General features: G+C 42.8%; 3 protein-coding genes across 7 annotated transcripts; 2 read left to right on the top strand and 1 right to left on the bottom strand.

Moving 5' to 3' along the window:
- Positions 1-7,217: 7,217 nt before the first annotated feature.
- On the top strand, positions 7,218-8,724 carry LOC111148793 (bradykinin receptor B1). The gene is made up of 2 exons (XM_022505605.1): positions 7,218-7,339; positions 7,434-8,724. The coding sequence occupies exons 1-2, from the start codon at positions 7,218-7,220 to the stop codon at positions 8,521-8,523; spliced, it is 1,212 nt and encodes a 403-aa protein (XP_022361313.1). The 3' UTR covers positions 8,524-8,724.
- A 13,042-nt stretch (positions 8,725-21,766) lies between these two features.
- Positions 21,767-99,085, bottom strand: LOC111148489 (autophagy related 2B). 2 transcript variants are annotated; one of them, XM_022505070.1, is made up of 42 exons: positions 98,654-99,084; positions 86,275-86,437; positions 83,097-83,249; positions 82,340-82,442; positions 80,828-80,990; positions 79,765-79,944; positions 75,936-76,032; positions 75,517-75,702; positions 74,347-74,501; positions 74,150-74,255; positions 72,094-72,355; positions 70,167-70,317; positions 69,324-69,416; positions 68,993-69,181; positions 66,917-67,190; positions 65,065-65,167; positions 63,092-63,284; positions 62,702-62,844; positions 56,542-56,699; positions 55,995-56,167; positions 55,297-55,447; positions 53,876-54,075; positions 53,646-53,726; positions 52,351-52,457; positions 52,096-52,188; positions 51,194-51,264; positions 50,705-50,781; positions 50,063-50,233; positions 48,367-48,508; positions 46,534-46,736; positions 45,244-45,470; positions 43,471-43,579; positions 42,334-42,528; positions 41,366-41,467; positions 35,974-36,052; positions 35,469-35,676; positions 32,972-33,041; positions 32,541-32,623; positions 31,311-31,432; positions 30,905-31,059; positions 30,031-30,180; positions 21,767-26,625 (listed from the first exon to the last, which is right to left on the bottom strand). In XM_022505070.1, the coding sequence occupies exons 1-42, from the start codon at positions 98,813-98,815 to the stop codon at positions 26,395-26,397; spliced, it is 6,234 nt and encodes a 2,077-aa protein (XP_022360778.1). In that variant the 5' UTR covers positions 98,816-99,084; the 3' UTR covers positions 21,767-26,394. The 2 variants fall into 2 exon arrangements, with proteins under 2 accessions (XP_022360778.1, XP_022360779.1); XM_022505071.1 differs by lacking the exons at positions 21,767-26,625; positions 30,031-30,180; positions 30,905-31,059; ... (1 more) ...; positions 32,541-32,623; positions 32,972-33,041 and having other exon boundaries at positions 35,494-35,575; positions 98,654-99,085.
- A 307-nt stretch (positions 99,086-99,392) lies between these two features.
- On the top strand, positions 99,393-121,386 carry LOC111148540 (GSK3B interacting protein). Of its 4 annotated transcripts, XM_022505179.1 has the most exons (5): positions 99,393-99,444; positions 109,864-109,924; positions 111,260-111,412; positions 116,344-116,602; positions 119,688-121,386. In XM_022505179.1, exons 4-5 carry the CDS (start codon positions 116,345-116,347, stop codon positions 119,841-119,843), a joined length of 414 nt encoding a protein of 137 aa, XP_022360887.1. In that variant the 5' UTR covers positions 99,393-99,444; positions 109,864-109,924; positions 111,260-111,412; position 116,344; the 3' UTR covers positions 119,844-121,386. The 4 variants fall into 4 exon arrangements, with proteins under 4 accessions (XP_022360887.1, XP_022360886.1, XP_022360889.1 ...); XM_022505178.1 differs by lacking the exon at positions 111,260-111,412; XM_022505180.1 differs by lacking the exons at positions 99,393-99,444; positions 111,260-111,412 and adding an exon at positions 103,434-103,453.
- Positions 121,387-127,211: the final 5,825 nt, after the last annotated feature.

Raw genomic sequence — 127,211 nt, forward strand, 5'->3', positions numbered from 1 at the left:
GACTCTGAATGTCTTAATTTTCTAAGAGGGTGGATAAGGAGCACTGCAGTTAAAGGCTCTTGAGACTTGACTCTCAAAGAAAGCCAGACATGTCTTACGGACTGAACACGAGGTCTTGAGTAGTTCAAGTTGATAGATGCAATGTGCGTTGAAGAATGGGCCTCAGAGCTGCCCGGGAAGATTAGGGAAAGTGCATCTGCTCTTACTCAACTCTGGACCCCGCCTGAGTCAAATTTTTCCTAGCTCACTGTTTGTTTAGTGGGCTTCACACGAATGGATTCTTGGCCGTGGATCCTTCAGGGCCGAAATTCAGAAGGAGGCATTTAAGGAAAGCTGTTGCAAAACCTCAGGCAGGAAGGTGGTCAATGGGGCTGTCATCATTCAGTGTCCACTGAGGCTCACGGGGGCTCAGAAGGAGGCCAGGATGCATTTTAAGTGCATGTTGGCCAACATACCAATCCTGGGCTGTCCGGGCTTCCCCAGATGTCACCAACGTGAGGAGGGGTGTGGGAGCGGAATTCTTGCCAGCCCCCCAAATGCAGAGCAGTTTTCCTTTTAAACCCCAGCTTGCTTCTTCCTTTGAAAGACTCACTCTTTTCGGCAGTCCCTCCAGTGACCTCATCGGAGAGGAGGTTGTGTAATTCAAGGCCGCAGCATTTCCACGGGGCTTCTCAGTGCAGAACACACCTCTGAGGGCTGCCCTCGTCACTGGGAAAGCCAGCTGAAGCTGTGAACTCTTTCCTTTCCTGGGTAAGTAAATGAGCACCTTTTTTTTCCCTCTTGTGAGAGCGAGATGTAAGAGGAGAGCCACGTCTTTTAGAAAAAAACAAACTGGGGTGCCTGGGTGGCTCAGTGGGTTAAGCCTCTGCCTTCAGGTCAGGTCATGATCTCAGGGTCATGGGATTGAGCCCCGCATCGGGCTCTCTGCTCAGCAGGGAGCCTGCTTCCCCCTCTTTCTCTGCCTGCTGCTCTGCCTACTTGTGATCTCTGTCGAATAAATAAATAAAATCTTTAAAAAAACAAACAAATGAACAAAAAAGATTCCTTTTATAACTAAATATTAGCAGAATTTTTGGCTTTCTTTAAGTGTGTGCTTTTTTGAAACATAATTCTAGGGTACCTGAGTGGCTCAGTTGGTTGAGCGCTGCCAAAGGCTCCGGTCGTGATCCCAGGGTGCTGGGATTGAGCCCAACATCGGGGTCCCTTCAGCGGGGAGCCTGCTTCTCCCTATCCCTCTGTTGTTCCCCCTGCTTGTGAGTTCTCATCTCTCTGTGTAAGATAAATAAATAAAATCTTTAAAAAAGAAAGAGAGAAAGAAAGAAAGAAGGAAAGAAAGGAAGGAAGGAAGGAAGGAAGAGAGAGAGAGAGAGAAAGAAAGAAAGAAAAGAGAAGAGGGAAAGGAAGGAAGGAAGGAATCCTAATTCTAAATCCGTTTAAGAGACTATATTCCAGGTTGAGTTGCTTTTCCAGAAGAAAAGGGGAGAGTGTCTGGACTAGCCTGGGAAGTTTCCAGAAGCTCTTTCTTTATTTCAAGGCCACAGGAAATATGTAGAGGCTGGATAGAGCCTCCCAAGTGTTCCGTGTGGACTCTGACCAGCTTCCATTTACAAATTCTGATTGATAAAAATCAGACAGACCTTGCCAGGATGGCTTACCAGATTTCAGAGGGCCGATAACTGGCTAGGTTTGTGGCTTGACAATAGCATCTTATTATTTGACTGAGCTGTGATTCTTTAATCTCTGTGTCTGTATTTCAAATGCCTTTATTACCACCTCACTGTTGGAACTGGAATGAATTCCAAGAAGCCCTCCTTGTGGAAGACAGTGGTCTCCCGAGTAACAATGTCAATGTTAACATGTACAGAGAACTCAGAAAGTAGCACACAGAAATTACAGACTCATCTTCTCTGGTAGACCTGCCTGGTGTCATCTCTAAGTTTTTAACAAATAAGATCGAATATTACTCAAAATGTCGATAGTGCTGTTCACTGAGCACCTACTATGTGCCAGGCAAATATCAGAGCTACAACTAAGAAGTGGTGAAGAAAGGTTTCTTCTTTCTGTCCAACTTGCTATAAACACAGACAGCAGGTAGCAAAGACAACCCTTTAGAAATAAGCCTAGCTTGGGCACCTGCATGGTATAGTCTGTTGAGCCTCCAACTCTGGGTTTAGCTCAGGTCATGATCATGATCTCAGGGTCCTGGGATGGAGCCCCATGTTACGCTCTATACTCAGCACAGGGTCTGCCTGATATTCTCTCTCCCTCTCCCTCTGCCCCTCCCGCTCATGTTCTTTCTCAAATAAATAAATGAGTCTTGGGGTGCATGGGTAGCCCAGTCAGTTAAGCATCTGCCTTCAGCTTCAGTCATGATTCCAGGGGCCTGGGATTGAGCCCTGTGTCGGGCTCCCTGCTCAGCGGGGAGTCTGCTTCTTCCTCTCCATCTGCCTGCCGCTCTCCCTACTTGTGCTCTGTGTGTATGTGTGTGTGTGTGTCAAATAAATAAATAAAATCTTGGAAAAAAAGTCTTAAAAAGTCAGTAAGCCCATCTTGAGCAGACACAGGCTGTGGGACAGAGGACAGTGTGTGCTGAACCGATCAGATTCAAGCTGACTTCAGAGGTCTCGGCATGTGGCTTGGGAAGCAGTCCCTGATTTTCCGGGTAGGGTGAAGCCTTGCCCCCGGATGAGATTTCCTTGGCTGCTGTAATATATTAATATAAACCTCGTGGCTTAAAAATGACACAAATTTACTGTCGTGTAGTTCTGTAAGTTCGGTGTTCTACATCAGTCACACTGGGCTGAAGTCAAGGTGTTGGTAGGGCTGTGTCCTTTCTGGAGGCTCCAGGGGAGAATCCGTTCCTTGATTTTTCCAACTTTGAGAGGTTGCCTGTGTCTCTGGGCTCACAGCCCCTTCCTCCACCTCCAGAGGCCCCGGTGTCATATCTGTGCCTCAGTTTGTTCATCTGTACTATGGGCACAACTCTCTGACTGTTCATGCAGCCCCGCTGTCAGGCTCAAGTTCCTGAGAGCCCAGCAGAGTCTTGAACTCTCCACAGATGACAGGTGTAGGGGATGCTGAAGGCTCAGACATGGGCATCCAGGTCTCCCTCCAGCCCCAGCGTCGGGGAGGCCTGGGGCAGAGACAAAGCTGTTGAGAGGGTTTTCCTTGGTGGGTAGAACTTGGTCCCCATGTGCAGAGAAGAGCACAGGAAGGCATGGTGTGAGGCCCCGTGACAGTTTCAGGACGCAGTTCTGTAGACGTGTATGGAGTACAACGGGGTGCTGGGCCCTCCCCCGCACCGGGGCATCTGAGAAATCAAGTCTGCTGGGCACACCAGCTTCCTGCGGCCGCTGAAAGGAAGCCCCACAAACCAGGTGGCTTCAAAGAACCAAAGAGCTGTATCACAGCAGTGCATTCATAAAGCAGTTCTCGTGCAAAGCTATTTTCTAAATATTGATGTATTTAACTCTCTCTATATACACACAAACCCATAACAGCTTGGCCATATTACTGTGATGGAGTTAGAAAGGAGTTTTAGTAATACAATTGTTTTAAAAAATAGTTACATTTTTAAGTATATATATCCACCCGTATACATGAAGGCAAAATAAGTTTTCATGTTACCAAGCTGAACACTGAAAAAGGACGTAAGCAGCATAAACTGGGTACAAATCCACGGGCTCTGATCCGTGCCTGTCTTGGGTGTGTCTGGGACATTTTCCTGGAGAATGACTTTTTCTTCTTGCCTGGTCTTACTATTTTTAATTGTTCCATATAATTGCTGAACTCTTCGCCTTCAAGTGTTACAGTCAATAAATGTAAATTAGCACCTTCAGTCGACCCTTCTCTTAGACTAGAACGTATTTATTTAAGAAAATGGGGCTGGGGCAGGTGCTCAGGTGCCAACACACACTGAGCAAGTTGTGAAAAGGGGAGCTGTTCTCAAGCCCAACTTTCTGCATATAAAATGATGTGAGTATTTTAGCCCAGGTATTTTCACAGGTGGTGTCTGTATGCCTTCATTCAAAGTGGCTTTCTTCCACAAATATTTTTACTAGATGCAACTCTACAAAGAAACTGTAGTTGTGATTTTTGAATGCTTTGGCAAGCTTAGATGTCGTGAATCATAGGTTTTCCCAATTTCATCTCATTTCTGTACAGAATACGAACTTATCCAATGGAAAAGTTTCTTCCCACAAACTGAGGAAATCCAAAGCTCACTACAGAATTTTAAAATTAACTCTTGTGTGCCACGGAGCCCTTGTTCTCTGATTTAATCCTTTCTTCCCTTTTACAATACATTTCCTTTATTTTCTGCACAATAGCTTCGTTTTCCATCGTTAGACACGCAAAAGCAGATGTTTCAGTACTCTGTTCTTTAAACATCTTGATTAAAGATCTCCCATTGATTCGGAATAAAATTCAAAAAAAATTAGAGCTCTCCTTTAATAAACAACTAGTAACACTTTCAGGCATTTAGGCTCAAGGTCTTATAAAATCGATGGATGATGGGCAGCAAAGGAAAGAAATACATGTCGAAGGTTTTCTTTTTTTTAATTCACCATCAACTGCACTAAAAAAGCTGTGGTTTTCTTAATTTTGTCAACTATCATCTCCATTTCAATTGGTAGAATATTGAAACTTACTTGCAAGTAATTATAAACAGTGTGTACATTTCTGTTTCTTTGGTCTCTTATTTAGCAAGAATGTAACTGTTACCATAACACCATGCACAGGATAATCTGTCTTTGCATTACCATTCACAAAAATATAATTCTAGTTCCAACGTAAACAATTTAAACTAAATTTAGAATAGAATTCCCCAGAAGTCCTTTGTTCCGTTTGGCCAGACTGAGCTTCCAGAAATTGGTCTAGGAGAAAACCAGAACCAAAAATCAACTGAATTAATTTGCAGAACAGCTGCTTGGTGTAAGTTGAAAAGCCACGCTTCTGCGGGTGAGATCGGTGTCTTAGGGCAGATCTTTTAAAAACACGAACTTCTAAAATGGCAGCTTTTGTGTCTCAGGTGTTCTTGGAGTCAGCGAAATCGCTGCAACCCCACAGTGATGTCAACATCAGCAAACATTCTGTACAACCTGCACAGTCACCACAGCTTCCTTGAGAAACAGAAGCTCGCTACTTAAGTCTCCACGGCTTGCAATTTTGAGCTCATCACTGCCAGAAAGGGCATGTTGCAAAATTTAGAAGTATTTCCAGGGGCCGCCTGGCTGGCTCAGTCGGTAGAGCATGCAACTCCTTCTCAGGGCTGTGAGTTTGAGCCCCACGCTGGGCGTGGAGCCTACTTTAAAAAGAATCAAAAAAACAAACAAGTATTTCCGAATAACCAAGTAAGTATTTAGTTGTGGATTTATGCCCTGCAGGAACTGACAAAACAAGAGTCTCCTGACTCTTCCGCACGCTCTGGGTCAGGGCTCCCGAGCGCTACGGTACTCCACAGCCCCCCCAACCAATGATTCCCTGTGTTTCTCATTCACCTGCCCTCTGGTGACCAGGTACCTTGTTCTCTTCTCGGTCTACACTCTCCCTTGGTGATTTCATCCAGTCTTGTGGCTTTAAACACCATCTAGGTAATCACAGTTCCCATTTACATGTCACAGTATCAGACCTTGTCCCTGAAAACCGGACTTGACTATCTAGGTGAGTGCTAGAAATCCCCACTTGGGGGCCAGTAGACATCGCAACCTTGACATGTCCAAGAGTGAACCCCTGATCTCCCCCCACTCAAAAAATCCTGCCCCATCTTCAGTCTGTGACCTCCATTTCATTTGATGACAACCTCATATTTCTTGGCGACATCCGATCCTTCCTTTCTCACAACCCGCCTCTGATTGAAAACCACGGTGGTACTACTTCCAGTATAAATCTAGACACTGATTCCATCTTATCATCCCCCCCTGCCACCACTCCCCAGCTAACACATTTACTCAGTCTGTTCAGTGTTGTGGGTTCTCTCTCCCCACTAGGCTAGAAGCCACCCGAGGGCATGGAGTTTTTACCGGTTTGATTCACTGCCATGTCCAAAATACCTACAACAGCGCCAGGTATACAGCTGGTGCTCAATAAATACTAGTTCAGTAGATAATTGCATGGAGGAACTGGTGAATAGTGCTTTGGTGTGAATGGCCCAGTGTGTGAGTTACCAACAGTGTCAAAACTTGACGGCCATCGCCTCCTCAGATAAGGAAAGTCGGGCTCAGAGACACCAAGTGGTTGTCCAAGGTCACACAGCCAAGACTCTTCCAAGATTGGTTCTCTCTTACACAATATCTTCTGTTAAATGCTGTGAGGCATTGCCCAGTGGAAGAATCTCAGCCCATGAGTGCAGGACGCGGTCCCTTCTTTCCATGGGGTTCCAGAGGGCTGGGAGGCATAGTCCACTTCCTTCCCACCACATCTCTCTTCCCCTGGAACAGCGTCGGCATGTGGGAGGCAGGCCAGCTGTGGGCTAGGGGCAGCGCAGACTGAGGTCTCCCAGGACAGGCTGGCTCCCTCGTCTACCAAGTGGGGACAAAACATGCAGCAGGATCGCGTAGACAGAGGCCCAGGCTCTGGGATCAGACGGTTGAGGTCTGTGTGACCGTGGAGGAGAGATCAGCCCCCATTGCATGGAGGGGACGAGGACCCAGCCCCCACAGAGCTGCTGGTAAATTAAATGAAAAAATATTTAAACGTGAAAGTCTTCAAATGGTGCCTGGAGATAGAGATCATTTCCTCGGTGTGAGTGGCTATCCTTTCTTTCTCTTTCTTTTTTTTTTTTTTTTTAAGATTTTATTTATTTATTTATTTATTTGAGAGAGAGAGAGTGAGAGAGCGCATGAGAGGGGAGAAGGTCAGAGGGAGAAGCAGACTCCCTGCGGAGCAGGGAGCCTGATGTGGGGCTCGATCCTGGGACCCTGAGATCATGACCTGAGCCGAACACAGACACTTAACCGACTGAGACACCCAGGTGCCCCACTACTATGGTTATTAATAAGACGAATCAGCACCTTCCACTGGGCGCTTCCTGTGGACCAGGCGACCTCGCCAAGCGCTCCATAGATCCGAACGCCAGTCCTCACCACAGCCCCACAAGAGGGATACGATTGGCTCCGGCTTCCAGAAAGGAAAAATAAAAGTCAGGGGTCTCAGTGGCCCACACCGAGTAGTTGCGCCAGGGTTTGGACTCGGGTTTCAAAGCCCCCGTCCTTTCCTTTATGCCAGGAGTCGGCAAACATCTCCTCAAGGGGACCAGACGGCGAGTATTCCCAGTTGTGCCAGCCGCGCAGCCCTGTCACTGCCACACAAAAGCAGCCTTGGACAACACGCAAACGAGCAGGTGTGGCCACGCGCCAACAGCACCTTATTTTCCAAACCTGGGGGCGGGTTGCCAGGGGCGGCCTCCCGCTGACTCTGCATGCCCTTCAGTGCAGGTCCCCGTGGATGGCGTCCCGGAGCCTGCTGGAGTCCCTGTTGCTGAACGGGAGCCGGCTCTCGGCGCCCAATGCCACGTCGTGCGACGGCGCGCGGGAAGCCTGGGCCCTGCTGTACGGCGTGCTCCCCCCATTCGTCGTCATCGTCTGCGTCTGCAGCCTGCTGGGGAACCTCTTCGTGCTGTCCGTCTTCCTCCTCCCGCGGCGGCGCCTGAGCGTGGCCGAGATCTACCTGGCCAACCTGGCCGCCTCCGACCTGGTGTTCGTCCTGGGCTTGCCCTTCTGGGCGGAGAACATCGTGCACCAGTTCCGCTGGCCCTTCGGAGGCCCCCTCTGCCGCCTGGTCAATGGCGTCATCAAGGCCAATCTGTTCATCAGCATGTTCCTGGTGGTGGCCATCAGCTGGGACCGCTACCGCGCGCTGGTGCACCCCATGGCCAGCCGGTGGCGGCGGCAGCGGCGACTGGCCAAGGTCACCTGCTTGCTCATCTGGGTGCTGGGCGGCCTCCTGAGCGCGCCCACCTTCCTGTTCCGCTCCGTCCAAGCCGTGCCGGAGCTGAACAACTCCCACGCCTGCGTGCTCCTGCCCCCCGGCGGGGCCTGGCACTGGGCGAGGATGGTGGAGCTGAACGTGCTGGGCTTCCTGCTGCCGCTGGCCGCCATCGTCTTCTTCAACGGCCACATCCTGGCCTCCCTGCGCGGGCGGGCTGAGGTCCCGGGGATGCGCTGCGGGGGCCCCGCGGGCGGCAAGAGCACGGCCCTCATCCTCACCCTGGTGGCCGCCTTCCTGGTCTGCTGGACCCCCTACCACTTCTTCGCCTTCCTGGAATTCCTCTACCAGGTGCGGGCCGTCCGGGGCTGCTTCTGGGAGGATTTCATCGACCTGGGCCTGCAGTATGCCAACTTCTTCGCCTTCACCAACAGCTGCCTCAACCCCGTCATTTACGTCTTCGTAGGCCGGCTTTTCCGGACCAAGGTCTGGGAACTCTACCAGCAGTGTTCCCCTCGGAGTCTTAGTCCGGGGTCCTTGCCCCACAGGACGGATGTTCTCCAACATTTCTGGCAGAAGAAAAACAGCAGGGAGCCATGAAGCGTGGCTTCCTCTTCGGTAATTTCGGACATGATAGATGCTGTTGTCGTGGGCTCCGGATGGAGCGCCCCCTGCCCCTTGCCCCCCCACCCCCGCAAAAATGGGCCAGGACCTCATCCCTGGAAACTGTTGCATGTTTTTCTCATAGGAGGACTCTGCAGGTGTGATTAAGGTAAGGGTCCCGAGATGGGGAGATGATCCTGGATTATCTGAGTGGGTCCAGTGTCCCACAAAGGTCCTTATAAAAGAGAAGTGGCCATGTGAGCATCTGAGAAGGCCATGCGACCAAAGAAGCAGGAGGCTGGAGGGACTGCAAGAGCCCAGAGCCAGGGGCTGGCTGCTGGCGCCCCTAAGGGCCGGAAAAGGGACAGAGATGGATTCTCCCCTTAAGCCTCTGGAAGGAGTCGGCCCTGCAGATATCCGGACTTGAGCCCGCCGAGATGGACCTCAGAGGTCTGGCTTCCAGAAACAGAAGACAATAAAGTCGTGCTGTTTCACATCACTGAGTTTGTGCTAATTTGTTCCAGCAGCCACAGAAAACTTCCAGTAAGGGTCTCTGCCCACGTTGCCACATGCCCACCCAGAAGGTTCTAGGCTAATGGCTAGGCACACAGAGATGATAGAACTAGGGATCCCATCCACAAGAGACTGGCATGAATAATTAGAATATACAAAAAAAAAGTGAGAAATCACAGAAGCACGCCCCATATCCAGCACCGTGAGTGTTCAGAGGGGAAAAGGGAGCGTTCCTTGCAGGGCTGTCCGGAGACCTGCTCTGAAGGGAGGCAACAGGGAGCTGAGTTTTAGGAAGGGCAGAATCTGGAGGTGCAGAGAAAGGGAGGGGGGCCTGGCAGAGGAAAAACCGGGACACACAGGCGGGGACACAGGCGCTATGCAGAAAGAGTATTTATGGAACTGTTAATGCTTCAGTCTTCTTGCTCCAGAGGATCGGGGTGAACTGGGAAAAGTCTGCGTTCAAGGGGCTTGGAGAGTGTCAGAGAGCAGGGTAACTGCCCCCACCACATGTGAGGAAGTGTTCTGAGCACAGAGAAGCAGCCCCCAGGAGGGGTGGCTAGGAGGAGTGGGGTCTGGAGGGCTTCCCGGAGGAAGAGACAGGGACTGTAAGTAGTGAGTCTGAAGAACACGCAGTTGGCCAAATAGGAAAATGGTGTGTTGCAGAGAGAAGAAACAAGCTCCACCCAGAGGTGGGTAGGTGTACAGGTTGGGAGGGAGAAGGATGAAGGAAAGTGAGGTACAAGGCGGTCACAGATGGGTTTCAGGGTCGAGGAGGACAAGATGGTTAAGGGCAGGGAGGGAAGCATGGAGGGCCCGGCTAGAGCTAGAAGGCATTAACCTATTATGTGAATCATTCTAGCCATGCTTATCAGGCCCCAGACAGGCAGACCTGGGGTATCTCCAGGGCTGGGGTTTTGCCAGAGGACCACCACCGCTCAAGGGGATTGGGGGTTTTGGTCGGACTATGGAGACTGGCTGAATTAGAGAAGGCATGAACTTAGGAGGTGAGGAAGACAGACATGGATGTGGTCACAGAGGTGGGAGCACCTAGGTGACAGAGCAGAAGAACAGCAGGTTGGGGCCACAGAGTAAGAGTGTTTGCACAGAACATTCCATCTCCCGTGTGGCCATGGCCTTGGGCAGCTGGAATAGAGAGAAGGAGAAGGCCATTGGTGACAAGGCAGTCCAGGAATGGAGAGGTGGGGGATGGACAACCCACAGGGTCCCTGCGGGCAGGCAGGCAGTGCTGGAAGGTCCTGGGGAGGAGACAGCTGTGGGTCAGGTGCCAAGGCGGGTGTCCGGGCGGGGGTGGGAGTGCAGGGAGGAACAGCTTCTGCTTGAGAAAGGCCAGTGCTCACAGGGCAGCAGCAAAGCCCTGGATGCATTCAGGAAAGGGAAAGAAGCCAGTGCTCCTGGAGCCCGCCAATGGGATCTAAGAGGGCCTGGGCCACCAGACCCTCGCAGGCCAGCAGTGGCCACCCCCGAGGTCAGTGCACCAGCCCCTGGAGGTGTCCTGGAGAGCAGAGATTTAAGTCAACAAGCACCGATCCAGCCAGCACATGTGTTTAATTTAAATCACGTGGTATTTAAAAACTATTTTTGAGTTGGTGACCAATATTTAAATTCCACCCAAGAATCCCATTCCCGGCTTCCCTCGGGCATTAGCAGATCTAGTGACATGGAGCCTGCATTCCTTCCTTAGGCAGAAGTTTACTGGCCCTCTAGTTCGGGCCAGACACTGCTGTGGGTGCTGGGAGCACAGCAGGGGCCCCCAGGCACTGACTTTGGGGTGCTCTCTAGGACAGCAGTTCTCTGGTGCTGAGAGCAGGTGCCCCTGACGCCAGGGCTACAGCCACCTCCCACAGAGCAGGGGCCGGAGTCACCAGCTTGCCTAGTTGCTTCCCAACAGCAAGGCCACGTCTGAGTCCCTGGGGCAGGAATCCTGGGAGCAAAGGTCCTGAATAAGGTGGCCAGGCCAGGACTAGCAGGCAGAAGTAGAGGGTCGGAAAGGAAAGTAACACCCACTCTCTCCTCCGCTCTGAGTGACCTGACCTGAAAATGTCCTCCTTGCTGCTTTCTCGGTCCCCTGTACCTTTTAAAAATGCTCTCTGGGGGTTGCAAAAGACGATGCCACCATCTAGAGCGTGCTGGCATGAGAAATCAGACTGTTGCTCGTGTGCCTGTTCAACAGTAGGCTGTATGCATGGTCTCCCAGACACTTGATCTCCTGGATGGGTGTAACCGTCACCAGAGCCCGGCCCGCAGCCCTGCAGACAAGGTCAAGTGTTCGTGGGCAGAGGGAGAAACTCCTGCCTTGGTTAAAAGGATCAGTGCTGTGCAAGAAATAAAATTTTTGAATTCGCTGCTTGGGTGATGCACTCGACCCCGGGGATTCCATGTGTGGGTCAAGCCTCACCTGGTAGGGCTAACACCTGACATGAAGGGATGAGGGAGCACGTGGTCTCCCAGCATCCCTGGCTCCAGCACCCTGGTGGGCTCCCACTTTCTGTCTGAGAAGGGCCCAGGTTAGACATGCAGGGCCCGTTCTCTAACCCAGTTCCTGCTGTGGGCCTGTCGCGTCAGTCTGCAGTCGCCCTCCCCGCTCCCCGACCGTAGCCATCACCCCATCCGTCGTGGGCACTGAACAGCACTAAACACTCCCAAATCCCAGCCCGGGGAGACTCCTGGGTGTTTCAATGGACACAGACAGGTTCTTCTCCGGAGATGAGTCACGAGCTTGACGAGGAGCAGGCAGGAAGTCTCTCCTACATGCTAGAAAAGGCTTTCCATTAAATTAAAACAAGTGCGTGTCAAACCAGCACAATGTGGCTAGAATCCGAAAACGTTCCTGGTTGTGACATTGCACCAGACTTACACAGGATGTCATCACAGGATAAACTGAGTAAAAGAGTACAAGGGATCTCTCTGTGAATCGAATAAAAAGCTTAAAATACATGTATATATTATTGAGTTGAACATTTCCATTTTACAGATAAGGAAGCTAAGGCCCAGACATAGGCAGAGACTTTCCTGAGGTTACCCAATGAGCTGGATTGCTGGGGCAGGGCTCTGTCCAGACCCAGGGATGCTCACCAGACTATGAAGTCAGAGAACAGGCCTGAGGGCCAGGGATCCCACCATCGGAGTTGCCTTCCTGGTGGCAGACTCCCTGTGCCTGGCACTGGATTTAAGATAATGAGCAGGAAGACAGGCTCACTTTTTAGGAGCTTTTAGAGACAAAAGGGTATTAGAACGGTCAGTTGGGGCTCAGCAAGTATGAGGGGAAGATACTTCAGGATTTTCCTTGACAGGGAGCTTAGTGACTGCTGAAAGAGCTGCCAGTTCTTGGGTTATATTAATAGAAGTATAGCATCTAAAATGTGGGAGGTGATAGCCCATTTAGCTTAGCAATGGACAGAGTACATGAAGAGTATTGTGTTTCATCTCTTGGCTCATTCAGAAGAAAGGGATCAGACTGGCAAAGGGACACAATAGCATAACCTTCATGACACATGGAGCCTGAGAGAGCTTTCCTGAAGAAGCAAAGACCTACGGAGAAAGGGGAACAAATGTATTTCATGTTTCCCCAGCAGGACCAAAAAGAAAAGAAAATCCTGAGAAACACATTCCCGCTTACTTTGAGGAAAGAACTTTCTGAGAGGCAGAGCTGTCCCATGATAGAACCTGGCTAACAGTGGGTTCCCTGGTCCCAAGGCACACCCACCCTTGAGCAGCTCACCACAAGCAGGGGGGCCGATAGGGAAAGTCGTTTCTCAGTTTGAGCTGCTAATCCTGGGATGACAGAGTCTGCCTGGAAGGAGTTCAAGAAACGGGGGTAATAGAGGAGGTGACCCCGAGCTGGGTCTTACAGTTAAATAGGACAATGCGGGTGTCAACCACCCACTGTCTTTGTCTTGCCCAAGAAGTGATGCTGTGAGATCAAGGGCTGGAAGAAGTATTGCAAGGCTCAGAAGTCGGTGTTCCCTACAGGCCACAAGAGGCCACGAAGACACTAAACGGGAGTGTCAAGTTCAGACCCACTGGACAATCACTCCACCAGATTACGTGGAATATGGATGGTGGCCTGGCGCCCTGAAGCTATCTCTTGCTGCACAACAACCCGCCCACAAGCTTATAGACTTAGAACACCCGTGGCTCACAGTTCTGTGGTCGACCACACCGGCCGGGCTCTGCTGACGGTTCTTCCGCTGGTCTTGGCGCGCTCCCGCGTGCATCTGTGATCAGCGGCCGGCCGGCCAGCTCTGCTTCGGGGGGCTGAGCAGGAGGTCTGCAGCAGACCCACACCCGGCCTCAGACAAATTACAAATCCCTGCTAGATGAGGTGTGATGCTGGCAGGTGGGGGAGCACCCCAAATCTGACCTCCCCCATCTAAGAATCAGAACTGCTGGACTGTCCACTGCTGTGACCTCATTCACTGTGGGCTTACTCCATGGTGGGTGCCGTGCAAGGCTCGGTGGCAGCAGACCGTGAGATGCTGGCCTCTCAGAGAGTTCATGGGGCGGGGATGAAGTCATCTCATGGAGGCTGCTCAGATGATAGGGGACCCGAGACCCAGAATGCTCTGCCCCCTCGCACGAGGTGACAACACTGATAAGAAGTCTGGGTGAGGCACCATCTCCCCTACTGCATCTCCCCCTGCACGATGGCTCCCCAGAACACCTTCCTAAGAACGTCTTGTCTTTTGCTTTCTTTTCTAAAGATTTATTTATTTATTCAAGAGCAGGGAGAGCAGGGAGGTGCGGCAGAGGGAGAGGGAGAGAGGGTCTCAAGCAGACTCTGCACTAAGCACAGAGCCCAACTCAGGCCTCGATCTCATGACTCTAAGATCACGACCTGAGCTGAAACCAAGAGTTGGACACTTAAGCAACTGAGTCACCCAGGTGCCCTAAACACCTTGTCTTTCCCCAAACACCTTTGCCCGGGGCCGACAGGGTGAGGGGAGGGGTGGGCCAGTCTTCATCCTCGCTCTCCTATAGGAGACATTTCTACTGTCTGCAACCATTCCAGGCCTCCTGTCTTCCAGGAAGCAGGGATTGGTCCTCCTCGTGCTGTGGAGGCTGACAGTGGCCCTCTCAACTCCTTTGGCCAAGGTCAGGGGACTTGGATTCGCTTCTAGGCAGAAGCAATTCCCTCTTCCTCTGCTATAGCAGACCCTGAAGGCTTTTGTCTAGGAGGTGGTATCATTAAGACGTGGAGACCCATCAGCCTGGATCCCTGAGTTACCAGAAGAGCAGAGCCCCTACCCCACCTGCACGAAATGCGCAGTATGAGTGGGAACTCCGCCTTGGCGGTTTTGAACCCCAGAGCACTGGGGGTGTTTGTCACACAGCAGAATCCTGCCCATCCTGACTGACCCACCAGGTTTCCCTGAGGAGGGAAAGCTCCCCACGCCCCTGGCCTGCTGCCCTCTCCTTACTCCTCTCCATGGAATGAAAGTGACCTGACTGGCTGGTTTCAAAACAAGAATTGAGCCTCTAGAGCTCACTGCCTTCCCCCACGTCCTCTCTGTCCGTGGACCACTCCACTCTCAGCCACAAGACGGACTCTGCCTCAGTGGGCCCGGTGGGTAAGTTGGCCTCATTCTGGAGTTTGGAACTAAGAAGCCTCTTGATGCCACACATTGAAGTGACATCACCCAGCCAAGCCCTCCTCAGTCATGAAAGTGACAGTGTGGCCCCATCTGCTGGCTCCTGACTGCCTCACTTAGCTCCAAACTCAGGCAGGAAGACAGTGTCCCTCAACCCCAGCTCCCATGCCCTTGCTGGGCCCTCACTCCAAGGGACTCAAATTCCAAACATCTGTCACTCCTTGGACAAAAACATGAAATGCAAACCTGATTCCCGAGAGACTTTCCACAAAACCTGTGTAAAACCTTAGTGAGTTTTGATTCCGGGTTTCTTGACCGCAGACAGTTTGGGCCACACAGCCCGTGGGGCGGGGTCTGTCTTTGGCAACACTTCAGACCTCTCTCTTCTACCACTAGATTCTAGAAGCCGACCCCCGGGGCGACAGCCGAAATGTCCCAAGTTATTACCCAATGTCCTCTGCGAGCAAGGTCACCCCAATCGAGAACCACGTTTTAGCTCATGTGATCTAGTCCTTCAGTAACGGCCTCAAGGAAAGTCTGGTGGTCCAGGGAGACTTCCTGAAGGTGGAAGGACGCCAGGCTTGAAGGACGGAACAGAGGGAAGGGGAGAAGCCATGGTGTCAGAACAGCTGGAGCAAAGGGAGGCTGGGGGGCGGGCACACAGACAGGTGGCATCAGAGCGGGAAGTCCGCACAAGTGGCAGCTGGAATGATTGAAGAGCCAAACAGAGAATCGCAAACAGTAAATGTTTGCTGGTCCCATTAGCGCCATCTCTCCTCCCAACAAACAGTGACAACATTTATATTAATCATGACGACATGATTGACGTTGGCATCATTCCCTGGGGTTTAACCATAAATCCCTCCAGTCAACACCTGTGCCTCCTCCCAAAGTCCCAAATTTCCCCTCCGTCATCTTATTGCCGACCTCGGGGTGGGCGGAGGGGTGAGGTTGGGAAAGGGAGAGCCAAGGAAGGGAAGAATGAGATTCAGTAGTCATGTAGGCTCTGGACATGGAAAGTAAAGACAGGATCCAACAGGACGTGGCCAAGGGTGGGATGACAGGCGCTTGGAGGTGCAGGGTCAGATCTTTATGTAAAATGATGATGTTTGGAGGCACCCGGGTGGCTCAGTCAGTGGGGACACAACTCTCGATGGCAGGGCTGTGAGTTCCGGCCAGCGTTGGGCATAGAGCTTACTTTCAAGAATAAAGTTATTGCCTATTTAAAAAATAAAAAAGGGGGCGCCTGGGTGGCTCAGTGGGTTAAGTGTCTCCCTTCTGCTGAGGTCACAATCTCGGGGTGCTGGGATGGTCCCTGCTCAGCGGGGGGCCTGCTTCTCCCTCTCCCTCGGCCCCCAGCTGTGATCTCTCTCAAATAAATAAATAAAATCCTCTTTAAAAATTAAAATAAAATAAAAATTAAAAATGTTGATGTTTTGCTCGCTGGCCTCCCCCTCCTGCCAGCCCCCAGCGGCAGGGTCGGGGGTCTGGGGCTCACGGCCCTAGGAGGAACGATACCCCGCAGGAAAGACCGCGCAGATCTTCATCTGAATGGAAAACACTCGTAGTTATCTCACGCCCCAAACACTCCCTTATCAGCCCCAAACACTCCCTTATCAGCCCGGTGGGACGACTACCCTGGGGCTCCGGTGTTAACCACCATCTGGGGGAGGAGCTCACAGGGAGAAACCGATTGCGAAATTACAGGACAGTTTTATTTTTAATTTAAGCAGTGTCCTCGAGGATTAGAACGCTGCCTCAGACGAGCCTGGCGAAAGGGCTGGGATAGTTAAGATTTTCCCCAAACCTTCCCACCGTACTGGGCTGGGTGCGGGCGGGGGAGCGGGGTGGAGGGTGTGGTCAGACTCTGCGCAGGCTCAGTTGCGCCGCTGCTGCCGGCGGGCTCCGCGCGGGGCAAGAGCCGGGCTGACGTTCCACTCGAAAAGGGAGCGGGCGCCCCCTGCTGCCGGGGCGGGGAATCGCTCTTTCCCCCCTACAGAGGATTCTGCGCAAATTTCCAAAGCTCTTAAAAGGGTTAAAACACACAGGTTCCAAAGCTTCACAGAACATAGAAATGGGAAAAGGCAGTGATTTCTCTGGAGCACAGTTGTTTAAAGATCACTTCAAAATAATAAAAAATGGGGGCGCCTGGCTGGCTCAGTGGTCTGCCTTTGTCTCAGGTCATGGTCTTAGGGTCCTGGGATGGAGCTCTCTGCCTACTTGCGATCTCTATCAAATAAATAAATAAAATCTTTTAAAAAATGTTTTAATGATGAATTTTGTTGGGGCTTTGTTAGCAGGTACCACTTCTACAAGAGGAAAATTGGCAACAGACACCCCCGCTTAAACGGGTGTATCACTGACCCGGTGTTTCCCCTCGTCAGGATTATCAGACAGATAAATCACGGAGAAACTGAGATCCTGCCAAGTTAAGTGACTACTCAAGGTCACTCCTGGGGATGGAGAGTGGCTGAAACTCCAGCAAATAGGCCATAAAGGCTAAGAAAATGGCTTTCACCTGTACCCCTGGGGCAAATAATACATTATATGTTAATAAAAGTAATTTTTAAAAAAAGAAAAGAAAATGGCTTTCAAAATGAAAGCCTGTAAGAAGAATTAAAAAGGGTTTTGAAGACAACAGAATGTTCTGAAGGGGAAAATCTTAAAAGCGAAACTTTAGTTTAAGCTGAAATGGAGAAGAGAGGAGCACCTGGATGGCTCAGTGGGTTAAGCCTCTGTGGTCGCCGCAGGTCATGATCCCAGGGCTCTGGGATTGAGCCCGCATCCATCGGGCGCTCTGCTCGGCAGGGAGCCTGCTTCCCCCTCTCTCTCTGCCTGTCTCTCTGCCTACTTGTGATCTGTGTCAAATAAATAAAATCTTTAAAAAAATAAAAAGAAATGGAGAAGAGAGGTGTTTATTTGGCTTTGGGAGTGAGTGTCCATCATAGGGGAAGGGGGATCTGAGTATAGAGCTGTGACACTGACGCTGATCTTACACAAGTGGAACGGGGAAGGAGGTTGTGCTTGACTTTTACCCAATGTTAAGCGCATGTTGGAGTTAGAGCCCTGAGGCCTCCCACGCTCTGAACATAACTGGGCCATATCTGGGCAGACAGAGCCTCCCATTAGGGTTTTGGAAGCAGGATAATACTTTGCACCGAGCAGCCATATTTTCCTTTATTCATCAGTGGAATCTAAATTTAAAAGAATGGTTTGTCCTCTGCTGATAGTCTAGAAATTCTTACAGTAAGGACGTGGGAGGGTTTGGTTTTCTTGGGGATAGCCAAGCCCGAACGACTTCGCACCCTCTTTGCCTTTTATTTCCAAATGCTAACCAGGATGTACCCTCCAGGTCCAATTTCCCCGTGACTGGGCAATCCTGAACATCAGGCTAAAAGGGGAGCTGGCTCCCCCAGCAATCCCCAGGTTTCCCCAGATCCGTGTTTAATGCCGGGTAAGCAAGAGGTCTGAATGGCCGAGGGTAAGACCAGGTGGGGGGTCTTCAGAAGCAGGAATTCCAAGTCTAAAATTGCTCAGAGTAGTTTCTGCCTCGGCTTTGTGAAATATCACTTGATTTCTCAGGAGCAAGACATATTGATTTCCATTTCGTAAGGGGCAGATGCCTGGAATGATGAGCTAGGTCTAATCGATGTCTTCTCATGGGGTTCTGAGCTCCCTAAGAGCAAGGGGCTGTCTTTCAGCTTTCACCTGGGACACGGCACACGGTAAGCATTCAGGAAACAGTAACTACATCGAATGCTCACGTGACACAGTATGTGAGACACTGTTCTAAGCACTTGCAGGTATTAACTCACACAATCCTCACCACAACTGTATTATTATCTCTGTTTAATAGAGGGGGAAACTGATGCACAGAGAGGTTAACCAACTTCCTCAAGGCCACAGAGCTAACAAATAGTGAAGTCTGGATTCAGCCCTAGGCAGTCTTGCTCTCTAAAATCCGTATTCTTAGCCACTATGCCAGTGGTACCCAAACTTGTCTACACACAAGTCACCCCCCCCCGGGGGGGGAGCTTCAAAAATAGGCCCCAGGGATTGTGATTTAATTGGTCCTGGGTGTGGCCAGAGTTTTGGAATTGTTAAAAGGTCCTCCAGTAGTTCCAATATGTAGACAAATTGTGAGGGCTGCTACATCACTCAGCACACTGTTTGAATTTAATTTGCTCCGTGCACAACTGCTTTCAGGAACACGAATAAGCCCAGGGCGGGGGTTGGGGGGTGGGAACCCAACTCGGGTAGTGGCAAATTATCTTGGAGTGCAACTACTTGTGATTCCAGTAGGGTGCTGCTGAATGTGGGTGCCAAGTTCTCAGTCAGGAGCCCCGTGTAGCAGCCCGGGCAGGCGCTCACCAGGCCCCATTTCCTCCCTTCCTAAACACACGAGACCACAACGCCAGGTTCCCTCCATCCTGGGTGTGGTCACGTGACAGGATTCGGAGGCAAATGTCTCCAGCACGAGGCTGTCCTCCTGCCCACGCCCCACACGTTTCAGGGGAGGCAGAGCCACAAGATGGGGGAGGCTGGGCCCCTCCAGCCCCACTTGAGGAGAGCTGCCACACAGGGAGGGGCACCGACTGGGCTTGAGAACGAGAAGCGGCTGGGACCTGGAGCTTTATCTGTCACCAGGGACGAGTGTTCCTTGACCAGCAGATTGAGTGGCCTTGGGCAGGTCAGTTCTCGGAAGCATCAGTTTTGTCGCCTGCAGAAGAAATAGCACAGATACAAATAAGGATGCTCGAGGGCTGGGGGCTGCTTATCTGCCCCTCGGGAGGGTAGGGGCCCCGAGGGTGGGATTTACTCCTCTGGCCGCTCTGGTTCTTTCCCTGCGTGCCAGGCCACGCCGCAGTCCAGCCGCCCCTCCTTCAGCTGCAGGTTTGGGGAACCTTGGTCCCCTCGGGCCTGCAGCCAGGCTTCCTGCTGCTCCAGCAGCTTCTCAGAAGGTGAGGCATCACCACGGACTCCTGGGAGGCCCGGCACGGACCCAGAGCTGAACGCCAGAGAGGATCCAAGGTCCTGTGGTCTCCCCGGCCCCGCCCACCCAGGCTCCATCAGTCCCTTCCTCAGGGCCTCCTTCCAGTCGTCCGCCTGGCCCTCTGCTTCGTCCGCTTCCTGCCTGGCCCAGGCTGAGTGTAGCTGTGACAGGGCGTTGTGCTGAGCGTGGCAGTCCCAGTAAATACGGAACAAATACGGGGTTTTCACCAGTTTTCTGTAGGTGTATGTACTGGTATTCTCATATATTGCTAAAATCAAGAAACAGTAAAGTGCACTGCATAAAGGACCTCTTCAAGTCCTGATCATATGATCTCGGGCACAGACCTTTGTCTCTCCGGACTTCATCCTCACTGCAAAGTGACCGTGTGGGACTACAGGACCGCTAAGATTCATTCACTCACTCATCCATCCACTGGGCCCCGATGCCTTGATTCTGGGCAAGGCCCCGTGCCAGGCGCCAGGTGCGTGTGCGCCCTGCCCTCACGGAGGGTGCCAGGCGACGGACACGGAGGCAAGTCAGTGCGGACTTCTGAGAGCGGCACCACAGACGTCTGTCCTGTTCGTGTGCGATAATGGAGAATAGTCGGTCAGTAGGATGGCTGCCTGTCTGAAAACGGTAACTTTTAAGTTGCGACAAGGAGGAAGCGGGCAGAGCGTTCTGGAAAGGAATGTGAGAAGGCTCTGAGGCATTGTTCTCCTTTGAGGAGGCACATTATTTCCCCCCGGGGGAGCTGTTATCCCAGTGGTTTGCGCCAGGTGGGTTCTTCTGCCTCCCGGGGGACATCTGACCATGCCTGTGGACATTCTGGGTTTCACAGCTGGCGAGGGGTGCCGCTGGGTAAGGCCAAGGGTGACAGACCCTGTGACAGGGTCTGACACAGAGCTATGCTGCTCAACATCCCACCATGCACAGACGGGCCCCCCAACAAAGGATTAGCCAGCCCCGAATGTCAAGACTGCTAAGGTGTGGAGACCCTGACAGCCCCGTCAGCAGATCGCAGTTAGTTGGTGCTGCGTGGGGCCTGAGCTTCCTCACGAAAAAAGAGAAGAAAAGGTCTGTAACTTCTGCATACAGGAAGTGGGAGAACCAGAGAACGAGGGCAGCTGGTGCCAAGCCAGGCGCACGGAGCAGGGCTGGAGATGCAGGTGAGAGACGGGGAAGCAAGTCTGCTCTTGCCTTCGGCTCAAGCATTCCAAGAACCGTGAATCTTACTCTTCTATAAAAACTCCCTTCTTAGTTTCCTAATTCCTGACGAGCTTTCACTAATCCAGACCACAGTGCAAGTTGCCCTTAAGGGATGTGCTAGGATGAACATGGGGTTGGGAGTCACAGCCTGGGACCAGAGCAGGGTTTCTGACTTCTCTGGAAAACAGGGGCCGCACCAACCACGTCTCAGAGGGGCCCTGAGCTTATGGAAGGAGCCACCCACAACCCCGGCAGGCAGCAAGCACCCTGAGAAGGTTCCCGCCCGACCGTCACAAGAGCCACGTGTGAGGTGTGCCGTGATGCTTCCCTGACAGCTCAGAGCGGTTCTACAGTGACACTTGTCCCATCAAAACCTCTTCCTGAGCAGGTTCCCTTTAAAAGTATTCCTTTAAAATCTCTTTTAGGGCAACCCTCTCGGGTCCCCTCCCTCCTTGGGAGCTTTGTACTATCACTTTGCTATCACTTAAAAAACCTTGCTTTGCTGCCCCCCAAAAGATTAATAATAAGATCTTCGTCTTTTACAAGTAAAAACATTTCCCCACATAGAGCAGACTTGCCAGGGATTTATCTAGGCCCCTCAGACGGACACTAGAAGGTGTGCTTGCCACAAGTTCACCTTGCAGGGCTGAGATAACAGTGACGGATCCCCTGCAGGGGGGAGGAGGGGCAAACTTTACCGTCACGTCCCTGTGCCGCTCAGAAACAGGCAGCAGGTGGACACGCGATTTGCCATCATGAGCACCGGGCTCAGGGGAACACAGTTTCTCAGTGACAGGGTCTGACACAGACCTATGGCCCACCCCGAAAAGTGTTTTATACAGGCCTTGGGACCCATGCGTGGCGAAAGACAACAGCGTTTAAAGCAAGCTCCAAAGAGTAAATATTTTAATTTTCTTCAAGAGTACTCTTATTTCATAATATTTTCCATAGTCACACAGACATGTTACATTTCCACAAAAAGACTCATACAGCAGCAGCATTCTTAAAGTACTCACATCCAAAATTAAGTAGGGAAATGAGGAAACTTAGCAACAAGTATACAGCGTTGTGTGAGATTAGGTTTGATCTCTAAGGTAAGTCAGGCTGGATTTGAAGAGGGGCTGAACTTGGCAATCGCCCTGCCGCCACCCCTCTCTCCCCCCACCGATTCCACAGTGGACCAGTGGCTTATGGAAACGACACAGGACAAATCCAACCAGAAATTGGAAGCTGCCATTTCGTACATACAGAACACAAGTGAAACAGCAAAGCAGACACACTTCTTAAACAAGAGGCTGCTAAGTCCACAGCCCATGGCACCGGAAGGGTCACGAGCCCCCCGCTGCCACCTCCACCACCCTATGATGCACAGCAGCCCGCACCCTGGCCCCTACCACGAGGCCACATGCTCAAACCACGGTGCCCACGGTTGGGACGGGAGCCAAAAATCCCTGACACGGATGCTTCTGACCACTGTGGACCTCTCAGCGTGAGCAGTTGAAACTCCCAATTTCTCACCCCAAAGCAGCCCACGAGGATGGTGTTAGAGTACCTTTTGTGTGTCTCACGTACAGTAACAGGATCTAAGGAAAACACTCACACATCAATGGACCCGCGGCAGCTGTGCTTACAAGGTCTACCAAAGGGGGTGGTGTGCCTACATGGTCCTGAAGATACGGAAATAAAAATAAGTTGGCACTAAAGCACTCACCTGGGCTTCTATGGCAAGACTGACTCTACCTTCCGATAAACAGAAATAAGATTGTTTGATTAAAGATTTTTTCCCCTACGTTAACTATACACTATACAGATAATCTTCCTAGTTAAACCTAAGACTCACTGTTTTCTATTTGATTTATTCTATTTGATACCAGCGGGTATGTCCAATGGGTGCAGCTACAGATACAGGAGTATCACTCTGTTTTTGACAGTCCCTTACTTTCAAGCTCAAAGAACTTTATAGACGTTGGCCCTTTAAGTAGGTTCAGAGGATGTGAGGGGAAACGGGGTAACTGCTCACCGTGAACACTAGCCCTGACACACTCCTCCCCGTAATTCTGAAGAATTTTATCAGTGCGGGAGTAAGAAAATGGAAGCATAGGCCAGTGAGGTCTCTTAAGTCATGAGGTTTTTCTCATCTACAGAATTTAATGTTCCAGCAGTTGTTAACCCTGAAACCATGTAGTGAAGGGTTCTCATTTAAAACTGCTGAAAGTCAACACTGCCCGCTGTCCGTCTGCTCTGGGGAGAAAACACAGTGCCTAGAATCCAGCCCAAACACACTGGCGGGAGGCAGGACACCCTGGACCAGCAGCCCCAGCAGGGGAGCAGACAAAACTGTCTAGACTATTTTGAGACTGAGCAAAGGCACCAAACCTACAGATCACTGTTTTTAAAGGAGGGGATTAGAAACTAAACATTTCTCCTGGAAATATTTTAGTACCATTTAAGAGTGACACACAGCAGGAGGCAGGAAACACAAGTTTTTAGTATTTCTGCTATTCTAGGCACACTGCGACTTGGAAAGATTCCCTAAAGTGAGTCTTGCATTATAAAAATATTGATGTGACATATATGTGCTTAAAGTGGAAATCCAAATTGGACCTGAACTCCACAAAAATGAAAGTTTATTGCTATGTCTATAAGAAATACTGTGTTACATCTATCCTAAAAGGCAAATATTGAAAGGGAATGGTCTACTTGTAAATAATAGCAATCTGGGGACACACAGGAAGGGAAACCGGAGGTGCGCATCAGCCCCATTCAAGAGGAAGTATTGCCATGGCCCACGGCCTTCCCGGCCTTTAGAAAGTGGCCTTCACACGCTTCTGTGACACTGTGCTATCCTAAAACTCGCTGGCGGATCTTGGCCAGGCTCACTCACCCGGCCTCACCGGGGAAACACCTAGATGGCTTCCATGCAGCTACATGTGCACACGCTGTCTACTCCACACAGAGTAACACATCAAGAGTCAACCCCACAGGCACCGTGGCCACTCAGAAACGCAGTATTCTGAGAGATCCAAGACCTGAGGGAGCCTGTGGCTACTGTGTGCAGTGTGACCTCCGTGCTCTCCTCTAGCACCCCCAGCCTGGGGAGTCACAGGTCTGGGACAGTCTACCAAGCACTACATCCCAGACCTTCTATACACACACACACACACACACACACACACACACACACACACACACACGGCCTGATCATCCAAAATCTGTTGCAATTGGTCATATAAAACCCCTTGGTTTACAGACGCTGAGGCTTAGAGAAATCCAATGCCTTGACCATGTCACCTGCCGAGTGAGGGCAGACTTGGCCACCTAAGGGTCCTGCCCAATGCTCTTCTTTCTTACTGTGTCACTGTGACATAAAGGCTGGAAAAGGTATTTGTAAGAAAGAAAAAAATAAGGATACTTAATAATGCAGAAGCTTTCAAACAGTCTACCTAAACATCTCAAATAAAGAGCATCTTGGTTAAACGGGCCATGAACAGAGCCTTGACCTGGACTTTTCTGAGGCAGGTTTCTGGTTCCCAAACCCAGATTCTGTGGCTAGCAGGTGCAGGAGTGGAGGACAGACAAAGAACCACGGAGATGACATTATGAAGATAAATGTTACAACAGGACTTATAAACCAAATTTGTCAAAAGATGGGTCTATCTGCAACTCAAGAGTACAAAGAAGAGGATGATTCTTTCTCCCTAGACTGTATCTAACTAAATTTAAATAGGGTAACTATGGAAGATGTATTTTAAAATTAAAGAGATTTTATATTTTTACGTTTGGTCAAGGGCTTTGCAGTTTGGTTAATCACCACAAATGACAGACATGGTATGTTCTGTTTTCAGGACGCATGGAAGTCAGCGAGCAGGGCGGTCAGAACGTGCCCTAGAAGCAGGCTGAGCCTCCTCCATGACACACAGGTGTGGCTACTGTTCACTCAGGAGCACATTCTACACGACTCCATTTAACTGGGACAAAGTAATTGATGGTTCCGTGAGCAGAGCCCTTTTAAGGTTTTTTTAGCAGTAAAAAGGAAACAAAAATTAAATGCTGTTTAATGCAATTTTCATAAATTTTAAATGTCCAGATGTTGAGTTTACATTGCTTTCTTGTTCAGAAAATCTAGAGAATGGGATCGATTCAACATCATTTTTCAAACCCCAACCTGAAATGTGGTTCTGAAATCCAGATTCACACGGATGGCGGCCTTCTTCCTGCATCAGAAAATGCACATCATACAACTTTCAACAGTTTTAAACACGAAGCCCTACACTTTCTTTCTGCTAGATCCACCTGAAGTCAAAAAGCGAGTCCTCGCACACAATTTCCCTCTCACTCCTAGGTAATGATTTACTGGATATTAACCAAAATTAGTTTCGAGGAAGTTTTCCCAAGTGTCTTGGGATGGAGGCAAGTGTGCATCTAGGAATGTGCTCTAAGAAAAGCAGAATGTTCATGGAAGCATAAAACAATTTTAAATTTAAATAAAAATACTTTATTCATTCCTGACAGGTTATCAAAATGTACATTGTTAACCAAGAAAAAGCGGTACTTCGAAATAGCTGACTAGGGCATGTTTGGAGGATTTTTGGTTAATTTCAGAAAAGTAAAAATCATTTCCAATCTCTCCTTCCACACATTCCTCACAAGCTTGCACTGTATCTGCTTGAGAGTGAGCACACAAACAATCATACGGGCCCCAGTTCATTAGAGAGTGCACATTTTCATTTACACTTAAAATAAATGAAAGTTACTCCATTTGAGTTCGCTTCCTTTGCCAAAAACATTGTCTTACTCTTTATATTTTATGAAAATCTGTAAATTACATAACGAACAGATCACATGACTTGTATTAATCTACACACACACACACACACACACACACACGATAAAGTGCAACACAGCAGACATGTCTGCGACACGCATGTTCTCAAAAGCCCCCAGAAAGACCTTCTGAGGGGATGGAAATAATGTTCTTAAGCGCATGGACACTAAATCCAACAGACCAGGTCATTTATTCCTCTGTGATATTTATATTAAAATCCTATTTGTTTCACTTTCCCTGTAGCTTCTGTCTCTCATTCTCAATGAGTTTCGAAGCTGTGATTCTCTTTAAACCTTGAGAAAATCAACTCCTCAGGGCAATATAAATAGCGCTTTCAAAGTGCACAAATGCTTCTGAGCACTGTGGACGGTAACAGGAGGCTGCCCATGATCTCTCACCGACAGCGAGGAAACCACAGCCACTTCTGTAAGAGCGAGCACAGCCACTTCCGTAAGAGCGAGCACCCACTCACTCGGCAGCAAACGCTTAAGGTCTTTTGACACTGTCACCAAACATTTAACTAGGCAAGTACCAAACCAGCCCTAAATGTCACAAGTTTTTGGTTGCATGTTGCTTTGATATTAAATTATTTAACTAAGAAATGCTTTTGTTCCTGAGATGAGCACAATCAAAGTAAAGGAGTACCCTGTAAAGCGGCCAGTGGGACATGGTGCTCCTTATTTCCACCCTCACTATCTCCATAAACAATCGCGTCTGAAGTATCAGTCTTCCCCATGGCGCCATTTCTGTGACTCGTCTTGCCGAACGTCGGGTCTAATTTGGTTTCTCATGCCGCCTAATACATTTGATGTCGCTTCTGTGGCAACAATCAGAGGTTTCACCACCGCAGGAGGAATCTGGCGCAGGACCTCGCCCATGGCACCAGTGACCCCTCTGCTCTCATGTTCTCGAGCTGCGGTTTCGTAAATCGTCTGAGCCGTGTCCGTGAGTCCCTGAAAGGGGGAGGGGAGAGAAGGTCAGAAAAATCTCTGCATTAACCTACGTATACAACTTCAGCAGAGTTCATCAACGTTATGCTTATAACTAGACCAAAAAGTCCACTGTGCTTTTGAGATAACCCAGGATAATTATATTTATGACAAATTGTAATTATACGGAATATAAGACGCAATTATTATGATTTAGCATTTTGTGGTGACACGTTGTGTGCAGAAAATAGAGCTAAGCTACCATTTCAGGTAGGGAAGCTTAAAGAAGTATTCGATGATTGAAGAGTAGCTTTCTTGGCACTAATAATCACTCGAGTTAAATCAAACATCGCAAACAAAGCTTCTGAAATAAATATAATCACAAAAGGGATATGGTGATAATTTCTTTGATTCAACTGTAATAAGAAAACCTAATTCTACAAAGCTCCAGAAAATTATCTGTTTTAAGTTACTGTCTATGTACTAGAAAAGAAACTGGAACATTCAATGAAGAGGAAAGGATTGGATTAAACAGAAAAAATTCTGAAAACATAAAACAGGAACTTGTTTAATAATTTAAAAGTTTCTCCAGCATTTTTTCATGTTTCTTATCCCTGTGTAACATTAAAATAATTGTGACTGCTACACCGTACAGCTGAATGTAGAAACCTGCTAATCAAGCCAAAGTGGTAAAGCGTCAGCCAACTTTCGCCTCCACCGTCTGACTCGAACCCCACAGGGGCCACGAGGCCCGACTCCGCTCTGACTCTTCCAGGCAAGGGCACAGCACCAGGCACTTTGGGCCGCTCTCCAGGGAAAGCAAGGAACGCTGTCCTAACCCAGAATCCAGTCCTCGCTCCGACAAGCTAACAGAGTGTCCTCTCCGCCCAGCACGGCAGGGTAAGCACGCAATGCCGCAGGGGGACACCAAGTACGGAAGAAGGAGAAACAAGCACAAGTGCGGTTTTCACAAGCACCTACAGTCAGTGAAACTGGCAACAAAGAAATGCGCACGGCTGCTGCACTTGTCCGCGGCATCCCTCTCCCCTCGCTCAGCGCCGCTCCCCAGCCCACGGACAAAGCGGCAGGAGCGGAGGAGAACACAGTGAGGACCGCCCCCGCGGCGCGGAGACGACGGACGTGAATTCCTGTCTCGGCTGCATCGCGTCACGGTGTCCTCTTAGTCAAGTCCTTTCACTCACCCTTTCTTTCTGTTTTGTTTGGGCTGGTTGCTAGTCGAGTCCTTTCAGTGGGGAGCTCCAAGTGTGCGGGGAGGGTCAGATGCGAGCGGCACGGGACACCCGCAGGGGCCGGAGCCCGGAGCTCACGAGGCCCGCCCCGGAGTGCGGCCACTGCCCTCCCCATGGCCCCCGGCTACCACGGAGGGGAGCGACGTCAGCAGTGGTCAGCCAGCACATGGAAATATCTGCAGGCCACACAGTTTCTACCACAGATGCTTTTTCTTTTTCTTTTTCCAGTCCCTTAAAAAATTGTTAAAATAATTCTGAGCTGGGAGGTCCACACCAATACAGGTCTGGGCCAGATGTGACCGAGAAGCCACAGTGAGCGGAGCCCTGACCTCAAGGAGGAGCCAATCTATGAAACAGCTGGAATGTTTTCTGTCCATCTTTGAGTCACTAACATCTCAAAGGGAAGATACTTATCACCACAGAGGAGCTTCCGCTCAAAAAGCATTTAACACCAAAGTCCGTGGAATCAAGCACCCTGACCACCTCGATCCGTGCTCACTGCTCTCACCCTCCCCTCCCCCACTCTTCACACTGACAGTCAGACACACAGAACCACTCGGCAGACCCGGATACCCCGGGTCCCACAGTGGCCCCGCTGCTGACTCGCCGGCTACGCGGGGAGCCATTCCTGCTGCAGCAGCGTCCTCTCGGGCAAGTGAGGAACACTGCCTCCCCTGAATGGTAGCTATACACCTGACACAAACTCAGCACCCAGATATTTCTTCAAACAACCACAGATTAAATCAGGCAAGCGTTATGCTAACTGCAAAGTGCTCCTAACTGCAAAGTGCTCCATATCCAAGTGCTATTATTTCCTGCTGCCCAGGGCCCCAACTTTGCCCTGAACCCCAGGATCGTTTCTATAAACCAGACTTCTAACATGTCTACTAATAACTGGCCCAATCCTGACATCTGTAGGATCGGATCTGACCAGTCCCTATTCTGCTAACTAAATCTCCTTTGGAGAAAAGCAAGTGGTCTTGCTTTTATTTATTCCATTAATACACTTCCTGGGGGCCCTACCTCAGTGGTCTTCCAACCACTCGGAACCACGGAGGCCACTTTGTCAGGGAAAAGACCATCCTAGGCACTTGTGCCTGTCAGAATATGACGGGGACTGGGGGGGGGGGGGGAATCTTTAATGAAATCCTAATACACGCATCAAGAGTAAAACCACCTCGGGGAACCTGAGCGGCTCAGTTGGTTAAGCATGAGCCTTCAGCTCAGGTCATGGTCCCGGGTTCTGGGATCAAGCCCCGCATCGGACTCTCTGCTCGGTGGGGACTCTGTTTCTCCCTCTGCCAGCGCTAGTGCTCGCTCGCTCTCTCTCACCCTCTTGCTCTCAAATAAATAAATAAACTATTTTTTAAAAATCTCAAAATTCATGTCATAAAAAGAATGTCAAGAAAGATTACAATGGGGAACGTCCCCGACAGTGCCCATTAAGAACCAGGATTCACTGGTGCAACTAAACTGCAACTAGGCTTAATAAATGTTGAGGTTCAGATAGTTACAAATCACCAACTTCATTCTTAACCTCTGGCACAGATGAACAAAGGGACATTTATATGAACATTGCTGCAGCAGTGCTTTAAGGAAAACAAGGTCTACCAAGAGAAAATGAAGTACGGTATACTCTACGACGAAAGGCCATGCGACCGTCCCAATGAGGGGGACGTGTATCGCCACGGGCAGATCTTGCAAGGCAGACTTTACAGGGATACGTACACTACGACACCAAGTATGTTAGCTCTTAAAATAGAAATAATGGTATGTGCTGCTTATGAGTAAATACACAGTAAAGCTATAAAAACATGTACCCAAAAATGTGTACCACCTTCAGGAGAGTGAAGGCATGGGAATGGGATCAGGGTGAGCAGTTCGCCCGCAAAGCTGTACTTTTAAGCAAAGCTGAGTACTGCAGCGCAGAACTACCGAGCACGTCGGGCCGGCACGAGCATGTGTGCGTGGCCATTACCCGGCTGGCTCCGCACGCCAAGAACCAGCCTTTCCTCCAGATCACAACTCTCCTGGGGAGCCCGTCAGGACCTCCTGCAGGCACTGCCACTTGCTATGGGCAGCGATTCCAAGCCCACTCCCAGGGTGTGCAACCACAGAATACTCTTCCAACCAACCGCAGGAAGGCGGCTGCGGCCTGCCCGCCCGGGAAAGCACTCACCTCCTTGACAACACTGTAGGCCTTCGCCACGCCCTCCCGCAGGTCCACGGGCTGGTGCGCTAAGCGGTGATGAGGGAACCTTTTCATCTTCTTGGGCTCAATAGAAAGGGTCCCAGGAGACACCATGTCATAAGCAGTCTCTGCTGCGGCCTGGATCGTTTCACCAGGAAGTAAGAAACGCATCAGAAGACAGTCTGCAGAGCTGTGCTCCAACAACGCAACTGCCACCGGAGCCAGGAAGAGCAGGGGGACTCGCAGGCCCTGCCGCAGGCGTGTCTGCAGGGCCCAGAGTTCTCCCCGACAAAAACTGAGCACTTCCGTAACAAGAACATTAAAGGGCACACTAAGAACTAGTATCTGGACTGAGTGACTTTCTCATTCCCTCCTCTGTCCCTCTGAGAACCCTCTCTGTGTTACCAGGTTAATCGACAATGCCCTTTCTGGGACACCTGCATGAGGTCAACCGGAGTTCAGTACTTAGCAGGACAACACTTACTGCATCTCCTATCCGATCTGCAATGCCTACTTCACGTCTAGCTAGGATCTAGTCTGACTGATGAGGCAAAATAAATCCCCAACTGATTTAACGGTTACAGTTTAACTGAAACGGGCAAGCAAATTTGACATTGCATTCCACTGCTTTATTCTACCAATTACTTAACACCGGAAAGCTGAGCAAAAAAAAAAAAAAAAACACAAAAAAACAAGCAAAAAAACCCCCACAAAACCCGATGATATTAAATCATCATGATTAGGGTATCTGTTCTCAGCATTTGGTGTTTTTCACAGTATCGTTTTAAAAACACAAAAACCCCAGCCGTTTTACAATAGCGCTTCCTCTCTGTATAGAGTGAGGTGGTCGGTGGCGAGATACCTGTATAGTCTGAACCATCCTGTTTGTGAGTTCTAGAGCAGCCATCGCTGTTGAGGTGCCAAAGGAGGCAGCCCCTCTCTGGAAGCCTCTGACGATGCGGCCATCCTTCCGGTACTGCTCTATCGGCAACCAAACCAAGTCCTTTAGGCCTTGCACTAGAACAGCAGTCAACAGAGAGAATCAGCGGGACTGCGGGAGCTCCGATCTCTGCTGTCATTCTACACCTGGGAGTTTTAACCTCAATGGGACGCAAAGTGCTCTTACAGGTGTCTAAGACCACACACAGAAGTTTTCCAGAAAGATGGTCCTCACACAGACTGTCCCAAAGACACCCATAATTCCAAAGGGGTTAAGAATCACAGATCAAGCAAAATAAATCATCTTTTGATTAAAAAAGAAAACTCACCTAATTGTACTAGTGAATGCATAGGCCCAACACCTCCCAGGATTCCAGGTAGCTGGTTCTTCTTAATGTCAGTAAGCCATTCGGTGATTGCATACGAAAACAATTTGTCAACACCTAGCAAGCTAGAGCAAATGACTATTAGTATACAGAGAAAGGAAAGAGATTTGTAGGTTCAGATAAGCTGGGGAGTTTTTTTTTATTTTTAGTTTCAGGGGTAGAATTTAGTGATTCATCAGTTGCACAGAACACCCAGTGCTTGCTGTATCACGTGCCCTCCTTAACACCCATCACCCAGCTACCCCACCCCCCACCCCAATGCCCTATAGTAACCCTCAGTTTGTTCCCTACAGTGTAGAGTCTCTTACGGTTTGCCTTCCTCCGTGTTATTTTATTTTTCCTTCCCTTCCCCTATGTTCATCTGTTCATCGTATGAGTGAAATCATATGGTATTTGTCTTTCTCTGACTTAGTTTGTTTACATAATAAGTTGGGGGGATTTTTTTTTTAACTTAAAAGAAAATGTACCAATTACGAGGACAAAATATTACAGATGTTTAATCTGAATATACATAAACATATGTACATATATATAATCCAGCTTAATGTTAGTAATTTCTATAAAGCTTCAGTAACATATATGAATGTGTTCTTCCACTGCTCCTATTTCTTGAACATCTAAAGCTCTAGTACAGGAGTGCCTGGGTGGCTCAGATGGTTGGGTATCAGACTTGGTTTCAGCTCAGGTCATGATCCCAGGTTCATAAGATCGAGTCCCACATCAGGCTCCATACTCAGTACAGACTGTCCTTGAGATTCTCTCCCTGCCCCCCACATGTGCACACACGTTCACTCTCAAATAAAGAAATAAAATCTTTAAAGCTCTAGCACAGGATTAACTCACTGTCTATAATTGCCACGTGGGTCTCAGTTACTACGAACCATTATGTTGTGAAATGCCAGTCCTCCTGCTAAATAAATGAATTTATGACCTTGGGAAATTATTAAAAAATAACTACACCTATTTCTGAAAAATACTACTTTAGTCAAACTACTACTCTCTCAGCATAAAAAGTAGACCCTAATCAGTAAGCCTCCTCTACAAATGAGCTCTCTGCACAGAATACTGTAAAATAATGATTTCTGTTTGCTAAGAAAAGTCAATGCCCGGTTTGTTTGTAAACTAACTGCAGTCACTATACCATAAAGCCTCATAAGATAAAAACCGACCTACCCATGCCGGTAGAAAAGCCGCTTCAGCTTCAGCTCTGAGCAGTTTAACTGGGCCAGACCAATCAGAATTCCGGCCAGGGTACCCTTTAAAATTCAAAAAAGCCAGATTAATGTGTAACTGAGCAACCGAACATGTAAAATAGTGGTCATTTGGACAAGTCAAGGTAATATTCATTCATTAATGCAGCTAAAACACTTGAAATATTTACAGCAAAAAAATATATATACTTAATAATATATATTACCCAATTTATACTAAATTTTACTCATGGGTTAAGTAAATAATGTTTACTTTAAAAACAGAATTAAATTTTAAAATCTTGCACATCACTTCAAACATATAAACCATGACAGAAAAAGTTTGAAAATTAACTCCATTAGAAAAACAAAGAAGATAACTTTGTAGAGTATATTTATACAAAGTTTCCAAACCTGATCCATTGATACGTGTTTGCCATGATAATCAAGTCGAATAGGAACTTCTGATGTGAATCTAAATTCTCTGAAGATAAAGAAAGAGGGGAGTTAGTTATATTCAGAAGTACCTGTGGTTGAAATTAGATATAAATTAAACAGTTCAACTAGGTAATAAAAACGAAACCACAAAATAAATAAGGTGACTATCTCGAGGCCTAAATAAAGGGCAATGTCTTTTGGCTCTACCTTTTCTTAAGGTAATATAACAACTAAACGAAAGTTAATCATCTTATACACTGTATATATTTTATTTAAATTTTCTCACAAAAAAACTTCCCCTAGTTTACTATATGTTTACCTTAGAAAAATTTATTCTGGCAGATATTCTCAATTTATAAAGAATAATAAAGGCAACCTTCAAGATCAAACCAAATAATATACTCATTACCAAGAAGTAAAAAAGAGAAGAGGTAAGGGATTTATCTCAACTGTGTCATGACGTAGAGAGCACCAGAAAAGCCAGCCACAAATCCCACTTTTACCAGCTATACGTGTAATCATGGGCAAGGAACTTAACTCTGAGCCGAAACGTCTTAGTCAACTTTTAAAATGCCACCCCTGTTGGTGAATTTTAGTGAGCATCCTTGAAATTAATGCTTATAAACAGGATATTGACACACAACCATTCGGAATTCTTTAAGAATGAAATCATAGTTAGACACCGATAGTATACATCAAACAAAAGGAACTTCCCAAAGCTGGACTGTAAATTGGACTTAAAACATAATTTTTCTACCGAATTAGTATCTGCATTTATATCCTAAGCCATTCCACAAAAGTCCAATTTAACGCACAGTAAAATGGAAAAGCTATACTTAAACATCAATCATTACAAGAACCTGGGACCCCAGGTCATCCCTCATCATCCAAATACGTATCTCCACTTGGTTCTCTGGGCATTTTGGTTCTCTTCCTCTTTGTTTTCTTCATGGCATATAATATGACAAATCATGTATGTTCATTATTTGTAGGCTCAATTATACAGGGAATTTTTCTCGACCTTGCTCACTGTGGCATACACAGAGCTCAATAAATATTGTGGGATGGTTAGCAGAAATCAGGCCATCACTTAGAAAATACACTAGATTTGGGATTAAGACCTGTGTTCTGGCCTTGACTCAGCCACTATCTGTGTGGTCTTGAACAAAGCAACGTACTTCTCCAGACACTAAAGCTCCTCGCCCGTGAAGTGAGTAACCTGGACCGTATCACTGACTACCACCCCTAAGCCTTCTAGGAGCTTGTGAGAGTAGAAACACAAATCCATAGCTATTTTAAACAGTCTAATTAAAAAAGAAACAAAACAAAACAAAACATTTACCTGAGTGAGGCTATGCACGCTGAATAAAAAGTGTCAAATTTCCCTGCCTGCAGGCCAGAACTGTTAACAATTCAATTTCTTTTGGACTGGTTATCCAGTGTTCACAAAAACCAAACCAGGAGTTCATGTGTGATTAATATAAAATGAGAATTTGAATTATTACTTATGATACACAATTTTTTGTAGTTAAAAAAAATTTAAAGATCAATGTGGGAAAGTAATTAAAGAGACTCTTCTTTCCTGGTGAAATGTTTAAAACTGCCAGAGATCATTTACAGGACCCTTCCAGTTCTCATAATGTTATTTTTTCCCTCTATTTTCTACAGTATACAAGATATATAAAATATGAAAGCACTTTAAATAGTTACACTGCCCACGTAGGGCCATACCCAAAGTCTAACCTACAGTCAGCTTGAAAAGACAGAATCTGGGGATGAGCACAGAAAATGAGGGGAAGTAACTAACGGTTCCTCACAACACAGGTGGCTTCAATCTTTCTTCTTTCTCCTTCCAAAACAGCCAAGGCTCCAGGCCCACCATGAAGGGCGGGGACAGAAGGAAGAAGGGAAGGATGAACAGGTCTGGAAACGGGGGATAAACTCCAGTGTGCAAGCGCTAGCGGAGTGGTGGGGCAGGACAGCAGGAGCATGCGGGCCTTTCCCGACAGTGCCAAATGAGCCAGGGAGCAAGCAAAGGGCCAGGAAAGACAGAACAGTCACTGGGAAGGGCAGAGGCAAAACCAGACAGAAAATGCCCTTCTCCACGTGGGAGAAGGGAAGCACAGGGAAACCGAAGGGAAGCCAAGGTACGTGAGGGCAAAGAGGAAAGGGCATCATGTTTGAGGAGGTACACATAAGCCAGTAAGAGTGACCGGGAAGAGGGACAGAAGGAAGAAGCTAAGAGGAAAAGGACCTTCCTGCTCCAGAATCAAGAGACACGACTCCTGAACCAGGGTTACCATGTGTAATCAAGGGTGCAGGACACGTGGAGCCCACGCATAAATAAAGACACCAGTTACTGGTCAGCAGTGCAAAGAAAAGCTGGCGTAACCTCATAATTAGTGGCGGATAAACACATTAAAGAACCTGCAAAACACTAAATTTCACGTGTCATCAAAATTAAGTGATTTACCTAAAAAACACGGGCTGATCACTAAATGATGCCTCTTCAGCTGAGAAGTCCTTCTCTTCCTCCCCATCAACCACTCCCACTGAGTTGGCACCATCATCTTGGGAAGGCTGCTTTGGCCCAGGGAAAGAAAGAACTAGATTTGGCTCCTTGGAGGTGCTTAGGTGCCTTGGCAAACTGCACGTGACATCAGCTCCAGGAGACTTTTTAACTGAAAAGGTAACGCGCGCATTGGAAAAATTAGGAATGCTTCTTTAGAGAAACCATTTAAAATTCCTATGAATTTAACTTGTTTTGCTGCATTTAATAAACACAATTATTGCTAGAGAAAATTGACTTCTACCTTTTAAATTATTACTCTCACATAAACAGCATCTGCAAAGTACAAAAGCACATTTATATAAATGAGAATAAAGACTGTAAGTACACTCTCAAAAAGGCCTCATAACAATCAAAAATCAACCCAAGTACTTGTTATAGACTTTTCCCAAATATACATATTTAATACCTTCTGGATCTGGAGCCATTAGAAGCTCTACTTCTGTAGAAAGACTTGTGAAGAAATCCTTCAGGAAGAACAAGGCATCCTAAAATGAAAAGATGTAATTATAACCAAAGGGCAGGCACAGGGGCGGGGGGCCTGGGAGGGGGACATCTACTTCTGAAACTATGAAGTATCTCAAAGTCCCGTATTTTACATATAGTGGTATAAGAATACCACTATAATTTTTTTGAATTCTTAGTCTGCGTGAGGCACTGTTCCTATTCCCCATCTCTCTCTCTCTCTCTATCTCTCTCTCTCACACACACACGCACACACACACACACATTCCTTGTTAATTCTCACAACTCTGAGAAAATTAGAGATGTGAAAATTAAGACACAGAAGTTAAAGATCACATAGCTATTTCTAAATCAAGTACATTCTGGTTTTCTCAGAAATACGGCGTCCTTGTTCTTGGACACCAGCGCTCCGTGTGAACCGGCGGCAGCGGGTGTGTTACCGCCGTGAAGAACAGCAGCCGGCCAGCCTGGACACAGGCACGTACCTCGCAAGTTCTTACTGCCGTATTTCTGCCTTTACCACTACATTCTATTGCCTTAACACATTTTCTCCAACAGACAAGATACTCAAAATTAAAATCCATAAAATCACCCAGTGTGGTCTCTTCTGAAATGATACCGTAACGAAAATGCACGGACCTGTCTTAATGCTGTCCGAGTGAGCCACATTCGCCGGGTATTAGTAGCTTCGTTTTACCCACCTCACTCTCACCATCTGGAGATTAAATGCCTATTCTTCCTTCCATTTAAAAAAATTCTCAATTAATGTAAAGCATTACTACTGTACCAAAATGCAATGTGGTGGGGAAGTAAAGGGTCATATTTGGTAGCACACCCTAAGTCCGGTAATTCCAAAGGATCTAATCAACTACTACTAACATTTACCAGAAGTATAAATGATGAAAGTCAGAAAGGTATTTTTTTCTAGGAAATGTGGCATATGGGAGACTGAGGGATGGGACTGAAGAACAAGGACATGGTTTTAATAGTACTGAAACTATTTTGGTTCTACAGTAATGCAGTGGGTTTATGAATTGCTCATTACATTATGCTTCACACTTATATATGTATATTTTGTTACATTACATACATTATATATCACCCAGGTATGTGTGCATATATACATTTAACATATGTATATCAAATATTAGATGTTTCAAATGTAATAGTACCTAAAATATTATTCTTTGACCACTAGATGGTGATATTTTAACACAATAAATACTTTTGACTCTACGACTGCCTTCAAAAAACACGAGAGAAAATTTCCAGGAATAAATATGCTCTTAAAAAAAGAGAGAGAGAGAGAGAGAGAGAGAGAGAGGGCACCTGAGTGGCTCATCGAGTTAAGCCTCTGCCTTCAGCTCGGGTCATGATCTCAGGGTCCTGGGATCGAGCCCTCACATCAGGCTCTCTGCTCTGGTGGGAAGTCTGCTCCCCCCTGCCCCCCTCCCCCGGCCTGCTCTGCCTACTTGAGATCTCTCTCTCTGCCAAATAAATAAATAAAATAAATAAATAAAATCTTAAAAAAAAAAAAAAAAAGAGAGAGAGAGAGAAGACCATAGAGACAGTGGCTTTTATCCATTTTCACTACAAATGCACAAAACAGAAGAGGGGATATTAATTGTCAGCATTTCAATACGCTCTCAGAAGTTTTGATTTTGGTATTTATGCTAAACTCTTTACAACTCAATAAAACCACCTGATTTTAAAACTAGCAAGACACAAACACTTCACAAAAGGGTACAGAGACGCCAAGTAAGCGTGTGAGAAGGCGCTCAGCATCGTTAGCCATCAGGGAATCCAAACGAAAACCATAACGAACACCAAATAAGACCGTTAAAATTAAAAAGATAGTATCAGGTTTGGTCAGAGTGTGAACCAGCAGCAGCTCCCTTTAAGTTCCTGGGGGAAGGGATGTCCAAGGGTCTAACCACCTTATAAAGGAAAACCAGCAGCTTCTTACGATGGTCAAATACACATCTGCCTCATGGCCTGGACACTGTTTATGATAACCAAGACAAAGACGACTTGTACACAACCTCGTAACAGCTTTATTCCTGAGAGCCCAAACCAAGAAAACAACCAAATGTAAATCACATAAATGGATACACGAACTGTGGTACGGCCACACCAGGACATCCGTCCTCAGCAATAAAAAGGAACGGACCGAACAGAGGTGAACAGCCACACCTCCGCACAGATGAAGCTCCCGGCTCAGGAAGCCGAACACACTTCCGTTTACACTAAGCTGTGGGACGGAACGAGCTAACCTATGGTGATGGAAAGGAGACCAGTGGTTACTTGGAGGTGCTGGAGACCGACCACAAAGGGGCACGGGGGACTCTGAAAGACACAGAAAACGCTATTTCAACTGGCGGAGTAGTTACTCCAGTGTACCTGTCACGCTGTACACTGTACACCTAAAATCCGGCACTTTATTGTATGCAAACTGTATCTCCATAGAATCAACTTCTTAAAACTTTAAAGAAATGTGGTTTTGGTTTTTGTTTTTTTCTTAACAAACTTAGGCTATAGTTATTTCTAGCTTTAAGAAGATACTAACAGTATCCTCTATCGCAGGACAGAAGTGTTAAAATAATTAATTATAATGTCGTACTCAATCAAGCAATGATGCTAAAAAGTCACGAATGTGCCAACCAGTACTACTACAGAGTCACTGTCTCACACCTCAGCCAAGCACATGCTTCCCTCAGCAGAATGGCCTCACATCTCCTCCCACAACCTGAAACGGGCCCTCAAGGCCTTTACACAAATCTCAATGCACTAACTCCACCACTTCCCTTAAGACCCATGGCAAGTGTCTCCTCCTCCAGAAAGCCTTTCCTGATTACCCCTCACTCCTCTGAACTACCTGCCTGGCTTCAGAACCCCTTCTGCTGTGGCACATCCTGCTATGCATATCATTACCACTAGGACTCACCACAGGGTGTTAAAGTCCTCTGTTTTATGTCAGTCTCCACCCCCATACAGAGATCTTTGAAGATGAGGATGGTCACTTATCTTTGTATTCCCAGCATCCTGGTACAGGACCTGGGACAAGGCTGGCATTCGGCAGATCATTTGGGACTAACAAGCATATCTTCCCCGCACAGATTTGTACGCAGTGCTACACTGAAATGGACACCAGACTGGGGAGTCAGGAAATCTGGCCTCTTCATGGTTCACAACTCAAACTGCCTAGTTACATGACTGCCTCATTTACTTACCCTTTCCCAGATGAAAACTGTTCCTTCTGCCTAGTGTCCTATGGGCATGCTGAACTTTGGAAACAATGGCCCTGAACTTAAACAGCAATGCAGCTTTTTTGAAAACATGAGAAAATAGCATGTTGCTTTCATACTTACTATCTGTGATCTAGTTAAAAGAAATAAAGTCAGGGACATGCTTGGTGAGGAAAACATTATGCAAAGCATCATTGTTCTTCAACTGATTTGTTTTCAAAAGAAAAAATGGAGAACAGAAGTATCCAGTTTTCTCTTCAGATGACCATTTGCTCTCTCAAACCAAAGCTCGTCGATCTTAGAAGGTGCCAGTCCGAAAGGACGTCTGCTCAATGAACCCATTGGCACACGCCTGTGAGCATGGCTGTGCTCCCCTTGGGTTCATCTTTGGGAATGATTTCCCACTCCTCTTCAGGTCAGCCAAAAGAGTGAGTTCCCTGTTTTCTCAAAGATGAGTATCTCCCCATTTCAAAAATCACAATGCTTTATAGTTCTAAGAAGAAATTAAGCTCAGTATTTTTTTTAAAAAGCCTATTAAAGAAAACTGGGTAGGGCGCTTGGGTTGCTCAGTGGGTTAAGCATCTGCCTTTGGCTCAGTCCTGCATCAGACTCCCTGTTCAGCGGGGAGTCTGCTTCTCCCTCTACCTTCCCCACTGCTCATGATCTCTCTCTCTCAAATAAATAAAATCTTAAAAAAAGAGAAAAAAGAAGGAAAAAAACCTGGGTTTGCTATGTCTGGCAAAGTCATGCCATAAAGAAGTATCCCACTCAAATTCTTGCTCACACTAATTTCCAGAGATCAAATTTCCCATAAATGCTTGACTGTAAAACTATTCAATCACAGGCCCATGTATGGATAAATCAAAATATGGGTAGCCAAAGAAAGTCTTCTCATAAGGAGAGAAAATAAATCTAAAGAACCACTGGCAAGTCTGTCCCAGCTCAGAAGCTATAGATACTAATGTGAAACTGGGCTGGACTTCTGCGCCTCACAAGACAGTTTTTCTGAGAAACTGCCCATATTTTCACAAGATGATCATTTTAATACCTTCTTCCTGAAATATGTTACTTATTTCAATAACAAGTCAACATTACTCAATCCGTACCACGTAAGCAAACCAACAGTGCTATTCGACAGACTCTCCTTCTCACACCAATGTGAGGCAGAGTAGGACAGTTCTGCTGTCTCAAAAGCAGACTACTTTGCGAACTCCATTTATCTGTTCCAGGTGTGGCGTGCTTCAGTTAATAAGAACAACAGTTAATACTTCTGATCCTTAACACCAAGCTAAATATTTAACTCACGCTAGTCTCTTCTGATCCTTATTTTTTAAAAAATGATTCTGTACCTACCTCTGCTACTTTGATTTTATCAGTGAAGGAAGTGAGGCTTGGAGAAGTGACTTGCCCAAAGCCACCAACCAGGGAAAGAGAACTGAGGCGTTAACCCCAATCTGACCCCATCGGACTGAAGAGCGTCAAGTGCTCACACCCCCTGAACCTAGTTTGCCCAAGTGGCACCGACTAGCTTTTAAACAGTGGAGTTAAGGCAAAACCCAGGACAATTTGATGGAAATGCTTGCTTGCAAAGTGGACTTCTTTGGGTCTTTCCACAAATCTGTTGTTTGTGACCTGTTCACGGTCACAATGACAATGTGACCGTGACAAAATAATTTGTCATCTTCCCCAGGGCAGAAGGAATTCTCTTCCAGGTGCTGTGGTGAAGAGACAAGCCCTCGGATCTTTCAATCACAGGTATCAGGGAGTCATTTCCTACGCTTTGAGAACACCTGTGTACCTGCCCCAGTGTGCGTCCGTGAGCACGGGAGAATGGGAAGCAGGGACCGAGTGCTGGGTCATGCAGACAATGAGGAGACTGGAGCAAAACATCTAATAATGTTTACTCACCAACAGTTCAGATTCCAAACGCCTGATGAATCTGCCCTGTTCTTTACCAGCAGAATTCTTCAATTACGCGATTTTCGTAACAGTTAAATAACAATAAACATTTTAATCCACCTAAATTAAATCTCTCCTTCTGAACCTGGGACACAGAAGCAGAATTGCACACACGACGCTTGCAGCACAAACCTGGTCAATATTGAGGCGAAGTGGCATCAGGGACACTCGCAAGCAGCACTCCTGCGGTGACCTGCCGGACTCCGGGCGCACATGCAATGCTTTCACCGTCAACTACGAGAGAAGAACGACATTTTTCTCCAACTATATTACAACCTTGTTTTCTTTAAAAAAAAAAAAAAAAAGAAGAAGAAGAAAGAAGAAACAAAAGGAAAAAAAAGTCCCATTTGTTACAGGAGAACTGAAAGTGGAATTTTTTCCCCTTTTTGTTTAAAGGCCTGAATCACACCCTCCTGAGTCACGCGCTCCCCGAAGCTCAGGATACGGGTTCTCTTTAGTGGGAAAGACACAAATGACAGTGTGGTACACGCACTTCAGGGTCCGCTGGGCCCTGGAGCAAATTCACAGGGCCACACTCCAAAGACAGCTTCTAGGACATTTTCTTCTAGCAATCCTGAGTGAACCATTCCTACTCCACTACAACTCACAAACTGTCAGACATCTGGAACACTTCCAGCAATACTAAATATTCTGTGTAGATCACCATGGACTTCCAGTTTGCCTTGGGTATCAATACACTGACAATTATAAAATAGACCCTAAAAGCAACATGTAAAGTAATTTTTAAATAATAAAACTTTAAGGGGCACCTGGGTGGCTCAGTCACTTAACCATCTGCCTTCAGTTCAGGTCATGATCCCAGAGTCCTGGGATCAAATCCCACATCCGGCTCCCTGCTCAGAGGGGAGTCTGCTTCTCCCTCTGCCCCTCCCTCCAGCTCATGCCCGCTCACTCTGTCTGAAATAAATAAAATCTTTAAAAATAATAAATCTTTAAGCAGCATATTTAAAAGGTATTTTCATATTAATATGAAAAAAAACCTTTAATTTCCCCCCATTTCAATCTTCTGCAGTTAGATACAATAAACACACTTTTCCAAAACGAATATACAATAGAAAATATGAGGTCTTAAATCTCACCATGTTGGAATGAGCTTTTCGAGGCATTTCTTTACTGCAATACAGGTACAAGAACTTATTCATTTGTGACGTTGCCAGACGGTCTCGAATTTCCAGATCCTGCACGATGAACGCCTGGCGGGAGACCGGGCGCTCTAGGAGGCCGGAGTCACACTCTGGCTTGCAAGGCGGGTAGACCTCGTGCTGAAACTTCACCTTCACAGAAAAGAAGGAACACAACCATTTTTACCCTTTATTTAAATTAGATTTCTCCTTTAAAATGCAAAGTATCACCCATCACTTTCTTGGAATTCTCGGGTTCTGATTCCACTTTCAGAGAACAGAACCCTCCTTCATTTGTTCACTATTCATCTACGTGTGTCCCACCACACAAGGATAAGCTCGGCTGACATCTCTTATTTGATCTTGGCAAAATCCCTATCCTTTTCAAGCAAAACTCTCTATAAGAATACAGAGTAATACATAAAATTATCATCTTGCATACCTATGAAATTGCTTGAAAAACAACCAGTGGAGATAAGGATCAAGTTCCAAAGTGGGGAAAGGATACAATGAAATCATTACTACGGTATTTCCCCATTAAGTACCCTAATATATGACACCTGGCACAATCCCAGACAAGCTGAAAGAATTGAATGCACAGGATGCCATTGGCGACCTGGACATACTGGTCTCTAGACATTCATGACGGACCTGACACAGGTCCTATCCAACGGCAGCCCTCCCAGATAGCTACTCCAGGGGAGCTGTTCCCCAAGTGTGGTCCTGGGAAAGGTATTATCAGAATCACCGGGGAACTCATTAAAAATGCAAATTCATGGGCCCCACCTCATACTGATTCAGAAACTCTGGGGCCCAGCAACTTGTGTTTTAACAAGCCCTCGAGGGGATTCTGATGCTTGCTCAACTCTGAGACACACTCCTCTAGGGACAGCCTGGGAAAACAAAAACAAAACAAAACCCCTCAAACTTCTTGGAACATTTGAGAAAGAAAAAGCAAAAGTTTTACAAGACCCCTGCATTTTTCTAATCCAAAAGGCTGGGACTTATGGCTCAAGACCAGGTTGGGGAGTAACCAAGGAACCCCCATTAACGTTCCTACTTCAGTGGCTTTTTCCTTTCAAAATGCCATCTTACCTTACTTAACTGTATTTCCATTAAAAAGTCATGGTTTCTTCCTTTTCCCCCACATACCATGTTACGTCCATGCCTTGTGGGAGTGTGAGAAGGTGAACTGTGGGGACTGCTATAAATGGAAAAATTAAAAAAAAAAAAAAAAAAAAGCCTTTTGTTAAAGGAAATATTCAAAGAAAGGCAATGAGTAACCTCAGGAAAAATAGCAAGATAAAAAGAGAAAATAGGATTACAGAACTATCAAGACATGGTCACAAATGGCATTTCTCTGTATCAAATCTTAATGCTTTAGAAACCTGGAGAACGTGAATTTTATTACTAACATTGTGGCAATCATCTGCCGCTAAATATTCAGAACTACAGAAAAACCTTACTATGGTGTTGGTGTTCATGTAACAGGACACAGAAAAATGAGACCTCCTGAGAAGTTCCTTATTACTTCAGAAACTCCCTACAGAGTACAAGTCCTTAAATCCCAATCAATACCAAAAATAAATAAATAAATAAAATCACGTTTTTTTTCTTGAGATTTTATTTATTTGACAGAGCATGAGTGAAAGAGCAGAAGCAGGGGGAGCAGCAGAAGCAGAAGGAGCAGCAGACTCCCCACTTAGCAGGGAGTCTGATGCAGGACTTGACCCCAGGGCCCTGGGATCATGACCTGAGCCAAAGGCAGATGCTTAACTGACTGAGCCACCCAGGCATTCCTAAAAGATCACTTTTAATTAGAAAGTCTCTGCACTGTTGTGCCAACGATTCCCATTCCCTGAAACCTTTTCTGATCCTCCCACCCTAACGAGAATGTTCACTCCCACTGCGCCGAGGCTGGCTGGTCCTCTTCTAGCTCCACCTAACAACACACTCATTTAACAAGTACTTCAGGAGCACCAAGTACTTGCCTGGCACTGCTGGATGCCAGGCATTCAGGGCCACACCTGGTCCCTGCCTCCTGAGGCACAGGTTTCACTTCACTGCCCTCATCTGCTTCCATAATGGCCCTTCTGAATGCAGGGCAGGGTCTGGGTTTATTTTTAAGATTTTATTTATTTGAGAGCAAGAGAGAGTGAGCATGAGAGACAGCATGAGTGGAGAGAAGGAGGGTCAGAGGAGAGGCAAAAACAAGCTCCCCACTGAGCAAGGAGCCTGATGTGGGACTTGAGACCAGGACCCTGGGACCACAACCTGAGCTGAAGACAGACAATTAACCCACTGAGCCACCCAAGCGCCCTGGGTCTTATTCATTTTAGTGAATGTGCCTCTAATACAGGCTCCAACACATGGTAGGTACCCCCAAAATTTTGCTGAATGGTAATCATTTAAGTCACCATATTTTAGTAAATATACAAACAATGCAACTAAGTTTACAAATGAAAAGTTTTAATATTAAAAGAGTAACATTTAAATAACATAGTTTTCAATACTACTTTATTAATAATTCTTAAAATGACAAATCCTAGGGGGCCTGGATGGCTCAGTCAGTTAAGCGTCTGTCCTCAGCTCAGGTCACGATCCCAGAGTCCCAGGATCAAGCCTCACATCATCCACCTCCCTGCCCAGCGGGGGACTCTGCTTCTCATCCTGCCCCTCACTCCAACCGTGCGCTCTCTCACACGTGCTCACTCTCTCTCTCAAATAAATAAAATCTTTTTTTAAAAATGACAAATTCTTTTTCTAGGAAAAGTCTATAATGGTCTGTAAACAAACAAACAAACAAACAAAAAAGCAAAACAAAACAAAACAAAAAACCAACAAAAACCTATGTAGAAATCAACTTACATGTAACTTTTAGCTGGAGAAGTAGGAGGGACTGTTCCAAAATCCTTTCCTCCATAAAGATGCCAAACAAGAGAGACTTCTTTAACAACATAGCGGACGACAGGGATGGGAAAGTGCAATGGGGCTTTGCTCGTGTCTGTCTTCTTAGCGGGCTGACTAAAGTAATTCTCTCTTATTACAATTGCATCATCGACCATCACTTTTACAACTGGCTCTTCCTCCTTCTCCTAAAATAAACAAGGAACACACACGGTCTGGTCTCAGTAGAAACCACTTATTATGCTGCGGATCTCAAGATTTCTTGATTCTGAATTCTTTCTAACAACAGTATCAATATATGAAATGGGCAAGTGGTGATATTAATCATCTCACAGGATACTCTGCATTATTCAGCATCAAATGGACTTTCTAGGTAAATCACTCCACAAGGAGTCTTTCATAGTCTTCAATCTAGCTTTTACCATTTGATAATAAAAAGGCACAGATTTAGTACGTGTGTGTTGATGTGAGTGTGTGTCTGGTGTGTGTGTTTATAGTTCTTTAATTCAAAGTCAAGACTACATTCCAAACTTGCCATACTTTAACATATGGATCAAATTACCATGATCCTAATAATGAAATCATCCTGAGTTTGACTGCTTTTTTTTTTTAATTTCCCAGGATGCAGTAAAACAAATACATTCACCAAGTCACTACTGAGCAATTTAGTATGTATATGTGCTAAATGGCGATTTCATAAGTTCAACTCCAGCACTTAACTGATCTAGTGAGCTGTGCGCTCATTACATCCAGACCACACTTTTTAAATGGAAGCAGGACTCTCACATGGCCAATTACACTTATCAAACACCCATCAGCCTTCACACAAACCACGTCTTACCTTTCCCAGTTCCTGGACTAGCAACTCTGGATAGCACTCCTTTTGCCACTTCCTTGCCCTGAGGAGCTATCTTAACTATGCACAACATCTGTAGTTTGATAATCTACGTAGAAAATTTTGCCCTGAAACTAATAATACACTATATGTTAACTAACTTGACTTTAAATAAAATCTAAAAAAAAATTTCGTTTTTAATTTTGCAAATATTGAGCATTCTTCTCTGAGTTTTAGAGCGATATGTCACAGAAATAGTATAACAAACATTTGCAAAGCCTCAATAATTACAGAATGAAGTCGTTGTGAACTGCCAAGAGTTATAAAAAAATCTGAAGACTCTTTCTCAAGTACCCTTTGGTCAAATCAACTTGTAACACTACCTTAAGGCCTCAATTATAGTATCCATTTATTACCTGAACGTTTGCTCTTGGTGCAAAAATAATGCAAAAGTCGTCATTCTCCGTGGGCACACGTGCCATGGCATCACTAACCAAGTGGTGTGTGAATGAGGCGTAAGGAGGGCCAGGCTCCTGGGACACATTTCCACTCTCATCTGGAAACAGGAAGAGGTCTGAACAACATGGCTCCTGAGTTTGAGATTTTTCATCCAAAACACCTAGGTAAAAAAGAATACAACACTCAGTTTTGGCACATTTTGAACAGTAATGCTCAGTACACATTTTAACCACATGTCAGATACACATTACGTTGAGATGTTTTCACCTGCAATACCTCATTTATTTCTTACAATAACCTTCCCATTACTAAGAGAAAGACTGACAGTAAGTTTGACGTTCTCTACGAGAACAGTAAATGACGGTCTCATAAAGTCACAGTGAGGCTCCTCTTAGTTATCTCGCGTTAGAGAAGCTCCGAAACGGGCAGCAGCTTGTCAGTGTGGACTGGAGTTTTGTTCAAGCCAGAACTGCACACTGACAACTCTGTCCTGTGAGTGGAGATCTGTAAACTTCCGGAACAATGCTGCAAGGGGAGGAACCACCGGTTACATCTGGCAGTGTCTCCCCTAAAACTATAGGAAATCTCTGCTTAGAGAGAGACGGGTGGGGGAAACAGTGGCTAAGAGGGTCTTTGGCCAGGGAGTGGTGCCCTACAGTAAGGAGGCTACTCTCTGGGGCACTGGATACCCAAATGGGCCACCTGTTCTTAGGCAGCTGTCAACGTGGTTCACAAAAGACTGCATGCATGCCAAAATCTGTCACGTGAACATACATTTTTATGCATTTTTAATACATAGTAGATCCACTAATTCTTTCTCCATTCCATTAGTCATTTCAAGCACTGTGACATGGACTGGGAAGGTGAAGATGAATGAAGTGATGTTTTAGCTTCCACAGGCTCACAGGCCCGATTTTAAATTCTTCTGCAGCAGCACCTTGGACATACTCATCCTTTGTAAGTGCCCGGTGCGCCTGAATATTGAAGCTGCTCAGTAAATATTCGTGAAACATTCTTTCCCACATAAGTAGGCTAGCTGCTAATACAATGTAATACATAGGAAGCTGTAAGTTCTGTTTCCTGAGTTCTAATTTATGCTAAATTAGAATAAAATCAACAATTTAACCCTAAACTTTTATAATACCATGAGATTTTTTTTTAAAAAAATTAAGATTTCAGAACATACAGAAATGACTACATTCATCCAATTAGAAAAAAAATATTCTGGCCAATTCTTTCCAATGAGAAGGGAGCCTGGGCTGCAAGATAATTAAGGCTTCTGCATGCTTCTGTGCCTTTGTCAACGTTCATGACCTTGCCAAGACGACCTTCTCTCTCCCCTCCACATACCTAAACCCCAGCCACTCTTTAAAAAATTAAGCCAATTCCTCTCACTTTCACTGAAATCTCATGAGACAATTCCAATCCCTTCCAACCAGTAGATGAGGACATGACACACGCTGAAGCCCTCTCTTACGTCATTTCCTAATCATTCTAAGTAAGAACATCAGTCTGGCTTAGTGCCGATCTGTGTTAGGAAACTCGAAGCTAACAGAAAAGATAAGCTTGGACTTTCATTTAATCTGGGCCCCCACAGCACCCTGGGCCAGTGTGTGTGTGTGTCCTGGATGCTGGATCAACTCAAACCGATTGGCTAATAAGTATCCACCAAAACGCAGACTTGTTTTTTCTTTAATAGGTGACTTACTGCAGAACCTGTAACCATACAAATAGCTTAAGCCTCAAGTGAGGCCCCAGGACTCCCGGGGAGGAAGGCCAGCCAGTCCTACCGTTCGCCTGAGCTTGCGCAGATGCGGCGGTCTGCTGCAGGTCTACCTCCTCCATGGCGTCACTCATCAAATCGCGTAACATCTGCTGGTCTGCTTCAGGAAGTACTGGACCTCGTGAAGAAGAGCGGCCGCTGGAATCTACCTACAGCCAAAACACCTAATTAAAAATAACTGAAAATGCTCTAAGGAGCAAACTACTCAGCATGGTGTTGTCCTAGAAACACATGGCATTTTACTAAGACACCAGAAACAGGAACAGTCATCGTTCTACCTTCTGCCGGGCAGTGGCCGCATTCTAAGTGGTTGGCCTCATCATCACCCCAACAACTACTGGCAAACAGAAATGAGTGTGCCATCATCTCAAAGCCAGCACTGAGAGCCGGGGTGGTGGAGAGAGCGCATATTAGAGGAGAGAGAAACTAAGAACACTGTAGTGAGGCCTGGGGGGAAGCAGTCTCCTTCTGCAGAGTGCTCAAATCTGGGGGCTTCCCCAACTCTCACCCCATGGACAAAGCCGCTGGAGGGCGGAGTCTCATGTCTTAGAACGGACGGACAATGAAGGGTAAGGAGGGGACATAAACAGCGGGGGAAATCTACCACGTGGGGACCCACAGGGTTCAACTCCAGCACGGGTGCTTAAACATTTTGGTTAGTGAAATGTGGGTTCATTATATCCAGCCCAGGCTTTTTAAATGGGAGTATGACTCTAAAATGAAAGATCCAATTTGAAAGGGATAATTTAAAACAACTTTCAATAAACTGGAGAATGTCTTTAAAAAGAAAATAAACAGTAGAGAGGGAGTGTCATGAACTGCCTTCTTATCAATGAGAAAATGGCAAGAGCAAGGAGTCAAAACCTGAAGCATAACATGGATGAAGTGCAGGAGCATCTGAACAAAAGACAATGCAAGGCCAGTCAGACCCTTACTAGAGGCTCCATTATCTACGAGACTGAGAATCCTGTTCACAGAGCAGGCCATGAGAAAGAATGAAAAACCACCAAAAAGTTAAAAACGCTAAACAAACCAGACTTTGTTCAATCTGTACATAAGAGAGGACAGAGAGGTGATACTTGGGGGCATGAGAAAGCCCTGACCCATAAATAAAAGTATCTGAGTTTTGTTGCTATTTCTGCTACTTAATTTGGGCAAATCGCCTAATTCTCTGGGTTTTAACTTATTCATCTTTGAAACAGAGATGATAATCTTCCGTCTTTATCACACTGAATTCAAGGAAATCACAAACAAGAAAATACACTGAAAACCGAACAGAATCATATGTAACAAACAAAAGATTACGTAAATCTTCCGGTAATAATACTAACGCTTGTATCTATCCTGTCATAAGCAGTTTTACAAACGAATGCCATAGAACAAGCTCTCGTGCGCTACAGGTGTTCTTTCTTCCTGGAGGGGAGATGAAAATAATTCAAGTCTGGAAGATAGGATTGTGTTGGCTGAGAAGATTAATGTTCTAAAACAAGGTATACCAAATGGTAGAATGGTTTTCCAAAAAGGCCTATGGAGTCATCTTTCCAGACCCATCACCCTGAAGGGAAAGAACAGATGGGTGATTTTTCAGTTTCTTTTCTACCTCATGACTGTCATAAAGACCTCGCTGATGCATACACGTCACGCACGTGACTGCAAGGTGTCCAGGGTGAGTTAGTTCTAATGAATCATGTTGCTGGCTATACCTTCATCTTTCTCTGAGGGGCTCCAGGCTTCATCTCCACCTTGTTGGCTGCATGTAAGTCCCCGTAGCTTGCAATGTACTGAATGAGATTCATGAGTGCAGCACAAGAGTCCGAGCACGTTCTGATATGCACAATGTCACTGGAACAGTGTAGCTCGAAGCGTGGCTCAGTCTGGAGGGAAATAAAAGAAATGAACAGGTTTTTCAAACAGGAGTAGAAAGTTCTTCTTTTGCATAGGCTTACATTACATAAAATAGAATTTTCCTTGCCACAGGAAATGTATATTTTAACTATATCCTAATTTGAAAATATTTTATCTATTTTTGACCAAAATAATTATATATATATATATATATATATATATATATATATATATATTTTTTTTTTTTTTTTTTTTTTTTTTTTTAAAGATTTTATTTATTTACTCATGAGAGATGGAGAGAGAGGCAGAGGGAGAAGCAGGGAGCCCGATGTGGGACTCTCTCCCAGGACCCTGGGATCATGACCTGAGCCAAAGGCAGACACTTAACTGACTGAGCCACCTAGGCACCCCGACCAAAATAATTTTACAGTAAATTCAATTCTTTAGTCTCTCCTATAAAAAAATAGAAGTAAAAATTTCCATTTATTTTAATAACTTACTTGTTCTCCATCGGAATCAGATTTCACTGCAGTTATGGTTAATTCCAAAAGCCCCATATCCATCACACGAACATAATCTAAAATTTTTTAAGTTAACAAAATATCTGAGTAAGGCCTTCAAAAAAATGCATATCCAACCAAAACGTAATAAAACTAGCATCTTAAAAAAAAAAAAAAAAAAAACTAGCATCTCTTTAAAATTCATGGCAATTAGTGGTACAAATATTTAGAATTGAATGGAAATATAGTTTCATCCTACAAAAGTCCTGTAATTCCCTTTATTTTACTTAGGAACAAAACAAGTCTTACATTAAATACAGTACATGTAATCTGATAAACTTAACTGACATTCTAAGGACAGTACAACTTCAACTGATATTTAATAAGATCCTTAGTTCAATAGCATTATTCCAGAGTTCAAATGCTCTAAAATATTCACATATGAAAACTAAAGAACATTCATCTATCTCAAATTTTTTCAACTCTTACCTCTATTCAAATTTATAGTAACAGTATTACACTTGTCAGACAAATGCAAAGCAGCTTCATCCAAGATTATTCTGAGGAAACAATATTAAAAACATCCAAAAAATTAACTCTGAATACACAATGCGTGATCATGACATACTTCGTTGTATCATTCTTCTGATGTACAAGTTATCAAAGTCCCATGTAGTTTCTTACAAGTGGTGTCTAACATTTCTTTAAAACTCATTATTTCTGAGTGCTGAAAATATTTAAATGGTGTAAAGAATGAGAATGAATCAAACTGGAGGGGAGATGAACCATGAGAGACTGTGGACTCTGAGAAACAAATTGAGGGTTTTGGAGGGGATGGGGGGTGGGAGGTTGGGTGAGCCTGGTGGTGGGTATTAAGGAGGGCATGGATTGCATGGAGCACTGGGGGTGGTGCATAAACAATGAAATCTCAGAACACTGAAAAAATAAATTAAAAAAAAATTACATCTATACTTCACACCACTCACAAAAATAAAATCCGAATGGATCCAAAAAAAGAGAGAGACCGAATCATCTGCGCCAATTAATTTTACATTTTCAGCATTTTTTAATAGTACCCACATTCAGAAGATCTAAATTGTGAAAATAAAGTGCTATCAAGTAGTGTAGGAAGTTTAGATTTCTGTTTTTAAAAGTAAACCATCTCAAGAATCCATTTCATCTCTAAAAATAAAAAACAATGATAAACAGAAGAGATAAGATGAATCATCTGAAAATGAAAAATTGAAAACCTGGATAAAGGGACATGACTATGAGCAAAAGAATGCTGATTTTTACAAAAGGTTGGGATGTCAGTCAAAGAAGTTAGCTCAACACCAGACAGCATGTTTGGAAGAGCTGCATTTGGCAGACAGTCAAGTTTATCCAGGCACCTGAGAGTAGACGAGGATTTGTCCAAGGCAACACTACTCGAAACGCTGAAGGTTTCCACAGTGAGAAGAGATCGGATCGGCAAGTGAAGAGGTCTAATACCAAAAAGAAACAAATAACATCAGTTTGCTGCAACAACAGAAATTCCCTTAAAAGAACATTTTGAACCTTAATTCTACAATCTGAATTACGTATTTTTTTCAAAACTTGACACACATTTTGAATAAAGCTTTACTTTGTTCCATTTGCGAACTGACCTATAATCAAGGGCACAGCTCCAGAGATGCACATGGAAAGTTGTAAACGAAGTTGGAGGATTATATCCCAGAACAGGTTCATCAGCAATGTTCAAGAAGTATAAAATCTACAAAAACAAAAATATAAAATGCCCTGCTTTAGAAGGGAAAAAAGGTTTGATAGGATAGCCTTAATACCAATGTAAAATATCTCACAAAAAAAGCAACCATTTTGGGGGGAAAAAAATCAATGCTAAAAGGAAAAAAAATCATCATTTTGAAGCAATTCATTTTAAAAAGTATTTGCAAAACCACTCCTGAGTTTGAAATGAAGAGCCAGCCCCATCTGACAATTGCAATGCTATAAAGTCTTGAGAAAATTATATCTTGTCAAAGATATAATTCATAACAAAATCATTATGCAAACTAAAGTATGTATAATATGCTTGCACATTATTTTGCTTGGGACAATTCCTGAAAAAATAAATAAATAAACTTTGCTGAAGATTGCTTACACTCCATCTGGTTTTCTATGTAACCCACTTTTGGGAAAAGCTTTTTTTCCTTATATTATACCTAGCTCAGTCTGAAAACCAGACTGTCTTACCAACATCTATTCTCCTGTATTTCTATCTAAATGAGGTTAGACTAAATCTCCCCCTTACAACTGAGTTCAGTGTTCACACCAACTATCTCTCTACCCTTGCCACAGAGATCTAGATCTCCTCAGGTTTCCTAAATACTTTTATGAAAGCACTCTGGAAACCTGCAGGTATAAAAATATTTTACTATTTTCCAGCACAAAGAAAAAGCTCCTCTTTCTAAAGAAAATGAACAAGAATCACAGTGCACTCATTTTCATTTTTATTAGAAAAGAGCCAAATGTATTTCACTAATCAAACACTGTAAATTAATTACAGAAATCCTTATAAATGCCTCGAAGCATGTTACTGGCCTAGGGAGTAATTGTGAAGTTATGACACTTAAGGAGTGAGGACAAGTCAACACATCATTTGTCGCTCCTCTATGTCAGGTGCTCTACAGAGTCTGGGACAGAGAGTCCTTTCCCTTAAATGACTTAAAAGATAGGTCTGCCTTTGAGATGTTTAGGGTCAAAACTTGAAGTTAAAAAATCAACTTCATTCTGGAGTGGTGATAATGTTCTATTTCCTAACCTAAGAGGTGGTTATATGGAGTATTTACTTCAATGATAATTCAGTGCACACTGATCATCTCTGATTTGTGCCTCTACAGTGTGTGTATTACATGTCAACATAAAGTAAAAAGCAAATCGATATGTACATAACAACTCTTACCTGCTCATGCCAGCTAAGCCCAGAAGGAAGCATTCTGTGCTGCAGTGTGGCTCCTTTCAGCCCCACAGCAATGAGAAATTCCTATAAAAAAGTTACACTGATCACCTACATAATCCTCTTATTCAAACTTAAAAAGTTTTTCTAATGAATATGTTGTCTTTCATGCAATCACTTTTAGCTAGTAATCAAATGAACAAGTCTTTAATGATATAAAAGTACAAAACACAAACCTTTGTATTGGACTCTGACTTATCAGATAGTATTTTAACTGCAACAGAAAGCATATTCAAAGTGTCTCCTGCAACGCCATCTGTAGAAGCTCTACTGAGGCCATCTTCCTCAGAGGAATAAATAGTAGGTTCCAACCAGTGTGGGCGGGTTGAACTGGGCAGTCGTGTTTCTGTAGGGAGAATCACTCCATCTACCACACCTACATCAACAACAAGGTGACAATGAAACAAAATGATAACCGGACATTAGTTCACAGACTTTCACAACTCAAAACAAAAATCCATATGCTTCCACTGAATATAATCCTGGAGGTAAAAATGACCAAGCACCAGCTGCACATTAATAATCTGTACCTCTCTGCTAATGTTGGTATGACTGATAGTACCCTACTTAAAAAAAAAAAAAATTATGAAATGCTAAGAGAATTAAATTTTAAAAATCTGATAAAGGTTAAGACTGTGCAAAGTATTTTCTGTACTTTGAAGAAAAAAAAAAAGAATTTGTATCTTCTATTCACAGGGGAACAGGGAAAGTGCTCAAAAGATGGTAAATTCTTTTTGTTACCAAAAGAAAATGCTACTAAAGAGAGAGAGTAACGAATGTAAAGTCCCATCAACTCATTAGTGGATAATAAGATACAGCACATCCATAAAATGGAATATAATTTGTCAGTAAAAGGAATAAAAGGAATTACACTTGGATGAACTTTGAAAACGTCATGCCATATTTTCGTATTTGAAAACGTCATGCCAGTCACAAAAGACCATATATTATGTGAGTCCATAAACACCCAGAATACACAATCCACGAGGCCAAGTAGATTAGAAGTTATTTAGTGCTGGGGGGTGGGGTGTTGAAGAGCCATGGGAGGGTACAACTAAAGGGTGCACAGCTGCTTTTGGGGGCGACGGGAAGGTTCTAAAGTTGATCGTGATGATGGTTACAACAACTCTGTGAAATACTAAAATCCAGTGAAATAGATAGTTTAAATGGGTTAATTGTATGCTACATGAACTACTGTACTTCAATAAAGTTGTTACCCAGAAAAAAAGTCAACATATAATTTATGGTAAGTATTACTTTGCCGGTGGAATCAGAACACTCCACAGAAAATAATCTCTAATATGAGAATTCTGTTCTCAACAGATTTTCTTTACTAGGGGGCACACGGGTGGTTCAGATGGTTACATATCTCCCTTCAGCTCAGGTCCCAATCCCAGAGTCCTGGGACTGGGCTCCATGTGGGGCTCCCTGCTCAGTGGGGAGTCTGCTTCTCCTTCTCCCTCTGTCCCTCCCCCCACCTGTGTTCTCTCTCTTTAATGAATGACTAAAATCTTTAAAAAAAAAAAAACTTTATTAAACAAAATGTAAATGGGTCTGAACAGAGGTGAACAGAACACACATTCAACGTATGTCCTACCTTTGTGGTAGAGACTAAGACTGCTGGAATGAAGGCAGATGTAGTGTTTGTCATCACAGCCTTCATACTTGGTCACACAAAACAACAAACCACTGTTGAACTCTAACCAGAACTCGCCATGCTTATTTTCCAACAGCTCTCCATTATCTTGCTAATAAAAAGATCAGAAAAACACAGAAGTCATTAATTTTTTTCATTTTGTTGCTAGTCAGCATACATCACTAGTCTTTGATAGTGTTCCATGATTCACTACTTGCGTTTGACACCCACCAGTCATTATTTAAATGCAGAAAAGTCAGAATGCCCATTGGGTTGCCCCTTCCTGATACAGCCTAGAGGATTCTCCCACACGGCAGCAAAGCGGTCTGAATCCCAAGCTACGCAACGTGGTGGCACGAAATGCTGTGCAGGGTCCCCCATGCAGAGTGAATCCCCAACTTCACCGTCCTCTCTAACAGGTAAATTACTAGTGATCACCTCAGCAGAACCAGCATGTTTGCAACCACACAAGGTTCGTCTTGCGATCCACAGTGAAAAGCTCACTGTCCAAAGCCGCCGTCAGGGCAGAGCACCTCAGAACCTGGACCTTCCACAGGCATTCAAACAACCTCCCGCCACCTCACTGATGGCAGGTGCAACCATGGTGCGTTTAAAGTAAAATATAACTGAAACAATACTTTGCCTTTGCAAATCCTTACCCTAACATCTGTAAACACTGCCATTAGTCCATGGTTAATACTCAGAAGAACTGAGAGAAAACTCTGTGAGTTCTTGTTCTGAGAATCTAGTTTTTTTTTCCTACGGGAACGATAGTTGGGATCGACAGTAGAAAAATACTGCAGCGTCTCCTCCTCAGATCCACTCTCCTCATCTGTGAGAAATAAATGTCATAGTGATATAGCCCATGGAAATAAAATAGCAACTGGAGTATCATCCCCAAAATACCTATTTTACAACAATTTTTCACCAAGAATCTACAGGACAATAAAAATGTACTTTCTGTATTTTTCTTTTGCACTGAACTTTAAACAATGTACATACTATCACTATAAAGATAACATTTAATTTATAATATTCGCAGTATATAGATAGAAGAGGAGAAATACTATAAATCACTAAAAGATATAAAATATAGTTACAAGGGGAAAATATCCAAGAAACATTTTAAAATCTATCATTTGAAAAGGTTACTGCTTTATTGATAAAAACGGCATTTTAAGTCAGAACAAATTTAAAATATATTACCGTAGTGCACTGTGGATTTAAATGGACTAAAACTATCTTTGTTGAAGGTGTTAATCAGCTGACTGGCTACAGAAAGACCAATACCATAGGAAATATTTTCAAATGTCTCCACTGGTGAAGGAGCTGTTGGTTCCCACAGCAGCAAGTCATTAAAGATCCTATGGAAGACAAAAGTTGAAAAATACGTAACTCATAGTTTAGCTCAAGTTAAACTCAAGAACATGTCTTTAAGAAGTCACATGAACGGGGTGCCTGGGTGGCTCAGTGGGTTAAGCCTCTGCCTTCGGCCCATATCGTGATCTCAAGGTCCTGGGATGGAGCCCCGCATTGGGCTCTCTGCTTGGCGGGGAGCCTGCTTCCCCGTCTCTGCCTGCCTCTCTGCCTATTTGTGATCTCTTCTCCCACCCCACTCCAACAAATAAATAAATAAATAAATAATTTTAAAAGTTAAAAAAAAAAAAGTCACATGAACAATAATTTTTCTAAATGGGAAATAGAAATTAGATCCTACAAAGTAGGTTTTTTTGTTTGTTTGTTTGTTTTAAAAAGCATTATGTCCTTTCAATGGAAGTTACTGATGCGGCTCTACTGAGGGCAGTAAGAAAAAAATCTGTACAATTAGGTACAATTAGCTATCTGCCTGCTTTTACCTATGCTGTGTGCACCAAATTACATACACCTAAATGCACTTTACAGGAGGAAGTAACTTTAAAAACATTAAAAGAACAGAGGAAAGGCTGTTCACACTGGAGAGCAACTCTATAAACAGTAACAGCACGCTGTCTCATCAGCTGCCCTGTCTCCCCCAACCCCCGAACCTGCCCCCACCCTGCCCGCCCCCACCCCAGCCCCGCCAATCCCATGGGGCAGCAGGAAGAATCATTACTCTCACTTCACACTTGGAGAAACTGTCTCCTAAAGGTTAAGTGCCTTACCCAAGGTCACACAGCTAATTTGTGGGAGGACCAGGGCCACAGCCCAGATCCTGTCCAGCTCCCAAACCCAATTCAGCTCTCCTCATTACTCACTGTTCCTAGGGATAACTCCTTTCTCTCTCTCTCTCTCCCACAGAAAGCACCACTTCCCTGGGAAGTGGGCATGGACTAAGAATGCATCCGAAATAGGAACAAAGACAGGAAACCCTCTACTTGCTGCACAGCCAAGTCAATCCTGGTGATTAATGGGTGATACACATCAAGCTAGACTACTAGCACATCCTACTTTTTCAAAGAAATATCTGTCACTACTCAGATGCCCTCCTGCTCCTATCCCCCCACCCCCCATTATCACCCCTGCTCTAACATTTCTATTAATACTCAGACTTCACAATGTCCTCTCTGAAGCCTGCTGTTAAGATCTGGACCCACAGTGAATCCTTCACATACGTAACTCAATCATGGAGCCTGTAACAGGATTTTCTTGCTTCCCCTTCCAAGACTGTAGCCTCTCAGAGAAAGGGCCTTAGGTCTTGGTCATCTTTATCTGTGCCTAGCACAGTGGCTGTCACGCAGCAGGCACTGAGGGTTTGCAGCTGAGAGGACCATGGATGACTCGCATGGCAGGACTGCCAAAGGCACAGCCTCATGGTAAAGCCTAGTGTGAATACCAATCAAGGTGCCAAGCGATGACATAGGCCTGGCCCTTCCTGTGAGAAGCCACTTGTCTAGGAACTTCCTGGGCCAAGTCCTAAGCTTAGAAAGTATAAACCAGGACCGAGTACCGTGACTCTCAGTAGGCTGAAATCCCCACCCCAAAAGCTCTCCATCTGGAACCATCTGTAGGTGAAGAACACCAGGGATACAGGGCAGAAATAGGTCTCACCTCAGACACAACATAGATAGCTATGCCCCAGACTGTGTGGTACTCACTGACTCACTGCTTCTCAGGTATATTGCTCATAGGACAAAGAAACAAGAGTCTAAACCGGATCTTACTCTAAACCCCTTTGTAAATAATGAAGATATAAAATGAATTTTCTCAGAAAATGCCCTTCCCTAAGTTTATTCCTTAAACCATTCTCTTATCTTCATAGGTTAGAGAAACTATGACTTTATGGTAAAACCTGGAGTTCTTAAATGTAAGCATTATATGATTTTGCGTTTTCCTTATTTACATTTTGGTCTAAACACAGTCTTCATATTAATACCGTAAAACACTGGATGCTGTTTCCAACACCAGAAAGAAAGCACTCAAGATATCTGAGGACAAAGGAACCCCTGGGCGGCTCAGTCAGTTAAGCATCTGACTCTTGATTTTGGCTCAGGTCATAATTTCAGGGTTATGGAACTGAGCCCTAGGTCGGGTTCCTCACTCAGCAGGGAGTCTGCCTGGGATTCTCTCACTCTTATCTCTCAAATAGATATTTTTTTAAAAAGGATATTTAAGGACACATCACCATGATTCTGTGGCTATAAGCCTAAAACGTAACAGACAAAAAACATCTGATTTAACAAAGCTAGTGAAAAGTCTTTTATATGCTACTCTAAAGGACTTTAATAGAAAAAATCCTCCTGTTCCATGAGACTGTCTATCTAAAAAGAGGCACCTGGGTGGCTCAGTCGGTTAAACGGCTACCTTTAGCTCAGGTCATGATCTCAAGGTTCTGGGATCGAGCCCCACATTGAGCCCCCTGCTTAGCAGAGAGCCTGCTTCTCCCTCTCCCTGCCGCTCTGCTTACCTGTGCTCTCTAGCTCTCTGTCAAATAAATAAATAAAATATTAAATAAATAAATAAATAAATAAATAAAAATAAAAAGAGCCCATTGACCACAGCACTAGAGGACTAAACCAAGATCCTAAAACGTATGAAGTTAAGGCAGAGTTGGTTATATCTCTTCCTCAGAAAGTCTTTTTTAGTGTATGAAACAAAAACTAAAAATAAATTTTAAAAATTACATAGATAGGGGCACCTCGGTGGCTCAGTGGGTTAAGCCTCTGTTTTCGGCTCAGGTCATGATCTCAGGGTCCTGGGATTGAGCCCCACATCGGGCTCTCTGCTCAGCGGGGAGCCTGCTTCCCCCTCTCTCTCTGCCTGCCTCTCTGCCTACTTGTGATCTCTCTCTCTGTCAAATAAATAAATAAAATCTTTTAAAAAATTTGTTAAAAAATTACATAGATAAAAGGGCAATATTTAGCAAACATTTAGCAAAACTCAACTGGGGTGTGAGGATTAGATAATACAGATTATTAATCATAATTCAGCCATCAAAATGAGAAAATTATGTATAAGAATATCCTTGTCCTTGGGAAATACACACTCGAGTGCTCAGGGAGGGGCATCGAGTCATCAGCTTACTCTCAGCTGGTTTGGCGGTGGGGCGGGGAGCTCTTTGTTCTATACTTGCAACTTTCCTGTAATTTTGAGAATATATGAAAACTTTGAAACACTATTAACTCAAAAAATATATATATTAATTCAAAATAAAAATAGACCTATTCAAAGCCAAATGAGGAACAAAGAATTCACACCCTGAAGAACTTAGATATGCGATTTATATGCCGCACAGCGGGAGGGAGTACTTCAACATTTATGTAACTGTCGGTACCTAAGAGCCAGAGAAGTGAGCAGAGTAAGGCAGAACAGAAACACTCTTCAACAACCACTACTCAGGGTGCCTGGGTGGCTCAGTAGGTTAAGCCTCTGCCTTCGGCTCAGGTCATGATCTCAGGGTCCTGGGATCAAGCCCCGCATCGGGCTCTCTGCTCAGCAGGGAGCCTGCTTCCCCCGCTCTTTCTACCTGCCTCTCTGCCTACTTGTGATCTACCTCTGTCAAATAAATAAATAAAATCTTCAAAAAAAACCACTATTTAACCAACTCTGCAGAAGAACAGATAACTCGCTCGTTACCAGATTTGAGCGATCAATCCCCCCTGCCCCCCGCCACCATACTGACGGGCATCCCCCATATGCTAACCGCTGGCTCCTCAGGATGAGGCTCCAGCACACCGAAGAAGTCTGCTCCTGTCGGGTGAGCTCTTTGTTCTGTATATTCACCAACTGCCAACTGTGTTTGGCCTCAAATGTGTTCATCTCACCTGTATGTATTGTTGTTAGCATAATATTGAGTTAAAGTATACCTAACACGACATAAATATACAGACGGAGGTGGAAAAAATCTTAAAAACCGGGAAGGATTTTACATTCAGATTCCTTTGAAACTATTCAGTAACTTAAAACTGTAGACAAAACCATGTATTATGTAAAACTTCCACATGTGGCTCATATTAAAAGGAAGAAAAGAAAGGCCTTGTCTTGCAACTTAAACAGAAATTATAAATGAACATATTTGTAAACTGAATGTTTAAGGTGCATGTTTCTGTTCTGATGTCCCAAATTTAACCAACAGCCACCTGCTCAAGCAAATGCAAAAAGAGAAAGAAACCAATTAAGCTCTTCTGACCTCTAGGTTAGATCCTGAACTAGTTGTTTCATTTTGCTCAGTCTTAGCCTTGCCCATTTGTCAACTCTTGGTAGATATTCCTAACTATAAGAGAAGAACGGTCTAGGGGGTCAGTAGTTTCCAAACTTTAGATCATGTGTAACAGCTAAAAACAAAAACACAGTAAAAGCCTCTGATACAAATTTATAAATCATAGGCTACTACTTATACACATATGTATAATATAAAACAAATATAAAAAAAAATTTTAAAGACTGTAGGGGTGCCTGGGTGGCACAATAAAGCCACCAACTCTTGGTTTTGGCTCAGATTGTGATCTCAGGGTTGTAAGATCAAGGCCCGCCATGTTGGGCTCCGCACTCAGCATGGTGTCTGCTTGAGATTCTTTCTCTCTCTCGCACTTCTGCACATGCTAAGATAAATCATTAAAAAAAAGATTTTTTTTTTTTTAAGTTAAACAGAAGAACTAGCATTTTCTTCCTACATCTCATATGGACCATCCTGTGAATCTCATCATCAAGACAACAAAAAGCAGATCTTTCTGGAACTTAATTTTCTGATTCTAAGACCAATAATCCTGGTCACTAACAAGCAATAAGGAGATCCAGAGCTTATTATTAACAGTTACGGAATAAAGGGCCAGAGATATCTGATATCAAGAAAACGTATAGCAGAAACAGTACAGCTTCTAAAGACTGATAGAAACAAGAAGCACGGTCTCACATAGGAGAAGCTAGTGATGACTGACACTAAGAACATCTTTCTTCTAGAAAAGCACATGACCATCTTTCAGGTACGCTATAGAAGTGATTCCTTCAGTGGATGGGAAGGAGGACTGTAACAGAGGACTACTGAGTGCTTACTGTTTGTCAGGCACTGTTCTCCAAACTTCTGAAGTGCCGTATCATCTAATGCTCCAAACAACCCTCTGAGACAGGTTCAAGTATCATCTACATTTTATACATGAGGAAACTAAGCTCAGGTCAGGTCAGCTGTGAAGGAATTCAGAGTCTAGGCTCTTTTAACTCCAGAATGCTACTTATTTCAACATATTTGCTTTGTATATATATTTACGGATATTTGCAATCAATTTAAATTGTGATATACAAGTTGACACGCCGGAGTTTTAGAATTCTAAGATGCGTTTTGAAACTCTGAAAAAAGGATGTTCCTTGTAACAAAGACTGTAGGATTCTGATTTTACCCCGGCACCTGCTGGCCCTCCATAAAGGGGTCTCCAAACTCTTTTCATGTCACTGCACACATAGAAGACATTTGCCCAGAACTCTGTGGTAAGGTGATGGACAGCAAACAGCCAACATAGGTGGAAGGAATAAACATCACGTAGAAGTAACCTACTTACTAGACACACTGGTTAGGAAACTCTGCTATTACAACAGCCCACCGCAACAGTTACCAGTTTTGTAATCAACACCATACAAAGTACCCAGAGATGATATATAATATATAAGCAAGGAAAGAAAAGGGGAACATGGGGAAATAGGGAGGCAGTTAGGCAGAAAAGTCCAATCCCAAAGACTCAACTAAATGTACCGAAAACTGGGGTGCCTGGGTGGCTCAGTGGGTTAAGCCTCTGCCTTCGGCTCAGGTCATGATCTCAGGGTCCTGGGATCCAGCCCCACGTCAGGCTCTCTGCTCAGCAGGGAGCCTGCTTCCCCCTCTCTCTGCCTGCCTACTTGTAATCTCTCTCTGTCAAATAAATAAATAAAATCTTTAAAAAAAAAATGTGTTGAAACTCACCTATTATAAAGCTTCTCATAAAAGCGTTTATTAGGTAGTGTTATATGAACATTGGGTAATGTAAGTTCCAGCACGTAGTGAGAATTGCTGATTGCTTTATCCTGAAATTCTGTCATTTCCACAGGGTCTCCTGGCATCACCATCTAAAATATAAGAGTTCAGTGCAAAAAAAGCATCAAATAACCCTTTCATGTTTAAAGTAATAGTAGCATCTTCTTGCCTAAACAGATAAATAAGCATGTAACTTTGAACCAGGGAAGAAAAAAAATATTATTCAGTCTTAGAGTTAAGAGCCTAGCACAGTATACCAAGTGCTTCTTCAAAAACAAAGAATGAAAAGGACTGCTGTATGGTAAAGGACAACCCCTTCGTTGCTCACTTGTATTTTACCTGCTCATTTTCAAACATGACTCTCCGCGACGAGAAGGGAGATGGGGCTGGTCTTCGCAGATCACAAACATCCTTCAGGGAATGAGCACCTCCCTCCTCCTCCTCCTGATAGCGGCCGTCACTCTCTTCTTCCTCAGCTGCTATTCTCTCCAAAATGGAATGCACAGCTGGTGGGTTTAATTTCAGTACAATTCTGACAGCAGAGACAATTTAAGAAGTCAAGGTCTCAGTGTGAACAGCAAGGCTTTAACTTTTCTGCACTGATACAAAGACCAGTGATGATAGGACTCAGCTTCTCTACAAAGCCTATGTCTCATGTAACCACTTCTGAGTGTGCTGTAAACTTCAAAATGTAGAATGGATGAAAACAAATAAAAGAAGGGCATTAATATTTCATACTTAGCTAACTGAAAATCTGACCTTGTGAGGACAGTTATCTTTCAATTTCACTAACAGCTGGCAAATTTGACCTAAGAATTCTATCTATTTTCCTGAAACCAAATGCTTCTGGGGTCTGTTCTATGACAGAGTATTACACATCTAAGAGAACTTCTGCCATAGAAATTGTTCAAATGGAAAAAGAGACTGATAAAAGAACAACTTAGAACTGCAAACAATAAAGTACCATTTTCCTTCAGGAATTTCAGTAACAAAAGGCTTGCCTTGTACTGAAGACACAAACCTGAAGTAAAGAAGCAGACACCCTGGGCCCCTGCTTTCCTACTCCCTGCACATCACTAGCAAAGGCTTTGCCGTTTCCTTCCCAACGCTATAGACAGGACGCCTGGTGCCTTCAAAGCAAACCACTGTGGGGCATCTATAGTGGGTTTTCCCCCCAAATAAGTGGTGCCAGTTGGCTCCCCTTATGAACAATCATAACTGTTTCCTAATTTATAGATATCCTAATGTAAACTGTGCTCCAAATTAATTGAAGTAAACCCATTTCTTATGATGAACACTCGGGCACTGAACTGCTCATTATCAGTCACGTCCTGATCACACCTCTCCCAGGAGCCTGCTAGGTCTGACCCACAGGGACAGGTAGGAAAAAGGCTGGCACAAAAAAAGATTAATTCTCAAATATTATTTAGTTTTCAATATAATAAAAGTTATTATTTCAAGTAAACTAAGTCCTTTTAAATATATCCAAGCCCACTATCAGGCTATTAATAGTCTTGCTATAATATATAATATATAATGAGTAATTAACAAATGTTAATAATTAATGATCTCTAACAAATATAAATATTACTTTATTAATTCTCCTAAGAAATCCGAAGCAGTGATTCTTGACATCCGCCTGCACGCCGGAATCACCTGGTGTAATTTTTAGACTACCCTGATGCCCAGGCTCTACCCCAAAATCTCAGGGTAAGGCCCATGATTTGAACAAGTGCCCTAAAGCAATCACGTACTATAAAATTCACTTGACAACTAACCAAATGATGCATATAACTCTTCTACTGTAGCTCTGAACTATTTCTTTTAAATGGTTAATGATTCTTTTCTGTCCCTCTAATTAAACGGGGTGACTTGGGACCAGGGAACACTCTTTATTCCTTCATCTCTCACAGTACTGACAGACACCTTTCATAGAGTAGTACCCTCACTGGATTTGTCAACTTAATTTGTCCAACTTTCTCTGTGTTATCTCATCAAGGCTGAGTATTTTTAGTTTAAATTGAGCGCCAAAACGTCAACTGAATGTACTACAGCAGGGGCACCTGGGTGGTACAATCGGTTAAGCAACCAACTCTTGGTTTCAGTTCAGGTCACGATCTCAGGGTCCTGAGATCAAGCCCTGTGTGGGGCTCTCATTTGGTACGTGCAGTCTGCTTCAGATTCTCTCTCTTCCTTGCCCTCTGCCCCTCCCCCTACACACATGTTCTCAAAATAAATCTTTAAAAAAAAAGTACAGCATTTTTGAAAGGATAATCTCATTAAATGTCTATCATATCCACCTGCTTACTCACCGTGGCCAGTCAAAGTCATCTGATGATGCTGTATCTCCATCTACTCCACTAGACACATGGAAAAACTTAACAGACGGTTCTCCTTTATCTTCCTGGAATGACCCTAGTAAAACAAGACTGATTAACTACAGTGCATTTCTTCTCAAGTGCTTAAAGATCGCTTCCTCCTAACATAAGCAAAGATCTTCTGAATCAGGGACACAGGGCAACATTAAGTTGCACAGGAAAGGACACAGGGCAACATTAGGTTGCACAGTACTTATTCTTTTGTTCCTGTTTCATGGGTACATGTGGGGAGACAGAAGGAGCAGATAAAGATGATGTCTTCTGTTCAAACTCCAATTCTTAGGTACCAAGTTTAATGTGTCGGGTACATAATCATGACACACTAAATGCAGCAGTTGCCACGTACTGCCACTGAATGGTTATTCTACATCAAAGTTTATGCAATTATAGGAACATAGAGATAATAACTATATTTTTTAAATGTCTTGTACCAAGCACTGGAAGAATTACTTCCACTCACAATAACCCTATGCATGCTTGTCCGTCCATTTTACAAAGAATGACTTTCCTCTAGAATAATGTTTCTTCCCACTGTAGATAAGAGAACACCAGACAACTCCTAAAGGCCCTTTCATGAAGTCATCATCATCAAGTCAATTATAAATATCTCTAAAGATGCGTAAAACTCAGAACAAGGGAAAAAATACTTTGCAGCCTATCCCCCGAGATGGAGAAGCAGGATATGGTGGCAGGGAATGTGCGGTTAGAAGGGTGTAGTGGCAGAGGCAAGCTGATTTGGAACCATAGAATGAAATGTCAGAATCTTCCAGAGTTCCACATAGACCTGGTTTACCCTAAGTCAACATATATTCTGTCAGATGACAAAAGTAAATACAGAAAAGCTGTCAACAGGCTTTACAAAGAAAAGTCACCAGAGATTAGTATGATGATTGAAACCTCAAGTGTGAGACTTCGGTTTGAATCTTGATTCTGCCATTTACTACCACGTGGTCTTGGAAGGTACCTCTTCTCAAGTCTATGGATTCCTCACTTAATAAAGGATAAAAATAATTGGAAATAATAAGCCTAACATAACCATGATGATGAAAGGAAACCAGTAACACATGTGAAATGCTTGGTATAGTACCTAACACAGAGTGGCACTCAAGAAATTCTGGTTACTTTCAGCCCTACAAGAAGTAAGAAGTCAGGTGGCAATAAAAATGTAAGCTAAAGGGGCATCTAGGTGGCTCAGTCAGTGAAGTGTCTGCTTTTGGCCTGGGTCATGATCTCAGGGTCCTGGGATGGAGCCCTGTGTCAGGGTCCCTGCTCAGCAGAAAGCCTGCTTCTCCCTCTCCCTCTAGCCTGCCCCTGTTCGTGCTCCCCTGACCCCAAATAAAATGTTTCAAAAAAAAAAAAAAAAAAGTAAGCTAAAGCACTATACTCCCCTGTAGAAATTTTTTTTTTTTTTTTTTTTTACGGGAAAGCGTGAACGCAATCCCCCACTACCACAAATCATGCAGTCGAGTTTCCCACATTTGGGGAAATCGCAGGGGTCAGCACATCTGGAGTGCAATGGACAAGCCTCACCCTGGGAAAACCACTTTTGTGATCATGGTATCTCCCCTGCCACGTAATTTCTGAAAGTAAGTATTTTAATAAAGTAAATAATCATGCTTAGTAATTTTTAAAAAAATTAATTCTATTACATATTGGTATACAATACTGGAAAAAAGTCATTACTCTTGCTTTCTAATGGTGTCTATATTGGGGGCTACCATAGAATTTTTCATGTTTCCTTGAGTAGTAGTTTGTTTCTGCTCTGGCTCTGCCCATTCAATCTTACCAACTAGTTCTCTAAAGGTAAGTTCCAATTTAATTTGTTCCGGGGTTGATCCTCCTATAAATTCAGTCTTAAATTCTAGATCTGTGAATGCTAAATGAAGGATCTCCTTCTGAAGTGACTTCTTAAACCACGGCCCTCTTTCTTGATCTGACCGAAGATCAGGTATTGGGAAGCGAACGGAAAGGTTTAACGCCGGTGTGGCAACTTGCACTGATATCCGACAATTTGCAGGATTATGTGAATCATCCAGAAATACTTCAGTAAAAGCCTTGTGCTAAGACACAAAATATCAAAAATATGCCAAAACATCAAGTTAGATAAACATAAATGACATGGATATTCAACATTACAATATACATAATCATATCTATTCCTCATTCAGTATAATGCATTAAAATACAACTCATTAACTACCATATTAATTTAGTGTAATGAAATTTTATAATGCAATAGTTATTAATAAAACTTCAAATAACTGGCAAAAGTTAAACTAAGTAAGTCAAAATCAATCAAAATAAAAACTGAAAGTGAAGACACAGGCGCTATAGATATGCACATTTTACTATAGACTAAAAAAACAACAGTGTGTAAATTAGGTTACAATAAATCCAATACAGTTAAAAATCAATTCAACTTTCAATTTGAAGGCTTTATCTACTAAATGCTACTTTAATGACCCGATGGGAAATAAGACAGATTATGCGAAATATCAGGGCCCATCCCCAACTTAACTTTAGATTTCCAGGACTGAGCCTAGAGCCTGGCACAGCCCAAGTTTTAAATATTCACCAAGTGACTCACTCTGCTCCCGTCCAACCCAAGGGTGCGAGCCCATCAAGCAACCCTCAGAAACCAAGCTACACGCGCACTCTCTACTCAAAGCCAGGTTACAACGAAAGGGTCAAAGAACATGCCCTTTAAATAGAATCTATTTCTGTTTTGGGGGAGTTTGTTTTGTTTTTCTAAAATGTACTGAAGCTTAGAAAGCTTTAGCCCAGAGTACACTACAGTACACAAAGTACACTATACTACAGTACACGCTTTCATGAATCAGTGTCTAACCTCCTGGATCAGGGAGTTCCTTTCTTACCCTGGACAGGGAGTTTTAGCACGCCTGTTCTTTCTCTCCCCTCTTGGACTCTGTAATACCAACCCCCACTCTTGAGCAAAAATAACCCAAGAGACTAACCATCACCCCCGTACGCGTACAGCTAACAGCAAGTATACACGCTAGCCCCGCAGAACTGGAAATATAAGTAATTGATGACAACAAAAAATAAAGGATGTTGATTTAATGTGAATACCTACCACTAATTAAGGGGGAAACAGTAAGTAGAAAAATAGCTCTTCCATTTTCTTTTAACCAAAGTTCTGTCTGTTCCTGGTCTAAGAACGCCCCTGCCCAATTCCAGCCCAAAATTCCTAACAGATCTCTTGCAAATCTGACTTGAACTGCTTAGAAGAGACACCATGCAGCAGACAGATCTAAATGGGATGCTTGATAACACAACGGCATACATTATGTTCCCACTTTCAAAAGGGTACCTTACAATAGATGGGCTACATTTTATAGGTAGACCAGGTAGTTGACTGAATGTCTGAATAAATTTTGTGCAGACATTATTATCATAATTTATAAAATTCAGATATACACAGAGAGGGAAAGGAAATCTAATTCTACACTCTAACATAATCAATGCTACCAACTGGTATATTTCTATCCATTCTTTCACTCTACCTCAGTTCTATTTACACAGTTGTGACAAAAGTTTATGTGGAAAAATAGGTTTCACTTTTTCTCTTAATACTTCATGAGTTTTCTTCATATTGCTACACCATCTTTATAACCCTCATTCAAAATGGCCGCATAAAATTTCACTCAATATTACTACAAAACTTACTCAGCTAGTCTGCCATCCAGACATAAAAAGTCTCCATCTTTTCATTATGAACAATGCTGTTTTAATACTATATGCTATTTAATCTATTGAGAATCCTTAAGGTCAGGAATGATCCCACTAAGCCCATTAGCTAGCTATACTCGGGATTAGTATTTGTAATATTCTGAATACTTACGAGACTAATATGTTTATTGTATGAAGTATACATGTGCGAAGCCATCATCTCTACTGTGGTAAGCTTCTGTGGTTGGAGCAAGGAATTTAACCTGTCCACAATACTGATATCCAGCTCACAAAACACAGGATTTAACTTAATCTGTAATTCTGCTTTCTGAGGAACAGAACTTAGTCTTGCTTGATTACCCTTAAAAAAAAAAACAAAAAAAAAAAAAAACATTAACATGATCACTAACAGTACAACAAGATTAAGTGGAAACAGTATGACTGTCACAGAGTATGTATCAAATGAAAATTTACAGGTGGTAGCACACAATAAGGCTTCTTACCTGGGGTCCTTTATTCTCAGAATGCTTATAATGAAGCTGAAGGCACACAGGGGGATGGGAATCCGTTCGTTCTTTGGAATGGAACATTAAAAGCTTACAAACAAGGACAGAAATAAGTTAATTCTAAGATCTTGAACTATAATTCATTCCATGAATTAACAGAGGTGCTAATAATGGTGGAAAGACTTTTTTGAAATCAGGAAAGCTGATTTTAACGTTTCATTTTGGTCATTCACAAGCAATGTAAATCTTGGACAAGTTAATTTCTGTGATACTTAGTATCTCATCTGCAGAACATACTGAGAATTCAAGTGAATTAATGCCTAAGCCAGTACTCTGAAAATAAAATAATGTACAAGGGCAAAGTAACAGCAATAAACGTTATCTTGATAGCTTTGGAAAGTTTCTCTAGCACACACTTCTAAAATTGGAAAAAAAAAAATCAGACTAATAATAAATGAACAAAAGACATTTTGCTTGTCCTTGAACAGCGCTTATTAACACACTATGGGTATTCAGTACTTAACAGACTTCTTCCGAAATTAATAGTGCTTAGAAAGTTAGTGAAATAAAGTCAACTGTCCCATTACCTGTCTGCTGCTCTAAAACAAGTCAACTCTAAAAATTCTAAGACTCTTACAATGACCTTGAACGCCATACTTTAAAATGTTTCAACAAAATACATATGCGCGCACACGCATACACGCACACATGCACACTTCCTTCCTCTGTGACTTCTTATACTTTTTTTTTTTTTAAATAAAATCAGTGCTGTTAATACAACCCTATAAAAGCAAGGCAGATTTAAAGAATAATCCTAAAGACGAAGTATCTAGCATTTACCTCTGTGTAGTGAGGAGGAACAGAATGAGAATCAGTTGGAAACAGGCACTCCAAGAGTTCCATTTGCCCAAGGGACATATCAGTACTAAAATATCGGGAAGCTGGTCTTTGTCTTTGTTCATAGGACACTTTGATGCCAGTTCCTATAAATCTATTACAGAAAATGAAGCATTTAAGAGTATACCTCTAGGTTAACCAATGTGTCAAAGAATAGTACACGTAACAATAGGTGGATAATCGTGCTCTATTAACACAAGTTCAAGTTGTTAGCAATAACTAACATTCCTAAGTGTATTAACCAGAAAGAGTGCTTCAAACTTCCCATTCCCTGACATTAAGAAAGCAATGTCTGATAGGAAATTATCCAGGATATATTTATTTCCCAACAATGCCTTCCCTTCTTTGACACTTTTTAAGTTTATACTGCAGTGAAAAAAAAAAAAAAAGACAAACTTTCAAATCTGTAAAATATATGTAATAGATTCTTAAAATCACTTAAAAGCCTCATGCAGGGCGCCTGGGTGGCTCAGTAGGCTAAGCCTCTGCCTTCGGCTCAGGTCATGATCTCAAGGTCCTGGGATTGAGCCCCGCATCTGGCTCTCTGCTCAGCGGGGAGCCTGCTTCCTCCTCTCTCTCTGCCTGCCTCTCTGCCTACTTGTGATCTCTCTCTCTGTCAAATAAATAAATGAAATCTTAAAAAATAAAAATAAAAAAATAAAAGCTTCATGCAATATTTCAAAACCTTCGGTCAGTGGATCTCAAGTAAAAGTCACCTTCCTGTTTTTGTTGCTTTTGTTATATTTCCTACTGGCAGACATTTGAAACTTTGTCAAATGTTTTTACAGTTTAATTATAAATACTATGGTCCTAGCTTGCAGAGTTTCTTTTGCTAGATATAAAAACTACTCTGTGAATTAATTTTAACACTTCAAAAAAAAAAAATCAAATCAAAAGGTCAAACTTTTCTTAAAATATTAATGTATGTGCCTAAACCATTAACATAAAATATAATCAAAAGAAACTTTCATATTAACATGAGCAATGTTTACATATTAACAATATTATACTTACAAATTTAATTATCTCTTCATCCATTAAGACTCAAACCATGAAAGAATCACTGGCTATGTGGACAGTTTTTTTTGTTTTGTTTTGTTTTGTTTTTTAAATAAAATTTTGTTGTTGTTGTTTTTAAATAGGCTCCATACCCAGCATGGAGCCCAATTTGGGACTTGAACTCACAACCCTGAGATCAAGACCTCAGCTGAGATCAAGAGCTGGACATAACCAAATTAGCCACCCAGGTGCCCTCAGATGGCTTTAACTTTTTAAAGCAGAAATTGAAAATACAGCATCCAGGCTCAGGATCAGCCTTGGTACCCTCTCCCAGCCCACCGACAATGGCATGGGAGTCGTATTATGTCCATGTCCCTTCTCATGAGCCCACTCCACTCTCAGCACCATTGCCATCTCTGCTGAGCCAGTGACAAAAACAACTATTTTTTTATTATAATGGTGCCAATATTTTAACTGGCAAAATGTGGCCAAAAACCTGGGGTCCTGAGATTGCGTCCCAACCTTGGGCTCCCAGCTCAGCATGGAGTCTGCTTCTCCCTCTGCCTCTGCCCCCACTTCCTGCTCATTTCTCATGTGTGCTCTCTCCAACCAATGAATTAAAAAAAAAAATCTTAAAAATTGTCAAGAGCAGAGGAAACTCCAGATTATCTCAATCTTATATGCAATAGTTTTACATGCCAAGTAACCTGAATAAGAGATTCTATGGTAAACATATTTGTAGCACTGCAAGAAAACCTCACTCATTCCTTCATTTACAAATAAAATGCGAATCAAAAAAAGAAATAGGCAGATAAAAAAGCACCCATACGGTTCTTTTTCAAGCATCATTAATAAACATGACAGAATTTACCTAAGGTGATCGTGTTTGCAAGCTTCTGCAAATACTGTCCGGAAAGACTTAAAATCATCTGTTGAAAATCTTGCTGGGTCAATCTTTTCTATACAGGTAAAGAAAGCTATTGCCAAAGGCGTCAATGGATTAAGGTTCAATGACGTTTCAGGTGGTGATAAAGGATCGATGTGAAGCACAGAAATGGAAAAGGTTCCCACAGCTAGTCTAAAAATAAGTTCAGGCCTGGATTCATCCACTGAAACAGATCTAGATGGGAGAGCTGAAACACATGGGTTAAAATTATAGACATAACATTTAATACTTAAAAACTATCCATTATATCAAAATTATAAAGAATTTACTCAAGTGTTAGTTTTAAAAAGCAGGTGATCACAGAACAGTCTGAATGATATTTGATATTAAACAAGTAAGATAAACTGTTATCTTTCTACATTTGATATTCAGGGTCCTTGATACTTGAAGCATCAAAAAGAAACATATGAACAAAAGTTTTTGCATTAAAAAGTCAGAGATTAACCCAAAAGCTGCTCTCCAAATTTTCCTTTAAGCCCTTGTGTCTATTTCAATTAAATTTTGCAGAGAAGAAGCAGGGAAATACAATCAAAATCACAGTGAGAGGGGTGCCTGGGTGGCTCAGTGGGTTAAGCCTCTGCCTTCAGCTCGGGTCATGATCTCAAGGTCCTGGGATCGAGCCCCACGTCGGGCTCTCTGCTCAGCGGGGAGCCTGCTTCCCCCTCTCTCTCTGCCTGCCTCTCTGCCTACTTGTGATCTCTCTCTCTCGTCAAATAAATAAATAAATAAACCTTTAAAAAAAAAAAAAATCACAGTGAGATACCATCTCACACCAGTCAGAATGGCTAAAATTAGCCAGTCAGGAAACGACAGGTGTTGGCAAGGATTCAGAGAAAGGGGAACCCTCCTACACTCTTGGTGGGAATGCAAGCTGGTGCAGCCACTCTGGAAAACAGTACAGAGGTTCCTCAAAAAGTTGCAAATAGAGCTACTCTATGACCCAGCGATACGCTACTGGGTAAATACCCAGTATTTACCCAGTAGTGTATCGCTACATGTTATGTAAATACTGGGTCTTTACCCTAAAGATACAAATGTAGAGATCTGAAGGGGCACGTACACCCGAATGTTTAGAGCAGCAATGTCCACAATAGCCAAACTATGGAAAGAACCTAGATGTCCATCAACAGATCAATGGATAAAGAAGATGTGGTATATATCTACAATGGAATACTATGCACTCCTTAAAAAGAAATGAAATCTTGCCATTTGCAATGACATGGATGGAACTAGAGGGTATTGTGCTGAGTGAAATAAGTCAATCAGAGAAAGACGATTATCATATGATCTCTCTGATAAGAGGAATTTGAGAAACAAGACAGAAGATCATAGGGGAAGGGAGGGGAAAAATGAAACAAGATGGGACCAGGGATGGAGACAAACCGTAAGAGACTCTTAATCTCAGGAAACAAACTGACCGTTGCTGGGAGGGAGTGCGGTGGGAGGGATAAAGAGGCTGGGTGATGGACACTGGGAAGGGTGTGTGCTATGGTGAGCTCTGTGAATTGTGTAGGACTGATGATTCACAAACCTGTACCCCTGACACAAATAATACATTATATGTTAATTAAAAAAATAATAAAAAATAATTTTAAAAAATTTTTACGGAGAAGAGACCTGAGGTTCTCTTTCAAGGAAAATGTAAACAATGGAACAAGTATTGATGATTGATTTAGACTCCTGAACTGCAATAATAACATGAAACTTGTGGTGCACTTTTTACTAAAGATATTTAAATACACAAAGACTACCGTGAATGGGCAACTATTCTGAAATACTTCATGGTGAGTTGTTCAACTATGCTTCACATTGTCTTTCTAAACTTTGTTAAATGGTCTAGATTAAAAAAAAAAAAAAAATACATGAAGGGAAAGAAAAGCAGCAGTAGAAAGGCATTTTCTAGAAACAAGCAATTTGTTTTGATTTTTCATTTTTTTAAAATTCCAGTGGAAAACTACCATAAGGGTCTTACACTACTTACAAGTCTTCTGTAAATTTGGTGGGTGAACTAGGTTGGACGGCAATGTGGACCCTCTTACTGGCTGTTCTTTATGAGGTTCAAGGAAATCTCCCCATGTTGGCTGAAGCTGTAAAAGAATTTTTTTAAATCACATGATTATGAAGTATAGAATTTCAGAAGCCACTTTTCAAGAATAGAACAAAATTGAAATACTGTACCACAGTAGCACTTAATGGAGATCCTGCTGGAGTATTTGTGTAGGTACTAGTTAATGATAACTCAAGGTCCATATTTGGAGGGTCTCCCAGCGGTGGAAGAGAAGAGAGACTATGGGACATGTCCATATCGGCCATGGAGAAGAAAACTTCTTCTTCTAGACAGAATTAAACCTTGTCAGTTGTATAATTTAGGTCTTTAAAGTAAGTTAACATACATTAATAGAATATTCTTCAGATTCTCTGAAGTACACTGATGCCCTACAAGTGACATTACTTCTGATGGGGTAATTTGTGAGGATCCAAGATATAAACAGCATAGTAAAAATGCTCAGCCAAATACAAGTTAACAAAGTTTATGTTATCCTACTGGTGAAACTGTTTTTTGTTTGTTTAACGTAAGATTCGCAGAACTACATGGTGTATTTTTAAGAGTCATATGACAATTTAGAAGTTAAAATCCAACTTTAAAATAGTACAAACATCTCGCAATCTCTGGTTTCATATGAATACAGCATTTTTAAACAAACAAAAAAAAAGAAACACCTGAGTGTATTATTTCAGAATTCTGTTTACATTTCACTTCTTTCTGGAAGTTGTTTTACCCTCACGCAAATGAAGTTTGTTATGACCAAAATTTCTTGAGTAGACTTTTTTAGTTTTTAACTTATTTAGTTCAATTTAATTCTGTACTTAAATGGATTCTTATTAAGGTATTGTGCTAAACATTCCAAAACACCTGTAAAAAAGCAAAGTAAACTTGATAAAGACCCTATTTACATGTAATTGATGGAAGAGTAGGAAAAAAAAAAAAAGGGTCCATTTAAGAGCATCTGTCAATCATTATACAGGCATGTAAGAATTTGACAAAATGAGTAATTACCCACAATTTATCTTTTGTGTAAGTCTACATTTTTGTAAACTGACTGTCCTTAGAATTAAAAAAAAAAAAGTCACAATTTACAAAACGAGATTACACAATCAAAAAAGGATACGTGAGCCAGCGCATCACTGTAACGCTACAGTTAGATCAACTTACAAATTTAAACCTTCTTAGAGCGCCGATCTTTTGTTCTTTCATTACTAAACTCCCATTTCACCACAGCCAAATTAGGCTTACTTTGCTCTATGTTGACATTGTAGGAATCTCGTGTCAATGCTTCAGTTGCTTACCACGGCTAGAAGGTGTACGAGCGGATTCTGTCTCATAAAAGCTTTGCTCTGAAGATACACCTGCTGAGAGGGAATCTTTTCTCAAATAATACCGGTTTAATTCCATCTGAATTCGATATTCGTCTTCTTGCTGCATGGGTCGGTTTTTTCTATCTTTATTAGCTAACCCTATTTTGCTAGAATTTTCTACAAGTATAGAAAGGAAAGGAAAACAGTAATTAAATTTGGAGGTAATCAATCATCTCTCTCCCAAAACCACTTGTCCAATACCAACAGCAACTTCATGTCACAGTCAATGCAGAACTACCACTATTTAATATTAATCAAAGCTCTGCAGTAGCTTAAAGTGACTAGCTAGGAATCACAGAATCTGAAAAGTTTTAAATAAAAATAACAGAGTTGCCTATTGCCATACTTGCCTGGTCCAGCAATAGCTGCTAACATATCCAAGAGCAAGTGCACCTGCCTTGGTGACAGGAAGAGATGAATAGAGTCTATCTGTCCATCAATATCCAACTTCAAAAAAAAAAAGAAAAAAAAAGCCATTCAGGATAAACACTCTTTAAAACCTCGTCAGCACAAATCCCATATACCTTCACGCACTGAGAGGAACACTCATTCCTCAGTCTTAGATTCTGCCACCTAAAATTCCCTCCACTCATTTACACAATCTAAATGAAAAGACTTAAAGGCCACCAAACTGTTGTTCTCAGGGGGAAAAGCCTCCTGCAAGATACCATGTTGGCAAGTCCAATGTCCTATTTTCATCTCTGAGTCTTCTGAGTATTTCAGGTGTTTGAGGAGGCTTCAAGCCAGTCACAAGGAAGGCTATGAAGACAGCAACAGCACAGAATTCATTCCCAACAGGATTTCAGACTCAAATCATAATCCTCAAAGCGGGATTCAAACCAAGAGCAAATAAAGCTGGCTTTCCCAAGTTTGCCCACGGATAATGCTCCCAGCACAGCACGTGAGGCCCTTCCCTATCAACAGTGCGCCTCTCCGCACGCCCAGGCAGCGTTCCACAAAGCCCACTGTCTGCTGGGCAGGAGAGTGCAAACCACAGCAGAGATGCTCACGCAGTGGGTGCTCACGTGCACTGCCTTGCTCTTTTCCAAGCCTCTGTCCATTTTTCCTCCTGGAAATAAAAGCCCCAGCCGATCTCATCCTGATTCCTGTGGAGTATATTCTTTTTTTTTAAGATTTTATTTATTTGACAGATCACAAATAGACAGAGGAAGGCAGAGAGAGAGGAGGAAGCAGGCTCCCTGCGGAGCAGAGAGCCCGATGTGGGGCTCAATCCCAGGACTCCGGGATCACGACCTGAGCCAAAGGCAGAGGCTTAACCCACTGAGCCACCCAGGTGCCCCTGTGGAGTATATTCTAACAAAACAATTACTCTATTTTCTACACCACACCCTAACAAGTTGAGTATGCCTGCCTTACTTTTCATTCACCTCCTCTTAGGGGTGATGCTAAGACTCCTATTATCTTTACGCTGTTTTGCAATTTTAAAAGAATTCAATTAATAACATTTATATTTGGGGAAAATGGTATCCTCCCCGGGGCGGGGGATTTCCTCTGATTCTAAAAACGAAAAACATTGCATAGTAATGCTGAGAAGCTTCCATGATCTGAAAATATAATATATTCTCCAGGAATAACAATCATCACTATCACCTTTTTCTGAGTATTGGGGAACTATGCTTTCATTACCTTTCCACTCATTCTAGTAAGACTCCTGTTTTACAGATAAGGACACAGGATCATAAAGATTTGCACAAGACCATCTACAGACCCAGAGCCAGGATTTTAACGTAGGCTGACCTAGATGGGAAGCCCTAACTCCTCCCATGGTACGGCTCTCCGTGCATTTGTTTTATGGGGCTCCTTGCTGATGGCTGTCATCCCAGACAATGAATCAGCAAGGAGTTTAGGCTGGGGACAGTGGGAGAATCTCTGATTATATGCCATATTTAAAAACTGGTTTTTAATTTCTTAGTATTGAAAACATAATCTCCGACCTTTATTAGGATGGTTAATCAAGAGTTTCACTTCTAATGTTCATAGAAATATTATTTGTACATTCTAAATTTGGCATACAAAGAACAAAGCACCTCTTACTTTCCTCTGGAAAAAGAAAAGACAGAACATAACTAAAATAATTTCAGACTCAATATGACACAGTAACTAAACAAAAGGTCTATAAATTCAATACATACAGCTCCTCTATTTTTTTACATGATGGAATCCTTAAAGTATATGCTAAAATTGAACATGTGAACAATCTGGCTGGCACACTATTTGGGGTGGGTACCGTCTCAGAGAACTAAAAAAACTTTTAAAAAATTGGTTTTTAAGATGTATTTATTTTAGAGAGAGAGAAGGAGCACAGATGCATATACAAGGAGGCAGGGGCAAAGGAAGAGGGAGAAAGAGATCTCAAATAGACTCTGTAGGAGTGTGGAGCCCAACCCAGGGCTCAATCTCACAACCCTGAGATCATGACCTGAGCCAAAATCAAAAGTTGGACACTTAACTGACTGAGCCACTGAGAGGCATCCCCCCCAAAAAATCTTTCATAACATTTTGATCCCACAGTTGAAAAACTTGTGGATCTAATGAACATCAGCAAGACTAAAGATCTGACTCTTGAGTACCCCCAACCAATGCCATCTTTGTCTATACGGCATTAAGTTTATGGGATTTATGTTTCTCAAAGCTAGTATCTTGTATCAAATACAGTATCTTGTATTTTTCCATTTAGCCTTCATTTGCATTAAGAACAAAAAGTACTCAAACTCAAGTTACTACACAAAAATTACCATGTAGGCAAGGACGGTAGTATCTCCAAATATCAAACACTGGCTGGCAAATAATGCCATCATGCTCTAATTCCAGATGTTCATTTGTCACCTAGTACACAGATGTCCAAAAGTAACACCAAAAGGCACTTACACAAATCAAGACATAATGTGCAAGTTTCGGTTTGCACAAAGATCGATGTACAAATGTTGAGGACCATCTAATTTAATCCAAACAGAACTACAGAAGTGACTGCCATGGTTCTTCCTTCATGGAGAAATAGTTCCCTTCCTGGGAGGCATGGATGTGTTCATTTCCCAAGGATATTAGCACCTCGGAATTCCCTGTAGTATTAAAACATACCTACAGCTTTCAGGTTATTTTATGAACAGGCTTAAGACCTGGTGAAAGGCTTTCACGCCAACTGAGGTAGGACAGAGCAGTAAACAAAAGGAGAGGAAGTAATCAGCAACAGGAAGGCTGGCGTTCTGATCACCTTCCTCTGCCTCTAACTATAGGGAGGCGGGCCGACCCAAGGACAGACTACCGGAGATCCTCCATCCTCTGAAAATCTCCTGTGCATGCACGAGTCCTCAGTTGCTCCCTCTTCTTCAGTGTCCCCACAGCCATGTCTATACCCTTTATCACATGTTGTATTAAAGCAAAGACAGTATTTCCCTCTTCTCTGCATCTCCCCCAAGAAACTGCACACGGCCTGGCATCTAGTAGTCACTCAAACATCTAGCTAGTTAGGCCAGTGAGTAAACAAATGAACAAATCCTGATACTTTCTTAAACTACATTTCACAGAGATTATATGGAAAATTGTTTTCAAAGTTTGAAAATAACACTTCACAAATACATTTTCAACAGACTAAATATAGGCTTCCTGATTCTCCAGGAGACTGTCCAACACTGTTCCCTAAGAAACAAGTGCAGTTGTCTTTACAGGATCTTCAAAAAGACATGAGACACCATGAAAAAAAAAAAAAAATCAATCTCTTTTCATAAATAACAACTATAAAAATGGTCATTCTGTTCAGAACACACCTAGGTGGGCATTTTTACATGCATAAAATTAAACATCCTCTATAGTCAATTTCTTACTTCCAAATCTCTTCTCCTTTAAACTGAATGGTATGATAAAAGTCTTTAACAAATTCCTAATTTATTAACTCATTAATGTTTCTGAACTGCTAGAATGGGGGAAAATGAGTGCAGGAGACACTGCTAACACCTGAGCATGAGCAGGGGCTAAAGACAGTCAGTGCTCACGTGAGGCCCTGAGACCTCGGGACAGAGGCACCAGCTGAGAGTAAGAACACAGACTCCAGGACAGAGGGCAGCCTAGAACAACCCAGAGTAGCTAATCAGCGGGTCACTGCACACATTAAAGAATACCTGTACTTCTGTTTTAACTATAGAAAATGAAACAAACACTGACCTTAGCTCCAGGAAGCACTTCATTCTGTTTCAGCGTGAGACTCAACTCCAGCCTACCAATTAGCCCTCCAATCTGCACTGGGTCAGAGGGCGCTACCTCTGGTAAACTTCTAGTTAATTGTGGGTGCGGCTCATATACAATTTTGGGATTCCAGCTAGGTGATAGCTTTGGCTCAGTTTCCTACAATGAGGCAATAAGAATAAAGTAATTCTCTAAAACACTTTAGTGTAAATAACCCAAAATGCAAAATACAAATGTCAACTTAGAGTAAAGTATTTGACATGAAAAACTGTATTATGTGACAATGAATAAACCAGTGTCTTATAGCTAAGTAATAAAAGCAAATCATGGAAAAGGACTTTATGGAAAAATGCACATCTATTCAAATTACAGCAATAAGAAAACTTAACATTCTATAATCATAAAAATTTGAATAATGTAAAAGATAAATTATGGAAAGACTGTTTTATAAAAGGACTCTCTACTCTTACAAAGCATTAATACAAATTTCCTTAATTATAAAACTTTTTTAAAGTATGATTTATAAGTTTTCAGCCATACATTCACTATGTAAGGTAAATGTGAACAAATGTGCTTTTGTTTTTACTATAAAAGTGTATTAGCTGTTAACATGTCATTTTCCCCACACGGTACAGTATCCAGTGTTATATCCAGCACTGGTAGGAAAGGCATCAATCATAAATAGGAGTATTTTTAAAACTTTGAAAAGCAGGTCTCCATTACTGAGTATGTGTGTTAACTTCCAGATCAGATGGAAACTCACTAACACATATTCTATATCTTAGCACAATTTAATAGCCCTCCTTTAAACTATTTATTTATTTATAAATTTATTTTTGGAGAGGGAGAGAGAGACTTTTAAGCAGGCTTCATGCCCAGTGCAGAGCCCGATGCGGGGCTGGATCTCACGACCCTGAGATCATGACCTGAGCCAAAATCAAGAGTCAGACGCTCAACTGACTGAGCTACCCAGGTACCCCTAATTTAAACTTTTAAAAAAATCTATGATTTAGTGTTTGTTTTCTTGGTTTGTTTTTCTTACCGCTGGTGCAGTTGAACACACTGGGGAAGATTTTGCTGACGCAGAAAACTCCTCCCAGAAGAGAGACACTCCGGAGAGCTGGAGTAACTTGTGAGCAAAGGCTGTGGGCTGATGCACGTTAATTCCTGAGGCCTCATCAGCAGCTTCATCACAGTAGACAGTTCTCCATGTTCAAAACAGAAAACGTTGGCGTAAGAAAACCTACTTGCAAGTCTAAGAAACACACATAGCTTTTTAAGGTGAAGGGTTTTCTAGTGTTACCACTCCTCAGAAAATGCCTCATGTGGTCAGCATCAGAGCTTCACTACAGGAAAGGTTTTCACCAAGAGACCTCAACCTCAAGAAGGATAATTTTATGGGGCTCCTAAACTGGGAGGAGAGATTCATAGCTTCCTAAAGTTCACCTCAAGGAAAACAATTCCTGTGCTCCCTCACAAACATCTCTTGGTAACAGACAGCATTTGGCTCCAAGTCACAAGCCCAAAATGAATGACATTTCTTGAATTCTTATGACTATTCTACAAGTTCTTAGGACTCACCATTTCATTTTCAACAAAATACAGAAGGTAGTTCTACATCCATGAGATTTTAGATATTTTTTAATATACCATTTCAGGTAATCCAACCTAATTTCAAAAATCTGTTAACAATAACTGTTTGACTAATAGGTAATTTAATGATGATAGAAAGATAGAAACCATGACATATTTGCTTAAAATTTGGTAAAAGCTCCCAACAGATCCCTGTACAAAGTGTCTTTGGTGCTCAGTGCACATACTTCATTCCGCACATTTCGGTCACATTAAGACACAGGTGAACAGTGACTACCTAAAGGGCAACCCTCTCAGGTCTCTCCTTCTTTGGGCACTTTGTACGATCTGTATGTTACTGTACTCTCAATAAACTGGGCTTTGCTCCCCACCAAACAAAACAAAACAAAAACAGTGACAACCTCAAATCAACACTCAGCTATTTATAAGGCTCCAAGTGGTCATACACGGAAAACGGAGTCCTGGTTTCCATCTTTTTCAGTAAATCACTATCGCACAGATACTCTCACAGAATCCTCTCAAAGAAAACTGCAGGCTTAGCCTTTCTCATGAAAGCAACACTTAGATCAAGCACAGGAAAGCAAAGAAGACCTTCGTATTAACGAGACGCTCCAAAACAGGGTGTCACTAGTAAGAAAAAACTCAGTTAGGAGTGCCTTCAACTTAGCAGCACTCACATACTCACGATTTTCATTTGACATTAACTAAAGAGAATCCTTCGCTCTGAATCCCATACAGTACTATATACAATTATACCTCAACTGGTACTTTAAGCTGTCAGTAATGGGATTAGAACGGATCTTGAAGAGCAGCGCTTTACCTGGAAACCATACGATGTAGTAGTAACTCACAGCATCACTTCTAATCTCTAAAAGCATCATGAAATCTAATAAAAGTCAGATCTTATTATTTATACAAGAAAAGAATAAGGTTGTTTATTCTCAGATATAAGAAGTCTTACCTTTCTATTCGAATTTCAAGTGCAGTTCCAGTTTTGGAATTTTCTGGCACATGTTCAATTCTCAAGACAGTGTCTATAAACGTGACTTTCACTCTTCTTAGTACTAGAGCAAACAGGTAACTGTCAACATGAGACCACATGTATACGAAATAAAAATTTCTAATGAAAAGAATAATTACTAGTTTAATAAGAACTTAAAAAATAAAGTAAAATCCCCAAATCTTGAGTTTGGAAATAGACATTCTGCCCTACTGAGCACCTACCCCAACACATCCCAACAGATACATGTGCAATGCCTAACACTCTCTGAACTCTAAACCCTTCGTCATACAAGCATAATAAAAGGCACAGAGGAGAAACTAGGATACAAAAGGACATGAAATTAAATTGAATATTTAAAATAACCTCAATTCTAAAGTTAAATTGAATATTTAAAATAACCTCAATTAAATTGAATATTTAAAATAACCTCTCAGGCTCTCTGCTCAGCAGGGAGCCTGCTTCCCTTCCTCTCTCTCTCTCTGCCTGCCTCTCTACCTACTTGTGATCTCTGTCTGTCAAATAAATAAATAAAATCTTTAAAATAACCTCAATTCTAAAGTTCTGAAGTGAGAAGAGAAACTCCTTAAAAAAAAAAAAAAATCACTCCAATGGATTTTCCTTATACAAGGCTTACTAAAGAAAGGTACTAAATTACTTGCGGGTGGGGGAGAGAAGAAAAAAAAAAAAGAAAGAAAGAAAATGCTCAATGCCAAACCTGTTTCAATGGTTTCAGCAAACTTTTCAAGTCCTTCAAAGGGCTGTGATGCTTCTCCTTGTTCATCTGTTAATTTCTGGCTAAGACATTCTTTTGCCAATTGCATACTGCTGGTCATGAAACTTGACCAATACATAGGCTCAGAACCAGTTGCTGCAGAAAATATAGATTAATTCTAAATAACTTCTCATAGTTACAACAAAGCCATTTCTTAAAATGCCACATTTGAAATAAATTCTTAATCCTTATTTAACATGGTATTTTAACATCATGGTATTACCTAGGCATATGATATTCTATGAGATTTAAGCATCACCTTATAATAACTAAGAGAAAAAAAAAATCACAGAAAGAAGTCCAGAGATACGTGTTCTCATTAAATGATATGTATCTGTCAAATGTTAACTTATGAATTCATTCAACAAGTATTTAATGCATGCATGGTACGGTTCAAAATACTGTAGAACAGGGGTCAACAAATTTCTTTTGGCGAGGGTCAGATGGTAAATAATTTAGGCCTTGTGGGCCCTACAGGGCCTCTACCCTAACTACTCACCACTCTCACTCTAGTGCAAAAGCAGGCTGAGAGAGTAAGGAAATGAATGAGTATGGCAGTGTTCCAATACAAATTTATTTACAAAAATATGATAGATCAAATTTGGCCTACAGGCAATAGTTAGAGGACCCTGCTGTAGGGGTCAGAAAAATAATGATTAATTCTCCCCACAGAGAGCCTACAATATAGTGGAAGAAATGAGATGTGGTTAAGAAGAATTAGTAAGCAACTATGCAATGTCAACAGAAAACACGGATGGCTAAACCAAGAGGCTGACTCTTCCCATGGACAGAATTTAATAGGAAATCTGGTAGAGGTGGCATCTGACCTAGGCTTTAGAAGGTCAGTATAAATGTAGATAAAATAGAAGAACATCCTTGGAAGAATCCATGAACTGGGAAAAATCCTTCCCAGATCATCCCTCAAAGAATGGCACTACACTTCCTTACATTATTCAAAACAAACTGACAGATTACTACAATTACTGCCTCCCAAAATGGAATTTAAAAATCCTTCTCGTGGAATATTTTTAAAGGCAGAATATTTAACTTTCCATAGGAAAATATTATTCTATCTACTCATCATGGTTAAAAAAATAAAATATTCTTGTTAATTAAATGCCATTATCGAGGAGGATTTCCACGCACAGACTACCATTTTCAAAGTAAAGGTGCTACTAATTCTAATAAGCATAAAATTTAAACTCTGGTGTTCCAGAAAGCATTTAGGATTATAATTCTTCAAGTATTTCTTGACCAACATCACTTGCCACTCAAAGAATTTAAATTCAGAATTTAAGATGATTTAGATGGTGACTCTATTGGCTTAAAAAATACATACACATACACCCCCCCCACACACACACACTCCAGAGCAGAAAATCTGAGCTATTTAACAGAGCACAGTGGTTAAGAATACGGACTCCAGAACTACATTGCCTGGGTTGAGATCCCAAATTTCCACTGAACTAGCTATGACCTTGGACAAGTTACTGAATTCACCTGCGCTTCAATGTCCTGCTCCATAAAAATGGAGATAACGAACATGTCTATTTCAAACCGCCATGATAAAATAATACTGGTAAAGCACTCACAACAGCATCTGGCATGCAAGCAGCTCTATACACGTTTAATAAGTCAGAAAATGGCATATAACTAAAGCTACCACCCAGATATACTTATATAACTTACTACTTTAAAGCTTTTCCCTCCCAAATTTTGAAAAATTTCAATCCTAAGGAAGAGGTGAAAATATGGTGCAATGAACACCTGCACAGCCTTCATTTAGACTCATCACAGCTATGCGCACACACACACACACACACACACACACTCTCTCTCTCTCTCTCTCTCTCTCTCTCTCATCCTTCTGCTGAACTATCTGAAGGTAAACTGCAGGCACCCTAACACTCCCAAACACCTGAGCAGTAACTCCTAAGAATACAAATATTCCCATGCGAAAGCTCAGTGACATGAACACACCCAAGAAACACAACACCGACAAAATACTATCTTCTATACATTCTACACCCAAATTTCTCAGCTGTCCCAGTAATATCCTTCGTAACAAAAACAAACAAAAACACAGGATTATCTACTGCAGTTATTCATGACTTATTCTTCTTTAATCTGGAACAATTCTTCTAGCTCTCTTGTCTTTCCTGATAGTGATACGTCAAAAGAGGGCCAGTTAGCCTACAGAATGTCCCTTATTATAGATTTGTCAAGTCCTTCTTCCTTACAATGCTATTCAGACTATGCACTTGTAACAGGAACAGTATATACATGACGTGTCTTTGTCAGCCATCCCATCAGGACCCACATCATGGCCCTCTGACCCACTACTGATGGGACTAAGACTGACGATTAAGGTGGCTGTGGCAACTATCAATTTCCTCCACTGCGAAAGAAACATTTTTCTCTCTGTAAACAGTGTGTCATCAAGGGGAAGTATGTTGGTACATCACAAATCAAGCTCCTCAATGACCTGTCACCAGGCGGGGTTAGGATTCACTGATCATTACCACCTCAATCAATTTTTACCATGGTTGTCAAAACCATGGTGATGGTCTATCATTTTTTTCTACTCTAGTAAATTGACATTCTACTGCAACAAAGAGCTTTCCCTTCTTCCTGCCTCCCTTACATACAGATTTGTATGTATGGATGTAACAGTATTTGTAACAGTATGGACATAGAGCTATTTTTTTTTAATTCCACATGTTATAATCCATTTATTGTTATTAGTCCCAGATTTGGCCAAAGAGAGCACCCAACAAGTCCAGTCCTCTGTCCTTTTAACATTTCTCCATCAATCTTTGAGCACTTCCTTGGTTTCTGGCACAATACTTTGAAACTTTAAAACACATGTCTCTTTATACAAGTGGTAACAAATAATTAACCAAATCATCAGTACACTAAATTTCCTGTGGGTAAACAGGGCAAGAAGTAACACTAAAGGTAAAATCACACCCCCCCCAAGTCCTAATATTTTATCTACTGATAATCTCACAAATAAATGCTAAGTAATAAATACTTAATTTAATACAGTTAGGTTACTTTCCCAATCTGTGAAGAATACAATAAAAACAAATAAAACAGAAACACATAACAACACACCTACCTAGGCGGGGTCTAGGCCGGAAGACCATTTCTAGCCCTTTCACTTCCAGTGCACAATTCTCCTGCAGCAAGGAGCCCCACGGAACTGATAGAGAAATTGACTGTATGAATCCTTCAGTGACTTCTAAAGGCGCATCTGCTGACTCCAGGATCTCATTGAGACACTAAAGAGAAAAACCAAACGCATTTTGAAATCACAGGAATCAGAACTCAAAATTGTTAACTTATTCAAAGACGCTGAGTATACGCATGTATGTGTGTCAGACACTAGGGATACGGAAACCAGAATCCAAGATAAAGATTCTCCATGCTCAGAAGTTTACAAGACAGCTTGCCATGAAAGACACACATAAATAAGGTGCTATGAGCTACATGAAAGAGGAAATACACTGTACTCTTTTGGAGAATGTAACAGAACCTAACCCGGAGACCCAAGGCAGGGCACCTGAGGAAATGCCATTTAAAAGTGAGACCAGAGAAGGCTGAGGAGTTAACCAAACTAAGTGGCCCCAACAGAGACAGTAGTGTGTGGAATAATCAAAGAAAGCAGAGGTCAGAGAGCACAAGCCCGCGGACCTGAGACACAAAACTTTTTGAGAAGGAAAAGCTACTTTAGGCTCCAGTGTAGCGTGCTAGGGTAAAAGAGCCAGAGATAAAACTACACAGATAAGAGAGAGTGAAATCCAAACAGCCTAGTAATTCATGTTAAAGAGCCTAACATTTATCTAAGAGCAAAATGTAGCCACTGAAAGGTTTTAAGCAGGAAACCATGATGAGATTAGAACTCTGTTCAGTTCTGCTACCAAGACAAGCATGTATTGGAAGAAAGCAAAACTCAGGCAGAAAGGCCGTTCTGAGTTAAGAAAAGCTAGGGAAATTGGTTTGGTGAGGACAAGGACACTGAGGATAGTATGAAGTGGACAGATTTTTTGTACAATATTAGGAAGTAGAATTAACTGGCATAATGAGAAATAATGAAAAGAAAGAATGAAGAATGACTTCCAGGTTGGGGACCTGGGCAGCTGGTCAGCTAGCGGTGCCATTTCCTGAGAAAAAACCTGGAGAAGCGGGTTGGGGAAGCTCGGTAGCGGAGTTCCAAAGAGTAAATGTGAGCAGACATCTAGGCGGTGATATCCAGAGGCAGTTGGATATCCTGGTCTAGACGTCTGGACAGCCACCTGGGCTGAAGATACAGAAGGGTATTATGAATCCTGAGGGCCAATGAAGCCCTAGGGTGAGGAGAGACAGCCTTTAGGAACTTGTATAGGGTTAAATGTCAAGAGGCCTAGGACTAAGTCCAGATGAACCAACATTTAAAAATTAAGAATCTGGGGGCGCCTGAGTGGCTCAGTCGGTTGGGCGTCTGCCTTTGGCTCGGGTCATGATGCCAGGGTCCTGGGATCGAGTTCAGCATCGGGCTCTCTGCTCGGCGGGGAGCCTGCTTCTCCCTCTCTGTCTCCCACTCCCCCTGCTTGTGTTCCCTCTCTCGCTGTGTCTCTCTCTGTCAAATAAATAAATAAAATCTTAAAAAAAAAAAAAAAAGAATTAAGAATCTGGGGTGCCTCGATGCTCAGTCAGTTGGGCGTGGGACTTGATTTCATCTCAGGTCATGACCTCAGGGTCGTGAGATCCAGCCTTACATCAGGCTCCATGCTAGGCATGGAGCCCACCTGAGGAACCTGCAAAGTCAATTAGAAAAAAAGCAGAGAGGTAGAAGGAAAATCAAGAAAGCCTTACATCCCCAAAAATCGTGGAAAGACAAGTATAAAAAGTGGTGCAGTGCAACAAAAGGCAAAAAGAGACCAAAGATTTTTGAGTGTCCACTGGATTTTCTTAATATTTAGGGTACTAATGATGTGGTAGGGAAAACCAGACTACAACAGAAGGAAGATAGAATGGATGTAAATATACTTAATAGAATAATTAAGTGTATTTCTTGACAATGTACTTTATAAATTAAAATAACAGGGCGCCTGGGTGGCTCAGTGGGTTAAAGCCTCTGCCTTCGACTCAGGTCATGATCCCAGGGTCCTGGGATCGAGCCCCGCATCGGGCTCTCTGCTCAGCAGGGAGCCTGCTTCCTTCTCTCGCTGCCTGACTCTCTGCCTACTTGTGATCTCTGTCAAATAAATAAATTCTTTTTAAAAATTTAAAATAACAAATGCTTATTAAATGCCAGTGTGTATGTAAGGTACTTCTGCATGCTATGGTGAATAGCAGTGTCATAATTCTTTGTTTACCTAATGCTGAATGTTGAGATTTAGACTGGCTCACATTTTCTCATTGTACGTTACTTTAAAAGGCTTTCTTCATGCTATATTTGTGTAACCCTACAGACTTTCTGAAGCGTACATGGGCATGGGTGGTTTTAAGGTAAACACATTCATATCCTCAATTCCACAAATATACTCTGTACTAAAACTGACCTTCCTGAGAAGAGTACTTAACCATGGCACCATGTTGGATCTCCTCTCCCATATTCCCTTGTACAATCTCCCTTCTCCCACTTCGCCAAAAAGGCTTATCTTTTCCCTTCCCGAATCCTTCTTTGTGCACTGCCCAGGGTATAAAAATCTCCAGGAAGCACCAACAGTTAAGTTTGCTAGTCTTTCTGTATCTTATACATATCTTTGGCATGACACTCAAAGTCAAAGAACTAAGTGATGTTGCTATTACAAAATCCCTTCAATTCTCATCTACTTATTGATGACTCAGGGCTGTAACTATTTTAAAAACTTGAAATTTATGACGAGCTTTATCAAATTCTAGTTGTAAGTATATTCATTTATGGGCACATGAACTAATCAGGGAAAATGGGGGAAACCACCTACCCACATCATTAAGAAATCTATTTCCAGGGCACCTGGGTGGCTCATTCGGTTAAGTATCTCCCTTTGGCTCACATCATGATCCTGGGGTCCTGGGATTGAACCCCGCAGTGGGTTCCCTGCCCAGCGGAGAGACTGCTTCTCCTTCTCCCTCTGCCCCTTAATCCCAACCCCTGCTTGTGCTCTAACAGAGTAAAATCTAAAGAAAAAAAGTATTTCCAATAGAACTTTTTCACATTTAGTTATTAGTTAGTTATTAGTTATAACATTTAGTTATTATTGTTTTGATCAACTGTACTTATAATCTGTACTTACGATAATCACAGTTCCAGAGGGAAAAATGTTAATACTTAAAAAGCCTAATGATTACCTGAAGGAAATACTGTTAAGATCAATATGGGAAGCCCTTAGAGGAACAAAGGAAACCACTAAAAAATCTCAAAAAACATCAAGTGAGGAAATCATTAAAGCAATTAAAACAGGAATTAAATTTTAAAATGAATTAGAAAAAAATACTTAATGCAAAAGAAAGCTGGACAGTAACAGTAAATTTTTAAATATGGTCAATTTCAATTTAGTTATATTTTTATTGTAGAGAAATCACAGCACGATCAATAAAAGACTTAAGCATAAAATATATAAATTAAGATAAACTTTTGCAAAGCAAGATGGACATAGGAGTTCAATGGGAAAAGATACAATGTTAAATTTCCAACTATTAATGAAGAGCTTGTTCAAGCACTTCTGAATGTATAGTGGTGGGTATTCAGATCCTACTGGGTGAAAATACGTATTTTTTACACCAATATTTACAACACAATAAAAATTATTCTCTACAACTATTTAAAATGTTAAAAAGAAAACTAAAAGCCAAGCTGGAGTCACTTGCCCCCCAGGACAGCAAATTGACTTAACTGCAGTTTCAACCTCTCCAGGAATCAAATTTTAAGCCCATCAATCTGGATTTTCTTGTTGGCAACCAATGAGGTAATCTGTCTCGTGGGCTCTCCACCCCAAAGGAAGATGAGGTAATCCACCTAAAACTCCCCGCTCTTCCCCCTAAGAAAAGAAGTCCTTTCCAGAAGCAATCTTTTTCAGAAACAATCTCTTCTTTTGCTAGTAACTTCTTGCCCCCCCTCCCTCCTTTCAGTAAAAACCTTCCCTTTTGCACCACATTGGAGTTCCCCTCTACCTGCTAGGTGGGATACTGTGTGACTCAGCCAATTAAATTTTCAAATGCTCTTGGGTGAATTTTGTTTTTTAACTAAATTTATTATGAAAAATTTTTAAGTCAGTTTGAAAATGCACAAGGAATGCAAAACTTTTTCAAAAATTTTAAGAGAAAACCGGGCAGATGTGTTTAAAGAACACTCCTTTAAAAGAACACGTATTGGGCGCCTGGGTGGCTCAGTGGGTTAAGCCGCTGCCTTCGGCTCAGGTCATGATCTCAGGGTCCTGGGATCGAGTCCCGCATCGGGCTCTCTGCTCAGCAGGGAGCCTGCTTCCCTTCCTCTCTCTCTGCCTGCCTCTCTGCCTACTTGTGATCTCTGTCAAATAAATAAATAAAATCTTTAAAAAAAAAAAAAAAAGAACACGTATTGAGGTCCTATCTCAGTCACTTTACCAGCTGGAAGGCCTTGGACAAATTCGTAGGTCTCAATTTACTCATCCATAAAACAGGACAGCATCTATTTCACAGGGTTATGGTGAACATAAATGAGATAATAATGCGTAAAGCTATTAACATAGTTCCTGATACCGAGTATACACTTTATAATGGTGACTCTTGTTCTTTATGTTGCTTGGACCTACACAGAGCAATGATGAGTACTACTAGGAATTCAAGGTATATTTGACAGCATGCAGAAAGAAAAACATTAAATTACATTTCTCTTTAGTATATGCCATAAAACTAACTAGGAAACTACACCCTTATTGGTTTAAACCAAGGCATCAGGATTCAAAGAGATAAAATAGAGCATTAAAATTAGAAAGACCTGGGGTGCCTGGGTGGCTCAGTGAGTTAAAGCCTCTGCCTTCCGCTCAGATCATGATCCCAGGGTCCTGGGATGGAGCCTCACATCAGGCTCTCTGCTCAGTGGGGAGCCTGCTTCCCTCTCTCTCTCTCTGCCTGCCTCTTTGCCTACTTGTTCTCTCTCTCTCTCTCTCTGTCAAATAAATAAATAAAATCTTTAAAAAAAATTAGAAAGACCTGACTTAAATTAACATTTGATTAGCATTTATTACATACAGGACACCACACTACACTATTTTATCTATGTTACTGCACTGAATCATCATAATAGCTCTCTGAAGTATGCTTTCGTATTTTCGTGCCTGTTTTACAGATAAGGCAAATGAGATCAGAAGAGTTGTTATCTCTGGGAGAGATGAGATTAAGGGCTACTACTTCATACTCAATACATTCCACACACACACACTTCATCTTTCTTTACCATTTGAATTTTTTGCAATGAGCATGTTAATTATATAATAAAAGCAAATAATTTAAGATATACTAAAGCGTTTTAAACTATGTGCATATATATATATAGACAATGACAACCTCTGTAACATGGGATCTGTTATTAGACATCTAGGAAACTGGATTTGATAGAATTCTCTTCCCAATAAATACCATGTTTTCATTTGTTTCAATTCTGTGGCTACCTTCAACTTGTAACAGTTCAGAAAGGGTTTTTTATGGCATTGAAGAATAGTATTAAAAGAAATAATCTGGTCATGTTACGATAATAGTTCTGAAAAGAGTCAAAAGTTCAAGAATTTATACTGTGCCACGAAGGTACAAAATACCATCTCTAAACAGAAGATGTTTAAATAGGTCATACTTAGATACAGTCTGTCAATGTACTTGGGCAAAATCCCCTATATTCACTATCATAAAGTACTTGGAAATTCACTCATTCTGTGAAACTACAAGGTCTACCACAGGAGAGTAAGACGAAATTCTCAGCCTACTTGGCCAAATGGATTCCCTGTTACCTACCCGGGCAACATTTTCCTCATTAGCCCAAAGCAGTACATCCTTGTGACTAATTCTTAACCTAAAAGAGCTACCTGAAGTGCTCAGCAGGTGTCCTATCCCAGATTAGACTTTTTCTTATGCTGAAGGCCATTTTGCTTTCAGTTATCAGTGAGTTCCATGCACAAAGATAGAAAAAGAGAAGTTAACACTGGTCTACTACACCATTTGGCATAGAATTAGTAATCAATGTTGTCTGAACTAAAGATAATTTTATTACATACACCAGTATAAGCAGGAAAGCAACAGAGAGATTATTAAGTTGAAATCAATGTCTTTTTTTTTTTTAATCAATGTCTTAATGTCTACCTTCCTGGACATACTGAACTTCTGTGAAGAAAGGGTCTTTATCCACTTCTATATACCCCAGCCCCTCACACTGACACATGCTAAGAACCCAATAAATGTAAATGAACCAATTGATCAAGAAACTGCAGTTAAAAAAATAGGAATAAAGTCAAGTCTTCAAGAATTTCCTTCTTTCAATATTTTAAATTTTCAGCCACTTCCTTGGGAAAACAATTTTTGAACGTATGACCCACTACAGTTGTAGAATACTTTCAAACACTCTGCTTCTACTCCTCCCTCCCACCCTAAGCCCTTCCAAGGTAATGATCTCCAAAGTGCGTTATATGTATCCCAGAGAGCATAACAGAGGACTTATAAGTATATGAGAAGTTAAGACATTCTATATTCAACTCTTCCACATTTTTAGATTTAAAAGTTGTGCCAATATTTAATATACACATGGGCATTGATACTCTCACTCACACCGTTCATCAGACTGGCACAAGGTGAAGGTTCCACACTGAGGAAATGTTAAGCGGGGTGCCCTCACTTGGATATTCCATTTCAGCACACTGAGAGTTATTTTGCACAGATTCTACATTAATAAAAACAGATCGGGTGAGGGGTGCCTGGATGGCTTAGCAGGTTAAAGCCTCTGCCTTAGGCCCAGGTCATGATCCCAGGGTCCTCGGATCAAGCCCCGCATCGGGCTCTCTGCTTGGCGGGAAGCCTGCTTCTCCGTCTGTCAAATAAATAAATAAAATCTTTAAAAAAAAAAAAAACAAAACAGATCAGGGGGACTGGGTGGCTCAGTCAAACCACTGCCTTTGGCTCAGGTCATAATCAGAGTCCAGCGATCCCCACATCGGGCTCCTTGCGAAGCAGGGAGCCTGCTTCTCTCCTGCCTGCCATTCCCCCTGTTTGTGCTTGCTCTCTCCCCCTCCCTCTCTCTCTGTCAAATAAATACATAAAAATCTTTTTAAAAAATTATAAAATAAAAGGTGCCTGGGTGGCTCAGTGGGTTAAGCCTCTGCCTTCGGCTCAGGTCATGACCTCAGGGTCCTAGGATCCAGGCCTGCATTGGGCTCGGGCTCTCTGCTTTGCAGGGAGCATGCTTCCCCTCTCTCTCTCTGCCTGCCTCTCTGCCTACTTGTGGCCTCTTTCTCTCTCAAATAATTTTAAAAATCTTTAAAATAAAAAATAAAATAATAAAAATAAAAATAGATCTCGAAACAGTAGGGTCTTTATAAAGAGACAGAATGTGACAAAAACTTTGATTTCCTGGTTTTCTTAAGGCCAAATATTTAAGAGTTGAATTTAAAGATGATAAGCAGTTTTCTTCCACAAAGAGTTCTAAATATACTGTTTATGTGATGACCCATAGCTATTAATAATAGCGCATGCTACCTAGTGGGTATATTCCTAAAAACAAAACAGACCATCTTTTCAAAGTGAAGTTATCACTTTAGGGGCACCTAGGTGGCCCAGTTGGTTAGGTGTCTTGACTCTTGATTTCGGCTCAGGTCATGATCTCAGGGTAGTAAGACTGAGCCCTGTCTTGGGCTCTGCGCTCAGCATGGACTCTGCTTGAGACAGTCTCTCTCCCACTCCCTCTGCACCCCCCAAAAGGAAGTCAAGGTATCACTTTAATAATGAATGAGAAAGTAACTGCTTCTCAGGGCACCCGGCTGGCTAGGTTGGTAGAGTGTGAGACTCTTGATCTTGGGATTGTGAGTTCAAGCCCCATGTTGGGTACAGAGATTACTTAAAAATAAAATCTTAAAAAAAAAAAAAAGAAAGAAAGAAAAGAAATGAAAAATGAAAAACTGGAGCACCAGGGTGGCTCAGTCAGTTGAGTCCTCCGCCTTCAGCTCAGGTCATGATCTCAGGGTCCTGGGATTGAGCTCCCGCATCGGGCTCTCTCCTCAGCAGGGAGACTGCTTCTCCCTCTCCTCCCCCAAACCCTGCCTTGTGTTCTCTCGTTCTCTGTCAAATAAGTAAATAAAATCTTTAAAAAGAAAAAAAAAAAAAAAAGGAAAAAGTGATTTTCAAAGGATACCTGTACTGCAGAGAAGACATTCTGGAAAATTGTATTTGGGAAATGTTTCCAGCCATACATGATTTTGTTACTAAAACTATTAAAAATAGTCTATTTTTTAAAGTCCTCTACATAGGTTATAAAAAATTTGAAAACACAAGATTATCCCAGTGAATCAAAAAATCTTAAAAGAATTTTTTAAAAATATGTTCTAGGGGCACCTGGGTGGCTCAGTGGGTTAAAGCCTCTGCCTTCGGCTCAGGTCATGATCCCAGGGTCCTGGGATCGAGCCACCAATTGGGCTCTCCGCTCAGCAGGGAGCCTGCTTCCTCCTCTCTCTCTCTCTGCCTACTTGTGATCTCTGTCAAATAAATAAATAAAATCTTTTAAAAAATAAAGTAGGTTCTAAAGTTAATCTTTTACATATATAAAAATGCAACAACTTCCAATCAATTGGCAAGAAAAACTGAGACTAAGGAAGAAGGGAATGTCACAACCAATTTCAACACAATCCTGTGCATAATTGATTTTTGAGAATCTAAACATTACGAATGTCGCCAATGATGTGATTCTTCCATTTGGATCTATGAATCTTTGCCAGGTTATCTTTTTCACTCATGAAAATCATTAAAATCAAGAGTCAAAAGCAACTGAATTTGGAATCAGAACTTTAAAGAGTTCGGACACCTGAGTAGCTCAGTCAGCAGAGTGTCTGCCTTCCGCTCAGGTCCTGATCCCAGAGTCCTGGGATGAGTCCTGTGACCCACTCCCTGCTGAGCAGGGAGCCTGCCTCTCCTTCTGCCTTCCGCTCCCCCTGTGTGTGCAGATTCACACACGCACGCTGTCAATCTCTGGCAAATAACATAAAATCTTAAAAATTAAAAAAAAAGAACTTTGAAGAGTTATAGCTAAGTATCACATCAAAATGTATTCTAGTTCATACACAGCACACTAGAATTGATAAATCAGCAAGAGCAAATGTCTACTGAATGCTTTAATATTTTAACTGGGCATATCCTTTGCCTTCAAGAAACAGAACTATAATCTCAGGTTAAGTCTAGCCATAAACTGTTATGTTAACAATCCTGAAGTCAAATTGTAAATTCAATTATTACCACCTGGGGCCCCTGGGTGGCTCAGTTAGTTACGCATCCAACTCTTGATTTGGGCTCGGGTCATGATCTCAAGAGTCCTGAGATCAGGGTTGGAATCCATGTAGGGCTCTACTTAAGATTCCCCTCTCCCTCTCTCTCTCTCCCTGCCCTTACCACCTTCACCACAAAACCCCTCTGCCCCTCCCCACACACGTGTGTTCTCATTCTCTCAAAGAGAAACAAAACATGAAAAAACAAAATAGAACCAAAAAAACAAAATATCACTACCTCTGATTTCCCATGAAGATTAAAACTACACAAATAAGAGTGCCTGGCACAGTGCCTGAAATAAACAGATGCTCAATAAACTTAACTGCCTTTTCCCTAGCTTGAAGCCAGTTATTAGAGAATAAGGGGCCTGGGGCCCCTGGGTGGCTCAGTGGGTTAAGCCTCTGCCTTCGGCTCAGGTCATGATCTCGGGGTCCTGGGATTGAGCCCCGAACTGGGCTCTCTGCTCAGCAGGGACTCTGCTTCCTCCTCTCTCTCTGCCTGCCTCTCTGCCTACTATGATCTCTGTCAAAGAAATAAATAAAATCTTTGAAAAAAAGAGAGAGAGAGAGAGAATAAGGGGCTTAAGAATGACAGATTTGAATTCTCACGGTACCACTTGTTATCTAACTTTGGGCACATTTTTTAATTCCAACTTTAAAATAGAAATAATAGGGTGCCTGGGTGTCTCAGTTGGTTAAGCCATTGCCTTCGGCTCAGGTCATGATACCGGAGTCCTGGGAACAAGTCCCACGTCGGGTTCCCAGCTCCATGAGGAGTCTGCTCTGACCTTCTCCCCTCTCATGCTCACTCTCTCGCTCTCTCTCAAATGAATAAATAAAATATTTTTTAAAAATAAAATAAAATAGAGGGGCACCTGGATGATGAGTCATTAAGCATCTGCCTTCGACTCGGGTCGTGATCCCAGGGTCCTGGGATCAAGCCCCGCATCAGGCTCCCCCCTCGGCGGGAAGCCTGCTTTTCCCTCTCCCACCCCCCTGCTTGTGCTCCCCTCTCTCGCTGTGTCACTCTCCGCGAAATAATAAACAAAATCGTTTAAAAAAAATATATAAATAATAATATCCACCTTATTGGGTTAATGTGACAAGTCATTAAAAAATAATGCCTAAAGTCACTCAACCCATAAAAGACAATAAACGTCTAATCCTCCTCCTCTAAGATAGCTTATTCATACCTATACTAGAAGTATGTAGATTCATGGGCCATTGAACTTAAAAATATCCATCAGGGGGCACCTAGGTGGCTCAGGTCATGATCCCAGCCAGGGTCCTGGGATCAACCACCGCGCCAGGCTCTCTGCTCAGCAGGGAGCCTGCTTCCCTTCCTCTCTTTCTGTCTGCCTCTCTGCCTACCTGTGATCTCTGTCTGTCAAATAAATAAATAAAATCTTTTTAAAAAAATAAAAATTAAAAAAAATATATCCATCAGAATCCCTATCTTCAGCTACGAATTACAGCAATATACTACCCTGACACAGTGTGTGGCATGAAATGCGTACTCCATTAATGTTTATTAAACTCAGGTGAATTACTACAGCTACTGTCACTAAGCCAACAGGCAGCTTGGGCTACCATGCCCTAGCCTGGCGTGGGACTAGGTCTACGCACACCAGTGCTCTTTCCACTATCATTTGTGGTCTCCCTAATTAATTCATCTACTCACTGAAAAAAAAAATACATGTTTATTCATATTAGTACAAATTCATCGAAGGGTCATAAGATGTTAGCATAATTTGAGTTTTTTGGTTTTCTGAGGCTAAGGAAGTCATTACTCTGTTAACAAACACTTTTATATGAAAGTAAAAAATACTGCATCTGCGTTCGGCTCAGGTCATGATTTCAAGATCCAGGAACTGAGCCCCACATCCAGCTTCCTGCTCAGCAGGGAGCCTGCTTCTCCCTCTCCACCCTGCTCGTGTGTTCTCACGCTCTCTCTCTCTAATAAATAAAATCTTAAAAAAAAAAAAGATAAAAAATATTTAAACTTTTTAAACAGCTTAAATGGGGGGGGGGTACTTTTGTTTTCAACGATCACCAGCAAGTCACCTTTGTTTATAACTTCCTAAATGTAACCTGTGTAGGAATGCTTTTAGACGAGTGAAACTACAATGGCACAACCAACTCAAACCGCCAGCAGCAAACTCCAGCCAACAAATAAAGCGTTGGGGGAAGGAGAGAAGCCTTGCTCAACTCAAGGCTGAATACAGTTTGAAAGGACTACGCACTGAATATACAAATGTAGGTACAACCGTATGGGGCGAGTTAAACAACACGTGTACGACACCTGTAAGACCCACAGAGTCAACTCACAGCCTCTGGCTGACAGATACCAAACAGATTTTTAAAGGTCTGAAAACTGCAGCCTCAGCGCTTTTGCAACACCTGCTTTTACGATCTGTCACGTGAAGCCAATAAGCACAACTAACCAGCACTACTAGGGCCGCACAACCACTCACAGGCTGGCCTCGTAAACGTACCGTCAAGTGAACGCAGGTAAACCCTGCGGTCGGAGGCCTTCGCCTAACTTCCTTCCAGACGGCAGACGCTGTACGGGGACCGCGGTGTTCCAGCACTCAACCCAAAATAAATAAAGGAATAACTAGAAATTCGGACATCCCCAAAGGTCTTCCTCATCCTCAATCTTTCCAGAGCGCCATCCCACGAAATAGGATTTGTTTGCCACGGAAACCCGCGACCCCTGCTACCCAAGAGTCAGCCCCGGTCACCACCTTCCAAGGACCCCTCGAGGCCAGCTTCCCAAAGCCCCCAAACCACTAACACAACTGCTTCCTTCAATGTAGACTCCATCACCTCCGTTAAGTTTCTGACGCACGTGATTTGGGGACGCAAACTTGCTAGAAACAGACTAAACACTTGAACACGTTTCTGTGAGCCCTGCCACACTTGGATCCGAACGGTTCCCAGGGAGGGTCTGAACGTCAACAAGCTCGGGGGACACTCGCTCAAATCGCCCTAAGGAGGGGAGCGAGACCCTCCCGGCTGGCCGCCGGCGGCTCTTACCCATTTGTCCAAGGGGACTTGGGCGAGGGACCCGGTGCCCTGGTACAGGTCCAGGCTGAGCTGCTCCAGGCTCAGCTTCTCCTGCAGGAAGTGGCCCAGGTACCTCTGCAGAAGGTACCGACAGGCTCTCTTCTTGATGGACTCGGAAAACGGCCAAGGCATGATGGGGGCTGACGACGCGGCCCGCGGGGGCTGCAGGCGGCGACTCGGGCGCTGGGGCCCAGGCTTCCGCTCCAGGCCGCGGCGGCGGCGGTGCCTCGGGTCCCGGCCGGCGTCCCGGGTCCGCGGCGGGGCCTAAGCCCGGGACAGCACCTCCATGCCCGCTCGGCGCCGGGCGTCCCTCAGAGCGACCCCATCACCCGCGCCGCGCGGCTCGCGCTAGGCCTGGCGGGGACCCGGCACGGGGTGGGAGTGCGGGGCCTCCGCGAGGATCCTCGCAGCCACGGGATGAGGATGCAAGAAAACACCGCGGGAGGCGGCAGGGCCCGAGGCAGATACTGAGGCGCACTCCTCCACAGCCGCCGCGCGACGAATTTGTTGTCATCCGCGGGGCGCGCTCCCGGTTCTGGGACGCTCCCGGCGCGTTCGCGACACCCACACTCGCGGCGCGCGGCCGGCGCTGGAGGAAGTGACGCCACACTAGCGCTGAGGAGGCGGGGAGAAGGGCCCTGAAGGGAGCGGTTCCGGCTCCGAGGGGGCGGGACGGCGCGAGGGCGGGAGGCGGGACGGCGCCGCGAGTCGGCTCCTGACGCTTCGGGAGGGAGGAAGAGGAGGACGCTGGGCGCTGGGAGGTGAGCGGTCGCAGGGGAGGCGGCGGGCGGGCGGCTGCCGAGAGGGGCGAGGGCCGGGGGTCCTGCGAGCGGGACGCGGCGCAGCGGGCGGGACCGTGGGGGGCGACGGCGGAAGGGGCCCGGTGCCCGGGTTGACAGGGGTCTGGGGGCGCGCCTGGCCTGGGCAGTCCGGTTACCTGGGACCCCGACCCTGGAAACGGGGCTCGGAACGCCACGGGCCCCGGGCGAGGGGCTGCAGGGTCTCTCGGTCCTTCCTGCCGCCGCGCGCCGGCTCCCCCCAGTCTCCCCCGCCCCGGGTATTGACCGGTGCCCATTGTCAGCAAGTTACTCGTCCCCCGCGTCTTTCAGGTATTGTTTCCAGAGCTTCATCTTCGTCCTGTTTGCCTAGCGGCTTGCAGTTGGCAGAGCGCTTTCTTCGTGCTGGGTGCGCTGCACCGGGCCCCGGGAAACTTGAGTTGTGGAGGCATCTGTGGGCAGGACCGCTTTCCCTGCTCAATGCCCGAGCCTCCGGACCCCGCGGAAACCTGAGCGAAGTACTTGCGCTGCTCTGGGAATCTGCGCCACCGTATTCCTGCCTTTTAGGGGGCAGCTCCTGCAGAGGCCGAGCCGCCCTTTAACTTGGTCAGCCCCGAAAGGCCTGCGCGCTTGTGTTTGGTGTCCTGGAGGCCAATGCCCGGGGTTAGAATCCTGACGAGCCGAGCTGGAGGAGGGGGCGAACCTAAGCAGCGCACCGGTGCAGAAGGTTCAGTTAGGGGTGGGGAGTTAAGACGAGGGTTTCAGGAGATTTTATTGCTTCGAGGGTAACTTCCACCAAGACAGCCCGGAAATGTTGACAGATGGCGAAAGCTCCGGTTCCCCTATTCCACAGCCACTTTCGCATTTGAGAACCGGCGTGCTCTCTGGTGTGTGTAGTTGCTTTGATTGTTGGTCCCCTCGTTCTTCGTGTGTCCTAAGCATTCTCGGGTCACTTCAGTTCCCTTACTCTTGGTTCATTCAGCAGTGTTTGTTAAGGGCCCATTAAATGAAGGTCTTCACAGTTGGTGATGTGGAAAAGGTAGAAAAGAATTCCCGGAGTTTATGTTCTACGGTGAAAGGGCCGTTATTTGATTCAGTAAATATTTATTTGTTGCCTGCTGTGGTGCCAGAGACTGTTCTCGGTGCTGGGGATAGAGCAATGAACTGATTAGGTTCCTGGCCTCACGGAGCTTATATTTTATTGAAGGGAAGAGAAGCAAACAATAATTAAATATATTGTGGACCCTGCGCTGGTAAGTGCTATAGGAAAAAAAAGAAAAGCGATATGAAGATAATGGAGAGGGAAGAGATTGTCACTTGTATACAGAGGGGTGAAGAGAAGGCCTCTCTTATTTAATAAGGTGATATTTTAGCAGAGTCTTGGAGAACACTGGGGAGCAAGGGGTGTTGTTTTCCATGGCAGGGGAAAGCAAGGGCAAGGCCCTGTGGCAAGGGCTTTGCTTGGTGAGTTCAGGGAGCACGGGGGGGGGGGGGGGGGGGGGGGGGGGAAGGAAATAAAGAGAGGGGGGGGCGGTGGGGGCTTGGGTGGGGGTAGGTCCTAAAGGGCCCTATAAGGACTTTGGCCTTTTACTCTGGGTAGGTGAATGGGTTCGAGAAAGAAGGGACACAGTCTAGCCTAAGCCTCTATGGGATTATGTTAACTGCGGTGTGGAGGTGGGAGGACCTAAGGAGAAAAGGTCAGAGCAGTTAGAAATTTTTTTTTTAAAGATTCTTTATTTATTTATTTATTTGACAGAGAGAGAGATCACAAGTAGGCAGAGAGAGAGGAAGGGAAGCAGGCTCCCTGCTGAGCAGATAGCCCGATGTGGGGCTCGATCCCAGGACTCCGGGATCATGACCTGAGCTGAAGGCAGAGGCTTTAACCCACTGAGCCACCCAGGTGCCCCCAGAGCAGTTAGAAATTATTGCCGGAATCCAGGCTCCAAAGGCAGTACCTTAGACTACAGTAGTCGGGGTCAAGACAGTAAGAAGCAGTTAGATTCTAGATATATTTTGAAGATGATAAGTAAGACATATTTATGAATAATAATTATATTTGCCATAAAAGGGGTATAAACAAAGTGATGAAAAGGTGGAATCTCCTTTGGCAGGGCGTTGGAATAGGCCTTGTGAGGTTTGAACCAGACTTTCGACAGATACAGTTGACTTCTTTCTTTCCAGTCCAAATGTTAAGTGATTTCGTTTGGAATAGAGGATTGCATTCAGCCTGTCCATGGAATGCCTGAAATTTCAAATTTCAGGAAAGGGAAATAAAAATCGGAAGTTTTTTTTTAATAAACAATCTCCCTTTGAGTGTTACCGGTGTTGCCTTGCATGTTTTATGCTCTCTAGGAGAAAGAATAATTGTTAAGGCTTAGAACCTAGCATTATTATGCTTTTAGCTCAAATAGGGTATGAACTCACCCTAAATCACAGTGCTATTTTTGTGTTTTAGCAGAGTACCGTCACAAAATGGAACACCTAGTGGTAAGTGAGGAAGGTGAAGAAACATGGTCAACCAAACGCTCAGCTGCCAGCTTTTTAAGAATTCTGTGAAAGGGGGCGCCTGGGTGGCTCAGTGGGTTAAAGCCTCTGCCTTCGGCTCAGGTCATGATCCCAGGGTCCTGGGATCGAGCCCCATATCGGCCTCTCTGCTCCGCAGGGAGCCTGCTTCCTCCTCTCTCTCTGCCTGCCTCTCTGCCTACTTGTGATCTCTGTCTGTCAAGTAAATAAATAAAATCTTAAAAAAAAAAAAAAAAAATTCTGTGAAAGGCTTTGAAGTGACAGGTTAGAGGCTACAGACCAGAGCTATGCACATCCTTCAGAGAAAGCCATGTTAACGTGTGAAACAAAAGTGGATGACATGCTGTTGGCCTTTTGATACTTGCACTTGAGGTAACAGGAATATGATGTTAGGGCTCCCACATTGCATGGTTCTGGAAGCAGTACAGGAGGGCAGCAGCCACAGGACTTTACGTGATGTGAAAAGCACCAGACTCAGTTAAATCGCTTGAGTTTCAAAGTCAGCTCTTCGTTAACCATCTTTTTAATATGTCACAATAAACAGGTATTTCTTGAGCTTAGCACAATGCTAAGCACGTTCCATATGTACTTGTGGTATCCCATTAGGTGATTCTGTGGTTGGCTTCATTTTAGAAAGGAGGAATGTGTGACCAAAGAGACTTAAGTATCTTGCCCCAAGGCCCAGAGTAGGTCACAGAGCTGAGATCTTGGCGGTGTTTGAAACCGTTTGAAACCCTTTAACCACCGCACCTATGGGCTGGCCACTTCTTGTTCTTACTGAGAGGATTTTCCAGACTGTGATATAGGATACAAATAAAAAGTCATCCTGATTAAGATACTGCATTCTAGCCCTCTGCTGACTGTTGGGATGTCATCTGTAAAGTCAGATTCTCATAGTGAAAATTGGAAATCTGTATACTGCTCTTGAAATCATTTTATTTTGCCTCTGTTCTATTTTTTAAGATTCTATGTATTTGAGAGAGAGAGAAAGAGCATGAGTGTGGGGGGAGGGGTGTAGAGGGAGGAGGAGAAGCAGACTCCCCACCAAGCGGAGCCTTGTACAGGGCTCCATCCCAGGACCCGGAGATTGTGACCTAAGCCAAAGGCAGATTCTTAACAGACTGAGTCACCCAGGTGCCCCTGCTTCTATTCTTTTGTCATGCATATATATAAGCGTTGTCTTCAGGAACAAATCTATAGTATTTTTCAGCTCTTTGATGCAGTAAATTTGTGATGAAACACAACAAAGTCTATTAAATCAAGTAGAGAATGAAGAACTCCGTGATAAATACCTTGGTAATCAGTTCATCAATCCTCCAAAACACTAACATAGCACAAAAATCATACCCACAGGTGAAGTAAGAGCTGGTTCCTGAGGTGCCTGGGTGGCTCACTCCGTTAAGCATCTGCCTTTGGCCCGGGTGTTGATCTGCAGTCCTGGGATGGAGTCCTACATGGGGCTCACTGATTGGTGAGGAGTCTGCTTCTCCCTCTCCCTCTGCCTCTTTCCCCTGCTTGTGTTCCCTCTCTCTCTCTCAAGTAAATAAATAAATAAAATCTTTAAAAAAAAAAAAAAAAAAAGAGCTGGTTCCTAAATAATTGATGTATGATGGTACCACAACGTTCTGGAAATGTTCTATGAGGTGATGCAGTCTACCAGAATAACTAATAGCACCCAGAAGATATTCCAGTTTTGTTAAGGTGCTGGCAATGGCATATTCCTCAGAACCTGGTAGGGAGCCAATTTAGAGTCAAAATGGAAAGCAGAGAGGTTTTCTATTTTATATCTCTTTAGATATTGATTTGTCTTATTTTACATCTAATGTACTTATATTAGATATTGTACCCAATCCTCTGTGTAACCTAGAGGATTACATGGAAACAAAAAACTTAAAACCTGGAGGGTTTTTTTAAGCATTCAGTTTTTTTCTTAGAATCTCATTTACAATTTCTGGATTTGAGGGAAGGGTTGTTCACAGAGGTGCAGTATTGCTGCTTATCTATACTTTACAGGCCTTCTCAGATTAATACTGTCTGCATGCTTCTTCACTGTTAGCTCCCTCCGTAATTGATTTGTTATTACTCGGTCATGTATATGTGTCTTTGTCATTGTTGGAAGTAGGGTGCAGAGTAATTTTATGTATAAGTGTATAAATGGAAAAAAATACACCATTTTTATTTGAATTACAAATACTGTATATTTGTAATATATGATAATTCTGATTTTAAGTTTTAATATTTTGATGTAGCCTAGGTGGCTCAGTCAGTTAAGCATCTGTCTTCGGCTTAGGTCATGATCTCAGGGTCCTGGGGTAGAGCCCCGTATCAAATTCCCTACTCGTTGGGGAGCCTGCTTCTCCCTCTCTCTCTGCCTCTCCCACACCCCCAACTCATTCTCTCTTGTTCTTTCTCTCTCTCTCTCAAATAAATAAAGTCTTTTTTTATTTTTTTAAAAATAAATTAGTTTCAAAATACAAAATTTCATAATTTCATAATTACATAATTTCAAAAGAGCTACTGAAAACAGATTAAATGTATGTTAACAGAAAATAAGGATTAAACTATAGCTTTGGCCAATTTCTAAATGTTGCTAATTATAATTAATCAACTTGATTCATCTTTACTTTCAAAACTCTTGTTTGAGAAGCAGATAAATTCAGACCTCTCATTGCACTTGAAACTGAAGCTGCTTTAACTATCTCAATAGCTTGGCTTCTTTAAGAAGAATGTTCTCCTTCTATACCTTGTACTTTCCAGTATTTCACATTTTCTTTTTTTTTTTTTTTAAGATTTTATTTATTTATTGACAGAGATCACAAGTAGGCAGAGAGACAGGCAGAGAGAGAGGAAGGGAAGCAGGCTCCCTGCTGAGCAGAGAGCCAGATGCGGGGCTTGACCCCAGGACCCTGGGATCATGACCTGAGCCAAAGGCAGAGCCACCCAAGCGCCCCCAGAATATCACATTTTCAAAAACTCTTCTTGTCTTATTGCAAACATAGTACATTTTCTTTTACCATAGAAGAGTTAGAATATTTTTTTAAAAAAAAAAGTTAGAATATAAACACTTAAGAGATAGGGAATAAAAGACTTAGTAATCAATATCTTGATAACCAGTTTCATGAATCCTCCAAAAACACTGGCCACAGCCCCTAAATCATACCAAGAGTTGGAGTAAGAGCTATTAATAATTACCTTAGCTTTTTACAAAAAAATCATACTAACTGAAGTGGGAAGAAGTATAAAGACTTAGGTCTAACTCAGTATTAACCTGCTACCCTTCTACTAGCTTCCACCTCTGCTCATTAATGTCATACCCCCAGACCCAATGCCTGGAATTTTAAGCTTTTTGAGTTAATTTCTTAGGGAAGAGCAGTACTTCTTTTACTTTTCACTCAAATATTTTTATCAGAGGCAAGGGAAACCCTAGGAGTATAGAGGCATAACCTGAAGAGGGCATGGCTTAACACCTCCATTTGCTTTAAAATTCTGGCTATTTTGCATCATACTTCAGACTATTGTTACTATAACAGTGATGTGTATTTGGGGGGAATGTCTGAAGTGTTTATCTTAGATTTTGTATGCCCCTTGTTACAAGGCCAAGTATCACAGATTGAGAAGCAGAGAGTTGAAGTTTTTTCTTCGGTTTATTCATTCAGAAAATACTCAGTGAAGGGGCACCTGGCTGGCTCAGTTAGTAGAGCATGTGACTTTTAATCTCAGGGTGGTGAGTTCAAGCCCCACATTGGGTACAGATTATAAATAAATAAACTTAAAAAAATATATGTAGTCAGTGAAGACCTGCCTTATGTGTGACCCTGTGCTGGTAATGTATCAGAGGCCCTGATTTACAATGAAGTATGAAAACCTACAGCAGTACTAATGCAAAGGAAGGAGGATATAGTGATTAACTCTTTCTTGAGATCAGATTAAGAATCCTGAAATAAATGTATCTGAACTGAATTTTGAAGACTAAAAGTCTGAAAGTACAGCTGAACTTTGAACAATGCAGGCACCAACTCACATGCAGTTGAAAATCCAAGTGTAACTTATTTTTTTCAGGTATAACTTTGGACTCCCCAAACCCTTTTAACTAATCGCCTGCTGTTGATTGGAAGCTTTATCATTTACATGAACAGCCAATTAACACATATTTTGTATGTTACGTGCATTGTACACTATATTCTTAACAAAAGAAGATGTTATTAAGAAAATTGTAAGGAAGAGGGTGCCAGGGCGGCACAGTCGGTTAAGCCTTTGACTCTTGGTTTTGGCTCATGTGGTGATCTCAGGGTGATGAGATTGGGCCCTATGTAGGCCTCTCCTCAGGACAGGGTCTACCCAAGACTCTCCCTTTGCCTCTCCTCCCAACCGTGTGCGAACTCTTTCTAAAATAAAAGAATCCTTTTTATAAAAAATTATGAGAAAATACATTTATAGTACAATACTGTATTTATTGAAAAAATTTGCATATAAGTGGAACTATGCTGTTCAAACCCATTTTGTTCAAGGGTCACCTGTAATGTCAAAGTACAATTTTTTTTTAAGTTAGAAACATGGGTCTTATACAAACATAGTAAGCATATGTAAAAAATGTGTTTAACTCTATGGGATGAGTAAGTCGTGAGAACAAAAGGCACACCTAAGGAATATAGTTAGTGATGTTGTAATAGCGATGTTAAAGGACAGATGGTAGCTACACTTGTGAACACGGCATAATGTATGAACTTGTCAAATCACTAAGTTGTACACCTGAAACTAATTTAACATTGTGTGTCAACTATACTCAGAATTTTTAAAAATATGTTTAGCCCATTACTGAAGGAACTAGTAAGGTGGTAAAGCCGATCCAGAGTAATAGGGGAGAGGAGTACCTTGGCTGCCTTGGTCAGTGGAGTATGCAACTCTTGATCTCAGGTTCATGAGTTTAAAAGTAATATGGGAGAGCCCAAAAATCACTGAAAGAAAAACTGATGAAATGAAATAAGATTGCAAAGTTAGCTCAAAACTGGTTACTGGGATGTGCACTCCCGGCAAAAACTGAGGGACAGGGCCCAGATTTACCCTTTCACCTAAAACAATAAGAAAGTGGGCAGAAATACATGGGGAGAAAAAGCTTTTAAGACTTTGAGCATTGGACTGAAGGACACTGATCTCTGAGAGACAAGATACAAATGAGGTAAGCCCGTTGCCTGAGCTTACTCCCTGGAGAAAATTTGCAGGCATGGCACTGGGAGAAGAAACCCAGGTAGAGCATAGTAACCCCCCTGAGTTGAATATATGGAGCTAGAAGTTCAGGAAGCCCAAGTCAGCTAAGACAGAGCATTAGAAATTAGAGAGCTTCACAGAAAGCAAGAGCTGTGGAAATATACAGAAGATCCTCCTACAACCTGCAGCCGAATACTGATCAACACAGGTGTGAGGAAACTACCCAAAAAAATTAGAGGAATTTTCAGAGCTCAAACAGGTATGTTCCTGTTCCTGTCACCAAAAATAGAAAACCCTGATAATTCATAGAACATCAGAATAATCAGAATGGTCTTTGACTCCATAGTGGGTCAAAATTAACCAGAAACTAAATGTAGCTTTGATACTACCTTAAAAAGTCTAAAAGCAAGACCCAAAAAGATCAAGCTGTTTCCAGATAGCTATATCCCAGAAGAATGCTTAGTGATACTTAGAGGAATATTAAAATAGCCAGGACTGTACATGATTAAAAAAAAAAAAAAAAAAAACATTGTCTGGCATCTGACCAAAAATCACCAGGCATACAAAGCAGCAGTATACCTTCACAGTAACAAAAATCTGTAAATTGAAAATCAGCCAGAAGTAACCATGAAATTAGTAGACAAGGACATTAAAACGTCATTTCCCGTGTTGAAAAATCTTGAGAAAAGACTGAGCAAATTAAGTAGAGATGTGGAAAATGTTTTTTAAAAAGAAGAGATGACACTGTAGAAGATAAGATTAGTAATTTTGAAGACATAGCACTGGAAGCTATTCAGAGTGAAACACAAAGAGAAGAGAGACTAAAACATGAAATGACAAGTAGGACAGGGTGCCTGGGTGGCTCAATCATTAAGCATCTGCCTTGGGCTCAGGTCATGATCCCAGGGTCCTGGGATCAAGCCCTGCATTGGGCTCCCTGCTCCATGGGAAGCCTGCTTCTCCCTCTCCTACTCCCCCTGCTTGTGTTCCCTCTCTCACTGTGTCTCTCTGTCAAATAATATAATCTTTAAAAAAAAAAAAAAAAAGGAGTAGGGCAACTTCATTTAGACTAATAATTCATGAAATTTGAGTCCCCAAAGAGAGGAGGGGCATATCAATATTTGAAGAAACAATGGCAAAAAGTTTTCCAAATTTGTTAAAAACGATAAAAACCCAAAGATGTAAGAGACTCCATGAACCCCAAGCAAAAGAAATCAGGAAAACTACATCCAGAGGAACAAAGATAACAATGACATCAGATTTCTCATGGGAAATAAAGTAAGCAAAATAATATCAGAGAGACAACTTTAAAATCTTGAAGGGGGAGGGGGGAACTGTCAACCCAGGGCTCTATACCCAGCAAAAATATCTTTCAGAACTGAAGGTGAAAGGAAGACTTCTTTAGATATTCACAGGCTGAAAGGATTCATTAACAGCAGACCTGTACTGTAGGAAATGTTAAAGGAAATACATCAGGCAGAGGAATATGATACCAATCATATATGCAAATGTAAATAAACACAAAGGAACACAGGCACCAGAAATAGTAATTATGTGGTTAAATATAAAGTACTTTTTTTAAAAATATTTCTTTTTTAAAGATTTTATTTTTCAGAGAGAGCAAACACAAGTAGGGGGTTAGGGTTAGCGCAGCAGGCAGAGAGAGAGGCAGGCTCCCTGCTGAGGAAGGAACCCAATGCTGTACTCAATCTCAGGACCCTGGGGTCATAACCTGAATAGAAGGCAGTCGTTTAACCAACTGAGCCACCAGGCATCCCCAAATACTTCTTTCTTACTACCTAAATTACTGAAAGATTGTTTAAAACAAAAGTTGTTATGAAGTTTCTAACATGTAGAAGTAAAATATGACAAAAGTAGCAAAAAGGCTATGTAGTACACTCTTGTAAGGTTCTTATGCTGTACATAAGGGCTATAATACCAATTAAGGTTGAAGGTAGACTGTGATAAAGACGTATAGTATGAACTAAAGTAACCAATAAAAACATGCAACAAAAAGTTCATAAGCCACCAAAGGGTGTAAAATAGAACTCTAAGAAGTGGTCAGTCCAAAAGTAGGCAGAAAAATAAGGAAAAGGGAAGAGAATACAGATGGCACAAGTAGAAAACAGCAAAATAGATAGTAAGCACATCAATAATTATAGTAGTCATACTAAATATAAGTGGTCTAAACACGACAATTAAAAGGTAGAGATTGCCAGATTGGATAAAAAAGCAGGACCAAATTATATGCTGCCTAAAGGAAACCCACTTTAGATATGAAGATTGTTGCTGTTACCATTTACAAAGAGGTTGAAAGAGGCTATTCTTCTCCTCTGGGTTAGCAGCACACTTCAGACTGGGCCATCTGTATCATTCCTCTCCTAACATTGTCCTTGCATTCGACTAGTTAGGCTAGTCTCCTTAGAATTCCTGCCACACCACATGCAGACTCTTCCTTAAAATGCTTTGTTGCCTATGGAGAATTCTTCACAACTCTCGAGTCCTTTCTGCTTTATCCATAACTTCACCTGTGCTCATTCAAAACCAGTTTTGACTGACCTGTTCCATGAGTCAAAGTGAAGCCCCATCATAATTGACAATTATGTCATAGATCACAGAACGTCAGAGCTCTAGTGAACAGTAAAGAATTTACTGTCTATTCCCCTTATTTTATAGGTGAGAAAACCAGGAGTCCAGTGAGGTTACATGGCCAGCCCAGGTTCATACAAGTTCAGTGGTAAGTTTGTAGTAGGACCAAGACATACCATTGCTTTCTCTAATTACCTGCCACTCACAATTAAGTACATTTCTTAGATTATAATTAGGATGCATGTTCATAATGTTAATATTTACATACGTATTTCTTGTGCTTGTCTTATTTCCCAAATTAAGCTATAATACCGGTAGACATCTTTTTTTTTTTTTTTTTTTAAGATTTCTTTATTTCAGAGAGAGTGCAAGGGAGAGGGAGAGAGCAACTTAAGCATACTCGCCATTTGAGTGCAGAAACCAATGCACGGCTCAATCCCAGGACCCTGAGATCATGACCAGAGCCGAAATCAAGAGTCAGACATTCAATGAACTGAGTCACCCAGGTGCCCCACCAGTAGACATCTTTATTTAGTATTCTAATGCTTAGAGAAATGCTGGATATATAGGTGCACAGTGGGATATATTTGATAATTATGATATATGATAATAAACTTAGAGTCTAAATTGACAAGATCACAAAACATAAGAAGTAATTCATTACTTTCTACCATTTAAAACAAGATGGTTAATTCCCCTCCATAGAGTATCTAAGATTCAAAATATTTTTTCTAGGGGTGGCTGGATGGCTCAGTTGGTTGTGCTTCTGCCTTTGGCGTAGGTCATGATCTTGGGATCCTGGAATCGAGAACCACATCAGGCTCCCTGCTCAACGGGGAGCCTGCTTCTCCCTCTGCCCCTCCCCACCTCTGTCCTCTCCTCTCCTTCTCCCTGTCTCAAGTAAATGAAATCTTTCAAAAGAAATTTTTATTCTAACATGTATTTCCAAATCTTGCTACTCCTATATAAAATAAGTTTAATTTAGTATCTTTATATCTACTGGATTTTTTTCAATTGTAATAAAAACTCAGTTCCTTATCGTAGTATCCACAAGTATCCACAAACATGTATACCCATGCTGTCTGATACAGGAGCCATTACCTATTTAAACTTAGATGAATGAAAAATTAAATGAAATTTGAATTTCAGTTCCTCAGTCACTCTAACCAGGAGCTGGTAGCTACTGTCTTGGATAGCATTGATAAAGAATGTTTCCATCAGGGCGCCTGGGTGGCTCAGTGGGTTAAAGCCTCTGCCTTCGGCTCAGGTCATGATCCCAGGGTCCTGGGATCGAGCCCCGTGTCGGGCTCTCCGCTCCGCGGGGAGCCTGCTTCCTCCCCTCTCTCTGCCTGCCTCTCTGCCTACTTGTGATCTCTCTGTGTCAAATAAATAAAATCTTTTAAAAAAAAGAATGTTTCCATCATTGCACAAAGTTCTGTTGGTCTAGAATTTGTTACATAATGATAAATTGTTTTTCCTGCAGAAAGGGAAACCAAGGATTTTTACCAGATTCATACTGTTGAGAGAGCCATCTGGTAACCAGATATTGATGTGTCAAGAGTAATTCTAATAGTGTCCCTTCACCGAGATGGGCGCCCTTTTCCTCAGCCTCTCTGGTCCAGGCCTCCACAGTCAGGTATACAAGATAATGCATTGAGAAATAAAATAAGTTTATAGTTCATATTTTATCTTCTGTTTAAATTCATATTTATGTGTTTTTAATATTTTAATTGTAGATTATGTATGTGAATAAATATATCATGAGGTACCTGCTCACAGTATCTTTAGTTACTGGGATGCATTATCAGAAATGTAGAAACGATTTCTTTAGTGTCCCATTGATAAAGCCACTCCTTTGCTCTGTGGTCTACTGCTGTGGCTCCAGCACTGTCCCCACTGGCTGCCTTCATGTTTGGTGGTGCCTTCATGGCTCTGTGTTCAATCTCCTCAAGAGAGGATCTCAGTGGACAGGCCAGTTACTTTAGGACCTTGGACAGGTGTATCCTGGATTGTCCAGGTCGGCCCAATGCAAGCACAAGGGTCCTTGTAAAAGGGGGAGTCTGTGTCAAGAGTCAGAAAAAAAAAAAAAAAGTGTTCCACAGAACCAGAGAGTGTAGTGATGTGCTTCAAAAGTGGGGAGGTAAGGGACCATGAGCCAAGGATTGAATTACAGTTACAGTTGGCTTCTAGAAGCTAGCAAAGGCAAAGAAACAGATTCTCCTCTGAAGGCTCCAGAAGTAATGCAGCCTGCTCCTGCCTGGATTCTCAATTTTTTTTTTTTTACCTCCAGAATGATAAGGAAATGAATTTGTGTTGTTTTAAGCCACGGGGCTTGTGGTCATTTGTTACAGCAGCAGCAGGAAACTACGAGACACGTACTAACTGATACGTTCTGCAGCACTTTGGTTAAGCACATTCAGCAGGACAGGCACAAAAATGTCAGAGCTCCATTTTTCAAATCGCTTTTATAAAGCTGTTGAAGAGCTAGATCAGTCGCTAATTTTCATTTGGGGTAGAGGCTTCTGAATCCATTAGGATGCTTTCAGTTGCCAGTAAAAGAATGGGGATTTGTTGGATTCAGTAACTGAAAAATGTGAAAGTTAGGCAGCCATCGGGAGTCTGGCTCCGTTTCCCTGTGAATCTCTTGGCTCTGTTCTTTCCCACCATCAGCATCATCCTTGGACTAGTTTCCCCATCTCAGGATGGCTTCCAGGAACAACTGGGGCTGTGTGCTCAAACTTCTGTGGCCTGGGGTGACTGGGAAGAATTCATGTGTTGAGGACGACAGTCTTTAGCCAGGACTGGGGTCGATCTCACTCATGTCACTCCGTTACTTTACTTAGTAAGTAAAGCAACGGAGTGGCTTTATCAATGGGACACTAAAGAAATCGTTTCTACATTTCTGATAATGCATCCCAGTAACTAAAGATACTGTGAGCAGGTACCTCATGATATATTTATTCACATACATAGTCTACAAGTAAAATACTAAAAACACATAAATATGAATTTAAACAGAAGATAAAATGCGAACTATAAACTTAAGTTTATGACTCCCCTAAGAAAATCTGGGTGCTATTAGGAAAGCAGAAGGGTATTGATAATAATCAAGAGCCTGTTGTAATGGATAAAAGATAAATTATAAGATCTTGAAGTAATACCAGTGTAAAATACTATTAATTTGCGTAGTGCTCTAATACTGAAATACGTCCTTTTCCTGTGTATGTATCATTGCCAGAAGCTCTGAATGTCTTTTTTTAATGTATCATATAAAGACTTTGTTTGTTTTTTGTTTTTTTTGAGAAAGAGCAAGTGAGCAGGGCATGGGTGGCCACAGGGGACAGGGGGAGGAGAATCCCAAACAGCCTCCATGCCCCGCACGGAGCCCGATATAGGGCTGGATCTCACGACCCTGAGGTCAGGACCTGAGCCAGAATCAAGAGACAGACGCTCAACTGATTGTACCACCCAGGTGCCCCAAGACATTTTAGAAAAAATCTAAAAGTTTGCAGTTAGGAAAGTTGTCTCTTTTTTGCCCATTGGTGCTAATTATTACATAGCAACAGCTTGATGACCTACTTTCCTGACCTGTGAGGGTTTCTTCCATTCTGATGTCAGATTCCTCATCTTTCTCCATCATTAAGGTCCTAATTGCAGTGAATTAGACTCTTGCCTTAAAAGCTTGTCAACAAGCTTTCTCATATAAACATTTTTTATGTAATGATTATTATTTCTGAAATCCATAATTGAGGTACTTGATCACTTAAGGAAAACAAAGATGTTCACTATTCATGCTGTTAAGAGACTTAAAACGGACAGTTCCATTTCAAAATCTTCAAAACTGACTCTGAAAAAATAAAAATGGGCTCTTTTCTTATACATAAAATCATGTATAATATTAAGGTACATAATGATTTTTAGGGTAAGGTAGAAATTTTTAGAAAAACAGGTGTTTTCACTTTCATATATGTAAGTCAGTATTAGGTTCCAGTTATCTGACAGATTGCTTCAGCCATAATTGATAAATTTGTAATCAACTTGCCAGTAGTGAGTGACTCATTCTGTTAAGTACCATGGAAGACAAGGTAAAGGAGCCTTAAAACATATCCTTAGTTGGGGACGCCTGGGTGGCTCAGTTGGTTAAGCAGCTGCCTTCGGCTCAGGTCATGATCCCAGCGTCCTGGGATCGACTCCCACATCGGGCTCCTTGCTCATCAGGGAGCCTGCTTCTCCCTCTGCCTCTGCCTGCCATTCTGTCTGCCTGTGCTTGCTCTCTCTCCCTCTCTCTCTCTGACAAATAAATAAATAAAATCTTTAAAAAAAACAAACAAACATATCCTTAGTTGGAATAGGATTGGAGGGATGTATTACTAGTACATTTGCTATGCAGTTTTTTGTTTTGTTTTGTTTTGTTTTATTTGACAGATCACAAGTAGGCAGGGAGGCAGGCAGAGAGAGACAGGAGGATGAGGCTGGCTCCCTGCTGAGCAGAGAGCCCGATGTGGGACTCGATCCCAGGACCCTGAGATCATGACCTGAGCCGAAGGCAGAGGCTTTAACCACTGAGCCACCCAGGCGCCCCTGCTATGCAGTTTTTTTAAATGGCTTGACATAGTTTATCATGAACTGCCTTGAGCAAATAGTTTGCCTTTAATAATGGCAAATGATGTGCAGCTACAGGAACTCTAACTCCTTAAGATTTTTGTGAATAATTCTAGAGCAGCGTCTACACAGTAGAATTCTCTAAACTCTAAAAATATGCAGCAAAATCTCCCAGAGATTTTGATTCACTTTCTCAGGTGGGGTCAGTGGCCAAGGTAAAAATCACTAATGTAGAGGATTTTTAATTTTACAAATAGAGCACAAGTAGGTAACTGTAGAAAAAGAGATGGAATTTTTAAGATAATAGAGAAATTATATAAATGCTCATACCAAGTTGAAGAGTCCTACTACATTCAGGACAACGGATGCTTAATCCAGTTCAAAGAAATGAAATCTTAACTTTGAAAGCCTGCAGCTAAAAAGAAACCATACTTTCTTCTGAAAAAGCCTCCATTCCAGTGCAATTTGACATTCATTATCTTTTCTCATTCATACATTTTGAATTTTAACAGTATTCACTGCTACCCCAGTTACAGAAGAGAAGCTAGAACTCCATAGCAACCTGGCAGGAATGTTGGATTGAGTTAGCCTGAGAAATAATGTTTTTCAAATTATAATATTTGGATCAGTTCAGAGAAGTGGTAAAAACATGAGTTAGTCATTCAATAAATGGTGTTAGACCATCCATTTCAAAATTAAAGCTACACAAACTAAATTCCAGGTGGATCAGAAAGTTAACTATACAGGGAATAAGAACTCAGAAGATAAGAGGTTTTTAAAATATACTCAATCATGAGGTGCCTGGGTGGCTCAGTGGGTTAAAGCCTCTGCCTTCAGCTCAGGTCATGATCCCAGAGTCCTGGGATCAAGCCCCACATCGGGCTCTCTGCTTCGCGGGGAGCCTGCTTCCTCCTCTCTCTGCCTGCCTCTCTGCCTACTTGTGATCTCTGTCTGTCAAATAAAAAAATAAAAATCTTTTTAATAAATAAATTAAATTAAAATAAAATGTAATCAATCATAGAGTGGGGTAGGCCTTCGTAAGCAAAACCCCAAATCCAGAAGTCATAAAAGGAGCTACTGAGAAATCATATACTATAGGTAAAGGTTTGAATTCTGATTTAATGATCTGAGTTCAATTCTGCTTCTGTTTTTTACAGCTCTATGATCTTGGAACTTAAGAATACCCTATAAATATCAAAAAGATGTTTAATCAAAGAAATGCATGTTCAAACAGTGAGGCATCATTCTTTACCTCTCAAATTGGCAAATATTAACAAGGATTGTAAAGAGGGTAATGAAAAAGTGTAGTCGCTCATATTTCTATTCATGGAGGATAAATCAGTACAGCCTTTTTTTGAAGGTGAATCAGCAGTATCTGTTGAAAGTTAAAATGAGCATACACTTTGACTCAGCAATTCCAATTTTAAATATTTATCCTAGAAAAAACAATTACACATTAAAAAGAAGTATGAGGATGTCTGGGTGGCTCCATCAGTTAAGCATCTGCTTTCAGCTCAGTCATGATCCTAGGGTCCTAGGATCGAGTCCCCGCGTCGGGCTCTCTGCTCAGTGGGGAGTCTCCTTCTCTCTCTCCCTCTCCCTCTGCCTGAAGCTCCCCCTGCTTGTGCTCTCAAATCAATTTGTGTGTCAAATCAATAAAATCTTTTTTAAAAAATGAAGTGTGTACTAAGATTTTTACTGAGGCATTGTTAATAATAGCTGAAAACTAATATTCTGAATTAGTATCACTGTGGGAATTAACCTTTGGGGGAGGAGTGGAAAATACAGACATTTTTTGAAAATCTGTACACATCTGTGAAAAACAATTGCAGTGGTTTTAGACGATATTTTTTGTAAAAGTTGCTAGCGAGTTAATGTTTTCTATTAAGGCATAGCTCCTTTTAATCACTAATATTTGGAATGTCTCTTTATAAGCATGTTTTATATCTGTCCACTCCTTTACAGAATGGAAACAGACTGTAATCCCATGGAGCTGAGCAGTGTGTCCGGGTTTGAAGAAGATGCAGATCTTAATGGTTTTGAAGAAACTGATATGAAAGACATGAAGCTAGAAGCCGAAGCAGTTGTGAATGACGTCCTCTTTGCTGTTAACAACATGTTTGTCTCTAAAAACCTGCGCTGTGCCGATGATGTGGCCTATATCAATGTGGAAACAAGAGAGAGGAACAGATACTGCCTGGAGCTCACCGAAGCAGGGCTAAGGGTAAGTTGCTTTTCTTTTTAGAAGGAAAAAAAATTGTTTTATTGCTCTCTCTACCACTTTAGGGGGCGGGGGACAGGAAGCATGTTGACTGAGAGCGCAGTTAACTGAGAACGCAACACTCAGCAGCTCCAAAATTTTTTTTAAGATTTATTTATTTTTAGAGAGAAAGACCGGGGGTGGGGGGTGCACAGAGCCTGACGAAGGGCTCAGTCTCAAAACCCTGCGATCACGACCTGAGCCAAAACCAAGAGGCAGACACTCATCTGACTGCGCCATCCAGTTACCCCAGCTCCAAGATTTTCATAAGGAGAACTTTTTTCCCTAGGAATTCTTATTAATTCTAACATCTTTTGGTCAACATAGGGAAATTCTATCTTTTGAAAAAGAAAAAATTTGGTTGGCAGTGTTACTTTGTTTTGATCATCACCCCCCAAATGAATTTCTTGTCTATAGCTAAGTATGTCTCCTAAAATGAGGTATTCTGTGTGCTGGGTGAGTTTTGCAATCATTGTGTTGAGAGGATCTTTTCCCACCTTTATAAAATGTGTCTCCTACTAAAACAGCACCCCAGACTGCACTGTTCTCTAGCTGTTGGTCAGAACAAAGTCACAGCAGAATTCTCCGCCTCCACATTTGCAAGAGTGTCTTTTCCTACCTGTGAGCTTTTCTAGGCAGATTCGCGTCTCTGTCTCCTTTGAACCAGAATCCTCACTTGGGAATAGTAGAAAGCCCTACCCAAGAGCCGCTTAACATTTAAAACAACAAAACTCACTGAGGCGCCTGGGTGGCGCCTCAGTGGAACGTGCGACTCCTAATCTCAGCGTTGTAGGCTTGAGCCCCACTTTGGGTGTAGTGATTGCTTGAAAATAAAATCTTTAGGATGCCTGGGTGGCTCAGTCGGTTAAGCCGCTGCCTTCAGCTCAGGTCATAATCCCAAGGGCCCTGGGATCAAGTCCCATGTCAGGCTCCTTGCTCAGCGGGGAGCCTGCTTCACTCTCTGCCTCTGCCTGCCTCTCTGCCTGCTTGTGCTCTCTCACTCGCTCACTCTCTCACACACACAAAATGTTAGAAGAAAATAAAATCTGTAAAAAATATTAAATAAGACAAGACTCGCTGTTAGGAAAATTTTTTATCTCAACAAAGGAATAGATGTTAGAAATCCCTAAACTTAGTTTGACTTTAATACTTACCAGTCTTGATCGAAGGTCTCTGACGTTTCTGTTTTCTATACCTAAGAGTAGGCCCACGAAGTTGTGCCATATCATAAGGTAAGGGGCAAGGCCTAAGCAAGTAAGAATGTCATACAATATTAAACAATACACAGACATCTTTTTATTTCACTAGATTCACTTTGCTTAAAATTACACAAACCGGGTGTCCAGTGTATTCATTGACAGGCAGTCACCGCCACTGAAGTAGCTTGCAAGGCGGAGGCGAGCCCCTTCAGTATTTCCAGTCCCCTCGTAACTGCCACGTCCGTCCGTAGTCCTTAGCTTTGGAAGTAGTACTTGGATGAACTAATCTTTGTGCTCTCCTTCCTAAATCCCTAAACTCGTGCCAAAAGCATGTATTCTGTAGAAGTAGATCTTAAACAGAAATAGGCAAATCAAAAGTAGAGATAAATGACCCTGCATATATTAATTCAGTCTTGCATTGGTTAATTCTGAGATGACTGTGGGAAGGAAGGGTTCCGATCAGAGTCAGAAGCCTAACATGGGAATTTGAGTGATCTTGGGTAAGTCATTCAAACTCTGAGTCCCTGCTTCTTTATCTATAGCCTAAAGATTGGGGCGGGGGCCGGGGGAGAAGAAAACTGAAAAGGATTTGGGGAAAGCTTATATGAATAGTTTGCAGAAACATCTAGATCCCTTAAGAACCTGGCATGTAGGTATCCAGTATTTGTTTTTGCAGTCTTATTCAGTTAACTTTTAATTGAACAACTATCCTGGGTCAGGAATTGGAAATCAAACCATGATCCCTGTCCAGTAGGAGACTGCAGACTAGCGGGGAAAAGAGGGTCAGATAGAATTGGAATGCACAAAGAAAGTGTGGCGACACAGCGTGATTCTGAAGAGGAATGACTCATGGTCCTGATTCGTCTACCTCTGCTTGTCATTTAAAACAAAACAACAGGGGCACCTGGGTGGCTCAGTGGGATAAGCCTCTGCCTTCAGCTCAGGTCATGATCTCGGGGTCCTGGGATCGAGCCCCGCATTGGGCTCTCTGCTCAGCAGGGACCCTGCTTCCCCCTCTCTCTCTCTGCCTGCCTCTCTGCCTACTTGTGATCTCTGTGGTCTGTGAAATAAATGAATGAATGAATGAATATATAAGAAAATAAAACAACACCATTTCTAACAAACTTGCATCTTCTTGGATAGGTGGCTTGGTTGGATGTCATTAAAAAATGAGAGTTTACATAGGGAATGCACTAGTTTTAGTCAAATCAACAAAAAACTAAACTGATTTTGCCCTAATGCTGTGCAGGTGAACCAGGAGAGATCTTGGGGACAAAAGCTTTCACTGTGTATAAAGAAAACACACACACAGAGAGAGAATGCATGCCCTTTACTCTCAAGAGTTGAGCATTTCTTCTCTTGTCAGATAAGTGATTTGTTAGTAATGTTAAATTAGTAATGTAACTAATTGTAAAGCAGGATTGAAACTAAACTTTTTAGAACTTTTTATGAAAGAGTTTAAATAATGAAAAAAATATGGACTGATAATATATTATCTGTTCTGGTGCCTTGTTACAATTGATCCTCAGTAGGTATGGGATTAAACAGAAGCGTGTTTCAGTCTATGAAAAAGAAATACTGGTTCTTTGTGGCTTTTTACATTCCTTCTGACATTCCTTTTTGGTAAGGAGCAGGTAAACTGAACTTTTTACATTTTGAGGAAAAAATGATAAAGAAGGCATTTTGCTGGTGATGTTCCTGTATGTTTCCGATTGCTTGGAAGTGTGCATAGTTTAACTGTTGATTGAGAAACCGTGTCATTAAGGAATGGCTCCAGTAAACCAGTGGTTTTTGCTTTCTGTACCAAGTTAAAGCTAGTTGCTGGATTCACTGTTGCATTTATCTTGTAGGTGGTGGGTTATGCTTTTGACCAAGTGGATGGTCACTTACGCACTCCTTACCATGAAACCGTCTACTCGCTGCTGGATACGCTCAGCCCTGCCTACCGGGAAGCATTTGGAAACGCACTCCTTCAAAGACTGGAAGCTTTGAAGAGGGATGGATAGTCGTGACTACGCTTCTTCCTTCTAGAGGGGGCTGCTGCTGGTACAAAATGTTGACATAAAGCTTGAAATACTTGCATATGGTCATAGTAGAAAATGCAGCTTTGGTTTTATGTCCATTTCTTGCTTCAAGTTTAGGCTTCTGACTCAGAACATTACTGATGATTGAGTTGTCTGCATTTCAAAAACCTAATCAGTATTTCATTCTGCTATTACAGGACTTTGAGGCTGCCAGCACTCTCTCTTACATAGGAAATTCTAGATTTGCACAGTAATATACAGGAATTAAAATGACCTAACTTCAAACTTGGATTCAGCTTGCTAAATCAGGGGTTTACTACTAGCTTGGACTGACTTTGTAGTAATTATTTTGCTACTAGCCTTATTGGAAACAAATTATCGACTAGTTTCCCCTGCACAAATTTTGAAATTCACTGCTACACTTAATCTATTTATATTACTAATATGGACTGATAAAGATGAATTAATTCTATATATTACTTAGCTAGTATTAAATGGAAAACAGGTACTGAAATAATAGTTCTGTATTCCTCGTTTGTAACAGCCAGCCAACTAAGAGGACAGACCGTTAGCAAATGAATGTAATAATTACTTGTTTCCAAGATATTTAAGCACATAAGCAAATACAGAAACAGGCTCCACTTTTCCTAACGAAAAGCATCTTCAGTGTGTGTGTGTGATTTAAGAGGAAGACGATTCTGATTTCCTAGAAAACAATATTTTGGCCTGTGTTGATTCTTATTATGAATGTTTGTTTACATAATGTACAGTCTATATTCAGAAAGTATTTTTGCTTCAATGTTTCCTTTCTATAATGTGCTTTGGTATTCCCATAGCGACCCTCCTTCCCCAACAGATGCACAGTGTTCTGTCTCGATGCTAACTCTGCAATGTAATATGCATGCGTTGTATGGGTTTGAAACCAAAGGATGAATGAAGCATTCAGAGACTTAATATTTGAAAAAGGGAGACTCTGTTTTTATATTTTATTACAGGTACTAATATTTATAAAAATGAATTGTACCATGCTGCTACATGTTTTCAAGTACATATTGAATACTGAAGATTGGGGAGTCGATTTTTTAGTAGTAATCTAAAGAAGCAGCTGTAGAAATGTTGAAGTAAAATTCAGCATCGAGACACACCTTCATAATTTGTCATTTGCAGACTTTTTTTTAATCATTATTAAGTAATAGGTACTTCTAGGCTCTGAAGACCATGTAGACCAGATTGAGGTTGGGTTTGGGTCAATATTTGCTGTCGGAGTTCATCGGGATGCTTTAACTATGTTCAGTAAATGCATGTCCATTCACAGCTTTATTTTCAGATGCTAACTGTTTGGGCAGTGAAGTCAACCTGCAGGTCAGATTTTCTCACGCTTAATCTCAGGCGAAATAAATGTAAAGGATATTTGTAAAGTTTGAATAAAATTCTGTTGACTCATTTCGAGTTAAGTATGAAGAAAAGTGATTGTATGTTCAAAAATTGACATTGTTCATTTTGTGATAAATGATTGGTTCCAGGAGTTTCCACGTCCGTTTTTTTAATTCCATGCGGTTACATTTTGCTGTGAAGTGATCTGCTCTTTCTACCATTACGAAAGAGGAGCCGGGAGAGAAGACATTGATAAAACTATACAGATACTAAAACTTCCATTTCATCTACCTTGTTTAAAGAATTTAATCAGATAAATTAAGCCTTGGTTTCAGCTCCAGAAGAAAAGGGGAAAAAAGGAAAAGCCTCTAAACAAGTAACTCTTACAAATCAGTAAGAAAACAAGAACAATGGGCATATAATACGAGCAAACAACTCAAAAAAATATATGGATGTCCAGTAAGCACTTCAGAGATACACCGCCTGACCAGTAATTCACGAAAGGAAAATAAGAGCTTGGCTCTGTGTTTCACCTAATAATTTAATAATCTCCCTTATTTAAATATAATGGTAATAGTAGGGATTTAGTGAGGGGCACTCTTACATTCTTGTCAGAAAATATATCTATGAAACCTTTCTGGAAAGCATTAGTAATAGAACCTTTACAAAACTTACAACCTCTGTACCAGTAATGTCCTAGCAAACTAGCATAGGGAAGTGATTCAGCAGAAGGCATACTACAAGGATGTTCATTTTCTCTAATGAAAAATTGGAAAGGCTCTAAAAAGTAATGGTTATGCCACATGCTCTTGATGGAAAAATATGCAGCCGTTAAAAATCATGGGAAAGATACCAACAGGAAAGAATTCCACTACATGATAAAAAAAAAATGGTATAAAACTATGATCTATCTTTGGGAAATCTACAGTGTTCTACCGTGTTAATAGTAGCTATCACTAGGTGGTAAGTCATTTTCATCTCCTTCATACTTCGTCAGTTTCTGCGTTAGCATCTGTGCACTAGATAGAGGGGAAATAAGATAGATCCAGGGTTTCAGCCAGCTAGAGAACCTTTCTCTAGCAAAAGCATGAAGCTAGGCTAAGTTGCATTTGCTCCCAGGATCCTTGAAGAGGCAGTAGGATTATGAAGACAGAAGACTGCCCGCCTCTTTTCCCATGATGACTCTCTCCCCACCTTTCCTCTAGGTCATCAATGGCAAATCAGCCCCCAGTGGTTTCCTGATCCTTAGCTTCCTCTACCACACACGGCGCAGTTCTGTTCAGTGACCAAAACACAGAATGCGTAGAGGGAGCAGGGTAGAAACACAGATCCTGACAGAAGCTGTGTCGACTTCGGAGCTCTGCCACCAGCCCCGTTTTGTGGATGACCTAGCTGAGATTTGGACAGACAGACGGACTGGCTTAGGAGCCCACTTGTGAACACTGGAGTTGGGTCAGAACCCAGTCTTCTGTCTCCACCAACTATCCCCATCCAGTGTGTGTTGATAAAAGCATTGCCTGAACTCTGTGGTTACAGGTGCATATCATTTTATTGTGCTTGACAGATAATGCAGGATTTTTGGTCACATAGGTATTTTTTAGGGTGGTCAGTGATCTTGGATGTTACTGTAGTTTGGGGGGGTGCCACAAACCATACCCATATAGGCTGGTGAACTTAATTGTAAGTTGTGTCCTGACTGTTCCACTGACCAGCCATTCCCCTCCCCCTCTCCCCTTCTCCTTGCACTTCCGTATTCCCTGAAACAGTATTGAAATTAGGCCAGTTAGTAACTCTACAGCGGCCTGTTAAGTATTCGAGAGAAAGGAAGTATCGCCCATCTCTCAATTTATATCAAAAGCTAAAAATGATTAAGTTCAGTGAAGGAAACGTGGAAGGCCAAGATAGGCCAGAAGCTAGGCCTCTTGCACCCTTTAGCTGAGATGTGACTGCAAAGGAAAAGCTACTGCAGCGAATGCATGAAGGATAAAGCAAACCAGCCTTACTGCTAGTGGGGAGGAAGTTTGAGTGTAGTAGAGGGAGGATCAGCCAACCACAACTCATCACCTTAGGCTAAAGTCTAATCCAGAACAAGGCTTTAACTCTTCAACGCTACGAAGAGTGGAAGAGGCGAGGAAGTTGCAGAAGAGTTGAAAGCCAGCAGAGCTTGTTCAGGAGGTCTAAGGCAAGACAACGTCTCCATACCATGCAAAGTACAAATCAAAGCAGCAAGCTATGGAGAAGAGCTGGCTAAGACGATTAATGAAGGTGGTTACACCAAACATTTTCAGTGCAGATGAAACAGTCTTTATTGGAAGAAGGTAATCGGTAACTAGAGAGAACTCAGTCCCTGGCTTCAAAGGATGGGCTGACTTGTCCGGGGCTAATGCTCCACTGACTTCAAGCAGAAGCCAATGCTTACTTACCGTTCCAAAAAATTAGGGCCCTTAAGAATTATGCTAGGGGTGCCTGGGTGGCTCAGTCACTGAGAGTCTGCCTTTGGCTCAGGTCATGATTCTGGGCTTGAGCTCCGCACTGGGCTCTGCACTCAGCGTGGAGTCTGCTTTCCCTCTGCACCACCCTGTTCTCACTCAAAATCTTAAAAAAAAAAAAAAAAAAAAAAAAAATGCTAAATCCTCTCTGTGCTCTATAAACAGAACAAATAAGCCTGGTTGACAGCACATCTGTTTATAACATGGTTTGCTAAATAAATTCATTTCTAAATATTACTGCTCGTTGACAATGTACCTGGTCACCCAAGAACTCCGATGGAGATACGCAGTTAAATGAATGTTATCCCTGCTACCACAACATCTGTTCTGCCCCAGGGATCAAGGCCTCATTTCAACTTTAAAGTCTTATTTAACAAACACATTTCAGGGGCGCCTGGGTGACTCAGTGGGTTAAAGCCTCTGCCTTCGGCTCGGGTCATGATCCCAGGGTCCTGGGATCGAGCCCCGCATCGGGCTCTCTGCTTCGCAGGAAGCCTGCTTCTCCCTCTCTCTCTCTGCCTGCGTCTCTGCCTGCTTGTGATCTCTGTCAAATAAATAAATAAAATCTTTTTTTAAAAAAGAACATTTTGAAAGCTATATAGCTGTCTTACAATTCCTCTGATGGATCTGGGCAAAGCAAATTGAAAACCAAAAAAGGTTTCACCATTCTAGATGCCATGAGAAGCATTCATTCATGATTCACGAAGAGAGGTCAAAAGACCAACATTAATAGGAGTTTGGAAGAAGTTCATTCCAACCCCCATGGATGACTTTGAGAGGCTCAAGATTTCAGTGGAGGAGAAAACCACAGATGGGGTGGAAACAGCAAGGAGCCTGAGGATGGGACTGCATGGCTGCAATCTCACGATAAAACTTGAACAGATGAGGCGTTGCTTCTTATGGATAAGCTGAGAAAGTGGGTGTCTTGAATGAATCTCCTGATGAAGATTGTTGAAATGACAACAAAATTAGAATATTTAATAAACTGAGTTGATCAAACAGCAGCAGGGTTTGAGAGAATCCACTCCAATTTTGTAAGAAGTTCTACTGGGACGCCTGCATGGCCTAGTTAAGTGTCTGCCTTTGGCTCAGGTCATGATCCCAGCGTCCTTGGATGAAGCTCCATGTTGGGCTCTCCACTCAATGGGGAGTCTGCTTCTCCCTCTGCCCGCCCCCCCCCGGCTCATGCTCACTCGTTGGTTCTCTCTCTCTCTCACTTTGTGCACTCTTCTCAAATTCCAGTAAATGAAATCTCTTAAGAAGAAAAGTTCTGTGGATAAAACATTATCAAACATTATCACATGCTACAGAAATCATTCCTGAAAGGAAGAGTTAATCGAGGCTGCAAACTTGATTATCTTATTTTAAGAAATTGCCCCAGCCACCCCAGCCTTCAACACCCACCACCCTAACCAGTCAACGGCCATCAACATTGAGGCAAGACCCTTGCTGAGAGCTCAAATGACATTTACCATTTTTTTAGCAATAAAGGTTTTTTAATTATGGTATGTACATTAGTTTTTTTAGAGATAACTCCTATAGAACACTTAATCAACTATAGTATAGGGTAAACACTTTTTATGTGCACTGGGAAGCCAAAAAATTCATTTCACTTGCTTTGTTGCAACATTTGCTTTATCATGGTGGTCTGGAAACCAAAATTCTCCAAGGTACGCCTGTGTATGAGAGCTGATTTTGAAAAAAGGAATAACAGTAAAAGAAAGGTACATTACTTGTTAATAGAGTTTCATTTTCTCACCTAGCAATACGGTAGATGATATAAAACTCTCTGGAAGCCATCCACTTATAACTATGGTGCTAGCTCATTTAGCTGTTACCAGGAATATAAACAATAAGAACGAAACAACGTGAGATATTTTATAGTGACACTTCCAGTTGACCAGCTTTCAAAATACCTGCTTAACTGCATATCAATGGGGACAAACTAAAAATCAAAAGGGGGCATTCAGTGAATTCTAGACTATTGGAACTAACAAGTCATCAAGAAGATCTACTCCATCAAGTTTTGCACAGGTCTTGCATGAATATTTTTACATCTTGTTAACTTCAAAAAAAAAGAATGTTGCTATGAGCAAGCTGTTCCCAAATTGAATGCAAAATTTCAAAGTGTTAATTATTTTATCAAAACAAGTTTTAATGAGACATGTATAAAAAAAGACGGTGGGGTGGGGTGCCTGGGTGGCTCAGTCGTTAAGCATCCAACTCTTGATTTGGACTCCGGTCATGATCTCAGGTTAGGGGAGATCCAGCCCAGCATTGGGCTCTCCACTGGGCATGGAGCCTGCTTAAGATTCTTTCTCACTCTCCCCCCCCATCTTTGCCCACCATTAGTTAATTAGTTAATTAATTGAAAGGGTGGAGGCCAAAAAAAAGGAAAAAGAAAGGCTCCCATTTGCAGAAGTGGGCCTTATAAGTTGCAGAAAAAAAAAAAATTTCACCTTTGGACACCACTACAATAAAGACTGTCAAATATGTCTTATTCAATCGTAATAGCCCTGTTAGGCTGGTGAGTTCATGCCTGTTTTAAAGCCAATTTAACAGCTGGGGTAAGGTTAAAACATTGTCCCCATCACTCACAGATGGCTGCAGAGCTGGAATTCAAGGCCAGATCTGCTGAGTGCCCAGATCCTCCAAGCTGGCTGGAACTCCTGGGTCACAAAAATTTTTTTTTTTTAATCAATCAGTTAAAAAAAAAAAAGAAAAGAAAAGAAAAACACCTAAAAAACGCAGTATGTGTTCAATATTCACATTTAACAAGTTGTTTGGAACACGAAGAATTTCAGTAGAATCCAAGATAAGGGCAGAATGCCCACAAGGACATCTGTGGTCTGTGATAAGACAAAGTGAATGTCCTCTTTTAACCTGTCGGTTTATCTGGGCACCTCCCCGTATAATCTCATTTGGGAAGTCAAAAGCCTAAATTCCATCCTTTTGTGAACGTGGACGACAGCCTAGCACGGAGGCCTCCACCGGCCACCACCCCCGCCCACCCCCAGGGGTCTCTCCCCAGCGGCTCGTAACAGCCCCCGAGTCCGCCGAGCCCCACAGACGGAGCAGCGACTGGGGACACCGTGCGGGCCACACACGCTGTCGTTCCGGCGTCCTCTCACATTTAACAAGTTGTTTGGAACACGAAGAATTTCAGTAGAATCCAAGATAAGGGCAGAATGCCCACAAGGACATCTGTGGTCTGTGATAAGACAAAGTGAATGTCCTCTTTTAACCTGTCGGTTTATCTGGGCACCTCCCCGTATAATCTCATTTGGGAAGTCAAAAGCCTAAATTCCATCCTTTTGTGAACGTGGACGACAGCCTAGCACGGAGGCCTCCACCGGCCACCACCCCCGCCCACCCCCAGGGGTCTCTCCCCAGCGGCTCGTAACAGCCCCCGAGTCCGCCGAGCCCCACAGACGGAGCAGCGACTGGGGACACCGTGCGGGCCACACACGCTGTCGTTCCGGCGTCC

The sequence above is a fragment of the Enhydra lutris genome, unplaced genomic scaffold, assembly GCF_002288905.1.
Source record: "Enhydra lutris kenyoni isolate GAN:26980312 unplaced genomic scaffold, ASM228890v2 scaffoldscaffold20, whole genome shotgun sequence".
In the NCBI taxonomy this organism is placed as follows: domain Eukaryota; kingdom Metazoa; phylum Chordata; class Mammalia; order Carnivora; family Mustelidae; genus Enhydra; species Enhydra lutris.

What these genes read in the sequence shown, in the direction of transcription:
- LOC111148540 (XM_022505179.1), top strand. Translation starts at nt 116,345, where the DNA reads ATGGAAACAGACTGTAATCCCATGGAGCTGAGCAGTGTGTCCGGGTTT. An exon ending in TCACCGAAGCAGGGCTAAGG is followed by an intron (nt 116,603 to 119,687) that starts GTAAGTTGCTTT and finishes TTTATCTTGTAG; the next exon opens with GTGGTGGGTTATGCTTTTGA.
- LOC111148489 (XM_022505070.1), bottom strand. Translation starts at nt 98,815, where the DNA reads ATGCCTTGGCCGTTTTCCGAGTCCATCAAGAAGAGAGCCTGTCGGTAC. An exon ending in AGCTGTGCCCTTGATTATAG is followed by an intron (nt 52,189 to 52,350) that starts GTCAGTTCGCAA and finishes TTTTGGTATTAG; the next exon opens with ACCTCTTCACTTGCCGATCC. An exon ending in CACCAAGAGCAAACGTTCAG is followed by an intron (nt 45,471 to 46,533) that starts GTAATAAATGGA and finishes TGTTTATTTTAG; the next exon opens with GAGAAGGAGGAAGAGCCAGT.
- LOC111148793 (XM_022505605.1), top strand. Translation starts at nt 7,218, where the DNA reads ATGCCAGGAGTCGGCAAACATCTCCTCAAGGGGACCAGACGGCGAGTA. An exon ending in GACAACACGCAAACGAGCAG is followed by an intron (nt 7,340 to 7,433) that starts GTGTGGCCACGC and finishes CCTTCAGTGCAG; the next exon opens with GTCCCCGTGGATGGCGTCCC.